The sequence below is a fragment of the Cannabis sativa genome, chromosome 8, assembly GCF_029168945.1.
Source record: "Cannabis sativa cultivar Pink pepper isolate KNU-18-1 chromosome 8, ASM2916894v1, whole genome shotgun sequence".
Lineage (NCBI taxonomy): Eukaryota > Viridiplantae > Streptophyta > Magnoliopsida > Rosales > Cannabaceae > Cannabis > Cannabis sativa.
The window spans coordinates 40,023,168-40,159,689 of NC_083608.1; the positions used below are offsets into that span (position 1 = coordinate 40,023,168).

Below are 136,522 nucleotides of genomic sequence, written 5' to 3' on the forward strand. Positions count from 1 at the left end.
ATAAATATGTTTATTTAAGTAGAATTTATTTCATTTTTAGAAGTTTAAATAAATTTATTTTCACTAAAATCCTTTAATTAGCGACATAGTAATTTAGAAAATAGCATAGTGCACCTAAACAAGTAGAGTACGTTACATAAGGAAGTCAATGAAAGTTTGTAAATATTGTCAGAATAAAAATAGCTTTCGATAATCCAAAGTCAAACATAATATCGACATTATTATTGACAAAAAGAAAAGATTATTATTTTTAAATAAAAGTGAAAGTAAAATTTTCCTCTTAAAAGCAAGAACATGGAAGGTATTTATCAAGACAATCTTAACTGTAAACTGTAATTCAAGAATAAATGTACCAATATAGATAACGTCAACTCCAACATAACTTTAAGCTTTGACCCCCTTTTATTTGGCTTTCTGAGTTCCCTTAGTTCCTGGTTGTGCTTGCTTCTTTTTTAATTTTCCTTATTTGTTGGGCTTGTGTTGAGAAACATAGTAAGAAGATTCAATCTTCTCCATTTTAGCTTGCTTTGCTCAGCTACACACTGAGAAATTAGGTTACTAAAACTCCATATTATGTTATAAGTGTTGAAGGTTGTCTTGATAAAGCTAAATAAAGAAGAAAGTGCATGAAGAGCACAACAAATTATGTAAGAATCAAGAAGAGTAATATAATGATCTTTCAACTTGGATTGAATATTCATAATTTGTAGAATAAAATCTCTCACTTCTTTTGATTCATCATACTTAATGGTTGTGATTTCATTTATAAGATGTCTAGCTTCAGGGTTTTCACCAGTGTCATATTGTTTTTTACAACATTAAAAATCTCTTTGACATTTGTAGTGTCTGGTAAGCCACTAAATAAATATTTGTGATTTGAAATTTTTATAGCAATGAGACTATGATGATTTGACTTTTCCCATTGTGCATGAAGAGTTTTTTGGGCAACATTGTTGGTATCAATAAGATTATCAAGTTTTTTTTTTCTTGAAGGCTTAAGTCCAAATTGATTATGCCTATAGTAAATTCCACATCTCGTTTCCATTTCCAATAGTTGGAGCATTTAGAATTTGGATGGAAATGTTTATTGTTGCTCACAAAAAAGGAGACCGTAAACTCAAAAATTAAAACTTGATCAAGCTATGAGAAATGCAATTAGAAAATATTGTAGAGTCAATTAGTCATTACAAACTTCCATTTGGGGTGAGAATATTACACACGCATGATCTACCTTCATGGAGTTAACAATAAAGAAAAATACATATCAATTAAGAACTTATTACCTTGGGCCAATAATTTTTATAAAAAATATATATTTCAACCCAAAAAAATAATAAATATATATTTGAATTATTATCTTTGAAAAATAATTAAAATATGCACATTTAATATTAACCCACTTCATGGAATGTGAACTAATATATATAACTACTAACTTTGGGTAATTAATTACACATATAGCTAACCAAAATAAATAATAATTTTTACATATGAAATTTAGTGATAAAATAATCATTGAAAATTAATAATTTTCAATCAAATTTTCAAAAAGATATATATTAATTGGTTATAATATATTGATAATAAAAAATAAAGTGTCCACCACAAAATATATATATATTTTTTTTTATCAAATAATCAAGTTTTAAAATTTTAGAACAACAAATAATAAAAAGTAGGGGTGAGCATAAAATCCAGAAAATTGAAAAAACCGTTTAGACTGACCTATCGAATACCATTGGAACCGAAACCAACGAAATACCGAAAACCAAAAAAACTGCTAACGGTTAAAACCGCCATTGAACGGTCGGTTTTTTTTTTTTTTGGTAATAAACTGACCGAAAAAACCAAAACCGACCGTTATACATATATATATAAATTTATTAAGTTTTTTTTTTGCATTTATTATAGTTACTAATAATATGTAAAAATAATATATTATTTTTTAATTAATATTAAAGTTAAAAGAATAAGATAATTAGTTTTTGAATAATTAATTTGTATGTTTGTAGTAGTAAAATATTGAATAATGTATTTATAAAATAAATTGAATTATTTTTTTTTAAAAAAAAAAAATTTAAAAAGTTCGGTTTGGGCAGTTTAAACTGACCAAATTGAGGTTCAAAACGGTCGGTTTTAAGATAAGTTCTGAATTGGTCGGTGTCAGTTTTTAGATTGCACCAATCCACACCGAAAACTGAATTTTGGATTTTCATATAGAAAAAAACGACCAAACTGACCGATGCTCAGCCCTAATAAAAAGATGTGAAAGAAAGAATATTTGTGGAGATTATATAGTCAAGATAAATCAAATTAAGAGAGTGACAATGTCAAATAAAACGAGAAGAACCCCAATTTTTTTTATGATTTATAGATTTTGAAAAATCATCAAAAATATTATTTAGCTGTATAATTATTATTTAATTAATAATAATTACTAAACAAAGTCAAAAGATTAATTAAAAAATCACCAAAAATGAGAAATCAAACTATAATAATGCTGAAAAAAAAGAATCATTGAAAATAGAGTCACGAAACTACCTCACTCTCTCTCACTCTTCGGTAGCCGCAAGTGGGCTTCGTCCCAGGCAGGTTGTCTTCAACCTCCAGCAGTTTCAAAACGAGTCAAACAACCTAATTCTAGTCTAGTCGGGTAACAAAGAAACTCTAGCCAAAAACATAACAAAATGACGTATTTTTTATGGGTTTTTCTCGAGATTCTAATTCTAATCGATCCATGCATTTAATTTGGAGTAAAAACAACTAAAAGTGGGTAGATCTAATTCTTAAGAGAATTCACTTCAATTATGAGTGTCAAATAAATAATTACTTTATTTATATATATTTGTGGAGTTGAAGAGAAATATATAAATATACATGTCTTATTCTTTTCAATAATTCATATTTATGGCAATGAAATACTTTTGGGCTACCTCATGTGATAACCAATTGATTACAAATAGTATAATATAGCCCCTTTATAAAGGGCCGAAAATACTTTACTTACGTATCATCAGGAAGTGGATTAATATAAATATGACAGTAAGAAGAGCTAATACAAAAGTGTGTAAACTATAAAAACGAGTCAAAGTGGATTGTCCCACTCTAGCACTTCCTCGAAACTCAATCCAAAAATTAGAGCTAAAATAATTTGATTATTACAATTATATCTCATCCAATTCAAAAATTAATTTTGGTGGAAACATTGTAGATTAATCGGTAATGAGATTTGCACAATCAATTTTAGTCCATAATCAATATAATCGGAAATCACAAAATTAATATCATAATTTATTCAATAAACCCTAAAATTTTAATCTTAAAATTCTATTTACTTGACGATTTTAGGCATATAATATATAAATAGAAAGAAATTTTATGAGGAATAAAATCCCTACAATTTTAAGATTAAAAAAAATGTAACATATAATAATTACAAAATTAATATGAAATTAGAGATAATTAACCTATACACGGCAATAGTTACACAAATGATAGGTCCTAAATCATATACAATAAGCAATCTGATGTATGTTAGAAAATTAAATAGCCCAAGATACAAATTTGTATATAATCTAGAACACAATAATAATGACACAAGAATTAGTATGCATACCTGATTGATCCATAACAATACCGCAATTCGATAGTGCAATACTATCAACTAAGTCTTCTTTCCTAGATGTCTAAATCAGAAGCAGTTTTATTTATCTGATTATTAAAGGGTATACAATCGTGATGATACAATAAGTATTTATAGAGTTAGAGGTGACACTTAGCTATATAACTCTAGTTTTATTGGGCTTGCTCATCAAATGCAATTAGTTAATTGGAAAATCTCACATTTTTGCTTCAACTAGACTATACACATGCACATAGATCTTAAGCACATTAACTATTAATCTTAGCACAACAAAAAATTATCCAATCAACCTATAGTTTTAATAAAATTAATAAAAGTTAATATAAGCTCAAATAAAAAATGTAACACTGTGTGGTTCCCAAAATTTTTGAAAAGACCAAAAAAGTGGAGAAAAAATATGCACCATGTGATCTCCTTTTGTTAATAATAATAAAGTAAAAGAGAATAAACTACAAGTCAAGCTAGTAATATTCCATTTTTAAGCATCTTTTGTACAAAAATTGAAAGGAAATATAAATTAAAAGGGGTAAGATAAAACTTAGAGGGCTCATTTGGTATGTTATATTGTATTATATTGTATTGTGTTGAATTATATTGTATTGTATTAGTATTATTTAAGAAAATAGTATGTCTGGTGTTGACTTGTATTAATAGGTTGTGTAAAGTTATAATATATTTTCAATAAACTCGACCCTAACACCGACTTTGGATCGGGTCCGGGTCCAGTGTGGGTCCAAAGTTTGGGTTCGGGTCTGGATTTAGATCTGGGTTGGGGTCGGGTCTTGGTTCGAGCCTTCGTCTCAGTCCCGGTCCCGGTCTCAGTCCCGGTCCCGGTGCAAGTCCCGGTCTTGAGTTTGGGTCCCGAGTCTGGGTCTGGGTTTGGGTTTAGATACGTATCCCTAGATCCAGGTCAGAGATTGGAGTTGACTAGGACTGAGCATAGGCCTGTTTGGTTGGTTTTTTTCTATCTAAAAATCTAGAATTCAATTCAGTCTGGATTGGTGCAATCTGAAAATTGACCGACCAATCTAGAACCTATCTTAAAACTGACCATTTTGAACCTCGGTTTGGTCGGTTTCAATCGCCCGAATCGAACTTCTTTTTTTCTTAAAATATGATCCAATTTATTCTATAACCACATTATTCAAAATTCTACCAACTACAGTCATACAAATTAATTGTTCAAAAATTAAATGTCTTATTCTTTTTACTTTAATATTAACAAAATAATAATATATTATTATTATATTACAGTAGAACCTCTATCCAAGAATACACTTGGGACCAAGTAAATTATATTCTAATTGGGAGGTTATAACTAAATAGAGTTACACTAAAAAAAAATTAAAAACTAAAAAAATATCAATGTAACAATAATAACAATAAATAAATCATTAATACTATATCGTAATAGAAATATTTTAGAGTAAATATAATTTCATACATGTATTATAACTTAAAATAAAATTATTAATTTTACATAAATAAATTTACAAAATACATGTAAATATTTTATTAAGATGTAATTATTCTTATATAGAGGTATACTTTGTTAATACGGGACTTAGAAAATGTATAACTAATTACAATTTAGAGGTTATTCTTATTTATAACTGGCCCAAATCGGGACTTGATTTTTTTATAACAAATTAAAGGTTATTCTTGAATAGAGTATTCTTAAATAGAGGTTCTACTGTATCAATAACTACAATACATAAAATAAAATAAAAAAAACTTAATAAATTAATATGTATATATATGTTCATATAACGGTCGGTTTTAGTTTTTTCGGTCAGTTTATTACCCAAAAAAAAATCGACCGTTCAATGGCGATTTTAACCGTTAGCAGTTTTTTTGGTTTTCGATTTCCCTGGTTTTGGTTCCAACAATGTTCGGTAGATTGGTTTGAACAGTTTTTTTAGTTTTCTAGATTTCATGCTCAGCCCTAGAGTTGACCTTAACTAAATCTTTTGTAAATATTATAATATAAGCTAATACAGACCATTTATTATATATTAAATAATATAACTTACATTGTATTAAAAAAAATTATCTTAATAATTAATATAATATAATGTTTTATTTAATAATAATATTATTTATTATTTAATAAAAAAGAAATATAACCATTTAGAAGTGTCAAAAATTAATATACTTAGGGTTATGCCTTGTTTTAAATAAATGTTTATTTTTCTCTCTTTTCTTTATTATTTGATAAATTAATAAACCGAACCAAAGGTGAAGAACATGAACCAAGAAGTTTCAAGGTATTGATGTACGTACGTACGTGTGTATACTATACACTACTATACATATATAGTAAATATTATTAATAATTATTTATAGAAGTGTACGTACGTACAAGAGATGTAAATGTGTCCTAGAAGACAGTGCATTTGGACGTACACATTGGTTACGTAACGTTTGGAGTTATTCGAGTTTGACTGCAGTACATACATATGGACTCAGAACCAGCCAAACCTTATTTTATAAAAGCTAAGCCAATTATTTTTCCCCAAAAACTAAATTTATACGAAAAAAAATATCATAATTCAGATTTAGAAAAAGAAAATTAAAGAGTGTAGTATAGCACTGGATACTGGAGTAAGATGGGAATGGAAATGACATGTGGAGTGACCCACCGACTATTTTCTTTTATCAGCTTTCTCTTTTATTTGAGCTTTGGCTGATCAGCTAGCTCATCATCTCATAGGCCAAAGCTACTTTATTATATTATTCTTCTTTAACCCAAATACTAATTATTATGGATTAGACCCATGTGATAATATGATATATGAGAGACTCAGAGTCTCAGACTCAGACTAACACTCACAGTCTCCCTTAATATAAGCTCTAACGATACGATGTCGTTTATACAGATATAAAGCAAAATAGTATAAAAGTTTTCAAGGGAGGAATAATAATATGGAATGGTATAATGGGTGGTGGTGGAGAGAAAAATTAAGGGAGATTGTGACACCTGACACTATATATATAACGTATATACGTACACTTATACACATATCAATCACAAGAATAGACGGCTGAGATTTGATATTATACTATCGATATCATCAGTTGTTATTATTGTTACTATTATTTTCCAATAGGGTCCAGATCAAGAGACTATTCCTTGTGCTGGCTCCAATTATACACTTAACTAACTCATCATATTAATTGAGAAAAGTAGTAATTAGATGAGTACATAATTATATTTATTTAAAATTAGACCAACGGTGAAAAAAAAAACAGTTTTGTGGTACACTACACAAGATGATTACTCATTAATTATTATGGAGAGAGCCGTTTTTTCTTTTTCTTTTTCATTTTTTTTTTTTTTTCATTTTTCACAATGCCCTTGTAATTTTATCATAAACCACCTTTTTAATATACGATATCTGTTAAACTGATAAACTAGACACTTTGGTGCTTTGATAGCTATTTGTCTCTCTGGTTTGTTTCCCAATAGTCTCAACTGTACAAACTGAGAGAGAGAAAGAGAGAAATATAAGTTGCAAGAAACGAGGAGTGGAAGAGATTAGAATAGCTAGGGTTTGATTTAATTTCATCGGGAAGGAAACAAGTTGCAGAGGTACACGTTAACCCCTTCCGCGTGCAGCCCTTCTTTCTTTCTTTCTCTATTTATCTCTGTCTTGCCCTTTACAGTATATATGTGATTTTATGTAACAAAAAGACACAGAGAGAGACTAGAGAGACTACTGTTTATTATGTATAGCAAGGGAGAAAAGAAAAAGTACACATTTCCGAGGGAGACCTGTCTGATCTGATTATCTACCTTTTTACAGTAAAACCAGGCCAACACATATTTTAGAGGGAAAATCACCTCCTCAATCAATAAAAAAAAGTAATTAAAACAAAACAAAACCCTGTTTGTAATTTTTTTTTTCTTTCTTTTGATCAGTAGCTATAGCTAATAGGATAGCAGGCAAACCCTGCAAACTTTAGGATTTTCTGTAAAAAGACTCAGTTTTTTAGCTTAAAACCCGGGAGAACTATAGCTTGATAGGGGAACAGGGAGAAAAATGGAAATTATTATATTATGGGTTTTAGATTAATTAGTTAATACATATAATCGTGTGTGTATATATGTTTTATATAAATGGATCAGTTTGGGGAGAAGAAGAATAGTAATACTAGTAATAGTTCGATGTTGATGATGATGATGAATAAAAATAGGGATAATAACAACAACAACATGCCTCTATCTTTCACCACTGGAAACCAAAGAGTCACCGGCGCCGAGATCAATATTAATCCTCAAGACTACAGTAATAGTGGCAATGATGGTAATAATAATAACAGTAAGAATTTCTACACTACCCATGAGAACAGCACCAACAACAACACTACTAATCTTTCTTCTGCAAAAATGAGAGGCAAGATTATGGCACATCCTCTCTTCCCTCGTCTCTTGACCGCCTATGCCAATTGTCAAAAGGTGATCATGTACATGATGTGATTAACATGAAAACCCCACTTCATGCAAGGGATTTAAAAACTTTTTTTGTTCCTATTCTTTTCAAGAATATTAGTATTTTATATACTGATCTATTTTTAATTATTATTATTAAAGGTAGGGGCACCTCCAGAAATGGTGGCTAGGTTAGAGGAGGAGTTTAATTATAATTTGAATAATATTTCAAGAAGTAGTACTACAACAAGTGGGGGTTGCTCATCAGATAATCAACCAGACCCAGCTCTGGACCAGTTCATGGAAGCTTATTGTGAGATGCTGATCAAATATGAAGAAGAGCTTACAAAGCCTTTTAAAGAAGCCATGCTCTTCCTCTCAAGAGTAGAGTGCCAGCTAAAAGCCCTAACCGTTTCTTCAACCTCAGATTCTCCTGGTATTATTATATAATATATATTTTTTTTATTTTTTTATAAATATAAAAACACTTTACTTTTTTGTTTTTGTTTTGTTCTCTCGTACTCCTTCCTCATCTGGGTCTTTGAAACTTCTTGGATGAACGACATCAAGGCTTTTAGTACTGTTTGGAAATGAACCTTTTGAAAACAACATGGAGATATATATAATTTATTATATGCTTGTTATTTTATTTGTCAACATCACCAAATCTATCTCATATATATCTTACAAATTATTATGCAATTTGTTTATTTCCTAGGGAGAAGTGAAAACTACTTCCTTCTCCACACCCGAGCCTAACTAATTAATTATCTTTATAGATGAAGATTTTTAATTTTCTGTTTTGGGTCAGTAATTCTTTTTTTCTTCATGAATTCTTAACACTACAGCATAGCTGATTGTTAGTAAATATACAACAGCAAACCTATCTTAGAAAATTCTGCTTTTTCTGGGATTCTCTACACTCTTAAGTTTCTATTAAGTGCTGAGAAAAAGCATTTAAAATAGCTTATTTTGGTAGCTGGCCGAAGTTTTAGTGATTATCTAGCTAGGTTTTATTATGATGAGTTGATATATATACAGCAGCGCAATTAAAGTTTGTTCCTTTCATGAGAGATTTCTTAATTAAGTGTAATTCTTACGTATAGTTTCCGTTCTTATTGTGAGAATTTACTTATTACTAAAGCTTTCTGGTTTTTGAAGTATATGTAATTAGGGTTTTGTATTTAGCTGTCAGGTTTGCTATAGGTTTTCAATTCAGTTGTAAACACGTACTTTTCTAACTATATATTGCTAGTCAAATTATATATCCAATATGTGAACTGTGTGTATTTATCTTATTTTTATTCTTTGTATTAATGAAGTACTTAATATGCAATTATACTCTTACATAGTTTGCATAGGGAAACTCCATGTGAATCTTTATATTTGAATATATAAATCTTAATTAGTCTTCAGATGATTTTCCAAATTAAGATCTAATATTATCTTTACATAATTGTCATGTTTTGCAAAAATTATAAATAAATACAAAGTTTAAATAACTAGTTTCTCGTGAAATAAATGTTCATGAAGAATACCATGACCTTTTAAATTTTTGCTAAAAATAATGTCTGATGACTCTGCAGGTTTAATTTGGAAAATATAAAAACTCATAAGATTCTATATTTTGCAAGACAAGTCATAGCAAGCAGGGTTTTGGAAATACAAAAAATATTATCATAAGCCTTTTCAGCTGTCTATATATATATATAAAAATCTATATTAGAATCACATATATTTTAATTTCCTGTCCAATCAACTGACCTGCTGTGTGTTGAGTCAAACGTCTTTATAGTAATTTTGTAGATATCAAATAATCAGATTAGTTTTTGGCGTGTTGTAAATTGATTCATTGAATGGTGAATCATGCATGAATCTAATGTAAATTCTTTTGTAAATGGATGTTCAGAAGAAGAATTGGATGATCATCATATGAATGATGATGAAGATGATGGTGATGATGGTGGTGGTGGTGGTTTAATAGATCCTCAAGCAGAAGATAAGGAGTTGAAAGTTCAGCTGTTGCGCAAGTACAGCGGATACCTTGGGGGTCTGAAGCAGGAATTTCTTAAGAAGAAAAAGAACGGAAAGCTACCTAAGGAAGCCAGGCAACAGTTGCTCGAGTGGTGGAGTAGACACTACAAGTGGCCTTATCCTTCTGTACGTACGTTCATATATATATATATATAATTGTAGTGTTCGTGTAAATAGGGTTCATATATTAATATGATGATGGTGTGTGTAGGAGGCTCAAAAACTGGGTCTGGCAGAAAGTACAGGGCTGGATTTGAAACAGATAAACAACTGGTTTATAAACCAGAGAAAACGGCACTGGAAGCCATCGGAGGACATGCAATTCGTGGTGATGGATGCTGCTCACCCAGCTCACTACTACATGGACAATATCATCTACAATCCTTTCTCTATGGATACAATCCTTTGATCCTATCATGATGCAAAATCAATTTCTTACTATATATATCTACAAAGTATATCATTGGGTTTGTGTTGATGTATCTTTATTAACTTATAATTAGCTAGACTTCCCCATATGATGACTGTGATGATATACATGAGTCTTTAATTAAACATTACACTCTTTTTAATATACCCAACAAATTTGTGTGATCTTCTTTTTGTAAGGGGAGACCTATAATATATATTGACTAACTAATTATAGCTTTATTATTCCTTGGGTTATATTTAATTGGTTGAATATATTGTTGATAGCAAAGTTTGTATCGATACACGATGTTTTTAATAATAAAGTTCAAGAATTTTTTTGAGGTCACACTATTTATTGGTTTCGCTTCAACCCACTTGGTAAAATGATCAACCGCGATTATTGCGTAATTGACTCCTTTTCCTATAGGGAGGGATCATTTACTAAGTCTATCCTCCAACTGCAAAAGCCGCCCATGGGCTACTTGTGTGTGTGATCTCAATAGGTGCCTTGGCATATTTCTGGCATTGCTTGCACTTCTTTACATACTCTATTCAATCTTTCTTTATTGTGGTCCAAAAATACTCTTGGCAAAGAATTTTCTTGGATAAAATGGGTTTGAAAGTATAGTCTTCGCAAAAGCTACCATGAATCTCATGGATCACAGTGTTGATTTTTGTTTCAGTGATGCACCTCAAGTATGTCATTGACAGTCCTCGGCGATAAAGTTTTCCATCCATAATCATGTAACGGGGAGCTTGGTACTAAACCTTTCTGGAAGTGGCCTTGTCCACAGGAAGCTCTCCTAAATTCAAGAAATTGTATATAGGGGCCATCTAGAAGTGAGAGTTGTCGACTACAACTTTTACTCCTAGACCTCAATGCTTGGTTTCTCCAAGTGAAAAATTGGGACTACTCTGTGTTGTATGATAACATGTCCACGAACAAATTTTGTTCTCTTGGAACCTGACGAACGTTGTAACTTTAGAATCCTTACAACAACTCCTGGGACATCATGACATATGTAGTAATTTTTTCACCCTTCGTCCGGTACTCAGCAGAAATTTGATTCGCCACTAGCTGGGAATCACTGTGTACTTCGATTTGTTGGACTCCCACTTCTTTAGCCAATTTTAAGCCTGCCAACAGAGCTTCGTGTTCTACTTCATTGTTGGAGGCACGAAAACTAAAATGTAAAGCACTCTGAAGCTAATGCCCTTGTGGGGGAGATTAGAATGATCTCAGCTCTAGATCCCTTTTCATTGGATGTTCCGTCGACGTAGATCTTCTAGGTGGGAAGCTTCGAGACTGGATCTTCCGGAAGATCATTTAAGCTAGAACACTCTACTACGAAATCAGCAAGGGCTTGACCTTTGATAGATACCCATGGTTGGTACTGAATATCAAACTGGCTAAGTTCCATGACCAATTTTAGCAACCTACTGGAGGACTCCGACTTCTGAAGCACCTAGCGGGGGGAAGGATTCGTTAGTACTTTTATGACGTGGGCTTGGAAGTATGGTCTTAGCTTTTGAGCCCCAGTTAGTAAGCAAAATGTCATTTTCTCGATCATAGGACACCCAACAATCTTTTGCTTATGTAGTAGACGAGAACTAGACCTTTTCTTCCTCTCGCACAAGTGTAGCACTAATAACATGATCAGATACTGCCAAGTACAAATACAAATCTTTGCCTTTCATGGGCTTCGATAAAATGGGAGCTTGAGTCAAATGCTCCTTCAATTTTTAGAAAGCAACTTTGCACTCTTCAGTCTATTCAAACTTCTTGTTGCCTCGCAACACATTGAAGAACAGTATGTACTTATCCATAAACTTTGAAATAAACCTACTGAGTGCAACAATTTGACCAGTAACGCTTTGAACATCCTTGTGTTTCTTGGGAGAAGGCATGTCAATGAAGGTTTTAATCTTTTCAGGGTTCGCCTCGATTCCGCGAGAGCAACAATGAACCCCAGGTACTTTCTAGAGGAAACTCCAAAGGTACACTTCTTGGGGTTCAGCTTCATCTCATACTTCTTGATTACTGGGAAAGCTTACTCAAGATCTTGGCCATGTTCTTCAGAGGTCTTGAATTTAACCAACATTTCATATACATACACCTCCATGTTTTCTCCTAATTGGTTTTTGAATATTCAGTTGACCATCCGTTGATATGTGGTTTTGGCATTATTAACCCAAATGGCATCACCTTATAGCAATAAACGCCCTTGTCAGTTTGGAAGTTAGTGTATTCCTCATCCGCGGCGTGCATTTTAATTTGATTATACCTAGAGTAGGCATCTATGAAGTTGAGCAATTTGTACCTGAATGTGGCATCTACCATCTGATCTATCTGCAGGAGTGGAAAATAATCTTTGGGATAGGCCTTATTCAGGTCGATAAAGTCAATGCACATTCTCCACGAGCCATTGGGTTTTGGAACCAAAACTGGGTTCATGAGCCATACCAGATACAATGCTTCCCGAAGGAAATTGTTGGCAGTCAACTTATCTACTTCCATCTTCATAGCTTCTGCCCTTACCAGATCTAGTGGTCTTCTCTTCTGGTGAACTGGCGTCGTATCTTCTCTAATGTTCAAAGCATGATAGATGGTGTTATGGTCAATCTCGGTCATATCAGAATGGCTCCATGCCAGCACATCCTGGTTCTTTTTGACCGTGTTTATGATATTCTCTCTTATGGATAGGGGTAGGTTTCTTCCCACTTTAATAGTCCTTGTGAGGTCTTCATCACTAATGCTTACCTCATCTACCTCCTCCATTGGTTGTAAGTTCCTTTCAGTCCCAACCCTGGAATCTAATTCATCTTGAAAATCTTCCCAAGCAGCTTCAGTATCCATCTGATCATCTATTCCGGAGCCATGAATGTCTATTCCTAGACCGTGAACACAGTTCGTATTGAGACATTATAGTAATTTCTTGCACTCTTCTGATCGCCTTTGATTGTGTCGATACATCTGTTATCACATGGGAACTTCATGCATAAATGCTTGATAGAAGTTACCGCCCCAAAGTCCACCAGGGTCGCCCGCCCTAGTATAACGTTGTACGCAGTTGGGCAATCAACCACAACAAAGGTTGAGTGCTTAAAAGCACTCGCATGATTCTCCTCTTTAAGGGTGATAGGTAACTTAATTTTATCCATCGGCATTAGAGCATCCCCGTTGAAGCCTTGCAATTGGATAGGATGGGGAGTTAGGTCCGCTTCAGTAAGCCTTATTGCCTGGAATGCGAAATTGAACAGGATGTTGACTAAGCTTCCATTGTCCACAAGGACCTTGGAAACTTGTTTGTTAGCGATCTATGCATCGTTCACTAGAGGATCATTATGGGAGAAGCGTAAGTTTTTGGCATCATCCTCGGTAAAGGTGATGGGAAAATTCATCGTTCTAGGGCGTTGTGCGGGAGACTACGCCAGCGCGCATACTTCCCCTTCCTCTACCTCTCTCAGGTACCTTTTTTGCGAGTTTCGAGTACTTCTAGCATGATGGGATCCACCTAAGATTGTAGCTACGTGTCCGTCCACCAGAGGTGGAGCGAGTTGAGGAGGACATGGGGTTCCCGGTCCTAGTTCACCCCAACTGAGGCTCATAGAGTAATGAGTGCATGTAATGATGTTCCTAGAGCTTGAGAACAGCTTACCCCTTGCGGAGGATTTACAGCGTTCTGCTGTCTGGGAACGATCATGTGTCCGTGCACGACCCTCTATTCGAGATAGATGATCGGAATCTAGACCCACTGTCCTAGATGTCCCGCTCAGACCAACATTCTCATCTTTCAATTAATTACACTCATTAATGGTGTGACCCTTCTCCCGATGATACTCGCATTCTTTGTTTTGATCACGTCTATTCCTTCCTCCATGTGACATCTGTGGAGGTTTCCTATAATGGATCATGTTATAGGTTGCTTTATAGATATTTTCTCGAGTGTCTATTAGACTTGTATTGTAATGCCCTAACTCGTAAAGGCACCACGTGTGTGCTTTTATTGATTAGTTAATTTATAATAAAAAAACTAACAATTTAAGAAAATGTAGTTTAATTAAAAATTTTATAAAATAACTAAATTTCATAATTAAGACTTTTCTTACAAAATACCACTACTTTCGGGAATCCCCTTATTTATAAATTTTTACAACATGTAGCAAAACAACAGTTATAGAATAAAGTTACATTTTCAAAATACAACCAAAAGATGGATCCTGTCCACTGAGAGCCAAGACACGACGACTGATATGTACATTACCGAGAGACCTCTGACTCATGGCTGGTCCAGCTTTCCTTTACCCTTAACTGCACTACAGAGCACCCGTGAGTCACAAAGACTCAACAAGAAAAGCAAATAAAACATGATCAACATGATAAGCATAATCTCAAAATAATGCATCCTAAAGACTAAATAACCATTCAAACATAATGCAATAAAGATAAACAATTAGTTGTCTTATAAGACAAGCGACCTTGATGCTTTATAAATCATCCTTACCACTCGTTACCAACAAGCTTCATATGTCACTATCATTGCTTAATGAAACAACCGATAAGTAAGGAACCTATCAGCGGTTTCTAAAAGTGGGTAATAACTCATTTCTACAATGGTAACTATTGTATCTTTACCTTGATTATAATCGACTCACAAACGATAATAATTGTATTACATTTGACATGATAAGCAGTGCAATTGGATTTTCTTACCTTGAATCCATAATCAGGTGTGCAGGCCGACCTGAGTGGAATAATGCTCGACGATTCGGGGTCCTATGTCACGACAATGAAACTTCGTGAACAACTTAACCAAATCCTAAAATAAGCCCTAATTTCACAACCAGACAAAAACCCTAATTCCTACTGGCTTAGAAAAAGGTTAAACATCAATAAAATACCCTAAACTAGGTTCTGGAAAAACACCCTAAGCAAAAACCAATTTCGAAGAAAAACTAGTGTTTCCCCGGCTGGTCAACCGGTTGACCGGTTCCTGCAGAAAGGGAAAAACCCTGGTTTTTCACATCAAAACTTAACCAAAGCTTTTTCAAACCTGCTCAAACTTTCCAAAATAATTCTATAATATAAAAACAACATACTCAAGCATTCAAAACTCAGTAACACATCAAAATATCAAATTCACCATAAATTGGTGAAATTTTAGTTCTTAAACTCAACTCCCCCAACTCAAGACTTAACAGCCTAAGAATCACCCAATACACACACAAACAATCTTAATTTAAACTTAGAAACAATCTTAGAACCCAATTAACATCACTTACCTGAAACCATATAAAAAATCAACAAAACCTAACCTAAAACTTAAGAAAACAATGAGAAAAGGAGGGAAAACTTATCTCAAAGCTTGAATAGCACCTAGGGTTAGCTAGTTCAGCTAGAAAATGGTGGTTTTGATGAAGAAAACTCCTTTGCTTCAGCTGGTTTCTAGGGCTTGAAGGGGAAAGAGAGAGAAAAAAAGGTTTTGTGATTGAAATTTTCTTTACTCTTTGAATAATAATCCTTAACTTATAATCTAACCTAATATTATAAATCTATTAACTAAACCTTAATTCAACCCAAAAAGTTACTAGAAACCACAAAAGACAAAATTAAAATAAATCTTGGTTAAAGACTTCAAATACTTAAGTTATTTATTAATCTAGGGGTATTTTGGTCAAACTAACTATCCTAATTAAACCAACAACTCAACATTCTAAACTAGTCCAGTACAATTCCAATATAACTCATCATTTATTGTTGTGACATTTCTGACCGATCTGTCGAGTTTTTACGGTCGTCGAACTCGAATATATTTTATTTTAAAAATGGTATATAAAATACCCACATAATTTGATAAAATCTCCGTAATTAATAAATTACGTTTTATTTATATTACTAATTAACTCTTAATTAGCTTAAGTAAGATTATAATCCTACTCTAATGCCCATATAATTACATATTTAATAAAAACATGTCTAATTAAATATTATTACATTTTTCAGGATATTATAACTATCCCCTCTTTATAAAAATTTCGTCCTCAAAAAATTACCTGAACAATTCAGGATGCTGCTCCCGCATCTGCAACTCTAATTCCCAAGTCGCTTCTTCAACCTTGTTATTTCTCCACAACACTTTAACCAGTAGAATAGTCTAGTTCCACAACACTTTCTCTTTCATATCTAAGATTTGAACTGGTTGCTCCTCGTATGATAAGTCTGTCTGAAGTTTAATGTCCTTGTAACTCAGAATATGGGTTGTATCAGACACATACTTCTGAAGCATTAAAATATGGAACACGTTGTGAACTCTAGATAAAGCAGGGGGTAAGGCTAGCCAATAGGCTACTTGACCTACCCTTTCTAGAATCTCAAACTAACCAATAAATCTGGGACTTGGTTTCCCATTCTTTCCAAATCTCTAAATCCCCTTCATTGGTAATATTCGAAGGAAGGCAAAGTGCTCAACCTGGAACTCAATATCCCTACGCTTCGAATCAACGTAGCTTTTTGTCTACTTTCTGAGGCAAGCATACGAGCTCAAATTTTCTCAATGGCCTCACTAGTTCTTTAAACTACATTGGGTCCAAGATATCTCAGTTTACCGACTTTATCCCAATGAATAGGCGAACGATATTTTCTTCCATAAAGCATTTCATACGGTGCCATGCCAATAGTACTCTGATAACTATTGTTATATGAAAATTCAATCAAAGGAAGGTACTTGTTCCAGAAACTTTGTGGTCATTTCATCAGAGGCAAACTTTGTCAACCGATCAAATTTGGTGGCATACTCTGTCACTGTCATACTGCCCTGGGTTAGTCGTGTAAACTCTTTTGCCTTTGCAGCACTGATAGATTCATTATAATACTTTTTGTAGAATGGGGTCTGGAAGGCAACCCAGGTCATGTTATTCAGATCATGACCAAGAAATACGATTTCTCACCAAATACAAGCATCTTCACGCAACATAAAGATAGCACAACCAACCTGATCATTACCCTCAACACGCATGAAATCAAAGATGGATGTTATCATGTTCATCCATTGCTCCGCCTTTAGTAGATCAGCACCACCTTTAAACATTGACGGCTTCTGCTTTCTGAACTGTTCATACAACGACTCCAGATGATTTCCCACATTCGGTGGCACTAATAAAGGTGCTAGAGGGTTAGGGTTAGGATTCAAAGCAGGTCAAGCTTGCTGCACCCTCAGCTCTCTGATCTGATCACCTTCCTGCTGGATGGTCTCTTGCATTGCAGCGTACATCTATTTCCAATTTTGTGTTAGTGGAGGATTCATACCCTCACCGCCAGCCCTGAGCCCAGAGAGTTCACAGTTAACCCTACCAGATCGCCTCAGGTGCATAATACACATGCAACCATAGGCGGACCCACATTGTAGCGAGGGGATGCAGTCGCCCCCCCTGAAAAAAAAATCGAGAAAAAAATGTATATGTATTTTAATTAGTTACAACATATATTTGTATTAAAAGATGATATTTATAGACATAATAGTAACCTTGGTGTAATGGTTAAGGTAGTTGGTAAATAGGTTAGAGGGTAAAGGTTCAAACCCCACTAACTACACTTTATATTTTCTTTTTAAATTTATTTACGCCCCTCCTCACTTTAAATTCTGGGTCCGCCACTGCATGCAACCATAACTTTCCATCATTTAGAATCTTCCAACACAAAACCAATGCTAATAAGCATTTCTATACATACACATACATAACAATTATTATTTATAACCTATCATGCTAGTCTAATAGCTTGCACATTCAAATAAATAGATAATTTAATCAATTAGCAAATAATCTAATAATCAACTAACAATTATCTCTTACTATGTCATGAGTCGAACGAGTCATCGCAGCCAATATACATATCAAACTAGTCTTTAGGATCTGTAAACATTGGTCGTTTTGATACCATGCTGTAATGCCCTAACCCGTAAAGGCAACATATGTGTGCTTTTACTAATAGTTTATAATAATAAACTAACAATTTAACAAAATGTGGTTTAATTAAAACTTTTAATAAAATAACTTGATTTCATAATTAAGACTTTTCTTATAAAATGCCACTGGCTTTGGGGATCCCCTTGTTTATAAACTTTTATAACATGTAGCAAAACAGTTGTTACAAAATAAGGTTACATTTTCAAAATAGACCCAAAAGATGGATCTTGTCCATTGAGAGCCAAGACACGACGACTGATATGTACATTGCCGAGAGACCTCTAAATCATGGCTAGTCCAGCTTTCTTTACCCTTACCTGCACCACACAGACCCATGAGTCACAAAGACTCACGATAAAACATAATCTCAAAACAATGCATCCGATAGACTAAACAATCATTCAAACATAATGCAGTTTAGATAAACAATTAGTTATCTTATAAGACAAACCATCATTGATGCTTTATAAAACATCCTTACAACTCGTTACCAACAAGCTTCATATGTCACTATCGTTGCTTAATGAAGCAACCTATAAGTAAGGAACCTACTAGAGGTTTCCAAAAGTGGGTAATAACTCATTTCTAACAACGGTAATTACCGTATCTTTACCTTGATTATAATCGAGTCACAAACGATAATAATCATATCACATTTGGCATGCTAAGCAGTGCAATTAGCTTTTCTTACCTCGAATCCAAAATTAGGTATGCGGGCCGACCTAAGTGGAATAATGCTCGACGATCTCAGGTCCTATGTCACGATAATGAAACTTAGTGAACAACTTAACCAAATCCTGAAAGAAGCCCTAGTTTCACAACTGGACAAACTCTAACTCCCACTGGCTTAGAAATAGGTTTAACATCACTAAAATACCCTAAACTAGGTTCTAGAAAAATTGTACGAGCAAAAACCAGTTTCGAAGAAAAACTAGGGTTTTCCTTACTGGCCAATCGGTTGATTAGTTCCTCAATGGCTTATAGAACCGGTCGATCGGTTCCTGCAGAAAGGCAAAAACCCTAGTTTTTCACATTAAAACCAAACCAAAGCTTCTTCAAACTTGCTTTAACTTTCCAAAACAATTCTATAACATAAAAAATAGCATACTCAAGCATTCAAAACTAAAAAAAAAAAAACCACCTCAAAATATCAAATTCACCATGGATGGGTGACATTTGAGTTCTTGAACTCAATTCCCCCAACTTAAGACTTAGTGTTGTGGTATTTCAGCCACGCAAGTATACGTATCGTTATAAAGTTATAGACTCACAAAGAGTGAGGTCGAATCCACAAGGATTGTAGTTAAGTACTTTGAAATTAAACTTTTACTTCTATTTGGCTATATCGAATTTAAGAGAAAATTAAAATTAGAAATAATAAAAGATAGTAAAAATAGGAAGCAAGTAATTAATATGTAAATTAATGATGATTAAAAGTTAGGGTTTTTGATTTCAATTTTATCTATCTATTATGGTCTAACATGATTCAATTCCTATTACCAAATTCTATGCAATAGCAGGTTTATTCAAGTTATTTATAGTCTTCTCAGATATATAAATCTCAATTACATGCATATTTTCTACTATCGTGATAAATTAAACATATAAAAGGCATTAAACACAGAAAATCCTATAAGCAATCCAAACCACATAGGTACTCTCGTCCTATATCAAAATTTGTTTTTATTTCTCTATAGCATAATTGATACTCACTTCTCAAAATTTACATCAAAATCATAAACATTAATTTAATTGATGATTAGGCAATTAAAAATAATTAAGTACGAATAAAATAGAATACATAAAAAATTGAGAGAAAATTAAATCATATTAGAACCATAAATGTATATCAAACAATATCCATCTAAACCCTAATAAACTGTTTAGCTAGTCTTGTTCATTGTAGCAACTTCACACATATTAATTCAGAATAAAAGAAGAAAATAATGTTGAAAACGCCGTTGAAAAAGCCTTCGCGATTGATTTTGCTCTCTAATTTTCGTACTCCTAGATTGCTTGCTAAAAAATATCGAAGTCCCACTCCTTTTATAGCCAAAAATTTTAAAAAAATAACTAAAAAATATAGTCTACTTGAAATTCAAAGGGACGGGTCGCGACATGTAGGTCCTATGCCATGATCCGTGTTTCTAAATCCTCACGTCTCTACGCTGCTTGCAAACACGGGCCTAGGTAGTACCCCCTTTATTTGGGCAGTGAGCATTCTACTAATTTATGCATAGGCATTGGATTTCTATGCATAAGCATTGGATTTCTATGCCTAGGCACGCCCATTCCTTAGTCCAATACGACATTATTAGACAAATTTTAAGCCTTTCATGCCCTGACATGAGTTTTTAATGTTGAGGCGCTCCTCCAAATTTTATATTTTCTTCGCCTCTAAAGCTCCAATTGCACCATAACTTTTGGATTTTTTTTCTCAAATTAATTTCTAGGAGCTCTTGCCCCGAGAATTAATTTATTTGACTATTTTTTTTCATATTTCTTCAATATTTTCCATTTTTCTTTTATTTTAAACTTGTCAAATAAAAGATGCCAAAAAGCATAAAGTGCACCAAACAAGAGTAAAATTTAATTAAAAACACACTAAAATTAACCTAAAAATAGAACTAATAAAAACCTTACACTTAAAAGCCTAAGAATCACCCAATACATACACAAACAATCTTAATTTAAACTTAGAAACAATCTCAAAACCCAATTAACACCACAGACCCAAAACTATATAAAAACTCAACAAAACCTAACCTAAAACCTAAGAAATCAATGAGAAAAGGAGGAAGAACTTACCTCAAAGCTTGAACATCACCTAGGGTTAGCTAATTCAGCTAGAAAATTGTGGATTTGATGAAGAAAACTCCTTTGCTTTAGCTAGTTTCTAGGGCTCGAAGGGGAAAGAAAGAGAAAAGGGATTTTGTGATTGATTTTTTTCTCTCTTTGAATATTAATCCTCAACTTATAATCTAACCTAACATTATAAATCTATTAACTAAACCTTAATTCAGCCTAAAAACTTACTAGAAACCACAAAAGACAAAATTAGAATAAATCTTGGTCAAAGACTATCCTACCCCCATTCAAATACTTAAGTTATTTATTAACTTAGGTGTATTTTGGTCAAACTAACTATCTCGATTAAACTGACAACTCAACATTCTAAACTAATCCGGTACAATTCCAATAAAACTCATCATTTATCGTCATGATATTTCTGACCAATCCGTCGAGTTTCTACGGTCGTCGAACCTGAAAATATTTTATTTTAAAAATGGTATATAAAATTCCCACACAATTTGATGAAATCTCTGTAATTAATAAATTACGCTTTATTTATTTATTTACTCAATATTTCACTAATTAACTCTTAATTAGCTTAAGTAAGATTATAATCCTACTCTAATACCCATATAATTACATATTTAATAAAATATGTCCAACTAAATATTATTATATTTTTCGACATTTTACATGTATACTCGGTGTACTTTGGGTCATACTCCTTCCTAAGCTTCTTTGAAGAATCACTGCCATTGTGGCTTTTACCCCCTCTTTTGTTCTAGGAATGGCTTATAGTAGACTTTGGGACCTCAGTTTTCACTTGTCCAAGAGTTGTACTACATCCGTTCTGTGCTGCCCATGTACCCGGAATAATGGGTCTGCGTAGGGGCTAGACTAGAAGTAGTAGGTCTGTAAATAATTGGGGAAAATTGAGCTCCTGGGAGAGTCAGGGCTAGAGCCAGAACTTGAGGTGTGAAGTTAAGAGCGGTCGTGGAAGGAGTTGGAGCCAAAGGGACTCCAAAAGCATGTATGTAGGCGTCCTCAAGGTTGATGATGCCTTGGGCCTTTGCCATAAAATCACTCAAAGTTTTGGCTCTCTTTCTTTGTATCTCTTCCCATAGCAAAGACCCAACAACAAATCCAAATTGGAGGGCCATTAGGTTCATGTCATCGCTAACCTTGGTCTTGGCATCTATCTCCATCATCCTTTAAATAAAAGCCTTCAAGCTTTCATTATGTTACTGTTTAACATTGGTAAGAGAACCAACTTCCATGTCTTTGTCACGTATAGCAATAACTTGTTTGCAGAAAGCCAGCTTTAAGTCCTTACAGCTATCAATTGATCCCGGAGCTAGTTGTTTCGACCAATATTCCGCATACTTGGTCAAGGTTAAGGAAAAGCGTAAGCATTTAGCGCCGTCACTAACTCGAGAAACTTGCATCATTTTATCGTACTTCGCCAAATGTGCTCGTAGATCAATCCTTCCCTCATATAACTCAATATGTGGCATTTTAAAGTTTTCTAGAATTGGGGTTTTTGCTATCCTCCTTACACAAGGCTCTGAGTCTCCGTCTTTTGAGTTTAAGAGAGCTCTGCTTTGTTTTTTGACCAACTTGGTTAGAGTAGTTATCTACTCCTCCAACCTCTTTATGTCACTCTCGAGAAGATCACGTCCCCTCATCTTATCGCTCAAGTGGTTCCTAAGGTCACCCCCACGTGACCTTGCCTTTTCACTCTTGTACTTCTCATACTTGGCGTCTAATTGCTGTCGGAGGTCTGCGGTGGACCAGCTGTCCTCAGAATGTCCCAGGTTATCCTTCCGTCCTGATTGACAGAAGCGCTAGGGTGGTTCCTCCGCCATTTGGGCTTAGGTACTTTTGTACATTCTCCCCTTGGCACGGTTCTGCCTCTAGGGTCAGAAGGGCATACAGGCTCAAAAGCACCAGTGGCCTTCTGCATCCTCGAGGGCTGGCCAGCTGGATTTGTATCTTTCCGAGAAGGTTTAGGAGTAGATTTTTGTGGGGCTCACCCACCTTGCCTTTACCTTTATCCTTGCAAGGAATGAAGGTTTCAACTTCTGTTTATTTGTGAGCATGCTTTTTGGCCATCACCTCAACCAAAGGTTCGTCGTCGGACTCACCTAAGTCGTCAAACTTGCTTTGAAGGCGTTCCATCATTATTTTCATCTTTGCAGTGAGCTTCCTCTGTTTTGTTAACTCTGTCTGAGTAGCTTCTTACTCTTTGGTCACTCGTAGTAGGTTCGAGTCGTGGTCATAATAATAACCATCTTTGTAGTACCCATCTCTCACATAGTCATTGTCATCGTCCTATTCTTCCCCATCTTCTGGTAGCTAGTTTTCGTTGAGGCCATCGAACACATTCTCGACATCCTCCCTGCGGTTCTCGACATTGGTCGTACCTTCTTCTTTTATCCCGCCTATTCAGAGGCCAAAGGCGAGGGAGTCTGCTTCCTCCACAATGGTGTCCAATGGAGTTTTCTTGCTTACATTCTTTTGGATATTCACCATGGTTGGAGTGATTGAACGACTGGCAAACTTTTCTTAGCTCTCAATGAAAGCACCAAAATATTTACTGAGATTTTCGAAAACCAATTAATTAGAGCTTAAGAAAAATATAAAACGATAATAATAGACAAGTAGTTTTTCATGTGGTCCGGGCTTTAATAATTCCTATTCCACGAGTCTGTTGAATTAGCCTTACTAGTAAGTGTTTAAGTATTACAAGTGTTTACAATATGAGTATTAATTCTGTATTCCTTTTGTTTCTCTTAGAGAAGAAGAAAGCTCATAGGAATTTTAGCAGAGGTTCTGTAAGTAAAAATTGTTCACCCTTTACACATGATAAATAGGGGTGTTTTTATAACCACATGTATGGGCGAGGGCATACCTTTTGCCCACCTAGGGTTTCTTACTCAGCACGTTACAATAATTGGTGTTTACAACATGGCGATTTGACCTTTGGTAGGTAGGGAGCCTCCTCATCGTGTGGTGCATGACTGTTGCAACCTAACTCGAGGGACTAAGGACACGTGTCACCCAAAGGTTTCACCTTGCAAAGTTGGTGTCTAGACCAATTGTTGGACAAAAAAGAGCTGCAGAGCACGTATGCGCACTACCAAGGTCTGATGTAGGGGGAAAATCTGATTTGGTGTCAGAAGGTATGCAATCGTCGCGTTTAGCTCCAGATAAGACAAACCCAAGTGAGTTCCAAGAACATTTGGCGAAGGCTTTCCCGGAACAGGCTAACATGCTACCATCCTAGAGCACTTTTGACTTCTGATCCTTCTTTATAACAGTTTTATTAATGAGACTCCCGGAGTCCTTTCCACTACCTTTACTAACAAGAAAAAACTCTGGGTTGCTTTTGGTGTATAACACCTTCTATGATGCTAAGGAGCGGAGGGTATATACTAACCATGCATAATCTGATGTAGCACTCTTCCGTCATTGCCACATACACTTCATCCGAGAATACGGATAACAAGAGATTATTTAAAAAAAATACACAAAAATAACAAAAAATTATAAAAATACGGTTGTATAGAATTTTAAATATTTTTATGGTTTTTATGACTTTTGTTATAGAAAATACGGTCTTTTGATATTTTTATGTTGTACTCTTGTTATTTTGTTATTTTGTTATTTGTATATTATTTTTATGTTGTTTTCATGTGATTTTCTTGTTATTTCTATAAAACACCGTAAAAATATTAAAGAAAAATATATTTGAACGTAAAAGTGTAATTTTTTTTTTTTTTACCAAAAATAATACTTTGTGTAAATTTCTCATTCATATGTGGGTACAATATTTTTGGACTTTAAGTTTGGGTGGGCCCAAGGCACGGACTTAAGCTGCCATAGCCGAGAGTCGGGAAATCATATTTTGGCATATGCCTTTAATCAATGAATCCTAGTCCTCAATCTCAACTCTGCTTGAGTATTTTGCCGTGAAAGATAGTGTTTTGTGAGACTATTTTGCTTTTTTAGAAAATATTCGACTATTTATTTATTATTTGTTTGATATTCAATTATATTTTTGATCAACAGTATTCTAATTAATGAGAAATATGAAAGGGTAACCATAATGCCTAATATATTTGTCGTTATTAGTGTAATATAATATTGGATACATTAGTGCTTGTAACAATGCTTCTATTGAAGCCAAACCATGTTTTTTTTTTTATCAAATTATCAGTTGAAACCATTGTTTATTTTTTAATAGAAGTTGAAATTAGGGCTAGACATCCGATCCAATCTAATATTTTTCTCCTCATCCGATCCAATCTAATTAGTAATTAGATTTGAAAAATCATCATCCTATCTAATACAATTAGAATTCAAAATTCAATATAATCTGATCCAATTACTAATTGGATTGAATCAATTTTTTATTTGGATATCAAATTATACACTTATTTTTTAAAATTAACTAAAAAATATGAAAAAAAAAATACTAAAAAACTTAATATCACCCTTTATGTAAGTTTAATACTGCCAATAAGATAACAATATTGTCAAGTAATAAAATATAACAAAATATTATGAAAATAAATACATATAACAACTAAGTGTTACAAATTAAACAATAAAAGCCAATAAAAATATTGTGACACGATTTTGTCCCGTGATGTACTTTCACGGAATATATTCTGTGGTACATTAGATGGGTCTCAAGGTACATTAGATGAGTGTCAGGGTACGTTACTATTTTTTAACCCTAATTACCCCTAGATCAATCTTAACCCTCAGATCAAATAACTCTCTTATCTAACGACTAATGTATATCACGGAATACATTCCGTGAAAATGTCCCTAAAAATATTATTAATATATATGTTTTATTTTTTATTTTTTATTATATAAAATAAATCAATATAAATAATTTTTTAATGTATATAAATATAATTGAATTAGAACGATTTTTAATAAAATTTTGAGATCGATATAAAATAACCGATCCAATTTAATTATAATCTAACTTTTTGCATTTAATTTAATTTAATTTAGTTGTAATTATATATCTAGTTTTTTTGTAATTAAATTTGCTCAATTTTGGTTCAATTAAATTAAATTAGATGTTGGTCAGTGGTCACCCTAATAAAACCATAGTTTTTTTTTTTGAATAAAGATAAACTTCATTAACTCAAGAGCAATCGCTCAAAAGTACAACTTCAAGTTCCGAAGGAATAACATCCTTCGTGAACATACGATCAGCAAATAATCAAGACTGACGTGCAACCACATGTGCAGCTCGATTAGCAGAACGTTTAACAAACTTTAACGAAACATTGTTCAAAGACCCTAGCAAAGACTTACAATCTTGAATTATTAAACCAAAACCCAAATACATCACTACTGAACTATGAATAGCTTGTACCGAGATTAAACTATCGCTCTCCACGCTCGCTTGGTTAAACGACTTGTCCTTCAACCAACTCAATGCCTCCCGTATGCCCATGGCCTCGGCAACAGCAGGATCGGGCTTCCCTGGCCGATACAGACCCACCACCGACAACAACTCAGCCTCACTGTCCCGCACCACGAATCCAATTCCAAACTGGCTGCTGCTGTCAAATATTGCAGCGTCCACATTAAGCTTGATCTCATTTGTCACGGGTTTAGACCAAAGCTCATCACCCTTGTTGAAAAATTGAGGATTCAACGAAGGATAATTTTCATTTAATTGAGCTTTTCTCCATTGATCAAGTGATCTTAAAGCAAACTGAACAACATCTTCCACAGACCGATTTTTTTGATCCCAAACCAGTTCGTTCCTCGCCTTCCAAATTTCCCAACACAATGTCCCCGCTTGAGCAACCTTAATCTCATCAACTCTGCCCATTAGATCTTGCAGCCACTCTTTAAAAGAGTCCCATACCCGTGTACCAACACCCAGCCCCAACCTCGACCAACAACCAGCAGCGAAGTTGCAATTTAAAAGGCAATGCGATATGGTTTCACTTGATACTAAACAAAAGGGACAACTATAATCCAAAGGAACCTTTCTATCAAAAAGTCTCTTCCTTGTAGGCAAACAATTCGAAGCAGCTCTCCAAAGAACATCCTTGACAGTAGGCGGAACTTTTAAGCTCCAAAGGTTCTTCCAAAACATCGAATCAATGTCACTCACCCCTGCATTAGTCACTTGGTTTATGAGCAACTGATATGCAGACTTGACCGAGTAAACACCAGCCCTTTCTTTAAACCAGTACCAAGAATCACGAGCCTCTCCAGCAGCAAGAGGAATGCCCAAAATAACACCTGCATCATCTGCATTAAACACATCCTGAACTACCTCTTCATCCCATTCTCGGCATCCAATCTTAAATAAGCTATGAACTCTATGATCATTGAACATAGAGAGATCAGACGTAGGAGTGGGAAACTCCTCCCTAGGCAGCCACGGGTCCAATGCAAAACGAATAGAATGACCATCCCCAACTCGCATTCTAAGTCCGGCCTTCAGTACACCTTGAGCCTCCACTAAACTCCTCCATATGAAACTTGGATTGGAGCCTAACTCAGCATTCAAAAAATCTCCATGAGCATAATATCTAGCCTTGAATACTCGGCTCACCAAGGAATTAGGATTAATAAGTAATCGCCAACCTTGCTTACCAAGCATAGCAATATTAAAATCACGAAGACTCCTAAATCCCATCCCTCCTTCAAACTTATGCTTCGCTAAACGGGACCAACTCATCCAACTAATTCCTTTGTTTTGGTTCCAAGAAGATTTCCACCAAAATCTTGCCATCAAACTCTCTATCTCCTTACACACCCCAACCGGTAGTAAAAATACGCTCATGGCGTAAGTAGGCAACGATTGCACCACCGTTTTGATCAACACCTCCTTACCCGCACGAGACAAGAACTTCGTATCCCAACTTTTGATGCGCTTTAGAACCTTCTCTTTAAGAAATCCCAACACAGCGTTTTTATTTCTACCAATCGTACTTGGGAGACCCAAATAAGTACTATTAGCATCAGCTTCAATCATCCCCAAAGCCACACAAATCTGACTTCGAGTGTCCTCCCTGGTATTTGAACTAAAGAAAACCGAAGACTTCGCCTTATTAACCACTTGGCCCGATGCTTTTTCAAACAAACGAAGCATTTCCAAAACTCGATTAGCCTCCTCCCCCGAAGCTTGACAATATATATAGCTGTCGTCGGCAAACAACATATGAGATACTCGAGGGGCACCATTAGCTACTCGGCAACCATGTAACAACTGGTTCCGTTCATACTTTCTCACAAGAGCTGAGAAGCCTTCAGTACACACAATGAACAAGTAAGGAGAGATTGGGTCTCCTTGGCGAATTCCCCTTGACGGGACAATCGGCCCCAACCTTCTTCCACCATGAACAATATGATAACGAACCGAGGCAACAAAACTCAAAAGTAGATCCACCCACCGCTCAGCAAAACCCATCTTCCTCAACATTTCATTCAAAAATCTCCACTCCACTCGATCATATGCTTTACTCATATCGAGTTTTAAGGCCATATAACCTTGCTTCCCACCCGTTTTCCTTTTCAAATAATACATAACTTCAAAGGAAACCATTATATTATCTGAAATAAGTCTCCCCGGGATAAACGCGCTTTGAAAATCAGACACAACTTGATCAAGAACCTTCTTCAAACGATTTGCCAAGACTTTCGAAAGAACTTTATAAACCACATTACATAAGGAAATAGGCCGCAACTCCGTCATGTTACAAGGAGTATTCTTCTTCGGAATCAACACGAGATTAGTATCATTTAAACCGATTGGAAGCATCCCCGTGTTCATAAAATCCCGAACTAGACGAACTACATCTCTCCCCACAATATCCCAGTATTTCTGATAAAACCCCGGACTCATTCCATCCGGACCAGGGGATTTATCAGGGTGCATTTGAAAGAGCGCCACCCGAACCTCTTCCTCCTCCACCATATCAAGAAGAATAGCATTTTGAGAATTTGTAATAGAAGGTTGAACTTCATCTAATACACAACTAATATCAACATCAGAGGCTTCAAACAACTTGTTAAAATAATCCAACATCACTCCTCCCAAACCGGTTTCCCAGTCCACCCACACCCCATCATCTCTTTGAAGACGCTGAATATGATTTTGCCTCTTACGTGAACTAGCCAAGCTATGAAAATATTTGCTATTCGTATCCCCAGACCGAAGCCAAAACTGCTTGGATCTTTGCTTCCAATAAACTTCTCGTTGCGCTAAGATCTCAAACAACTCCTCTTGCTTCTCACGGTGCAACTTAACCGAAGCTTCATCTCTCTTTTTCTTCAAGCTTCTAACAACCCTTTTACAATTACTCAATCTTTCTTTGAAATTCCCGGTAAAATCCTTCCCCCAAACCTCCAAGGCTTCGCCACAACTCTTAATTTTATCGATTAAATCCCTCCCATTCAAAGCTTCCCAATTACTCCTAACAACCTCTTCGCGTAACCAAGCATTTTCAAAACGAAAAGAGCGAGTATGCAAACCTGAAGAGTAAGCTTCCGGAACTAGGATAATGGGGCAGTGATCCGAAGTAGATATCTCCACGTTATACAATTTAGCCAAGGGAAACAACTGAAGCCAAGAATAAGAAACTAAAGCTTTATCTAACCTCTCTTCCACCCAATTACTTGAACCTTTTCCTTTCTCCCATGTAAACGGATACCCTTCCAAACTTAAATCAATTAAACCGCAATGATCAAGAGCAGCCCGAAAGCCTTCCACTAGCCAAGTAGGATAACTCCGACCCCCTCTCTTCTCATCTTGTCCTCCCAAATTATTCATATCGCCGATCAAACACCAAAGAAGCTGAGACTCTAAATGCAAGGATCGAAAAAGATTCCAAGTATTTCTCCTTAAAGCTCTATTGGGTTCACCATAAATCCCAGTCAACCTCCATTGCATTCGGTCATTAACATTGATAATGACATCAATATGGTTATTAGAAAAACCTCTCAACATGGCCATCTTTTGTTCTTTCCAAAATAACGCAAGCCCACCACTATGACCTTGGGCTTCCACAACAAAACAACCCTCAAAGCCCAATTGGACTTTAACTCTCTCAACCACATCTTTTCTACATAAAGTTTCACATAGAAAAATAACATGGGGCCTCTTTTGAACAACTAAGTCCTTTAGGAATTGAACAGCCCGTGGGTTCCCAAGCCCACGGCAATTCCAACTCAAAGTGATCATGATGAAAGGCGGGTCTAGAAATCAGAACCCGCCAACTTCTCGTTTTTTGAACCCGTCTCCACCCGAAGCCCATCTTGTAATAAAACCATAGTTGAAAAACAATTTTAATCAAAATAATTAATAATATAAAATTTCGCTGTTGTTAATTGTTATGAATTATTATTATTATTATTATTATTATTATTATTATTATTTTGTTGCTTTCTGCCATTTAGAAAAAAAAAAAAAAAAGACAGAATAATTTATTTTCCGGTTAAAATAAAAAATAAAAGCGCCGATGTGAGGAGCGGTATGCATGCATGCATATGAATCTGATGGATGATGATGTGTCATCCACTCTGTTCATCTTTGCAAATCGGGTCCCAACCCCCTCTCTCTCTCTCTCAGTACACTCCTCTGTCCCTTCCCCTCCTTTTCGACATTTCTAGGGTTTTCAGTACCTTACCAAGCCAAAAAAAATAAAGGCACTATTGTCTCTCCAGAGCTTGAGGGCTCAATCCCTAAACCCAGAAAAACCCAATTACTTGCGCAGCAAATTTACTCATTAGAGTTTAAAATTAGAGCTGCTGCTTCTTCTTCCCTGGAACCCCTCTCCTTGTTCATCCCTAGACTCTTACTATCCATTGCCCTACCACTCGGGGTAGTTCAATCCATTCATGGCCAAGACTAAACCAGGAAAAAAGGACCTTGACTCTTACACTATCAAGGGCACCAACAAAGTCGTCCGACGTATTTTCTATCTCTCATTCTCTCTTTCAAAATTTTACCCAATATTCTTATCCATATAACTTTTCCATTCAGGTTTTACATTTTCTGCACTTACAATGTTTATTTGTTAACGCCCAACCGAAACCAGTTTTTTCATTTATCGTTTTTTGTTTTTGGCTATCGGTTCCGCCCCAAAATTTGGGACTGAAAAACCTGAATTTTCATTAGTTTTTGTTACAGTTTAGTGTTGGTTTGTGTCGCATTGATTGGGATTTTATTGAACTTTGGTTGCTTCAGCTGGGGATTGTGTGTTGATGCGACCATCAGACTCTGATAAGCCTCCATACGTAGCTCGTGTAGAGAAGATCGAAGCTGATCACCGCAACAACGTTAAGGTCCGAGTTCGTTGGTATTACCGACCCGAGGAGTCGATCGGTGGGAGGAGACAGTTTCATGGGGCGAAGGAGCTTTTCTTGTCAGACCACTATGATGTGCAGAGCGCTCACACCATAGAAGGGAAGTGTACAGTCCACACATTCAAGAACTATACAAAGCTTGAGAATGTAGGAACTGAAGATTATTTTTGTAGGTTTGAGTACAAGGCTGCCACTGGCGGCTTCACACCAGACCGTGTTGCCGTGTAAGTTTCCTGGTTTCAACACATAATTCAATGTCTTTCCGTTAGAATTTGTATATTCTTATAAGGATTTATTGAATTTTGAAGTCCTTTCATTGGTTTGTTATTGAAGGTATTGTAAATGCGAGATGCCTTATAATCCGGACGACCTTATGGTACAGTGTGAGGGATGCAAGGACTGGTAATTCTAAGTACTCTGTTTATAAATTCTATATAATATATATATATATTTAATAACCAATGATAACTTTCTCAAAGTTGGGTGATAGAGCTCATTTGAGTAAATATTTAGATCCAATTAATTGTGCTTTTATTTGCTTCGACCTATCACCATTACGTTTTGCTTTTTTAAGAAGTAAAGCATAGCAAATTGTCAGAGAATTTGAAGCTAACGTAAATTGTATTCAATGCAGACCATCTTTGATGTGTCACTTTTATAGTATAAATAATTTGCCCTTAATGAATACTGAATACTTGCATTGTTATGGGACTGTTATTCATTTAGTTTTCTTAAGCTTTTCATTTCCCCGTCATCATAAATTGTATCTGCATTGATAATGTCCCTCGCTCGTAATTGTTTGGAAGGCTTTGCCATGCGAAGGTGAAGCTGTTATCATTTACTAGCGTGTCTTTGGCAGCTATATGAGACATAAATTATGTTATTCCGAGTTAACATATCCAAACTTGAATTGAAGAGTGTGCTGAAAGTTAGTGCCAAGATTTAGTACGGTGGATTCTTTTCTGTTTACTTGGAATATTGAGTAAACTTAAACCAGCACCGAATTCTTTAAATATAATGCTGAAACATGGCTGATTAGGGTGAAACACAGGAGGCTTTTCTTCTTCTTCGCGACCTGGATTTAAGAGCATAAAGCACCAAATGCCAACTTGTTTCCCCCTTTTTAGGTATAGATAGGATAATTATGAACTTTATCATAATTTGAGTAATCTGATCTTGCTCTGTTGATGTTTGTGGTCCAATTCTTCTCAGGACTTCTCTAACAATTTGCTAGAATTTCATCTCTCAAAGTCTTAACGATTTTAGGACTGGGTAAGAGGATATGATAGAAAAGTAGTAGAAGGAAGATCCATCCAAGAGGGTCATGTTTCCTAGTTTGGAAATTTGAGCTTGATAGATATTTAGTGATTTATAATAGTTAAAATTTTAGCCACGAGGTTGGTCTAGTGGTAGGAGGAATGGGGCGAGAGCTAGGTTTGAACTTGGGATCTCTTGGTATTGAGGTTCTTTTGAACTGTTTCTTAGCCTCAATTAGGCACAAAGTGTGCCAATGATAAAAATAATAATAATAAATTAGTTAGAAACTTAAAAATAAATTGCATTTATGTCATTAGATAGGTTGCTAGATAAGGTGGTGATAATATATTCAAGTAGCAGTAGTAGTAAGGTGACTTTTGAATTATCCAACTTTGGTGTACCTTTGTTATTCGAAACATTTTTCCAGATCTTCATTGGCAAATTTTTCCAATTTTGCAAACTTCAAATGGTTATAACATCTTTAAATTTAAAAACTTTACCAACTGGAAGTACAAATTAGAATTTCTATCCATAGCATAGGCTGATACATAGAGTAAATTACTATAGCAGCTTCTGCAGAACTCTTTATTAATGATTTTGTGTATCATGCAAATGCATTTCAACCCATTCATGTTGTTGGCTGGGACATTCGTAGAGGTTGCAACTGCAACATGCATTTTTAAAGACAAAATGGGTGTCAGACAGTAGTTATAACTTATATTATAATGTTTGTTTTTGGATAACGTATGGAGGTAATGTTATTTAAATATATCTTTTTGTACAAGGATATCAATAGAGTTCTGTATCCTGTATTTTGTAGGTTTCATCCCTCTTGTATGGGTATGACCATTGAAGAAGCGAAGAAACTGGACCATTTTTTGTGTTCTGACTGTAACTCTGATGATGATGCCAAAAGATCTTTAAATGCATTCCCTGTGTCACCATCTGTCGAGACTAAGGTGAGAACTCACTCACCTGAACACTTGTTTGTATTTGTGGGGTAGTGCTTTGTTAACTTTTTCGAATGTTATTATTAAACTAATCTGACTGAGCTTCTTTACTAGTAATAGTTTATTTTGAATAATGGAAATGGGGCTTGATGCCGGGGTCTATTGGTAGGCCATTGCCTTTGTAGAATCAGTTAAGGACTATTTTTGTCCCTTAAAATGTAATGGGATCTTGTTTTCAAAATGTTCATTTGCCCAGGTTGAGCCGAAGCGTAGGAAGAGATGACTTATTCATTGGTTGCAGCAAGGAGTACCTAGTTTCCTTGGCATTAGCTCCAGCATTGTTGTGTGTTTGTAATGTACAGTGCAGAGAAGATACTGTGACCCAAGGCTCTTTTTCTTTTTCCTCTCTAATTTATCATGCCCAACGTTTGTATGTGTGCTAGATTTAGGAGATGACTATGTGATCTGTGTCACTGACAAGTAATGTGCAAGGAGCACTATAATCTTGTTCAAGCACACAGAACACACGAGAACAAATCACAACTAAAAAAATTTAGGAGGAAACGTGGATTTCATGTTATGTGGTTTTTACTGGGATTACTACTGTATGCATGCCATTGTAAGTTCAAGACTCATTCCCTTCTAGACTTCTTTCATGTGGAATGAGTAAAAGGGTGCTGGGGTTGGAGTCGCTTGAGCATTATTCTTGGGGCGTAAGAGATGCAGCTTTAATAATTTAGGACTTGGTCCTTGTTTCTTTTATTTTCATTTCATTTATTTGACTTTGGTTCTTCACTCTCAACTGTTGTGGTACTGCCTGAATCCAGAGTGAGGCTGCCAGTTGAAAATATTATTTGATCATTATCGTTCTTCCCAAAAGCCCAGATGGGTGCGCAGCCGCATAAAGGGACCTTCTTGGCATTAACTGGTGTAGGAAACTTAACTCGCCCTTACTCGATATGTTCACATCTCAGGCCATTTGTTTTGAAGATCTAGATGAGCAGGTTTATGCAGCTCATCATTGCATATACACATAAAAAAGAAGGGTCTAGGCTCATCTTTGTATCTGCAGTTATCATTTTCTTTGAAGCCTGGTGACCTTCAGTCTTAGCCATCTCCATGTCCAGAGTCTTATTTGATGACTACCACAGCAGGTTTGGTATTTTGGTGCCATGAATCAGTACCTTTAAAGCATTACATTTTGCATTTACAAATTTGTATTTTTTTTTTGGTTATAAGAGAGTATCTAAAAGATGCCCATTGCATATTTTAATAAACCCCAAAAAAGTGATAAAATGATGCTCCAGGTTTTGCGAATCTAATCGACCTATCTAATCTAAGTGGTAAATGTTTATTCAAAATGATAGTCTCCTGAGTTTTGACTCTACCAGATAATGCTTGCTTGCTTGACCCCTTGATGACTGGGCTATTTGTTTTCTGTACTTTTTAACATTTTCTTGATTTGGTGTTCTGATTAAATTAAATCACCATTGGAACCTCACACTAACTACCTACCCCACATCATTAGCTTGAAGAATCTACTTGTAATTACTATTCAAAAAAGAAAGGGAAAAAAGAATATAATTTATGTTTGGTCAAAATTCAAACTCTTATAGTTGGGATGGATACACTGAATTTTCTTTTAGTGGAAGAAATGAGCACCATTGGTTTATTTATTTACATTTGTTTGAAGAAGCAAAACAAACAAAGGAGTGAACTCCATTCAAAAAAAAAAAAAACAAAGTGAACTTTTACTTGGAATGTCCTTTCCATTTCAAGGACAATTCTTTTCAATAAATCATAACTCTTCAATTGAAAATAAAGTAAACGGAATGCATTTGATGTACAAGGGAAATTTACATTCTTTACTAACTTTTTCATTTTTATTTCAATTATACTGTTGTATGGTAATCTTAACGTTTTTACTGTTTTTTTTTTTTTTTTAATTTCGGCAGTATACTGCTAAATTGTATATGTTATTGTTTTGTTTTTTTTTTTGACTGATTGGGACATGGGCTCAAGTTATTTATTTATTTTTTTATTTTAATGGATGTAAAAATTATTATTTATTATTTTTAATATTTAATAATTATTATTTTTTGAGATAATTTAATAATTATTATTTTGATTAGAAGGTTGATGGGATGTGTCATAAAAGTGACATGTTTTACTTTTTCTTTTATTTAAATAAATTTAAAAATCACACCCCATGTCTCACTCTTTTTCTTTTATTTAAATAGATTTAAAAATAGGTAAATACTATTTTGGACCCTGTGTTTTGCAAAAGTTACAGATTGGACCCTGTGTTTTGTTAAATGACAAAATGGACCCTGTATTTTCTAAAATAGTAAAAATAGGACCCTGAGCTTAATTTTTGACAACTTTTTTTTTTTTAATACAACAACTTGAAGACAATGCTTAATACGAACAGATACAAAAAAATGTAAACAGTTTTGTCATAGCACTTTTAGATCGGATTATAATTAAACTTTATTTTGACAAAAAATCAATTCAGGGTCCTATTTGTACTATTTTAGAAAATACAGAGTCTATTTTGTCATTTAACAAAACACAGGGTCCAATTGGTAACTTTTGTAAAACAGAGGGTCCAAAATGGTATTTACCCTTTAAAAATCCCACTCCCATTTCTCACTATTCATCTTCTTCTTCATCTTTATCTTTTAGCTTTTCACATAAATCTCACCCCCATGTTCTAATATTCATCTTCTTCTTCAAGTTTTTTTTTTCTTCATCTTTATCGTTGTTTTAGTATTGTTTTACTGTTGTTTTTCATGATTTTTATTTTTTTTCATGTTCAGTTCTTCTTCTTCATCTTCTTTTCTTTTCTTTTTTTTTTTTTTATTTAATTTTTTGAAGTTCTTAGTTATGTTTTTTTTTAAAATATAAGAGTTAGTGTGGTTTTTTTTTGTTCTAATTTTCCAGAACTTTCTTGCAAATATAGTGCATTTAGTATTGAGGATGTGCACAACATAGTTAATTTTTGATCATTTTTTTCTTTTATTGTTTTATTTGTTTTAGTATTGTTTTAGTATTGTTTTACTGTTGTTTTTCATGATTTATTTATTTGATGCCGATTTCACTGCCCTTGCTCCATCTCACTGGAATTAATAGGTATTTTCTGGGTGTTCTCGTGTTGTTGTGATGGTTCTGTCTGTGAGTGTGGAAGATGGAGGCTATAAATACATTTCTTCTTCGTTCTCTTTGTCTATTTTTGTGGTTTTTTTCTTTTGGTTCACCTATAAATACATTTGACGAGCTCACTCACAAGAGAGTTTTGAGGTGTGTGTTTCTTTTATATTTTTCTAAGTAGTTATATTTGCTTCATTTGTTTTTGTGCTGTTTCAGTGTTGTTTTAGTAGTTTTTTTTATTATAATTTTCTAGGAATAGACTTGCAAATATAGTTGATTTTGCATCTGGTGTTGAGGTTGTGCAGTAGATTGTTTGTTTTTTTTAATCATTTTTTTCTTTTGTTTTGTTTGATTGTTTTAGTGTTGTTTTACCGTTGTTTTGCCATGATTATTTATTGACGTCGATTTTACTGCTTTTGTTCAATCTTGTCGGAATTAATGGTTATTTTCCGGTTGTTCTGGTGTTGTTATGGTGGTTATGTCTGTGATTGTCAAAGATGGAGGCCTCATACTTTTGTTTTGGTATTGACAGTATAAAAGAAAAAAAAAAGGGAGGACAGTATAAATGTAAATTCTACCGTGTGGCAGTAAAATTGAAAAGTATTACCCCAAATCCAGTATTTTTGTAAAATGCCCATGTACAAAACCAAATTAAGTTGAAAGATGAGAAGATGTAAAATTTGTCATATTTATTATTTAACACAAAAAAGTGAATAAGTGCTTAAATGCACAAATTTAAAAATAAATCTACCATTAATTTCATTCAATATTTTAAATTAATAAATTTCCACTAATTTACATGCATATAGAAACACTAAAAAAGTATCAGTAGAGCCTATCATCTTTTAAGAGGTATAATTAGGGGTGGACAATATCTAATTCAATTAAATTGAACCAGTTGAATTCAATCCCATTATAAAAAATTGAATATACAATTACAATTGGATTGAATTGAATGCTAAAATTTAGATTCTAGTTAGAATGAATCGGTTATTGGATGTCAATCTCAAAATCTAATTAAAAACCGATCAAATCTAATTACATTATATTAAAAAATTATTTATATTTATTTATATAATAAAAAATATAATATATATTAATTATATGTTTATTGGATTTTATTTTTTTGTTAAATTTGTAACAATTGGTTGTTTTGTGTATTTATTTTCATGATATTTTGTTCTATTTTATTACTTATAAATGTTGCTATTTTAATTATTTGAAACTTTTAGTTGCATTATATTGTAATGATGATATGTTATGGAGTATTAAACTTAAATAAAAGGTGATATTTAATTTTTATGTATTTTTTTTTTTTTTCATATTTTGATGTTCATATTAAAATTTAAGTGTGTAATTGGATTGGATTAGATTTTGAGGTCTAATTGGACTGGATCAAATGATGATTCTCCATATTCGACCTAGATATATAGTTTTCAATCTTTCTATATAGTTTTTTAATTACTATGTATTAAAGTTATTGACTACATACTTACAAAGTTGACTACTAATTTTTTTTAATTTACTGTGTAATAAAGACTTTTTAATAGATAGAATGTTTATTTTAAAATTCATATCTTATTTTTTATTTGCATTTTGAATTACATTACATTGTTTTTTTTTTCTTATTATTATTGTTTCAATCTTAATGGGTACCCAATGGGTCCTCATACCTAATGGAGATCTCTTACCCCGAATCCTTATGAGATTAAGTGGGGCGAGGGAGGGGATGAGCGCATTAGAAAACGGAGACAGAGTTGGGAGGTGCATTATTCACTTATTACCCACAAAAAAAAAAAGAGCGATTTATATTGCTCCAAATAAATGGCATGATATTTTATGCTAAATTTTATAACTTTTAACATCTTAGGGGTGTGCATAAATCGATCTAATTCAATGAGAACTAACCAATCCAATTATAATTGATCGCCAAACATTGGATATTTAATTGTGATAAGATCGGATTTGATGTTATTTTAAAATATTCAATTGGATCGGATCGGATGGTAGATGAGGTGTCCAAAAATCTAATACACCCAACATCCAATCGAACTAATTAGTATTTTTATTTAATTTAGATGAGTAATTAGATTTTATATTGTTATACGTAAAATCTATATGTATATATGACATTAACATTAATTGGATGGATCCAATCCAATCCAATACATACTGGATCTAAAATATTGGATGGATCCGATTCGATCTAAAAAATGCTAAGTCTAAAATATTAGATAAACTTAAATTAAACCAATAAATATATATGAAATACATCATTGGATAGAGCCGATCAAAGCTAACATCCAATGGATATTGGATCGATTGGATGACTGAAATTGATTAGATCGAATCAAATGGTAAAATCTAACATCTAATGTATAATTGGATCGAATCTAGATAGACTTGAAAATATTAGATGTAATCCAATAAATACCCCTACTTACTAGTATAAAGCACTTGCAAGTTAAAGTTGTATAAAGCACATCTAGTTGTTCGGTCAAAATAAAGAAGGTTAACATGAACATTGTTAGAATCAATAAATTGTGAATATATTTGCATTTATTGTGAATTTCAAACTATCGTAAGAGCATCTCCATCTACAAATAATTGATAAAAAGTTAAAATATACCTATTTAATAAAAAAAAAAATATTTTAATGGTGATGCCAAAAAATAATGTAAATTTAGTACATAGCAAATTTTGTGCTTACTATGTCATTGTATTATTTCATTAGCATATTTAACTATTTCATTAAATTATGAAGTGTTTATATTCTTTTTTTTTTTATTATTATATTACTTTTAAAAAAATTAATAAAATTGATGATAAAGTTATTAGACTATCTCTAATGAGAGATGTAAAAATTGTATTATATTTGACACAAAAAATAGCTTTGCATCAAATTTTAGCATGCATTTCCATTAGAGATGAAAATAAGTGATGCAAATGTAAATATAGTTCACTTTATTAAAAATCTACTCCAACGGCGTGCCAAATTGTGATGCAAATATGTCACATAACAAAAAGTGATCTAAATTTGGATCACAATACAGTATGATACAAAATTTGTATCATAATAAATGATATACTATTATATTTACTATTATGTTATTTTTAATATTTTATTATTAAATTTTAGTTAACATGCTCTTTTATATTAAATGACTAGCATTATTATTATTAAATTTATATTTACATTTGCATTATTATTATTTATTATATTTTTTTAATAAATTATTAAAAATATTAATTGACATATTAAATTTTGCATCAAGATTTACAATATATAAGAGCATCTCCAATAGAGGTGTAAATAAATGGTGAAAACTGAAAAACTAAAATATAGTTTATTTAATAAAAAAGTGTGCTCCAATGGTGTGCCAAAAAGTGATGTAAATTTGGCAAATAGCAAATTTTGTGCCAAATTTGGCACAACATTTGCTATGATGTAAAATTTACACCACAATATATGCACTATTTTTCATTTACATTTATGTCATTTCTATTATTTTATTAGTATATTTAACTATCACATTAAATTATGAAACATTTATATTATTTTTTTTATTGTCTTACATATTAAAATAATAATAAAATTGATTATAAAGTTATTAGATTTTATTTTTTTTAATAAAATATTAATTAAATATTAAATTTTACATCAAAATTTTGTAATTATGTATTGGAGCACAAAGTTAAAATTTGGTGTAAATTTACCACAAAATTACTTTTTGTGCCAAGTATAACACAATTTTTACATCTCACATTGAAGATATGGTCTAATGGAGCACAATAGTAAAAGTTGATGTGAAAATGTCACAAACCACTTTTGGTGCCAAATATAACTTAACTTTTACATCTCACATCAAATACTTGATAATTTAATGCTATAGCTAAATATATTAATAAAATAATACAAATGACATAAATATAAATAAAAAAAATTGTGTATTTATTGTAATGTAAATTTTGCATTATAATAAAAGAAATGCTAAAAGGAACACGTGGTGCCAAGAACTCTCTTATGTGTCAATATCGCTATTGGTCCAATTAAATATCGGGTCCCATATAATTTAATGTAATAACATTTAAGAAGTATCGCTAGCTAATCGCGAAACGATATGTCTAAAGGTGTTAGACACTACTGATGCCTAATAGCAATGCTTTTATAACAAATATTGAGCTAAATTTGTATCATTTTTCGGCATACTATTGGAGCACACTTTTTGTTAAATAAATTCTATTTTAGCTTTCTATTAATTATTTGCATTTTTATTAGAGATACTATTTTATATTAAGTTTTGCAATTATAAATTGAAGCATATATAATGTTAAAATTTAATGTAAATCTATGACAAAACTATTTTTTGTGTGTCAAATATAACACAATATTTGTCCAACTCATCCTTCTTCTTGGCTGTGACCTTAATTATTTTTGATAATATTTGCACATATTGAACATTGTTATAACTTTTGATACACAACACAACTACCTAGTCTTTCCCATTACTATTATTATTATTATTATTATTATTATTATTATTAAGAAAGACAAATAAGTGGTTGGGTGGATATTAGAAACCATGCGCCACGAAATTGATGATGATTTTGATCAGTGGTTGTAAACTTGTAAGTTGTAATATACTGACTCGGTGCTCATACCATCAATTTTTCACCATTCACAATCTCTTTCTTTATAGCTTTATCGTACGAGCTTTTTTAGTATTCTCACGTGCGAAGCCTTTCATCTCTGGGTACGTGCACGTGTACGTGTGCAACTTTAGTTTTTCTCTGTTTTTTATTTTTCAATTAAAGGAAACAAAAATCTGCCTACTTTTTTTCATGTGATAAGAGAGTTAAGTTCCACCCCTGATTGATTTTTTTGTCAATCTATAATTGCTCCACACAAGATTTTGACTTTGCTCTTCCTAGTTTGGATTTTGTGGCATGTTTAAGTATGGTATTGGTAGGTTTTTACTTTATTAATAGTTTATTCATGAAGCCCAAAAGTCTCCCACAAATCCATAGAATTTAATCCATTCATATTCTATGTTTGAAGAAGAAAAACATTTGGGTGGTAGTGGTTGGTGGTGGTGCGGTGTGCCCTATACCCTTAGTCCTTACCAAGGGTAGAAACTAGAAACTACATCCCTTTTTAATATGTACCTTATATAAGGGGCAGAGTAGAGTAATGGATGATAAAAATTAGATGGTGGATGGCTTATAAACCATTCATTTCCATTTCATTTCATGTCCTATATATCCATCAAATTATACATATTTAATTATTTATTATAATCCTAATAAAAGTGTTAACTGTCTTATTCTCATCCATATCTCTTTTTTTTTTTTGCTTAAACATTCATATCCTTTTTAAAAGCACAATTTTATAGACCATTACTTACCCCTTTTAATTATCACATACCATTATTGTCAATCTTCTTATGTGACAGACAAATCTTAATAACGAAAGAAGAACCAATTGGGTAAAGGCTGCATTTTGAATTAGAAAGATTTTGAATCAAAAGAATAAGAACTGGTCTATTTGCATTGACAAATATATGTTTAGACCTAGCATTACCACATATAATTCTATTTTCTTTTATTTATTTGTTCTATACTCTCTTGGTTAACTTTTATTTCTTACAAATATATATGAGGTAGTTGGACTTATCAAGGTTGACTCAATCCACAAACTTCACACATAATGGGTCCCACAGCACCTGCAATCTGTGATGCTATTGGGTCTCTTTTGTGCAATACTGCTTCTTAGTTAAGAACATCAGCAGGGACATAAATGTAATTAAATCTAACATATTACCCTTAACTGGAAAAATTCTTTTAAATTTTGGGTAAAATATGCTATTAAAATCACCAACATTGTGCTTTTTCTTCCAATTTTTTATTTCATAAAGGAGAAAAATTCAAAGCAAATCAATACAGTCAGTCTATACATAGAGTGAGAGAGAGAGAGAAGGCATTTCCATTTTCAGATTTTATTTCTATAAACTATTGATGTGTATTTATTCATTTATTTATTAAAATATAACATATTTTTTTGGTTATAGTTGTGTAAAATCTCGACTCTCTCCTTCTCCTTCTCTCTGGAAAATTTAGTTGAGTGGGGGGTAAAGGGTTTATCTATCAGATATAGTCGGAGACCAAGTCCTCAGTTCAGATTTCTAGGGGTTTCTCGCATTTTCCCTCGATTTCTGGCACTTTCTATATACCCTTTACATCAATCGTCGTAAATGTAAGTTACGTTTTGTTATGTGTATGTGTATCTGTTATCTGTATATATGTGTAAATTTTCAATTTATTTTGACTTAAAATTCAAAATATTCTTCGTTTGAAATTGTGAGGCTTTCCATGGACAGAAACATAATCGGGTTTGGCTCGAGCTTCTGATTAGGGTTTTAGCTACTGGGTAATAAGATTCCACCTTCTGGCTCTTATGGTTTGTCTTGTTTATTGCAATAAAATAAAATAAAATAAAATAAATGACAGTGATTTGAGCGGTCGTTAGAGGTTAGATTAAGTTTTGGTTATATTGGTCTTAAACGTAAGTACTTAGGGTTTTGTGGATATGATAAAAAATTTACTTGGTAAGATTCCTCGAAAACCCTCAAAATCATCGCTTGGTGATTCGTATGGTGATGGAGGAGTCAATGCCTATTCATCTATAAACACGTCCAATGGACCCAATTCGAGTAACAGCTCGAAATCCACCTCTGCTACCTCAAAATCATCGAATTCGAGCTCAGCCAATGCAAGGTCTAGCAATGGAACACTCGGCAATAAATCGAATCAAGCCAAGAAAACTTCTGGAAGTGCAACAACCCAAGCGGGTCCTTTGTTTGTTTCAGGGGTGTATGAGGCTTTGCCGAGCTTTAGAGACGTTCCAAGTTCAGAGAAGCAGAATTTGTTCATTAAGAAATTGAATATGTGCTGTGTTGTATTTGATTTCAGTGACCCATCGAGCAGTCTTAAAGAGAAAGATGTTAAGAGGCAAACTTTACTTGAGCTTGTGGATTACATTTCCTCTTATAATTCCAAGTTCAATGAGGTGATGATGCAAGAGATTACGAAGATGGTGGCAGCCAATTTGTTTCGTACGTTTCCATCTTTCAATCACGAGAATAAGGGTCTTGAAATGTATGACTTGGAAGAGGAGGAGCCAAGTATGGAACCTGCTTGGCCTCATATTCAAATTGTGTATGAATTCCTATTGAGATTTGTTGCTTCAACTGAGACTGATGCCAAGCTAGCCAAAAGATATATTGACCACTCGTTTGTGCTAAGATTGCTTGACTTGTTTGACTCAGAGGACCAAAGAGAGAGAGATTACTTAAAGACTATCCTTCATCGAATTTATGGGAAGTTCATGGTTCATCGGCCATACATCAGGAAAGCTATCAACAATATCTTCTATCGTTTCATTTTTGAGACTGAAAAGCACAATGGGATTGCAGAATTGCTTGAGATACTGGGAAGCATCATTAATGGTTTTGCTTTACCTTTAAAGGAAGAGCACAAGCTGTTCCTTGTCCGTGCTTTGATACCCCTCCACAAACCCAAGTGTGTGGCAATGTACCATCAGCAGCTTTCGTATTGCATAACTCAGTTTGTGGAGAAAGATGTCAAGCTCGCGGATACTGTGATTCGAGGTCTTTTGAAGTATTGGCCTGTTACTAATAGTTCAAAAGAGGTTATGTTCCTTACTGAATTGGAAGAGATTCTGGAAGCCACCCAACCAGCTGAATTTCAACGCTGCATGGTCCCTTTATTTCGTCAAATTGGTCGCTGCCTCAACAGCTTTCATTTTCAGGTACCCATTAATCTCTTATATTCATGAATCATTGCCTTTTTGTTACATTTTTAAAACTATCACTAATCTTTGCATCTTTTCTCTTTGCCACTAATCTTTACTTCATGGAACTTCTAAGAATAAAAAAAGTCTCCTTTATCAGTCGTTTCTTTCTTATAGATTACTTTGTGGTTCATGTCAAGGTCTGTATTTTCCGTTGAAATGAAATTTGGGCGATGTAAGGACATTCTACATAATATTCATTTGGTTTGTGTCTGTTACCAAACCATGGACTACAGATTTGTATTTTGTTATATGTACACTTTTAAGTGCTATTTTTGTTAGCCTGCGATACCTGAGTGAGTTATTATGACGGTAATATTACAAAAAAAAAATATATATATTTTGTCAACTGAAGGTGGAAAATGAGAATTCCCAACTAAAATCCACCCTTTAAAAGTTGCAGAGGATGGTTAAGTTTGTGCACTTTGGTACTCGACTATTTTAATAGCTTAGTTAGGATGTTGTGCTACGAATTCTTGAAATATGTAGTCCTATGATGGTTGCATGTGATTACCAGTTGCATTGCAAAGTTCGATGTGTAGTTTGTATTATATGTTGAATGTGTATGTGTGGCCATCACTTCAAATTGTACTGAATTGAGTTTTTATCTTGGTTTTGCATTGCAGGTAGCTGAACGTACATTATTTTTGTGGAACAATGATCATATAAGGAATTTGATCATCCAGAACCGCCAAGTACTTTTGCCTATAATTCTACCAGCTTTGGAGAGAAATACAAGAAGTCATTGGAATCAAGCTGTTCAAAGTCTGACATTGAATGTGAGAAAGATATTCTCAGATGCTGATCAAGCTCTGTTTGATGAATGCTTGGATAGATTCCAAGAAGATGAAGTAAAGGACAGAGAAACACAGGAGAAGCGAGATTCAACATGGAAGCGCATGGAAGATGTGGCTGCCTCCAATGCCGTAAGCAATGAGGCCGTTCTTGTGTCGAAATTCGTTTCCTCAGTTGCCGTTGCTACCAGCCCAAAACCCCGGGCTGCCTCTGGTAGTTGAGAAGTATGAGGAGTGGCAGTGTTGAATTTGACTCTGAGTTATCATTGAAACTTGGTTGGACATAGAAGCTGATATTTAAAGATTCTTATGTGGTGGTGTCAGTTCCCTTTTAGGTTTCGTAAACCCAGCTGAAAGGGAGATACCCAAATGTGAAGATGTGGTTATGTGGATATTGCAGTTCATTGGTTTGGAGTTATAGGTTATGTTCCTCTTCAGCTAGGGAGGTATTGTATTATAAGGGATTTGCTTTATAGAGATAATGTCCTGAGAAATACTTATTTCATGTATAATGCTGGGAAAAAATGCACCTTGCAACTTTGGTTCCAATCAACGCAAGTGATATTTTCTCTAACAGCTAATTGACTGTAGTTTTCTTTTTGAACTGTAAGACCGCAAACAAAGAGTAATCAAATCTTGAAAACTACGATTGACTAAACTAAATTGTTCTAAATACGAACTCTAATAATCATATATATTGATTAGAGATCACTTAACAAAATTGATACACTGTTAAAAACGACTCCAACAGACAAACTTTATACTTCTTCAAGTTCAAAACATACAAAGAAAAAGCTTTTGCTCTGGCGCAACATGGAAAAAGCACATAGAATCTATGTGATAAAGCTCCATCAGTCATCACCATATGCTCTGAAACTATAACGTTCTTGGTAAGGACCATTGAAGTAGAGATCAGCCTCAAACCACTTGGGATAACGCACTAAATCTCCAGCAACAAATTGCATAAACTGCTTACTTCCTTCAGGCACAACTCTCACTTCCCCTTCTTCAATGTAAACCAGCTGATCCACTTGCCAGTCCCATGGCAACTTGGCCTTGCCCGTCTTCCACATCGACCATTTTGAAACACCGAGCTCCGCTAATCGCTCCGTCGACACTTTCCGTTCCACTCTCACTTTGTACAACTCTTCCAAAGGTTTCTCCATACGCATGGCCTTTATAGCACCAAGCTGTAGACCACTTGTAGTGCTTGACTTTCTGCAATTTATGATGCTTTTGTTAACAATGAGGGAGCTAAAGGTAGCGCCCAAGAAGACACTAGCCATATCAAAATTGCTTGTTTGTATATGTTTTCCCCTTTTGCGAGCTTACCTGATAAAAAAAAGAGATGAATTAGGTTGATTATCATAGAGAAGTACCCACAACTCAGACTAATGATTTATGAAGATTAATAGCATAAAAACTCAATCTTTGAAATCTGTCAAACAGGCATGAAAAGAAGATATTTTTCTAGATGAGCTGAAATCAATTTTCACAAAGCTTTTGTCTGTTGTATTGTATGTATGGCCTTTGCATTTGAGTAAGACTTGGCAGAGCTGTGAAGGATCTAGTTGGAATTTGTTTTATTATTTTTCAAAACAAGAAAAAGAAACAATTTCATAATCTTGGAAAGTGGAAACAAGAATATACACTTTCCAACATCCAAGGATTAAAAATATTTTTTTAAGGAATTGTTTTAGAGAAAAGAAGAAAAAACCAGTCCTTACAAAAGAAGCCGTACGGCTACTTCAGCAGGCAAGGTGCAACAAAACAAACAGAAAGACTAAACCAGCAGGAAACCGAAACAAAGAACTAACTAACTAGAAAATTGTCTATTCCCCTGCTATAGAATCAGTGAGAATGGATGCATCAATATCAGTGACTATCACTTCTCCAATAGTCTCACAAAATTTGTCCCATTGAGCAACATTATGAGCCACATCATTGCAGCGCCGAGGAATCCATTGGATTTCCCAGAGGTTCAGTTTGGCCACCGCTTCAAAGAACCATAGAGCCGGCTCTCGGATGTTAACGCAAGAAATTGCACATCCTTCGGTTGAATAGCTGGTATAGCCTTCAAAAAAATCACTTTGGAAAATGATATTGGACAGATTATATGTAGCAGCTGCCATAGCAGCAGAAGAAGCAAGAGTCACCATTTCACCAACCAAAGGGTCCGTGCGACAAGAATTATTGATTGAGTCATAATAGATAATCTTATCAATTACTATTGCGAATCAACTGTGCCAAAAAGACTGACTTCAATTTTCCTATAGATAATGCTAGGTATGAAGGATTTCATTTTTCATTACAAGAATCTACACTGGCTACTACATTTCTAAAAATTCTTATCATAAAATGAATAGAAAGGAAAAATAATGAGTAACTAACATGAGATACCTGTAGCGATGGAGTAAGAGGCCGGTGGCTGGAGACCCAACTGGAGTGGCAGAAGATAGAGGTTTTAGGGTTTTAGTGAGAATTTGAGAAAGAAACAATACCTTCGTCGGAGGAAGCACTGTCGCTGAGTTTAACCGATGATAGAGTGTGAGAGTGAGTAATATAAATATAATACAAGAAGATAACATGGAGATTTCTAAGCGGAGTAACAATATAAATAAATAGTTTAAAATAAAATAAAATAAATAAGTGTAGTTACATAATTATTAAAAATAGAGTAACATATATGTAAATATGATTTTTTTTTTTTCTTTTAAATAAAAGATGATTTTTTGTAATTTATTGTTTTCAAATATTTTATTTATCATTGTTCAAAAAAAAAAAAAAAAATTTATTTATCAGTTTAATGTTATTTTTTCCTCTTGAATTGATATAGAGTAAAATATTATTTGTTAAGTAATTTGTGGTCAAATTATCTGATTTTTAAAATTTGGCACGATTAATTCTTTAGACTAAAATTTGAGGGTTGAACTCCTCAATTTATAAAATTATTTTGTTCTATACTCCTTCTGATTACTTTAGTCTGTAAAGTGCAAAAGTGAACTACTATTTTGTACACATGACGAAATTTCATTAGTCCACCTAATATTGATTATATAAATATTTAAAAAATAATTTAAAATTTTAAAAGTTAGGAAAAAATAATTATTTTTTTCTCATTTTTTTTTCCTTTTTCTTTTTTCTTTTTTTCTTTTTCTACTTCTTTCTTCTAAAACCAAATTCACTCATATTCTCTCTCTCTCTTCCCCTCCCAACGACAACCCTCTGCCATGGCTAAATTGGTCACTTATGGTCGTTTCTTGGTGAAGCTAACTTCGAAAATCGAAGCCCCAGCCTAGAAAGCTCCTTGACCCAAAGAACCCGACCCCTCTCTCCCGTTCTATCTCTCTGGCCAACCTCGACCGGCGATGATGGGCCACTCCCAACTGTCGTACGCCTAAATAGAGATGGCGATCGACCTCGCTAGTCTCGAAATGCCAAAACCCCCGAAGGTTCCTTCCTTTCCCCTCGTGAACCCTCTCGATGTTCTTGACTCAACGCCAGTGTCTTAGATCATCTTTCTTATCCTAAATTTTGTCCACCTGATGTGGCATGTCCATGTAAGTTAAGACAGAGTACATGTGGAATACAACCTTACCTATAACAGAACAAAGTCTCCTTATAAGGTAAAAATTGTCAAGCAGCAAGTGAAAGAAGTTAAGTGACCCGTCAAGGAGCTGTACCACTATGTCTGGTTGGCCAAAGGGAGTCTATAGGCCGGCCAGGATGAGCTTGTATGGCTGGCCAGGGTTTAAGCACAAGCTGGTAGGCCAAAATGTGACTTTCAGACCAAGGGAACTTCCGTTCGACTAATGGAGCCTGACCTCTTCAAGAAAAAAGGTGTACAAATGTTGGCCTCCATCTTCGAAGGTTGGCCTCCATCTCTAAAGGCTGGCCTCCACCTCCAAAGGCTGGCCTCCTCTTTCCAAAGTTGGCAAGACCTTGACCTGCAAGATCTTGGGAGGAGCATGGCCCAGGCCGACCATGGTTCCAAAGCCTTGAAAGGGTCAGCAAAGGTCCCATGACTCAGCCAAGAACTGTCCAGGGTCACCAAAAACAGGCATGAATCGACTAGCTTTATAGGGTGAAACCCAAGAGCTGACCAACTCCCATGATTAAGTCTTAGGACCGATCATGTCTCAAGCAAGACCTCCAAGGCTGGCCAAGGTTAGTTTTGGATCCAAATGTTTGTTTTTTTTGAACTCGAATATGTGCCTCGTGTTCTTTATGACTCAAAGAGTCGACAATCCAAACGAAGGTCAAAATTGTATCTTTTCCATCAAGAAGTCACAAATTATACATTCAAAAACTATCACGTGGATCAAAATACCAAAAATATTACAATCTAACATGAGAATCAAAAAGTTTTTAAAAGCTTGAAACTTATCAATGGTAGGTACAAAGGAGAGATATCAAAGAAAAGAAGATGAGACATATATAGAGAAAGAAGATCAAAGATCTAAAAGCATGCCATGTAAAAAGCCAACACTTTGACAGGAGGTTGTTTAGGTTACAGATGCCTCACTCTCGGTAGGGCTATAGGGAAAAAGAGCTGTACTTTTAAAATATTGGAGATTTTCTGGGTAGGTCCCAAATGAGGTCAGGCCCTCCGGTCCTAATTATCCTGGATCATTCTTCCTTCATTACTTCGAGTTGGCTCTCCCTTTAGATAACTTTTAGGAGATGGCGACACCAGCAATATAATTTATGAATTTATTAAGGAAGAATTTGGCCATAAGAGTAGGATTAGCTCCTCTCATTTGCTTTATCATTGGATTTTACCACGTGTGCATTTCTCATGTTTCTTGTTGTCTATAGCTAAACCCATGGACAAAATTTTTTCCATGCTAGATGCTTTGGACAGTCCCAGAGGTGGCGATACTCTTCCATCATTAGACTTCTTGAGGGTCATCGTTACTCCCAGGGGTGCCTAAAAAGATGCTCCCTCTAACCCAAAGGTGGTCTGCATAGACGAGGATGAAGCAACCCCACTGGAATGCAAGAAGAAGGACTTGGTCATTGATTCTAGGTCCTCAAAGAAACTTAAATTGTTTAGGGCACCTTCTTAGAGTATTGATGACTCGGAGATCCCTTCTGAAGCAACTGTTTTTCCAGGTGTCCTGTCCATCCCTTTAACTCATATCCACCCAGATAATGCTCACCTGCAACCCTAGATAGCCAGGCATAATTTTGCTGTAGATGAGCAAACTAAAGGAAACGCCAAAGCGGAGGCTTTGAGGATATGGTTGATGGAAAACTGAGATGGTCCTCTCCGGGGGGAGTATACTGGCCAAGTCTGGGACCTAAACTTAGATCCCATGATAGACTGGTTCTTTAACTTCCTGGGGTTTTCCTTAGCTCCCTTTGCATCAGAAATGATGAGTCACTTTGATTCCAAATCAGTCCATCTTCCTACAAAAAGATTTGTTGCCTACGCCTCATCTAACCCAATCTACCAAATTCAGGATATGAGTAGGGCTTTAACCTCAGTGAGTCGTTACACATCTTGCTACTTATTTACTTGCTATTTTTATTTTGCTAATGGTGGCGTTCAAAATGATTTTTTTTTTGCTAAAGCTGGCCGCCTGTCCAAGACTTTAATAGATCAAGGATATGCTATTGCAGCTCAAGGCGACATTATTGAGGTGCTCTAGGAAGCTCAAGGTGATCGACGAGCAAATGGAGGTGCCCAGTGATAAAGTCTTGGCGAATAAGGCGTTAAGGGAATAAGACTAGAAGGTTGCAGATGAGGCCAAGTCTACTATTCGTGAAGCTTAAAATTGGCATGACATGGACGTGTGTAGTGCCTAGACAGAGATCGAGGAGCTTAAGTCCAAACTGAGTAAGCTTGAGGAACTTTATCGAGTTAATCTTTAATCTATAGCCAAAATGTCTGTGGAGCTTAATGAACTTCACGAATATGGGACTCAACTAAACAAGATGCTGAGAGGTCTTCCAAAAGTCCGCTTTGACCCCAGTGATATGCGAGCACTGTGTAAAATACTATGAAGATGGAGTTTTCATGTGTTGGAGGTCCAACCTATTTGAGCCTCGTCTCGACTTCCTTCCTAATCTTGAAGCCATCTTGGCCTATTTTCTGGAGAAGAATAAGAGGTTAGATGCCAAGCTGGCTGAAAAACTGGGCCCCCGTCTTCCTCTGCGAGCTTAGAGCAGCTTCCTTGTCTAGCCAAAATACTATATATTTTTTCTTTTGGAGTTTTCATTTGTAATTTTTTAATCTTTTTTAATTTGGGGAAACATTCTTATCGGCCTTTCCCTAAGGTTTATTTTAATATATTCCTTTTCTGACATTTAATTATGAGAGTAATATTTTTATGCATTTTCATTATACTTATGCACTACCCCTTATGACTAAAATAGTTTAATCTCTTAGAGTTACTTTGCAAAGCTTGTCCTTACAATTTGAAAAAGGTTAATAGATTACATAATATTTTTTTTGTTCACTTGACTCACAAAAGGTTTTTTTAATCGAAAAACTAGAGATGAAATTAAATACCAAACTCTTAATTATTGATAGTACTTTTGGAGATGATTAGCATTTCAAACTCTTGGGATCACGAACCCATTCATACGCTTGAGCTTATAAGTCTTGAAGCCTATTTCATCTTTGATTTCATAAAATTCTTCCCAGTTCAGGCCTAATACCCCCACTTCGGGGTCTTGTGAGGCGGGAAAAACCCTTCTTAGAACCACGTCTCTTGTTGAGAACGTCCTATTTTTAACTTTTGAATTAAAGTGTTTTTCCACTTTCCTTTGGTATGCGACCAAACGTATTATGACTCCTCCCACGATCAGTGGTTAGGTCGTAGGCGGTCCTTCTGTCGGAGGGAATTGTACTCTCTACCACGATCATTGCCTCACATCCATATACCATAGAAAATGGAGAATGTCTAATGGTCTTCCGGGTAGTGGTTCGGTATGCCTAGAGTACATGCGACAATTCCTCAAGCCAATTGTTTTCACAGGCCAAGAGTTTCTTCTTTAGTGTGACCTTCAATATCTTATTCATAGTTTCTACTTGACCATTTGCATGTGGTCTTGCAACCATAGAAAAGCTTTTGATGGCTCCATATTTTTCGTATAATTCTGTTAATCATTGTAAAACTGTTTGCCATTGTCTGAGACTATCTTCTGGGGCAGTCCATATCGACAAACAATGTTTTTAACCACGAAGTCTAGGGTATTTTTAGCATTGATTGAGTTTATTGGCTCGGCCTTTGTCCACTTCGTGAAATAGTCTATAACAACTATTACATGTTTGACTCTACCCATTCTCGCTGGGAGAGACCTAATAAGGTCAATGCCCCATACTACAAATGACCATGGACTCGTTATTGATGTGATTCCATTTGGGGGGCCCTCGAGATGTTTGCAAAACTTTGGCAAGGGTCACATTTCTAGACATAGTCTATGCATTATTTTTTCACAATGGGCCAGAAGTACCCTTGTCTCAAAATCATTTTAGACAAACTATGTGGTCCCCAAAAAATCCTTCATGAATCTCCTTCATTGTTTGTTTGGCTTCAAGGTGAGAAACAAACCTGAGATAAGGCATACTTAAGTCTCTCTAGTAGAGTATACCATAAATTGTGAGATACTGGGGAGCCTACTACTGAACTTTTATAGAGGCTGCCTTGTTCTGTGGCAACTCTCCCTTGGTCAGGTAATTAATAATTGGGTCCATCTAGCTGGGCTCTTGAACAGTGAATCTGACCTCTATCTTGGTTAGGATACTTGGCTCCGGGAGGTACTCGATGGGGACTAGCCTTAGTCTCATTACTTCCTTATTTGAAGCTAACTTTGCTAGGCAATCCGCATGTGCATTTTTCTCCCTTAGCATCTGCTCAATTTTTTACTTCTTGAACTCTTGGAGCGATTCTCTTGCGGCAGAGATGTAAGAGGTCATATTTTCTCCCTAAGTTTGATATTCCCCCAGAACCTGATTAACAACCAATTGGGATAGGCTCCCACAACTTTTGATAATCTCAATTGTGCCAGAAAGGCCTCATACTCTACCTCATTGTTAGAGGTTGGGAATTTGAAATGCAGGGTAGTCTGAACCCTTTTGGAGATATCATCACTAGTTGTGCTCCTAATCCACTTTCGTTTGTGGCCCCATCCACATACACTTTCCAGGTGGGTGCAATTACTTCTGGCATATTAGTATTTGCCTCAGTTTCATTGCACTCTACAATGAAGTCTGCTAAGGCCTATCCTTTAATCAAAATGTGCGGGAGGTACTGAATGTTAAATTAACTAAGTTCAATTGCCCATTTAAGCAATCTCCCTAAGGACTCTGACTTATACAAAACTTATCAAAGTGGATGGTTGGTAAAGACCTTGATTAAAGGTGATTGGAAGTAGAGTCATAGCTTCCAAGATGCTACTAGTAGACAGAAGGCTAGCTTCTCTATCAAGGGTACCAAACTTCTGCTCCTATCATCCGTTTGTTGACGTAATAAACAGGATGCTAGTTCTTAACTTCCTCACAAACTAAGGTTGCACTGGCAACATTCTCAGAGATAGCTAAATAAAGGTACAATTTTCCCCTTGCATTGGTTTGGATAAAATTGGTGGTTTGGTCATATGTTCCTTTAATCTCTTAAATGCCTCCTTGCATTCCTTGGTCAATTTTAACTTTTGGCTTTTCTTTAATATATTAATGAACGGGATACATTTGTCAATGGAATTGGAGATGAAATGGCTCAAGGCATCTATCTTTCCCATTAATCTTTGCACATCCTTATATTTCTTGGGGGAGGGCATATCTAGCAAGGCTTGTATTTTCTTGGGTTTAGCTTTTATCCCTCGTCGGTTGATTATGAATCCTAGAAATTTTCTTAGCTTTACTCTAAAAGTGTACTTCTTGGGATTGAGCTTCATCCCGTACTTTCTTACTACTTTAAAACATTCTTTAAGGTCGTCAGAATGGTTCTTACTGGTTTTGGACTTGACTTGCATGTCATCTACATAAACCTCCATGTTTCTTTCCAACTAATTTTTGAACATCCAATTAACCAGTCGTTGGTAAGTTGCTCCTTCAGTCTTTAGCCCAAAAGGCATGACCAAGTAACAATATACCCATTTATCTGCCCTGAAGCTAGTACACTCGTGGTCAGCCACGTGCATCTTAATCTGGTTGTAACCAAAGTAAGCGTCCATGAAAGATAACAACTCATATTGGACGTGGCATCCACCATTTGGTCAATTCAGGGTAATGGGAAATAATCTTTGGGACATGCCTTGTTCAAGTCCATGAATTCAATGTATACTCGCCATGTCCTATTGGGTTTTGGTGCTAGAACTGGGTTAGTCAACCACTCTGGGTAGTAAACATCTCGGATGAAGATATTTGACAGCATCTTGTCCACTTCTTGTTTTAGAACCTCTGATTTGACCAGATCAAGGGGACATCTTTTTTGCTGCACAACAGGCATGTTTTTGTTAACATTTAAAATGTGAAAGATGACGTTTGGACTAATGTTAGTCATGTCCCCATGACTCCATGCAAAGGTATCTGCCGATTCTTTGATGGTGTCCACTATTTCAATCCTTTTGCTGGGATCAATGCCCTTCCCAACACAAATTACCCTTGTCGGATCCTGTTCATAAATTTGAATTTCTTCCACTTCCTCCATGGGTTCGAGTGCAATCTCAGCTCCTATCCAGGGTTCTAACTCATCTTCCACCCTTAGTGGGTTTCTTTCTTTGTTTTGTTGAAACATCAAGACAGTTTGTTGGACGGCTACATTCTAACATTTCCTAGCCTCTCATTGATTATCCCAGACAGTCCCTACTCCTGTCGCATGGGTAGGGAACTTGAGACATAAATGTCAAATTGAAGTTATCGTTTCAAAATCTACCAAGGCCAGACGTCCCATTATAGCATTGTAAGTTGATGGACAATCCACCACAACGAATGTGCTTTGAGGGGAGTTTGGGCATAGAGTCTTCGAGAGTCGTATCTTTCCCATGGGGATGAGGGAATTTCTGTTGAATCCAGTTAGTTGGGAACAACTCGAAGACAAATCTTGGTCCATGAGGCCAATGGCGAGGAAGGCCTCTTTGAATAGAATGTTCACCAAACTTCCATTGTCTACCAAGATTTGAGCTACTATCTTGTTGGCAATATGAGTCTCAATCACTAACAGATAATGATGTGGGAAGAGCATTGTCTGAGCATCTTTTTCTGTGAATGTTATAGGCTGATCCATGAGACGAGGCCTTTGTGCCGGTAGCTGGTTCACTTCCTAAACTTCTTCATCATGATCAAGGGCCCTGACATAGCGTTTCAACTTATTGCGGGTTGAGCAGGGCCGACCCTAGGCCTAGGCGAACTAGGCCCGTGCCTAGGGCCCACTCCAACTTAGGGCCCAAAACCAGCCAACCATATAATGCCTTTAAAAAAAAAAAATTAGGCCCAGCAACACTTTTTCCTCCAGCCGACCCATTCTAGCCCAATACACCTCCACCCACCAACCCTCCAATATCAACCTTCACGTGGAAAAAATAAAAAAAACTGAAAAGTCACTCTCATGACTCATCTCTCTCTCTCTCTCTCTCTCTCTCTCTCTCTCTCTCTCTCTCTCTCTCTCTCTCTCTCTCTCTCTCTCAATCTCAAATTCTCAATATTCCATTATTTCCCCCTAAGTTCTTTCTCTAACATTCTTTCTCTTCTAAATTTCTAATCTCTCAAAAAAAAAAAAAATCACCTTTACAATTTACAATTTACCAACTATCCTCCTCATCCTCAATCCTCATCACTCATTAACTATCTCCTATTATAAGAAAAAAAACAATATTTTCAATTTCTATCTCTTTGTATTATAATGGTAAGTTTTTCATTATTTTAAAGTTAATATTTTATTAATTTTTATGATCAATTGCTATATTTATTTAATTCCTTTCCTTTTTAATTATTATTTTGTTTGCTTTGAAATTTTCGTAGTAGTATAGCATTTTGTGTATTTTGGTTTAGTATTTATATGTTGTTATTGTTGTTGTTGATGTTGTATAGATAATAGAGATAAACTAAAATGAATATTGAATTTTATTTTCCTAACTCATTTTGACTTGATTATTGTATTAAATGTTGAATTGCCCCTTATGTTGAGAGTTGATAAAGTGCTTGAAATAGACCATTAAAAAAGAAAAAAAAATAAGTTAGAATGTCTAATTAATCATATATAATAATATATTAATTGTTTGTTGTATGTTTATATTCATTCATATCATACATAACATATTTTTTTTTCACTATTGATTCACTCATAGTCACAAATCAATTCACATAAAAAATAATCACCATTTGATTTTCATTGCATTGCTCATATATTGATATACATATTTTATTTTATTTGCAAAAGTAAAAAAAAAACTCATTTTTAGTGGTTCCCTTTTATTTCTAAAGTTATGTGACTTATGTCTTGTATTTTTTTATGATTTTGATATACCATATATTTTGCTATATCATATATTTTGTAATAATAAGATAAACATTGTCTTGTCTATATCATATTATTGTACTCATATCATTAATTTTTTTTTTGCAATTTTTATAGGGTCCTATTAGAAATTACAACTACAATTCAGGAGCTCAAAAAAGAAAGGAGAAATTAAGGAAAGAAGTCTTGCAAAAAAGTCAGGTTGGTTCTCTTAATAAGTATTTTAATACAAATAATGTAGACAATTTTGTCGTGAATGACATTGAGAATCAATTTGATATTGAAAGTAATGAGAATGAAAGTAATGTGAATGAAAATGAAGAACATAATCAAACTGTTAATGAGAATGAGAAAAGTTCAAGTGATGTGAATGAAAATGAAGAATTGAATCAAACAGTGAATGAGAATGAGAAAACTTCAAGTGGTGTATTCAACTTTCCTTTTGATATTGATGATCGAGGAAATTGGGATAGGATTGGTCATATTAATATGACAAATTTTATAGTTGAAAGAGGTCCAAAAAGAGTCATTAAGGATGAGTTTACTAGGGATGCTTTCGGTAGGAATTTTTCTTCGTGGCATTATATTAGAGAATTACCAAATGGAGAGAAACAAGATAGGAAGTGGTTGATTTATTCAGTTTCTTTAGATAAAGTATTTTGTTTTTGTTGTAAATTGTTTGCAACAAAGAAGCATTTTGTGGGTTTTTTAGCTGAGGGAAGTTTTAATGACTGGCATAATATTTCTGATCGATTAAAAAGTCATGAACGAAGTACACAACATATTGAGTCAATTGCTAGTTGGGTGGAATTAGAAAAACGACTGAAAATGAAGTTAACAATTGATGCAAGTTTAGAAGAACAAATTAATCAAGAGATAAAATATTGGAAACAAGTGTTAGAGAGAATTCTTGCTATTGTAAAAAGATTTGGGCAAAATAATTTGGCATTGCGAGGAGATCGTGAAAAACTATATGAGAAAAACAATGGGAATTTCTTACAAATTATAGAATTACTTGCTGAATTTGATTCAACTATGCAAGAACATGTTCGTCGTATTTTAAGAGGTGAGACTCATTATCATTATTTGAGTCACAAGATTCAAAATGAAATGATACAACTACTGGCAACTGAGGTGGAAAGCTCGATAATTAGTAGAATTAAAGAAGCAAAATATTTTTCAATCATACTAGATTGTACTCCAGATGCAAGTAATGATGAACAAATGTCTCTTGTTTTAAGATGTGTGAATGTTTCAGAAAGTCCAATATTTGTTGATGAGTATTTTCTAGGATTCATAAAAGTTCATGACACATCAGGCCTTGGTTTGCTTAATGAACTTTTAGATGCGTTGAATATTCTTGGACTTGATGTTGATAATATAAGAGGAGAAGGATATGACAATGGATCTAATATGAGAGGAAAGAATAAAGGTGTACAAACTAGGCTAGTTGAAATGAATCCTAGAGCATTTTACACTCCTTGTGCCTGTCATTCTCTAAATCTTTTACTTTCTGATATGGCTCATTGTTGTCCCAAGGCTGTATCTCTTTTTGGTGTGGTACAACGAATATACTCATTATTTTCAGCTTCTACAAAAAGATGGAAAGTATTTAGAGATCATGTACCTGGTCTCACTGTTAAGCCATTATCAGAAACGCGTTGGCAAAGTCGTGTTGACAGTGTTAAAGCAATAAGATTCCAAGCTCCACAAATAAAAGAAGCTTTAAATTACTTGGCAGAAAGTAATGAAGATGCCAAAACAAGAAGTGATGCTGAGACTTTAGCAACATATAATATTCATAATTTTGAGTTCTTGGTGAGCATGGTTATTTGGTATGATTTGTTGTTTGCTGTTAATATTGCTAGCAAGATCCTACAAAATGAAGATATGCAAATTGATGTTGCTATCAAAGAGTTAAAGATTCTACTTTTATTTCTTCAAAAGTATAGAGAAACTGGTTTTGAGAATGCTTTGACTAAAGCTACTGACATTGCAAGTATGATGGAAGTTGAACCCGTGTTTATTGAAAAACAAAAAGTTTACAGGAAAAAGCAATTTGATGAAAGTGTCAATGAGGGGGTGACACAATCAGCAGCAGAGTCATTTGCATAATCGGTCAAGCTATTTCATCATTTTAAAACCAGGTATGCATACTTTTATAGTACTTTATTTAAAATTATATTTCACTTCCTACCATAATAGCTAATAAAAAAAATTATTGATCAACTAGGTTCGAACAATTTCAGAATTTTGAGGAGAATTTTGGACTATTGTTTGATTTTGAGAAATTAAAGTCTGCAGATGATGACACTTTGAGGAATTTTTGTATCAATCTTACAAACTTAATGAAGCATGGTGAGATTTCAGACCTTGGCAATGATGACCTGTACCAAGAGTTATATATGTTGCGTCAAAGTCTACCAAAAGAAACCAAAAGAGTTATTGATGTGTTGAGCTATATAAAAGAAGTGGATGGTAGTTATCCAAATGCTTGGATTGCTTATAGGATTTTTCTAACTATTCCGGTCACCATTGCCCATGCAGAACGAAGTTTTTCCAAATTGACCTTGATCAAATTTTATCTTCGTTCAACCATGTCTCAAGAAAGATTAAGCGATTTAGCTATGTTATCCATTGAACATGATTTAGTTGCAAAACTTGATTATGCAAATTTAATTAATACTTTTGCATCTAAAAATGCAAGACGTATAATATTTAAGTAATACATTGAAAAGTTTATGTGATGATTTATTGGTTTGGAATGTATTTATATTATTAAATATTAGTTTAATTTTATTTAAAATTACATACATGGAAAAAAATACATATACAAAAGGTCCCATTTTTTTTTAATTTACTAAAACCGTCTTGGGCCCACTTTTTTTCAGGGCCGGCCCTGGGGTTGAGCCCCGTATATGGGGTCTTCCGCAGATTGTAGTACTCTCCCATTCGGCCTAGGTGGCTGTTTGGGTGGTACCCCTTGATTTGGTGGGAGTGCTACCAGAGGAGCCAACACATCTGGAGCTTGAGCTCTATGAGGTGCTTGAGCTGTGGATTGCCCCTCTATCATATGTGGCAAACGAGGGGCAAACACTTTCTTATCCACTCATACACGTGTCCTAGCTGTATTAGGCTCTCAATTTTATCTTTCAAATTTTTTCATTCATTGGTTGTATGTCCGATATCATTATGAGACTTGTATCTTTTATTGGGATCTCTTCATAAACTATCTCGAAAAAAAGGAGGTGGCCTTCGGTAGTGAATGTTTTTATCTTGTAGCCACGTACACATGTTCTTGAGTATCCACCAACTTAGTATACTAGGTATACTAAGGGTTGTATCCGGATGGCCTCTTTGTCTTCTTGTTCTCACTTCGAGTGCTTCCCTTAGATGACCGTTTGCTCTGGGAGGTTTGGGGAGCTATAGCTGCACTTGCCGCAAGTGAAGCAGACTGAGCGGGGTACTGCAAACATGCTCCTGGAGTAGGGCCATTATTCTGCAACCCATAATTAGAGTGAGTTGGTGCCACGAGAAGATTTTGAGAATACCCTAATGGCATTTGTAATTGTACACTAGGCATCCCATAGGTTTGAGGGGTGGCATGAAGCACCCCCCTGGGAACTTGCATCCCAGAAGCATACCCAGGGCCTCCAGTAGGGTAATACCCTCCAAAAGCTATTATTTGGGCCTCTTCCAAATTGATGTATTTCTGAGCTTTTTTTTTTTTCAAAATCTTAAAGGCTGGTCGCACCTTCCTGTTGGAGTTCGTTCTAGAAGGGAGTCCCCGTCTGGATACCAGCTTGCAACAGGGCTAACTATTGTTCTTCATCAACTTTCTTCATTTTGGAAGCCTCCTCCTTGAAATTTTTCAAGGTCTCCAAGGTTAGCTACTTGATGTTAGTCAGGGCACTAACTTCGAGGTTTATTTTTCTGACTGCAACGAGCTGTCTTTTGAAATTAATTTACAACTTATTCCAACAATTCACAGACCCAAGTTCTAACTTTTTTAAACCATTCTTCGGATCCTCCCAAAGTTAGTGGGAAGCATAAACATTTGGCTTCATTGCTAACCCTTAAGACTGTCATGACTCTGTTGAATCAGGACAGGTGATCACTTGGATTTGTGTCACCTGTGTACAAAGTTGTTTCAGGCATTTTAAAGTTTTTTGGGAGCTCTGCTTCGAGTATGTTTCTGGCACAAGGCTCCTTATCCTCACAGCCAAATTCTGAGTCATCTCCCTTCTGCCTCCGGGAGACTCTTTCTATGTCTTTCTAGAGGATAGTGAGTTCAGCCAAAATCCTTCATTTAGGACACTATCTGAGGTTGGAGTAGTTTTCTTTTTCTGGTCAAGGCGTTTCATGAGGTCTCCGTGTTTTGCATTGAGCCTTTTTCCTAAGTCGACTGGGGGGTCTTTCTTGGCAAACCCCCTCTCTTCCCTTGGTTCTTTGTGCACAGACATGCTCCTTCGATCTCCACGGTCTTGGGGGCCAGTCTTTCCCTTGGGAAACCTACCCCTCCGCGGGCCTTTCCCTTTTGGGAGATCAAAATGAATTTTTGGTGGGTCCCAGACTGTTTTGTTTCTTTTAGGTACAACCCTAGGATTCACCTTAGGGGTTGGTCTTTCAGAAGAGTACCTGATTGAGCTAGGGTCCCTATCCTTATGCCTTTGGCTTCCCTCGGGCTGAGAAGGTCATTCCCCCGTCCTTTCATGCACAGATGGCACAACAGTTGGGTACACATGAATGCCTACATTTTCCATCGTCTTTTTCAGGACGATCAATATTTCTTGCATTCTTTTGTTTTGTTCTTTCTTTTCTTCTAACTTAGTCTCATGGTTAGCAGCTTATTGCCTCAATGCCACTAGTTTTGTACAGATATCTTCGTCATACGTTTCAAAATCATCTTTTGTACACTCACGGTCGTTGGTATCTCCTTTTCCTTCAACATCCATCGGAGAAGTCACATCTTCTTCTTCTAGTCCCTTTGGGTCGTTATGTTGGGGTGGTGGATGTGAAGTGTTTCTTGTTAAATACCATTATATCACGAGACTTCTTATGATTTCATCTTTTAAAAAGCTTCCTACAACTCTCAATAAAAACACTAAAATGTCGACCGAAGTTTTCGGCAAGTAATAATTAAAGATGTATGTAGCAATTAATAGAGTTAAAGAAAAGAATTTTTTACGTGATTGAGACATTAATAAGTCTTAGTACACGAGTCGCTTTTATTAATAAGTATTTTTTTCGTGGAGAGTCCGAAAAACCAAATCTCATCTTCTATACATCATTAAACTATTTATAAGCTCGGTGGCAAAAAACCTCATTGTCATGCTTGTAAACTTCAAAGTTCTAGCCGCAAATTACCCTTTCTACTGTTTGATTTTTTTTTTTTTTTTTTTGAGAAATACTATTAGAACTTTTGATTGTTGATACCGAGAGACACTTCACTGTATGGTAGTTATAGTTAACGTGTCCCGTTGTGGTACGCAAAATGTTCAAACTTCAATTCTTCTCTACCATAAAATTAAGTAGCTATGGCCAGGTGAAGACTGAGCAGAAAAACTCCTGAGCAGAAGCCATGTTATTACTTCACCTCCAATCATTTAATGGGTTATTATCTTACCCAAGACCAAATCTCCTGCTCCATGCTCATGGCATAAGACATAGAGCTACCAAAAGCAAAAGCTTGGGCTTTAAAATGCAAGCCTCTAGAACCCAGGTACCTTTTCATTCCTTCTTCAAATTCCACCTTTAGTTTCGTTTATTATTCTTATTGTATTGTATTTGTATTTTTAGTTAGTGGTGGTGACTGGTGAGTTAGTATTATGAAGGGGTTTAACATATGAATCTCCCAATATTGTTTTTGTAGAGAATAATGGAGAGTATTTCAGTTGGTGGGGAAGTTGGTGGAGCTGGAGGAGCTTACTCGTATAGTGCCTTAAAAAGGCTGGACCAACTCTGGACTGGTATTTGTTCTGCTCAAACAGGTCAGAAACATATTTGTTTGCTTAATTTCCCTTCTTTGAAATTGGGTCCTGGCATTTTGAAAGTTTTGTGTTTCTAATTGTTTTTTATAAATATTTTCCAGTTGTACAAGAACCCCAGAAAGTTGTTTCTACGAATCCCGGTTTATTTTCCAATTCTGAGCTAGCTAACAAAGCTCTAGATAAGTTTGACGTGATAGTTTGTGGAGGGACATTGGGAGTTTTCATTGCCACAGCATTGTGTTCCAAAGGTCTCCGAGTGGCCATTGTGGAGAAAAACGTTCTAAAAGGGGTAATGCAATAAGATATGAAGCTTGTTGTGTATAAACTTTTGGCAAATAAAAATTTATTTGTAGTCAAGTGTTTTGTAAGTGATGTCTATGATGTTTTGGTAATCATTGATCAGAGGGACCAGGAATGGAACATCTCAAGAAAAGAGCTCTTAGAACTTGTCAAAGTTGGAATTTTAGCTGAAGATGACATTGAAGAAATTACTGCTGCAAAATTTAATCCTGTAAGTTCCTTTGGTTCTTAAATTGATAATTGAATGCAAGTTCAGCAAAGTTTGCTATGAGCCATATTTAGTCTTGGGGAATTTCTGTGAAGTGTGGAAATACACTAAAGAAAAACGTCATGTGTAGTTGTTGACTCTTAGTACATGGTATGTGGTGTCTCAAATGCACTTGACTAGAGCTTCATCTGATGGGAAGTTGCATAATTGAATAGACTAGCCTATGAATTCTGCACAGAGTTTGGTGTTCCACTTACTTTTGTCACTTGTTTGGCCTTCCATTAACTGCACAGAACAGATGTGGATTTGAAGGGAAGGGCGAAATCTGGGTTGAAGATATTCTTCATCTTGGCATATTGTAAGTTATCTTTCTTCTTCTTTCCAAGCAATAAGCAATGTATGTTATATGAGTTATAAAAGTGGCAAGAAGCGTTGTGTCAATTGTTGAACTTGTTGCTTTAATTTAGATCCTTCTCTGTTTACAGGCCTGCAAAACTGATAGAGATAATGAAGACTCGGTTTGTTTCCCTAGGGGGTGTCATCTTTGAAGGTTGCACTTTGTCCAGCATATCTGTATATGATGATGCAGTTGTGAGTTTCTAGCACTTCCAAAGAGTTAAAGTAGTTTAACAGTTTCCTTTATTGTATTTGATAAGTTTGACAATTAACGAGTCCTCTTGACACTATATCACCTTGAAAGAATCTTTTTTTTTTATCTCCAAATGTTAAAAGAATGTAAGAGGGATAGGACAAGAAAGCAGTAGAAACAATGTTTAGAAGTGTCATTGCTGGTGTAGTACAACCTGGAAGTTTACTGCCCTTTATATTTTGGTTATTTGACTGAAAGCAAATGAAAACCTTTAGCTCAATCAATTAGCTTTGATGGAGATTTTGAAATATGTGCCAAAATGTGATCTAGATATGCCAAACTGTGGTTATTATGAGTGTTCTTCTGTCTATTGTTTGGGTAAATTTTTGAGGGGATCAGTTTTGTTTTTAGCATACAAGTAATTAGGCTCCAAAATTCACTAATTCCTACCATCCTTGTATTCAAAATAAAAAATGAATTTTTTATGTGATTAAACCCATTTATTTATTTTTCTTTTGTTTTAATATCTGTACATTGATAGAGAACTGACTTAGATATTTGTTGCACACATTTCACAACAGGTTACATTATTAGCTGATGGGAACATTTTATCTTCTAAACTCATAATTGATGCAACGGGGAACTTTTCACCTATTGTAAAACAGGTAGGTAACTATGCATAATTGATGATGGATGTGTCTACCTAAGTTTACAATTCCTCTACTGTAACACAGCCTAGAAATCACATTGGAAAAATGATTATTTATATTAAGTTGAAATGGTTCAAGCAGATATTTATTATTTATATTAAGTTGAAATGGTTCAAGCAGATATTTATGTCAATGCTATTTCTCCTTTCCTTGGAATATTGAAATTCATTCCTTTTTCTGTTCTATCACGCAGATAAGACGTGGAAGGAAGCCAGATGGTGTTTGCCTTGTTGTCGGATCCTGTGCTCGCGGTTTTGGTAGTAATTCTACAAGTGATGTTATATATAGTAGTTCAACAATAAGGAAGGTTGGGAACTCAGTAGTCCAATGCTTTTGGGAGGTAGCTATGATATAAAAAAGACACAAAAAACTGTCCCTCACCTTGACCCAACACTTTTTTGTTAGTTTTTTCTGAACAGTAAACGTTTCAGGCCTTTCCTGCTGGTTCAGGCCCTACTGATCGTACTACTTATATGTTCACCTACATTGATCCCCAACCTGGATCACCTAAACTGGAAGAACTGTTAGAAGAATACTGGGAGCTAATGCAGGATTATCAGGTCAGTTCTAACTGGTTTGTTTTTTCATTTGCTTCTCGCAGTTCTACTTAGTCATTTATATTGATGGTGTTACATATTGTGCTTCTTTAAATTTTTCCAAATTCTGTGTCCTCATCTACACCAAAGGAATCAATGGTCCTTCAAGTTCAAAGAGTGACTTGTATCGCAATGTTAAGCAATAACCCTTAACTAGTTTCTACAGATTATAAAAGCTAGTAGAATCCTTCTACTTTTTTTCTGATGTCCACACAACTTTTTAAAGATCATGCATATATTTTTATTCTATAGGGAGTCTCTCTCGACAATCTGGAGATTCAGAGGGTTATATATGGCATTTTCCCAACATACCGTGACAGGTGACCCTGCAAGAACTCACTTAACTGCAATAAGCTTATGATGCATTTTGTGATAACTCATAACAAAATCTTGGTGAATTGAATAAATTATTTTTAAGCAAAAACTACATTCATGTTCTATAGTATTTCAATATTTAGGCTCTCATTGGTTTTATATATATGTATAAATATTGAGTCAAAAATTCAAACACACAGCATGCTTATTGAAATTTTCACTTTTATGAATAGAAAATAGAAGTGAAAAATACAACTAAGCAAGACCTTAGAAAAATATGCTAAAGATAATTAAAAGCTTTCCAATAAGAAGGATTATGGTCATTTGATTATTCAGGGCTTTGTTTCATAATATGCTATTTTCATTTTCATTACTAAGTAGAAAAATTCGATTTATTATTCTTGCTACTTTTGAATGGTCATTCATTTTGTCGCTATGAAAATGCATATATTGTTTATAGCAGTTTATTCTCTTCCAGCCATATTCATCTCAATTCCTAACGAGGGATCATCAATTCTGCAGCCCACTGCCAGCTGCTTTTAATCGTGTATTACAGGTGGTGTAACTATACTTCAAAAACCTCCAATAGATTATGCTTACATGCCAAAAGGAATGCAAGTGTTACAATACCATTCTCTGCAGTTTGGTGACGCCAGTGGCATACAGTCACCTGTTTCATTCGGTGGCTTTGGGAGCTTGACAAGGCATCTTGGCAGACTCTCAAGTGGTATTTATATTTTATGTTTGTGAACTCATTTATGATTGGGGTGGGAAAGTTTTCCATTAGTTGTCATCTCGAAATAGAAGAATATTATTACTATCTTCATTTTGTTTTCCTCTTCTTCTTTTAACTAGTAATGCTAAATTCTGGGCATAGGAAATGCACCTTTACATTAGAAAACAAGCTTTTTTTTTTTTGTGCAAGCTTCAGCATGTATTGATAATTGATACAAATGTTACAGTTACCAGAAGAACACTAATAGGAAATTCTGTTTTACTTAACAAAAGGTATACATGAAGCAGTCAGTGGAAATTTTCTTGATTCGTACAACTTGTCCCTACTGAATCCATACATGGTGATGTGCTGTTTTCTGTCCTAGTACAAATACTTTTTCTTTTATTTCTGTGTTTTTACTCCAGAAGGGGTGTATAACAACTTGAATGACAATGTGAAACTTACAGCCTAATTTAAGTACTTCGTGGTTGTTTCAAAAAGCGATGTCAGCAAAGCAACTGTCTAATGTTCCACCAGATTTTATAAATGAGCTCTTACATGCCAATTTTCAGAGTATGCAGGTTAGCTTAGAATTTGCTAGATTTCTTTACCAATGGCATGCTAGTGTATCCATTGCTGTTGCCTGACTATTTTTATTCTTCAGAGGCTGGGCGATCCGGTGTTACGACCATTTCTTCAGGTTAATTTAACCATGATAGATCCAACAATCCCAATCAATCAATTGGTTGAATTATAAGTAGTAAGTTGAACAGTTATTTTTGTTAAAAATTGAGTTTCAATAAAAATTTGTAATGTTTGCAGGATGTTGTACAGTTCGGGCCTCTTGCCAAAACACTAGGCCTAGTTATGATATCCAAACCTCAAATTCTACCCTCCATATTCGCACAGGTAATACAAGTCTGTAATTATTTTACTTTGTTATGCATGATTCATGAATAAATGAAATGACAGTAGCATTATGTTGAATTGTCCTAAATCTAAGATAAAGGTAACTTTACTTGGTTTAATATGTTTACATAGACAAAAATTATAAATATTAAAAGCATTTTTTTCATTGGAATGATCTATGGAAGCACAAGCTAACAATAAAGTTTACCACAATCTTCCTTGCCTGTTTACAACTGATAAATATATATATATATGCCTTATGACATGAGTGTATGTCATGGGTAAAAAAAACCCCCTTTGAATAGATGCAGCAGCTAAAACTGTCCGCATTTAATAAGATGCACGTTCTCATGTACTCTATTGCTTCAACCAAAAAAGAAATAATTGGTCTAATTATTATTTCTATAAGTGGATTAATAATCATGTTATTTAATAAATTTTCACTTTTGTGTTCCAGGTTGGCTTTCCTGTACTTCTTGATTGGTCTGGTCATTTTGCTATGCTAGGTTTTTATACTTTTCTATCAACCTTTGCTGAGCCTGTAATTAGGTAATTTCTTTGTCCGCCCTCATGTTTTGAATTTACATGTTATTAAAATTACCTAAATGATCCTTCTAAGCTCTAAGTGTATTACTTTGCAATTCATTATAAATGTATCCTCACTCGTTGCATATTTTACAAGGCCATTTTTAAGTGCATTTTCACCCCAGTTGAGATATCAGTGGATACGACGTCTTGAGGCTTGGAAATATGGGGCTGGTTTAGACTACGAGCTATGAAGGATATTTAAGGATGACATCCAATTGAATGTTGGGCTTCCATTTATAGCTTCTTATAACTAAGGACTGACATGGCTATAGAAAAAAGTTATATATATATATATATATAAATTCAACCATTTACATGTTGTGGTATTTATTGACACCAATCCACTTTCTATTTTGGTGTGGAGTCGACCTCCATAAAATTGCATTGCTAATCATTAAAGTGAGAGACAATGTGTGGCCTTAAAGTTTAATGAATTAGGGATCAAGTCAACGTTTCAAGGTTTCATCATCATAACAAGATTTTTGTGATCATGAGATGATTAATTTCACAACACAATCAATAAACTTAGATTAGTTAAAGTAGCAAATCAACAAGCAAGTATTACTTCTTATTATAGTACATCAAAACATGTGCAGGCAACAGACATAGAATAATGCTTTACTTTTCTTGGACCCATAGCCATCAATATAAGCACTCATAGCTATTTACACCTTTAATTCAAACACTGAAAATAGTTACTACTAGTGTACACTGAAATCAATCTGTTGGATTAGCACCCAAAATTTTAGAAAGTTGCTTTATAAGAGGCTTCTCCTTTACATCTTCTGTCCTTTCCAAATGCCATTTCTTCGACATGTTAGCAGCCTGAAATTAGAAGCTTGGATTGATTTGCAAGAAAAAAAGCTTCAAGGGACCTTAAGAAAAGCAATCAAGAGTTTATAGGTTTTAACATACCCAATCTTTTAAGGGAAGTAGTTGCTCCTTAAGAATCTCAAGACTTGGGTCAACAAGGTCTCTTCCCTTTGTTCGGATATCTTCCCTCTGTGAAAATGTTCATAAATTTAACTCCTGATGCATTTTTAGTACAATGATAATAACCATCAAGCTAAAACCAAAGTATAAAATCCCTTAACAGTTAACAGTGAGAAAACATATCAATCAACAGAAGAACTTCTGCTTCTACCAAAAGGGCCATTGAATAGTAAGCATAATGCTATGTGCTTCCTTTGAGCAGCGAATGAAAATGCACATTACATACTAACAATATTACTTACAAATGTTATCAGCAAGAATTCGGAAAGAGCACAAAACCATATACTTCTTCACTGTTCATTTTAAACAAGCTTCTGCTGACCATATCACATCTTCAAGAGATTTATTTATGTCAAAGCATAGGCAAGAGATCTTAAATTATAAACACTTAGGACAACTTAATATGATATAAATATATATATATATATATTTTGTTTAGTTACTTTGTGTCTGTGGCCAAATCAACTTCAGAAGTCAACATTGGGAGAAACACTCAGCATGGCCATTTACATCAAAGAAACAAGCATCTTGATCACATTTCCCAGCACAAATCATAAATCTTACGATCAGAAAATCATGATGTAAGCAGAGAGAAACTTACATTCTGCAAGTCTAGTTTGGACACTGCCATCCCAAGCATCAAAGTGGCACCACCAAACACTAGAGTGGTAGCAGCAGCAAAAGCCTTTCCAACTGCCAAAAGAGAAAGATACAATTTTGGTTGGATAGAGTCAACAGACAAAGCAGTGGTTTACCATCATAATTTCATAAAATAATTATAGCCAAATTATTGAACATACAAGGCGGGATATATATTTATATATATAAATGAATTCGTTGGGGGCAATTCTGTCCCAGGTCGTAAGTTTAATAGAGCGGCCTTCGCTTTGGCAATCTTAATATGATTCGATTACTTTTCAACCAAAAAAGATAAAATAAATATACATATTGAACATACTTTGTTGAAGCCCTTCAGCTGCAGCTTTCACCTTCTCAGGATTAATAGGGACATGCTTGTCTCGACGCAATTCATTAGCTGTTGAGGCCGAGACCCCAAAATTTGATTCGGGCAATTCCCACCTGCATTCATTATCAATTACATTATAATCGAAACACACCCAAAAAAAAAAAAAATGAAATGAAGAAGAAAAGGTACCTTTTGGGGCCAAAGGTGACCTGAGGCAGAGAAAGGTAAGACCTGAGTGGGTTCAAAGCCTCGGCATTGATAGAAAGGCGAGCGTTAGGGTCAGAGGGAATATCCCATTTGGAGGCAGAGTATAAGGAAGGCGTTGAATTAGACGTCTCCTGATGAAATAGCTTGGACGGCAGAGAGTGGCGCAACACCTCGGGAAGCGCGTCGGCTAGGTCTTCACGCTCAGTCACCGGAGCTGAAGAAGAAGAAGAAGAAGATTGAGTAGGCGGCGATGGTGACGCTTTCTTGTTAGCCACCATACGGCTCACTGCCTGTTTGGATTCCTGGAAAAAGTAAGCTCCTTCTTTCCCGGCTAATCTTCCCGCGAGAAAACTCATCTTTGCTTTCTGAGCTAATTTTGACTGTTGACAATGGCAACTTTGTCTTGATTTGGGTTCTCCTTGATCAGTGGTGATCCCTATAGTTACGTGTACTTTTTATTTATAAGTTTACGGCCAACGCTGGTCGCTTGCCTTTTTCCTTCTCCTCCAAGTTATTTTTTTATTATTAATAATTACTAAAAAAAACAATTATTTAAATATACAAACTTTGGTACATTTTTCTCACTTGAGATAAAGTCTTCTCCTTATGTTTTACATCACATTTTATCCAAATGAATGAGTAATAAACTATGAGGGGAAGATTAGAACGTTCATAAATATGATGTACTATATAAGATCTAATGTAACGACAAGTGATTAATTCAATTACAATCAACGATTAAATATTCAATATTTAATTGTAATCGAATTTAGATTGAATATTATTTTTAAATATTTAATTGGATTAGATTAGATTGGATCAGATGTTGAATGTGGTGTTCACAAATTCAATACATCCAACATCAAATTAAATTAAATAAGATTTTCATTTAGTTTGAATACGTAATTTAATTTTATATTGTTATACATAAAATATATATGTATATACGAAAATTTACATTAAAATTTTACTATTTTTTTTTTATGTAGATGAATTCAATGCAATCCAATATATACTGGGGCTAAAATATTAGATTATTAAAATTAATTAGATCGAATTGAATTATAAAATTTAACATTCAAATTTGTATTGTATATACAAAAAAATATTAAATGTGATTCAATAAACACCCCTAAATCTATACACCCCTAAATCTATACACTTTCATAAGTAGAAATTAAGACATGATCCTAATATTTTACTAAGTACTATTTATGTAAGACCATATTAGGCTATTTTTTTACCACTTGGGGCTAGCTCAAGTGGCTATAGGTGGGTGTGTGAGTGTTGGAGGTCTTGGGTTCGAGTCCCAGGTAACATGTTGTAATATATAAACGCTTAAATCAAAAAAAAATATTAGGCTATTTTTTTTTTCTTTTATTCTTACTTGTGGATCAAGCTCTATTTTACATATTATGCATACTTAGCTTCTTCCGTTACTTGGAGGAAAAGAATTTACATTCCTTTTTAATTGTTTACATAGTTATTACTTTGTAATAATATTTTATTTAGATTTTTATATTCATACTTAATTTTACCCTAGATTCTACACCACTATTCTTGTAGAGGAGATCAAGGTTCAATATCTCTCCCAATATAATGGTGTAATAAAAATTAAATATAATTTTATTATATATGTACAAATAAAAATGTTGAGACTAAAAATATTTTGAAGCCACAAAATTTAATCAATTATCACCATATCTACTTATGTTATATGATATTCCCACCAAATTGAAAAAACCGTGGATGGTTACAATGGTCCTTAAATGATCAGTTTTTATTTCAATTACAAATCAATTGATATAATCAAAACCGACAAAATTCATATAAGTTTTTATATATATACTTAGGGTTGACCTTATGCATAGACGGCTTAGGACCTATTCATTTTAGGGGTCCAAATAAAAAAATAAATTTTGAAAGATATACATATTTTTTAATAATTATTAAAAATACTATTTATCTTTGGTCCTTAAATGATCAGTTTTTATTTCGATTACAAATCGACTGAAATAATCAAAACTGACAAAATTCATATAAGTTTTTATACATATACTTAGGGTCGACCTAAAGCGTAGACGAGTTAAGTTTGCGCCTAGGGCTTATTCATTTTAGGGGTCCAAATAAAATAAAATACGTTTTAAAAAATATACATATTTTTTAATAATTATTAAAAAGGGTAAATAGTGGCATAAGTACCCAAAGTTTTAAGTTTGTAAGCGGCATAAACCCAATGATTTTTTTAGAGGCATAAGTACCCAATGTTTATAAAATTATAATTTTCTTCCAGTTTCATCAGTACAAACTCTGTTATTGTCTTAAACAGGACACATATAAGACCCAAATTTTAGATTATTTGGTTTGGACGAAAAATATGTAGTATCAATTACTTCAAAATCTTTTTTTTAATAAATTTAAAACGGAGTCAGTACTAACGAAAATAGAGAAAAATTACAATTTTATAAATAATGGGTACTTATGCCACTAAGAAAAATTATTGGGTTTATACCGCTTACAAACTCAAAACTTTGGGTATACTTATGCCGCTATTTATACTATTTATCTTTATAGTAATAGCTCAATTTTTCTTTTGCTTATGATCCATTTTAACTCAGAACTGACCCTATATATACTGTTTAATTATATATAAGTATTTTGATTGATATAATAAATATATTATCTTAATAACATTAAATAAGTGATAAAAATTAGATTACTTTTTTTGTTTTTTTTATATAAAAGTTAATTTACTTTACTTTCTCTCTCTATCCACTTTCTATTTTCCAAGCCAGTTAATTCTCTTCCCTTTTGTTTTCCTCTCTATCCTATCCCATTTTTGTAACAATAATATCTCATATCTTCAAATCTCAACCCACCTCTCGACTCTCCTAACTCTCCACATGTTCACTCATGATCTGTTGTAGGTACCTCCATGGCTCACTCATGATCTCTAAAGATGTTTCTCTCTCAATCATCTTAGGTATGTGTATGTTCTCCTCTTAATAATTTTCTTTCTCTTTCATATTCTTATTGTAAGAGATGAAAATAATTTTGAAAATAAATAAATAATTTTATGAAATTAAAATAAGAAAAAAAAAGCTGATGTTGTAATATAGCAAAACATATAGAGAAATACACTATTTCACTAACAAAAGAAAGCAAAGTAGGAAGCTCAAAAATAGAAGAGCAGAACTCTGAATAAGAGAGATGTCAGAGCAGAGCTCAGAAAGGAAAAGAATGACCCAATAAAAAAGCTTAGAAGATGAGAAAAAGAGATGCAATGTGCAGCAGATGAGATTTAGTGCACGTGGACAAATCAGAACATAAAAAGAGAAGGAAACATGCATTCCTTCCTGCCTATAAATAGAAGATCCCTCTTTTGGCAATTTGTTGTTGAGCCAATTTTTGGCATCAACAGCTAGTGCCGTCATGTGTGGGAACCTTTTGAATGAAAATCTGAAGCTAAGGATACGAACTAAAATGAGATCGAAAAAAGATATTGGAGAATGTTGGGTTTTGTGCCCTAAATAAAACTCATTTCAATATAATCAGATTTACTAATTAATAAAGATCAAAAACTGCATTTTATGTTGCATGGTTCACATGATTTATTTCATGATTATGTTTGATGTATAAATTCTATTAAGTCCAGAACATATGTATTTGTCCATGATTATAGTGTCGTCAGCACAGTAGAATATAATCATGATTATATGTTCAAAAGTTTAATTCCCTGATTTGTCAGTTCACTGGATTTAGATTGGCATGATAATCAGCAATAGGTATACTTACACATTGGATAAGTGTTATGTCCTTTCCAGGGCATTGGCAAAATTTACCAATATCAGATGTATGGAGTATACATTGAAAGGGACCGATATTGATCTTAGATAAGATATCATAAACTTACCATTAAATCTTTCTAAGTCAATATCAATGGTTGATCTTAGGTTTATGGATCTTAATCCTGACATGGTTAGGTTCGATCTCAAGAGTGTTATTTGTGTTCTTTGATTTGTTAGTTAAGCCTACCTTTTGGTCTGGGTGATACGTACATTTTGGAAACATGATAGTACAATTGAGTGGGAGCGCTAATCATAGATATGGAATCTATAGCTTCTATCTGGACATAATTAAACACATATAAGTTTAAGATCACTTACATGAATGAAAAAAGAGTAATATGAGTCCTTATGCTTAGTACCCTAACCCTCGATTCGTTTTTGAAGCAGAGTATCACCGTGTACTAAATTTGAATTTCTTCCTTAATATCTTGAACAATTTATTCTACACAATCTTCTACAAAGATCTCAGTATTACCTTAAAGTATATGGGCAATAACTCAATACTATAGAACTCAAAATTATGAGAGAGAGAGAGAGAGAGAGAGAGAGAGAGAGAGAGAGAGAGAGAGAGAGAGAGAGAGAGAGAGAGAGAGAGAGAGAGAGAGAGAGAGAGAGAGAGAGAGAGAGAGAGAGAGAGAGAGAGAGAGAGAGAGAGAGAGACTCAAAATTGCTTGAGAGAAAAGGAAAACTTTTTATAACTCAGTTTTTTTATTTATGTTTGGTTGACAAAATTGTTGTGTATAGATTCAAATCCTTAACCTTACTTTTATATATTATGTCTCTTCTAGGTTTCAGGTAAGTATAAAATGGGTTATTCAGGAAAATACAATGGGCCTTGAATCACTCCCTTGGCAAACACCTTTATAGGTCCAATGGGTTTGATTTTTGTTATTTTTATTTCATTCAATAAAACTTTTCTATCTTTTTTCTAAACTACTATTTTCCTGTTCTAATTATTTAAATGCTAATTTTATCTATTTAATAATTATAAATAATTATCAACCAAAATTACTATTTAAATATATTTATTAATTAGGCTCACAAAGTATCTTAATTAATAAATAAAACCCTCTCTGTTGACATTCGATTTGCTCAACTGACAGCGGAGCCTTATTTATTATTGACAATCACCACGTGTAAATTATAAAAGCAAATAATGAAGTTGACACGTCAATTTATAAAGGTCCGGCCTCCTTATTTACTGAGAAATGACCTACTCTCCTTTTTATTGTATTAATTTTGGAGATAATACCACACATATTACATGCTTTTACCTTATAATTTCTAGCTATGGCTCTCTTTGAATGTTATAATGGTGAGAAACTAATTTATTATATATTCTGAACAAGTGAGATGGGAAAATAGACTTAGTGTCTAATGACTGAGGAATAGCGTGTGAGAGAGAAAGTATGAGAGTGCTCTAGGGCTTGAGGGACATAGAATTCAGCCCCCCTTTCACTTTGCCCTAATGCCCTTTATATAGTTTAGGGCTTACAAAAGATCCATATTTAAATAAGTTAATCTCTCTCAAAAATAGGGAAAATACTCTTTTATCATGTATTTATGATACAAAAATAACCAATTATTATCCCTAAAAAGATAGGAAGATAATCTGAGGTTGAATCCCTACTTTTGTGGGTTGTTGGAGCTGTCTCGTAACTGAAATTAAGTTGCGATCCATCCAAAAAGATAGTCGTTGACCCCACCATTCAATCGAGCTTCCTTTGATGCTCTTTATTTGTGCTGGATGGCCTTGCCTTTGCTTGAGACCTGGTCGGCACATATGCTCCATTGGTCAGCCAAGGTATATATGGTCCGACTAGACGTCCTTGGTTGGCCATTTCCTTCAACTTGGTCTTACTCGATTACTTGGAATCCTTGTTGATTGATGTGTTAATACATGATGACTTTGCTTATTCTATTGACATGTTGTATTCCATGTGGACATGCCACATTATGTGGGAAAAAATTGGGATAATATTTGTCCCCCAAGTCCCTGTGCGGATGTCTGTACAGATATGGACTTTTCAACTCCAACTCTAGCTGTTAAAACCTTAATTGGGTAGCAATGGTCGGTCATATATTTGGCCTTTCAAATGACCCACTTTATGACAAAAAATAATTTTATTGGCGATCATTATGTAGATTTATTATTTTTTTTTCTTTTTTTGCTACATATTTTCCCACTTACGAACCTTTGGTCTTCTGCATAGCTATTCTTGTGGAGAAGTTATCACCCACTAAGTTTTCGGGGAAAAGGTGTATCAGAATCTATATAAGGTTCATTTTGATTAACTTTTTATTTCACTTCAACATCTCTCTCTCCTTCAAATTTTCTTCAAGAAGAAGAAGACTCTCTATTTCCACATTGCACTCGATGCCCCAAGCTCCTCATTCCCTGAGGTTTTTGCTTCTTTCAACGATCCAAACATCCTAGGAGCATCCATAGTGGACTTCATTAGTGGGTAAGTCTTCAAATCTCATTTTCTCACTGTTTTCTTGAATCTGCCATTGATGACTTTAAGTTTTTTTTTAAGCTTTTTGAAATTTTTAATTCTCACGTTATAGTGTAGTCTTTTTCACATTATAATATGCATGATAACTTTAAGATGTATAATGTATGACTTCTTGATGAAAAATATTATGTTTTGAGCTTCGTTTAGATTCTTGACTCTTTAAGTCACGAAGAACACAAATAAAACTATTAGCATTTTTGAAAAATAGGATTTTGATCCTTAGGAACCCTTGGCCGGCACACAAGGTTTGTTTATGACCCTCGCCGGCACATACTTTTGGCCTAAGAACCTGGCCAGCTCATGCATTTGTTTTAGGAACCTGACCAGTTCATGGCCAGTTCATGGCTTCAAGCATGAGAACTTGGCCAGTTCACAGTCTTGTCCTGGACCCTGGCTGGCACATGGCTTTAGACCCAATAACTTGGCCAGTTTTGGCCTTAATGTTGAATATTCATGGCTTTTTATGCCTATTTTGCCTTTATCCATTACTTGATTCCCATAAGAACTCTGTATGGCATAGGTCTAGTCTATCTTGGCCAATTAGCAGCCTAAACTCAATGTTGTTTGATTTCTTGCACCTAGATCTTGTACTTTGCTGATTAACAACTTTGTACATTGACTAGTACCCTTAGGTTTAGTTGACTCTTATCTTGTCTAAGTCTCTTTATTTTGTCCAGTTGCTCACCTCCCTCTGCCTTTTTTTGTACATAGATGAACCCGCATGACTTTTGGGGAGGTGACAACCGAATCGATAAAGACTTACTTAGTCTTCTCTTGGAAGACCATCGTCCAGCTCCTTCAGCTAGTTCTTCTTCCTGGGATTCTTTGGGTAGCCCCTCTCCTGAAACTAAGGTCCAACACCATCAAATTCGAAGTGAATAAGCGATGAATTTTACGGTCAGTTCATTTGGGAACTGAAGTAGGGGTGGAGGCAATTCCTCCCCATGATAATGCTAATCCCAACATACTGTTCAACAAACTTAATAACATTAATACGTGAAAAAAGTATTTATTTTATCTCTGCTTAAAAAAGAGTCATTAAAGCTTTGTAAAAAATAGCTTTTTTTTTTCCAATTGCATTTCATATTATTCAGCAAACTTAATAACATTAATACAAACTGAAATCAACAATTTTAGGGCGTAGGTATAAGAGAGCAAGAGCTTCAATCATCTTTTTGTTTTATGAAATGCAATTAGAAAATAAAGAGAGATAAAAGATTTAAGGTGTATTTAATTAATTAAAATTACTTTTTCCATTTCTCTGTCCCATAAATAAAATTAGGAAAAATAGAAAATGGGGGAGATGGAGATGTGATCTGGGATTATGGTGATGAAAAATAGAAAAATAGAAAAAATTGGGAAAATATGTGATATGCGATGATGATGATGATTTTTTTTTTTTTTTCAAAATATAAGGTTAATTTTGGTTCCAGGTTAATTTGTTCAATAACCAATAACAATTTAAAATTTTTCTATTGGGGTCAATTCTTTGTTTTTTTTTTTGAAAATGAAAATTTAATATGCATACATACAATGTGTTGCAAAAATTATTAATTACTACGCAAGTGCACGCAATCAAGTAGTAAACTCACACAGGTGAGGTCGAACCACAGGGAATTGGACTAAGTACTACTAAATTATACTTATGATTCTATCTGGTAAAAGAATATTTTTTATGAATTAAATAAGACAATTCAGAAAATTAAAAATAACAAAGGAAGATTAATCAAGGTAAGAAAATAGGGAGACGAATCCTGTTGTTAAGTTACCAATCTTAATGTCTAATTGCTATCCTTCTCTTAAAGTGAATGACAGATTATAAATTAACCTAGCTCTTTTCAGATCTTCTAGGTTCTAAATCTCATGTTCTCTAATTAATCTCTTAATTAAACTAACATGAAATCTGCATTAAGCAATAATCTAAATGTCACAAAGGCTATGTAAATACTTTCGTTTCACATCAAAACCTAGACTATCCAATTTTAGCATTCTCAATTCTCACTTTTCAGATTTCGAATTGAGATCATAAAACATGTAAAAGGTGATCAATCTTGCACATGGAAATTAAACACAAATATGAATAGTGTTCACAATCAAGATGGAGGAATGGCAATTATTCATTAACTAGGAAAAACTTAAACAACATTCATCATTCTCCCTAAATAGGAGTTTAGTTCAAAACATCCATAATCAAATCCATAATTAACATTGAAATAGAAAAGAACATAGAAAAATTAAAGAGAAGAGAAAGAACTAGTTGAAGCAATTGATCCGGGTCGCCACAAGCCGCTCTTCTAGCCTCCTTTGTTTCTAGGGTTCTAAATCTGAATGAACCCTAATTCTCACGAGCTCCCTCTATTTAAACCAATTTTCATCTTTAAAATTCGTGAAATTACGAAACTGCCCAAAAATCCCGTCACTGGGTCCCCGTCGCGACTAGCAAAGCCCCCGTCGCGACGGGGTTAAACAACTTTGTCTCGAAATTCTCTCTGCCAGTTCCCGTCGCGACTGGCATGTTCCCCGTCGCGACTGGAACAGGCAGCGACACCAATCTTGGATTTTCTTCTCGATTCTTTCACCATTTTTCCTCAATTCTTGTACATACTTTCTTTAAATGCCCGAGGACCTGAAACCAAAGAATCAAGCGTAATATAGCCCTAAAACTAGAAACAAAGGGTGAAAACTAACCGAAAATATGACCCGAAACTTAGACTAATTTTAGCCTAACAAATTCCCCCAAACTAGATTCTTACTCGCCCCCGAGTAAGGTAAAAAAAACTAACTACGCTGTCAGATAATCACTACGCTGCTGACTCATGCTCTGCTTTCTTCCTTGCATAAACTAGAATTTCGATCCTACTAACTCTAACAATTAACTCAGATGCTCAATTCATAACACTATGTATAACCACAAAATTTATTCATATGTTAAACATCGGTATAAAAGTTTTACTCTTTCCAACAGTTCCACAACCCGATAACTCATAAGCTTGCATGCTTACCTTTCTCCACTAATGTTGACAATATCCTTTGGAATCATTAGGTCTTCAAGGTTTAGGCATTATGACTCAGACATTCAGAAATAGACAAAAGACAATTTTGGCTCAAGATATCATAAGCACACAAACAGAACCCACAAGCTTCTTACTTTTCTTTTTCAAAACCCCATAATGTTCCTGCATTTACCAAGATTGAGAGAAGATATCTCTATTATTTTTCCCAACATCACTGAATTTTTTCAAACACATTCTTACTTTTTATTGTGTTTTTTCTTTCTTTCTTCTTTTTTTTTTTCCATCATTCATATTTCATTTTTTTTTCTTCAGTGATATTGGATTACACATTTTTCTTTTCTCAATCTCACAAGTTCTTATCCCTCTAACTATTCTCTCACACTAAATATTTCTCCTCCCCCAAACTAATTATTTAGCTTATGATATCATGGATAACATGGTGAAGAAAAATTAATAGTGTAGTTGCAATTTTTCAAATCGATGGGTGAAAAACATAACGGGTTTAGGCTCAAAAGGTTAACTAGGGATACACATTATTACGGTAGGCTTGAAAGGCTCAAACTATCCAACAAATGCCTAAGTCATATTCCAATTGAACACTATCAAGGATTTCGTCTCAAAAGAATAAACATGCAAGTTCTAAGCTATCCTATCAATCTTACCACAAACCATCGTAAAACAATTATAACAATTTTCACAGATTGAGTATTTCCAGGTAAACACAGGTTTCTAAGCATCCAAACTAATCCAAAGAGTTAGCAGAATCAAGCACACAGTTATTTTACAATTTCAGATCACATCACACTAATCAGCAGTATACAACTATCGTCAAGCTTATTGCCATTCCTTAACTAAAACAAAAAAAAAAACTAAAATAGATAATTAAAATGCAAAAATTAAAGTGCTGAATTTAAAAATTTTAAGTCTCTCCCCCCAAACTAAATATGACATTGTCTCCAATGTGCTATTATACTCAAGGTGAGAAGGACTTACCTGAACCCCCATCAGAAGGGGTTGGGCGGACCCTTTTCATCCAAAAGAACCCTCGTACTAAATGAAGAAAATTTACCACCAATCGTGTTGATTTCAGAGTTTCGCACAAGAGTAAGCTCACCTTCAGAACTACCACACATCAATCTTTTCCAATGACGTCGAATCGTTCGAAGTCGCTCTTTAGGCTTTGCTTTCTTCTTATCAGCTTTAACACAAGAACCCTTCACCATCTCAATCTTGCAATAGGTAGGAATGTCGGTTGGGGCAAAAACATTAAAATTGACCTCTTCATCTTGCACTCTCAACTTTAACTCTCCCTTTTGAACATCTATTAATGTTCGGCCTGTGGCTAAGAATGGTCTTCCCAAAATAATGGGAATAGTTGAATCTTCCTCCATATCAAGAATTAGGAAATCAGCAGGGAAGATAAACTTACCAACCTTCACCAGTACATCTTCAATTATCCCACGAGGATGAGTCAAAGAACGATCCGCTAGTTGTAAAGTCACTGTTGTGGGCTTTGCTTTTCCCAATCCTAGCCTTTTGAAGACAGACAAGGGCATTAGATTAATGCTTGCTCCCAGATCACATAGAGCTTTAGTTTCCACCGAACCCCCTATAGAGCATGGAATATTGAAACTACCCAGATCTTTAAGCTTGGGCGGTAGTTTCTTTTGCAAAATGGCGCTACACTCCTCAGTTAATGCCACTATTTCATAGTCCTCCAATTTTCTCTTCTTAGACAATATCTCCTTCATGAACTTCACATAACGGGGCATTTGTTCCAAGGCTTCAGCAAAAGGAATGTTGATGTGTAGTCTTTTAAAGACCTCTAGAAATTTTGTGAACTGCTTGTCTAGATTGGTCTTTCGGAGTCTCTGAGGATAGGGTATTTTCACATGACGATCAATACTGATTGGTGGAGACTGCTGTGGTGGTGCTGGACTATCAGTAATCTTCTTATCTGATGATGCTTGAGTTGGTGTTGTTTGATCTTTAATCTCTTCATCCACTGGTTGTATCATCTCAGGCCCATCATATTTCTTTCCACTCCTTAAGGAAATTGCTTTACATTGCTCTTCTCCTTTTGCATCATTAGTGCTAGGCGAATTTCCTTGAGCTTGTTTTTCCACTTGAGTAGCCAATTGTTCCATTTGAGTTTCTAGAGTTTTAATAGAGGCTCTAGTTTCCATCATGAATTTGAGCAATAAATCAGCTTGGATAGTGGAGCCTCCACTAGAACTTTGTTGTTGCAGCTGTTGTTGGTTTTGTTGGGGCTGGTTTCTCTGCTGGTTAACCCCTGTTGGTTGTGCCCATAATTATTATTTTGGGAATAGTTTCCAATGGCTTTTGCTTGATCCATTGACAAATCATCCACATCTGCCTGACACTCAGAAAAGTGATGGGGACCTCCACATATCTCACAAACCACTTGAGCTTGTTTGGCTTGCACTGCGATCAGCTTTGTTAGGGCCTCAACCTGAGCTGTCAGCTTTGTAATGGCATCCACCTCTACCACACCAGCTACCTTCTTAGTTTGACTCCTTTCAGTTGGCCACTGCTGATTGTCTAGAGCCATCTCCTCCAATAGATCATAAGCCTCATTAGCACTCTTTCTCATAAAGGCTCCACCAGCTGCTGCATCTATCAGGGTTCTAGTGTTACCAACCAACCCGTTATATAAATTATGAACCAGCATCCACTTCTCAATACCATGATGAGGACACTTTCTGATTAAGTCCTTGAACCTCTCCCAAGAATCATAGAGAGACTCATTCTCTTGTTGACAGAAATTGTTGATCTCTCCTCGCAGCTTAGCAGACTTTGCTGGGGGAAAGAGCTTAGACAGAAATTTAGTTGCTAAGTCTGTCCATGTTGCTATGGAATTTGGTGGCAAGGAGATTAACCAGCTCTTGGCTCTTTCTCTAAGTGAGAATGGAAACAGTCTCAAACGAATGGCATCATCACTAACTCCATTGACTTTAAAAGTCTCACAAAGTTCCATGAAGTTCGAGAGATGCAGATTAGGATCTTCAGAAGGGAGGCCACCAACCGGGCGAAGGCGCACCATTTGAAGTATGGCAGGTTTGATCTCAAAGTTATTCGCATCCACTGCCGGTAGCCTGATACATGACTGCACTCCCGTCAGAGTAGGGAGAATGTAATCTCTCAAGCTACGGCCATTAGCTTGATCTTCCACGGCGCCACCATTATTGCCGTTATTACCTCCATTGTTCGCGGCATTAGCATTCACATTAGCAGCCATGATTTCTGAAGTTTCAGCAGTTGCTGAAACTCCTTCTTGCCTCTTGTTCTTTCGGTTTCTCCTACAAGTTTTCTCGATTTCAGGATCAACTGGTAATATGACTGCTTGTCCTTGACGGCGCATACACTAGGATTCCTGAAATAGATAAAGAAAATATTGCAAGAAAACGATTAGTAATTAGCAAGAAAAATAAACCAAAGTAGAAGTTAGTATAATTTTGGGTAATATTAATCTTTATACAATTCCCCGGCAACGGCGCCAAAAACTTGTTGCAAAAATTATTAATTACTACGCAAGTGCACGCAATCAAGTAGTAAACTCACACAAGTGAGGTCGAACCACAAGGAATTGGACTAAGTACTACTAAATTATACTTATGATTCTATCTGGTAAAAGAATACTTTTTATGAATTAAATAAGACAATTCAGAAAATTAAAAATAACAAAGGAAGATTAATCAAGATAAGAAAATAGGGAGACGAATCCTGTTGTTAAGTTACCAATGTAAATGTCTAATTGCTATCCTTCTCTTAAAGTGAATGACAGATTATAAATTAACCTAGCTCTTTTCAGATCTTCTAGGTTCTAAATCTCATGTTCTCTAATTAATCTCTTAATTAAACTAACATGAAATCTGCATTAAGCAATAATCTAAATGTCACAAAGGCTATGTAAATACTTTCGTTTCACATCAAAACCTAGACTAACCAATTTTAGCATTCTCAATTCTCACTTTTCAGATTTCGAATTGAGATCATAAAACATGTAAAAGGTGATCAATCTTGCACATGGAAATTAAACACAAATATGAATAGTGTTCACAATCAAGATGGAGGAATGGCAATTATTCATTAACTAGGAAAAACTTAAACAACATTCATCATTCTCCCTAAATAGGAGTTTAGTTCAAAACATCCATAATCAAATCCATAATTAACATTGAAATAGAAAAGAACATAGAAAAATTAAAGAGAAGAGAAAGAACTAGTTGAAGCAATTGATCCGGGTCGCCACAAGCCGCTCTTCTAGCCTCCTTCTTTGTTTCAAAGGTTCTAAATCTGAATGAACCCTAATTCTCACGAACTCCCTCTATTTAAACCAATTTTCATCTTTAAAATTCGTGAAATTACGAAACTGCCCAAAAATCCCGTCACTGGGTCCCCGTCGCGACTGGCAAAGCCCCCGTCGCGACGGGGTTAAACAACTTTGTCTCGAAATTCTCTCTGCCAGTTCCCGTCGCGACTGGCATGTTCCCCGTCGCGACTGGAACAGGCAGCGACACCAATCTTAGATTTTCTTCTCGATTCTTTCACCATTTTTCCTCAATTCTTGTACATACTTTCTTTAAATGCCCGAGGACCTGAAACCAAAGAATCAAGCGTAATATAGCCCTAAAACTAGAAACAAAGGGTGAAAACTAACCGAAAATATGACCCGAAACTTAGACTAATTTTAGCCTAACACAATGTTAAACAATGTAAACTCTCAAAAGTCATATAAATGAGTAGTTAAAAAAATATATGTATAACTTAAGAATAAAACAATAGTCATCACCATAGAATTATTCTTTATATATATGAAATATTTTTTAATGAGTATTACATATGGTTACTAAAACTAATTGTAAATTTCAATTTTAGAAATATTTTTTGTTTTTTTTTTGTAAGAATCAATTTTAGAAATATTAAATGATTAGATTTTGATCTAATCACCAATAATAAAAGAGAAATTTACTCTTCCCTCGTATGATATGTCGGTCTTTCTTCTCCCTGTTGATACATGCAACAAACTTGAAGGGATGATGTCCAAGTTTTGGTGGCGTTCTGATAGTTCAAAGTCGCATGGTGTCCATTGGAAGAGTTGGCAGAATTTAACAAAGCATAAGCATTTTGGTGGTATGGGCATTCGAGATTTAAGAGATTTTAATCTCTCTATGTTGGGTAAGCAAGCTTGGCAGTTGGTTGTGAATGAGTCTTCTCTTGTAAGTCGTTTATACAAGGCTCGGTATTTTCCCCGAGGTTCTTTCTTCAATGCTGAACTTGGTAACAATCCAAGTTTTATTTGGAAAAGTATTCTTGAAACTCAGAAGTTAATTTTGTCTGGGGTTCGGTGCAACATAGGGCCTGGTACTTCAATTGATATTCAGCGGGATCCTTGGTTTCCTGACGCATTCAATCCCTTTGTGACGTTGCATTTGGTGGGGTTAGATGATTGTCAAGTTGCTAGTCTGATGGAGGTTAATGATAGATGATGGGACTTGGATGTGTTGAATGATCTGTTCAATACCCGTGATCGAGAACTGATTTGTAAACTCCCTATCTCTTCGGCTTCTTCTGATTTATGGTATTGGTCTTTCAATTCTTCTGGTGTGTACAAAGTTAAAAATGCCTATAACTTTTTACATAAGAAAGATGGTTTACACCTTTTAGCTGATGAGAAGAGACTGTGGAAGATAGCTTGGAACATTAATGTCCCTCCAAGGTGTTGCACTTCTTGTGGCGTTCTCTCTCTGAAACTCTTCCCACGAAGGTTCAGCTGGTGTCGAGGCATGTCCCGCTTGATCTGAACTGTCCCATGTGCAATTTTGAGGAGGAATCAATTGTGCACTTGCTGATAGAATGCTCTTTTGCTCAAAGTTGTTGGAGTAGATCATCTTTAAGTGCGGCTGTTTTATTGGGAGGTAAGTTCTCAAATTGGTTTGAGTTGTGTGTTCTGCCTTCTAATGCCGATGTTAGAGAGGAAGCGGTCATGATTTGTTGGGCCATTTGGAATGCACGTAATGCATTCACCTAGAAAGGTAAGAGCACTTCGGCTTCAGATGTAATTTTTTCTGCTAGAGGTAACCTTAATCAATGGAAAAATGCTCTAATGAAAAAGAAGGGTCCTTTGTTTTTGGCTTCGGGTGAGAATGAAGGAAGGGAGCAATGGTCTAAACCGGTTAATAATAAGATTAAGGTCAATGTGGATGGAGCTATATTCGATTCGAAAGGCTGGTATGTGACTGGTATGATGGCTCACAGCTATCATGGCCATCTTGTCGAAGCTTTTTCTTGTAGCAAACTGGGCTTTTTAGAGGCTGCTGTGGTGGAGGTGATAGGCATTAAGGAGGCTCTTAGTTGGATCGAAGATAAGCAGTGGAATGATGTGCAACTGGAAACCGATTGCCTTCTTACTGTCCAAGCCTTACATTCTTCGGTTCTATTGCGTTCTCCCTTTGGCGTGGTAATTCAAGAGTGTAAGGAGTTGCTTGCTTATTTAAAATTTGTTCAGATTCAATTTGTTAAACGTTGATCTGCTAACAAGGCTACCCATTATATGGCTCGTAGCTCTTGTTTTCATTTAGTTCGTATGTTCACCGAGAGTAATGCCACGGAGGATCTTTTGAATATTGTATTGGTTGATGCAATTTGCTAATAAAATGTCACTATTTTATCTCAAAAAAAAAAAAAAAAAAAAAGAGAAATTTAAATTTGATTTAGCAACTTAATTAAAAAATATAAAAATGCACATTTATTTACACTATCAAAAAAAATATGTTTATATAAAAAAATTTAATATCAATTCAACTTTTTTCATCTATTTTTCTTTTTGCTGAATATTTTATTTTTATTTCTCTCTGCTGATTGAATAATCCGGCTTGTAAAAAATCAGAATTTTTTTATTTAATAAATAATAAAATTAAGTACAAAAACTCAAACTTTTCTAATAATATGGAATGCACCCACATATATATAAATATATAATAATTATTTAAGATATACTTCTGTATATTAAAACCATCATTAAAATTAAAATATAAAATTGAGTAGTCAGCATAGCCAAATTCTAATTCGGACATCTAAAGAGAATTGTGAAACTACTAGATTTACTCATCATCACCACTCGATTTTGTAAAGAACTATATACCAAACAACTATCATATATATATATATATTAATTGAATAATGTTATATATGAAAAAAGAAAACAAAATTATCTTTATTCAGGATTTGGATTAGTATAATAATTGTATATACTAGCTACTAAACACACCTCTTTTAAGTAACATGATTTAGATTTTATTTTTTAATTCCATGTTATATATAAATTTAGTAATGATGACATTCAATGTTTTCTTCTTCCATATTCTCTCTCAATCATTATCTAATTCGACTAAACGAATGAGTTGACACTTCGCAAAACCTTATTATGATCGGAAGGAGTAGACGGGAGAAGCGCCGGCCGGTGGCCGTTGCCGTGGCGGGTGGAAAGTGGGCTCGCACGTGCCTTTCTGTTGGTGGTGCGTGTTGGGGTCAATGGCAACTCCCATTGACTAAAATAATAATAATAATTTTATATATTATGCTATATATATTAATGTCAACAACGTAATAATTCGTTCAACTAGTGCAAAATAGTTAACACGCGGGCGCATACATATATATATGCATACAGAAAGTCTTTCTTTTATTTACCATTGTCGAACCATTTGGGGGTGCACTTACACCTTCAATGTGGACCATATAGGCCCACTTTTGAGTTTAATCTGATTATATCGTTTATTTTCTCTACAAGAAATTAAAACGCTAAACTAAACTAATTATGCCATGCAATTAAGCTCATGACCACAAAGTACTAATTAAGTACTACTAATTAGTCTAACACTGCTCTCCTCAATTTCCCCCAGCTTTTATGGTTGTACTTTTCGGGCATAACTCACCCTCGAGTCCTCCTGTTCTGATCTGAGAGAACATTCAAGAGGGTCTTAAAGGTACAACACTGACAAAGCCAATATTTGATTTGAATCTGCATTTCCTTGCTGCCCCTTAATTGTGGACCCAAACACATTAACAAATATTCCCTTGGTGTTTGGGCCTTATTTCTTAATTGCATGGTGGTTGTGTGAAATAATGGGTATTTACAATATGCATTCAAATTGGGGTCTAACACACTTGATGAGTTTGTACTACTATGTCTATATATCACTATTGCGGCATTGCCACTACTCATGGATATCTAACCTAACCTAATATCTAATCCAAAACCCAGTTTAATTTTGCTGTGTAACTCGGTTTCTAACTCAACTGAGTTGAAAAACGAGTTTCTTTTTCTTTTTTGTTGCATGCCTTGATTTCTGTGTATTCTATTCAGATAGCTAGCTAGCTGTTTCTGTTTGATGCTCAATTCCCAACTGTGTAATTGATTATGATTGGTATGAATGTCATTTTCTCGAGAAAATGATTCATATTAATGGTATATATAGCAACTGAATTTTTAGCAGGGTTACTCAGAAACCAAAGCAGAGAAAAATTTAAATAAATAAATAAAAATAATAACGGCGATTAATTTTATCAGATCATAATAACCATTGTAATTGCAGAGAAGAGAAAGAGAAAAAAGTCTTTTTTTTTGTTCTTTCTTTCCCACAGCTTCAAACAAGGCACAATTAAATTTTAGCGAACAAAAAACAAAACCCAAAAAATCATAACATAAATTTTTTCAGTATAGTACTGCTCCATCGAAATCCTCTTAGTTAATTAATATAAGCTCTATGTATGAACCATATAAAGTATATAAGAGATAGAAAGTAGTGAAACAAAGGCCTCGTCTGAACTCTTACATAATGGGTTTTCATCTTCACCCCAAAAACCTTCTGTACATAGTAATAACAAGCTAGCTTCGTATTTCAACTCCTAATAACATCAAATTTATCCTAAAAGTAATTTTTTTTGTCACTAAATTAAGCATGTCTATAAGACTATAACTTATATATGTTTATATGTAAACGAAATAAAACAATATTCATCAAAAAAAGAAAAAAGATATGATCACTTACACATAACAGCAATTATATATAATTGTGTCTGAACAAGGGTAGTGTTGACCAAAAATCTTCAAAATAATCCAATATAGAAACAAATCACCGTCTGTTGTGCAAAGGGTTGGACCCCGTAGGAACTCGTCGTTTCTGGGACTCGAAATCTCTTGCTCGATCGCCCAAAGAACTTTGAACCGGCCGAGGTCGAAAAACTTGATGGCTTGGACTCGAATAGCGCCTTGGATAATTAACACGAACCGTACTTGTTCTAACGGCGTGACCAGTTTTCGGAGCTAAGATCGTAATAAGAAAAAGAAGAACGAGACAGAAGTGATGAAACCAATTATTCATCATCCTTAATTATGTTTCTTCTTCTTCTTCTTCTTCTTTTTTTTTTTTTTTTGAATTAAAAAATTTGTTTTGAGATACAGAAATGAGGATATGATGAAAAAGCTTAGAGAGTTTTTGTGTATATTTATATGGATTTTGGTATGTAACACCTGAAAGTTATGCTATATGTTAGCTATTTATATATGTATATAACTTTATTACATATATATATATATGTATAGTAAATTGAATCTATATAATAAATATATATAATCATAGTTAATTACATCAGCACCCTCTGGTTTTGATCAGACGGTGATGTAATTTTCATATGAATATTAAATTTTTTTCTTTTAGGGATGAAGTGTTGAAGAATGACAGTTGGGATGGTGGTGGTGGGGAGCAAAATTCAATTGGGGACAGTGACCCAAAAGAGCATTAATACAAACGGGGTATTGTATTGAATTGTATGTGAAATCATAGAGGTTAAAGGGGGCACACTGTTCCCTTATTATTTTTGTGCTACGTGACTTTGAGTCTACGGAATGACCAAAATGCCCCTACTCCATACACGTTGAATTTCATAATTTCAAGACTTGATATGTAATTATCTGAGCGAACTGAGGGTATTTTCGTTACAATTGTTTAATAAAAGTCAAAAGGTCCGATCGCCGACGCAATTGATTAGTCGTGTGGAAACTAGGGAGAAAGGGTTAAATAAAGAAGGGCTAAGGTGGGTTTTAATTTTCCATAATTATTATTTAATCCTTTCAAAAATCAATAATAATTATTATTTAATCAAAGGACAAGATTTTATAGAGATAATAATCATACCATATAATTCATGTCTACGGGGAAAAATTATATTGATAGGTCGGCTACGTAAATTGTAAGTTAGCTTGTACCATATTTTAGTACACGTGGAGCTTGAACATTGGCCAATTTTCTACACATACCAGTCGCCCAACAAATAAAATAATATACATATATATTCCGAAAGATTTTTCTTCTTAATTTCAAAGTTAAGCAAATTGCTGTTAAAATAATTAATAATTTTCATGCCAAAACAATTTTAATATATTTAATGATAACTGATCTTTATTATTCCTGTAATGTTGTTGGTGATATTCAAAACCTAATTGTTATAACGTTGAATAAAAATGATATATGTTTAATTTAATTATATTATATAGAAAAGAGAGACATGTATGACTTTCTTGTAAAACTTTTTAAGTATGCTAATATATATGTAAAAAAAAAACACTTTGGAGCACGGGGAACTAAAGGTTCATCTCCTACTTTTTTCTTAAATTCTCTTCATGTGTATATTCTTAGTACTTGTGATTGTTATGTGTTATGTTTTGTATGTTGCAACTTAAATTGAGACCCACTTACTTTCATTTTCATTATTTTTGAGCAAAAAATAATGTAAGAATGGCCCCTTTGGATCTCGAGCTATATATCCTATATATGCCGTTCAAATTATATATAATCCAAAATGTTCCAGCAAAAATATATATAAATATATAGATATATATAATCCAAAATGACCATATCGAATAGGGGTCAACATATAGAACTTTGGTTCCATAAAAAATAAAAAATAAAAAACAAGAAAGAAAGAAAAGAAAAAAAAAAAGGTCAACATGTCCAAAGAAATGAGAGGAGAGAGAGAGGGGGTTGAAAAAGTTGAATTCTTGTTTAGAATTAAGAGAAGAAATCTTTGACAGAAACCCATAAAAAAAAGAATAAAAACAAACATGTATTCTTGTTTAGTTTTAGAATAAGCAAAAAAAGAAATCTTTATTGACAGAGAAACCCATTAAAAAAGCTCAACTAAGAAACTAAACAAAAAGTGGGAAATCTTTAATAAATCATGGCATCTACCTACTATATATACTATGTCTATATATGTGTTTTTCTTAATTGTGCTTTATGTATAAGTAACTATATGATAAATAATGCTGTATTCAACTTGCATTGAGAAAAGGAAAAAAAAAAAACCGAAAAAGAATATAATAGAACTGGTCAAGGTGAAGGAGGTACTCGTTTTCTAGTCCGTACGGAACGCAAGGAGATTATTATTATTTTCTCATCCCAACCTCAAAACTATATTATTTTTCCCTAAAGAAACGAAGTTGTTGGTACATTATTTTCGGCTGTCCCAACCTCACACACATATAAACACATTCAAACATTAATTCAAAGCCGTGTTCATTATTTACCCAAAAATAATCATTTATATTTATATAAATATTCAATTAATTATGGTAACACCGACTTAATTATACGATCGATGACACAACCAATAATGCTAATGAGTGTTCTCTAATTAATTAGCTCTTGTTAATAATTCATATATGGTATTTATTATCATAATAATTAATTTGCATCATAGCCCTTTGTTTCGATCGTTTGATCATTTTGCAATTGCATGGACCATGCATATATCTCTATCTATTTGGGTGGTTGTCATCTCAATATATAGTCATTACAACCCCACTTAATTATTAACTGAATTCTGAGTTACAATCAAATGAAATATTGATTTTTATTATAGCACATACATTTATAGGCATAATTATATATTTTGGATTTTCTGGGAGTTAGGTACAGGTGTCAACATATCACGAAGCCAACTATGCATATGCAAGTGTTGTTCGTATAATAATAATGTATTGATGAGGTTTGTAGGTAATCCTAGTAATAAATTAATTAGTTATTATTATTTTTCTTATTTCTCTCAAACCAAACACTTTGCATTTAGATATATTGAAGAATGATATTAATAGAGAATATATGAATTTCATATATAATGAGTACTATTCCACTACCGTCATTCACAACATATATAGTTATATATATATGGAGGACAGACCATTAGGTCCATTACCAACCACAAAAGCCACTAATGCCCTTTTACAGCCTCCACTTTATATTTATTGTTACTTTCTCATTCCATATAATAACCAGTTTTTGTTAATTACAGTAATGATCGAAATGAATGTGAATTTATTTTCTAGCCCAAAGTTTTCAATTATCTTAGCTAGGTAGTGGAAAAAGTTTAATTATTATTATTTCTTCATTTATTTTTTCAGAAGGGGGGAGCTGGTGATCATAATCATGAAATTACAGTACTGATCATTTAATGGAAGATCATGATGATAATTGAAAATGATCAAGATTCAAGATCAATCATGGGGCCACACGCATATATATATATACTTATATTTATATATATATATATATCCATGAAAACATCGAAAGCTATTTTTGCTTGACTTACCAAATATAGTGACATCAAAATTGTTGACATTCTTTTCGTTTTTTGTAACCCACCATATATACTAGCAATTTGTCTTGCATTTCTACTCATTTGTCAATTAATTCTTTTATTTTATTATAAATCAATCGTGGATAAAGCATTTTTCTATGCTTTTTATTTTAGAAAATTGGTACAAAATACTATATTTGGTAAAATTTCTACAATTTTACTTTTTAAATATTTTATATGTGTAATTTATAAAAATAATAACACAAAAATAATAAAAAAAATATCTAAATAATATACAAAACACAACAAAATAACATAAAAATATTATAAAACCGTTTTTTTCTTAACTAAAAATTGTAAAAATTTAAAATTGTAATTTTTGTGATTTTTTTATTATTTTTATGTATTTCTGAAATGATACCTTTTATTTGTGGGTTCCTGGATAGTATTGTTGCCATATCCTTGTCAAATGTCATATATATATATATATTTATAAAACGTTGTGGCTCTATTATTGAAACATTCCAAATATATAATTATTATTATATGTCCATAATTACTATATAGTAAAATAAAAAAAAATATATATATATATATAATGTACCAATAACATTTTTTTTTTTGAGAGGACCAATAACATTATCTTAAGAGATATGTAATTACTTAAAAAGTTGTACGGGATTTTATTACCATTAAAAGGTAGGGTAAGGTAATGGCATCAAATCCTTTGGACCTGAAAGGTATCTTTTACTTTGTGTGACATTTGTCTAAAAAATCACTTGAGTAAGAGGTTGAATAACCTAATTAATATAATACTATCTAATTAAAATTTGGTTCTTCTATACTGTTAAATACTAATTATTTCCTTACGTTCGACTAAAAAAATACTAATTCTTTAATGTTCTGTAATATATATATATATATATATATATATATATATCCTACTATGCATGTCGTGAGGCTGCAATTGGTCAACCCACTTATACGCCACATTTGTTTTCTTTTCTTTCACTGAACTTATCCTTTTTCAAGCTGAAAAGTCAGCCTATTTCGATGATCATCCCTTTTGACCTATTGTATAATTAAACTAATTTATTTTCACGTTTTCTATAGGGTTAAAAGTTATGAAAGAAATGAATTAGAAGAGTAATATATAGATATAATATCTCTCTTTTCCTTTTTCTTTTTTATGTTAAAAAAAAGGTTAATCAAAGAGATGAAAATATATTATTATCGAGTGGTGACTACATGACTTTCTCCAAAGGATTTATACCCTACGACACACTTGAGAAAAGACCAAACAAAAAGGGACACCCTACCGTGTCAGTGTCTAAAGACCAATACTTATTGGGCCACTTGCACTGGCCCAATGGCCCAGTACATTGATGAATGTCTCAGAGGTTCAGTCTTTTCTTCTGCTGGAGAAAAATCTGATTTTTGGAGCACCTACATTAATATATCAATGTGTCAATAACAGTCGAAACAAGAGAAAACTACAGAGCTTAGGGGGGGGTAAATATTTCAGTATCTTACAAGAGTACAAAGACATTTATTAATATATTATATTAGGTCTACTTTGGTACTCTTTCTAATCGTCCTTACTGTACTGCTAGATTGTCTTGTAGTCATTCATAAATGAGGGCTTTTTCAGTAAGCAAAACCATACAAAACACAATGAGCACGAAGTGTGTTTTTTTTGGATTTCATCTCATGAACAGGGATTTTGTCCTATGAGGAGATGAATTTTGTTCAGTTTAAAATTATATATATTAGCACATTATTTAAAAAATAGTTAAAAGTATTAATCCACTACTACCAAAAATTTCTTCCATAACCATTAATAAAGCTTTCATGCTCATTCTTGTTCTGGATATGATATACAAGGACATGAAATAAGTATTTTTTTTTTTCTTACATATTCAACCGTGCTAGATGTGAAAAGGAGACCCGCAATGAAAACTATTTTTATGTCTAACATTGTTAAATCAGAATCTAAAATATAATTATTTATTATTATTTCTTTTATGTCCAACAATACTCGACATGAATATCTATTATAAAAAAAAAATATTTTGAATATTATAAAAAAAAATATTTTATTTTATAATAAATATACACACATTATACATAAATTTTAAAAAAAATTGTAATCAAACTATATAGCACAAAATTTACCATACAAATAACATTTTTAGCAAAGAGCAATTACCCCATCAGCTTTGTGGTGAATCCACAATTCACCTCATTCAAGAACACACAACAAAGAACAAATTAACATAAAACCAGAAATCGAAAATGCAGTCCAAAAACCAGCAATGAATTCTAACCAGTAAGAACTTTAAGCAATCAACAATTAAAGAACTTTAAACAGATAAAATGGCACCTTTCTTTTACGAGGTTCGAACATAGATCAATGTAATCTATGCCTACATCCTCGGGAAACAATCAGCGTACTTCTGTATTGATTAATCAGGAATGATTACAAGTGATTTGATCAAAACAGAAAGGATCAATTACAGAAGGAGTCTAGCTCCTAATCCTCTCAATCACTTAGTCTCAATTCTCTCTCACTCTCTGATCTTGTGTCTCAATTAGTGTCCTGTTCGAATTGTCTTGGTTTAGAGTTTATATAGGTGTGGTACATGAAGAGAACTTTCCCTCCTAAACCAACTAACAAAACTAACATTTAAACTTGTCCATTCTGTTGAGGTGTTTTAATCACTGATTTGTGTCTCTTGATTCCAGTCTTGGCACAATAATCCTTGAATTCATCTGAGCAGTATTCCAGTCCATTGTCTGTCCTCAAAACCTTTAGTTTTCTACCTGTTTGGTTTTCCATGAGCTTTCTCCAATTGCTGAAAGTTTCCAAAGCTTGACTCTTGTTTCTCAACATGAAAACCCAAACCTTCCTACTGAAATCATCAATGATGCTCATGAAGTAATTGGCACCTCCAAGGGATTGTGTTCTTGATGGCCCCCACAGATCTGAATGTACATAGTTGAGTGGTTCCTTGGTGATGTGTATGCCAGTAGGGAACTTTACCCTGCAACTCTTTCCTAATACACACTCTTCACAGAACTCCAATTTCCCATTCAACTTATCCCTTAACAGACCCTGTTTGTCTAGTTCAATTAGACCTCTTTCACTCACATGCCCTAATCTCAAATGCCACATTCTAGTTTTGTCCCCAAGATCTTGTCATTTACAGCAGCATTTGCTGTTCCCAACACTGCCTTTCCATTAAGAACATAGATACCATTTCTGATATCACCTTTCATGACCACAAGTGAGCCTTTTATTACTCTTAAAGACTCATTGATCTTAATAGAACATCCACTAGCAGCTAATTCTCCAATAGACAGTAAGTTTCTCTTAAGTTCAGGGACATACCTGACATTTTTGGCTGTCCTCTTGATGCCATCATGCATGGTAAACAATACAGATCCAATTCCTTTGATCTGACAGGCTTTGTTGTTTCCTAGGAGTACATTTCCACCTTGTATTTCCTTGAATTCACAGAATAGATTTCTGTGAGGTGTCATGTGAAATGAGCACCCAGAATCTAATATCCATTCTCTGCCTGATTCCTTGCTAGACACTACCAATACATCTGCTGATTCGTATCCATCTTCTGCAACATTAGTTTCACCTCTCTCTTTACTTTTACCTCTAGAATTCTTTGCTTTTAATGCCCTACATTCATCTCGAAAGTGTCCTTCTTTCTTGCAATAGTAACAGAATTTCCCAGTCTTGAATTTGGATTTGTTCTTGGATTGACTGCTGCTTCTAAACTTATTCTTGAATTCTCTCTTGTCAGGTCTTCCTCTTCCAATGTACAGACTATCACCATTTGAATCTCCCCTGTCATGAGTTTTCTTTTGAATTTCCTTTGAGTTGAGTGCAGCCTTTACCTCTGACATTGTCAATGTATCTTTTCCATAAAGAATGGTGTCTACAAAATGCTCATAGGTTTTAGGTAGAGAACTCAGCAAAATAATTGCTTGATCCTCTTCCTCAATCTTAACACCTATGTTGTTCAAATCAAGAACTATTCTATTGAATTCATCAAGGTGACATCTTAATTCTTTGCTTTCATCCATTCTCATTGCATAGAGCTTTTTCTTTAGGTACAGTTTGTTGGCTAGGGATTTCTTCAAGTAGATGGAAGCAAGTTTAATCCACAAACCAGAGGCAGTAGTTTCATCTGATACTTCTCTCAGGACTTCATCTCCAAGACTTAGTAAAATGGCACTGTGAGCTTTTGATTCTGTCTCTTTTGATCTTTACATCTGTTAGTTCTTCAAGTTGATTAGCTTCAATAGCTTCTGAAATTCCCTGATGAACAAGCAAAGCTTTCATCTTGATTCTCCATAAGCTGAAGTCGTTTGTCCCTGTGAACTTGTCAACTTCGAATCTTGCTGATGACATTTTCAGGTTGTGTTCTTTGAGTCTTGAACCGATTCTTGAATGTCAATTCTTTCCTTAACCAAGCTCTGATACCATTTGTGGTGAATCCACAATTCACCTCATTCAAGAACACACAACAAAGAACAAATTAACATAAAACCAGAAATCGAAAATGCAGTCCAAAAACCAGCAATGAATTCTAACCAGTAAGAACTTTAAGCAATCAACAATTAAAGAACTTTAAACAGATAAAATGGCACCTTTCTTTTACGAGGTTCGAACATAGATCAATGTAATCTATGCCTACATCCTCGGGAAACAATCAGCATACTTCTGTATTAATTAATCAGGAATGATTACAAGTGATTTGATCACAACAGAAAGGATCAATTACAGAAGGAGTCTAGCTCCTAATCCTCTCAATCACTTAGTCTCAATTCTCTCTCACTCTCTGATCTTGTGTCTCAATTAGTGTCCTGTTCGAATTGTCTTGGTTTAGAGTTTATATAGGTGTGGTACATGAAGAGAACTTTCCCTCCTAAACCAACTAACAAAACTAACATTTGAACTTGTCCAATCCGAGAGTGCCACATGTCCTGAATATTAGACTTATGTCTAAAAAATACCACAAGCTTGTTATAATTGATGATCAAACTGTTTCTAACAAACAGTTAATTATTTATAGTTTATAGACGTAGTTAATACAATATATTATCGAATTTAATTGTCAAACAATACTAAAAGTAGCAGTCATTCCCCAAATAGCATAATAAAAATGTACAAACACAATTATATATACTAAAATAGTTCTTGAGCTCTAAAGACATAGGTAGTCATCTTTTCTCTTTTAGTATGATACTCCCTTGATATTTGGTTCACAACTAACTGGGAGTCGTTGTAGATCACAATGTTTTCGGTCCCAACTTCTTTAGCTAGTTGCAAACTAGCAATCATTATTCATGCTCCACTTCATTATTAGAGGCAACGAATTCTAACTAGAGGGCACTTTGAAGTTGTTGCCTTTGAGGAGAAATTAAAATAAAATAATTCTAGCTTTGAAGCCTTTTTCGTTCGAGGCTCCATCAACATAGACTTTCCAAATCACCAGTCCTAGAATTGGCTCTTCCGGATCATCAATGATCCTAGTGCACTCCATAATGAAATCGGCTAGGGCTTGACCCTTAATAGATATTCTTGGTTGGTACTAAATATCAAATTAGCTGAGCTCCATGGCCCACTTGAGTAGTCTCCTTGAAGATTCTGGCTTCTAAAGGACTTGAAAGAGAGGGTGGTTAGTGAGTACCTTAATGGCATGGACTCTTCCAGAGCATTCTCCTCATATATTTCCTTATTGGCCTCGAATTTGGCATGTAGCCACACTAATGTCTCTTGTATCTAATGGGAAATGTCTTCTTGCATCACCCATTTTTACTGGGTTTTAGCAAGTTCTTGAGCCATCCGATGCACTTCAGGATCTTGCTCATAATAGTACCTGTTGATTTTGCTTTTAGCCAACGACAATGAGTCTATTTTATAAGCGATAAATGATATATAATAACAGATATACGATAAAGCAATATAAAGACACATGAATTTTATAGAGGTTCAGCCCCGAGCAGTTCGGTAATAGCCTAATCCTCGTTTTCTTTTCTTATAGCTCTTACAACAGTATCTCTGAATATATAATTCTTAGGTAATAGTATAGTCTTAGCTCAATTGTTTCTCGACCGATCCCCTGCCCAGTGAACATACATCACTATTTATAGGGCTAGGAAGCTTGGGGAGGAAGAGTTTCCCCTCTCGTTACAATGCGTATAAACAGAAAGATCATGGGATCAATGCTGAATGCAAGGATCGTGGGATTGAGGCCGAATACACTGATAGCGGGATCGTGTGTATGCCATATCCACGTAAACTGATCCCTGAGTTATAGGGATTATGTTGATGACTCACTATGTGAAAGTTGAATTCGCTAAGTGTTGGTCGCTCTGCGCGGATCGCTGAATATCTTGCCCTGGGCATGCCAGCGAGGCATCCTGCTCAGACTATATTTCCCGAGCTGATGCTCCAAGTGGATTCCACGTGTCACCATTCATGTGATGCCACGTCAGAGTGCAAAATTTGGGTAACATTTGCCCCCAAGTCTGTACGGGACTTCTGAAGTTGCGTGTAGACTTTATCCGAGCTGATTCTGCTTTTGGATGGGGACACGTGTCGAGCGCGACCGTCTAAGACTCAATGTGAGGCTGACTGGGCGTCCCTTCGGTTTTCGGCTAATAAATGCTCTAACAATTAATATTTCAAAATCTGATTTTCTCTCTCCACGGCTGACGGCTGCACTTGATTATTTTTTATTTCCCATATTTATTTTAAGGCGGGAAGCTGAGGCGTCTGAGGTTCCTTTGAGACAATTACCTCTTTTCGTGACTTGCCTATAAATACCAACAACATTGGCACATACACTCATTTTCATCACCCTTCTTTGCTAAGTAAGCTTCAAAGCGAAGAGAGATTCTTGACTTCAAAGTTGCCGAAGTGCTCTTATACAAACTGCTTGTTGGATTGACGTTGCTCGCACACAGACATCTGATCTTCGAGTAAGTTTCTGATTTCCTTTATGCTTATCTTTGCATGTTTACATTTCGAATGCAACTTCTATTGTGCTGTAGAAAAGTGTTTAGGAAACCCTAGGCTTGGAAACCTCTGTGATTTTTCTTTATCATGTCTTCGTGCGATTTTACAGCCATAATGCTTATTTCTGAACTGCATGATGTCCATCTTTCATCTTGCTTATTCTAAGCTTCGTGAACTTTTTTGCCCTAACTCAAGAAATTTTTTGACTTCTTGAGTTCTGACTTTTCTTTGAACATAATCGTTCTTTAATCTGTTGAGTACTCCTGGTCGGTATATTTGCTTGTTTATCGTCCGATATTCTGACCAAACACTCATCTCGTGTGTTGTCTTTTGTAGATGAACTCAGGTGAGTCTTGGGACAACGGACATCAGATCGACCAGGACCTGCTTCAACTTCTGCATGAGGATCATCCTCGTCTTTGTTCTAGTCCTCCTTCCTCTAGCGAAGGAAATTCTTCAAACCTTGTACCCAGCCATAGAATGATGGCTCGTACAAAGAAAGTTACGCGTCTGGCTGACGCGTCTGACCCCCAAGTGGCTCGACACGCCACTCTGCCCAATGCCGAACAAGATCCAGCCGTCCAGATGGAGGAGGATCATGAAGGGGACTCCGAGGTCCAAGAGATTGAGGGGCAGCACGATGTTCATCCTGGAAGTTCCTCTGAGGAAGAGGAAGAGGCAGAGGTTGCACCCCCAAACTATGGGGAGTACAACGAGACTGGGGAGCCAGTCGATGCTGACGGAGACGTCCTAGTTGAGGGCGTTGACTACGTCAGTGAGGAGCTTACTGCGGCGGTTCCTCATAGAAGGCAGGGTGCCTTGGGCGGCAGGTGGGTAAGTCCTCTGTCCAAGATTATGGAGGCGCGCCTTCAAACTCTTGACTAGGGCGGATACCTGGGTGAGCTGGACTGCTACATTCCTGCCCACAACAATCGTGCCACAAACCCTGAAAGGGGGATGTGCACCTGGTCGGGTGCCCATGGTCAGTAAGGAGCGTTGATGCCCTTGCATCAATACTTCAAGGATGTGGCAGACTTCTTCGGCCTCTGCCTGGCTCAATTCACTCCTAAGGGCATCAAGTATCTGTCTGCCCTCTTCGTCCTCTATGCCTCCCAGAAATGGGGTATGCCCTCTCCCCACGAGGTTGCTTGGTACTTCGATTTGAAGTCCACCCCTAAGCAAGGCAGGTCGGGGTACTTCTACTTATCTTAACCAGGCTTCAAGTGGTTGACGGGCACGGACGATAAGGCCATCAGCAAGGTTGGGCGCTTTACTGATGAGTACTTCATGGTGGATGGCACGGGCATCACTCGCACTCGGTTCCAGCAAATTCCGACATATCACTGCCCTCCCCTCACCTTACTCTTTGGGATAAAGCTCAAAAACTTGCCCGGCTTCTGGGGGAAGACCAGATTATCCAGTTGACCTCCGAGGATAACTTTGTGAGGTACGGGCTCTATCCCAAGGACTTTACTTCTAAGTCCGTGACAGGGAAGAAGAGGAAATCTGGTGCTGGCCGGACCGAACGAGCTCATTAGGAGAATAAACTCATTCAACCTAAGCGCGAAGCTAAGTTGAAGGGAGGTGCTGTTGGAAATATTTTACCAGGATCTAGATTTACTACCAAGTATGTTTCATAACACCCTAATATGAATTCTAAAACAATGAAATAAATACATATAAAGTTTAGTAAACCTTACATTGGGTGCAGCGGAATATAATGACTCCTTCCATTCAGATCTCTAGCCCTTGATTCCTTTCTGTAGCAAAGCATTATCAAGATCTGAATTTGGATCTCTTTCTCTCCTTCCTTTGATGCTGATTCTCCTTCTTGTTGTTTGGATTCTCCTACAGTCTTACACACTATGATTGAGATACCACTTGATGTGTGTGGGCACTACTCTATCACTCAAGGATTTGGAAATTTGAAGAGAAGAAAAGAGAGAGAGAGGGGCGGCAAAGGCTTTCTCTGAAAGAAATAATGTGTAAGTCATTAGTTTCCTGAAGCCAATACTTTCTATTTATAGAATGCCATCTAAGTTTAGGTTAGAATTGTATGGCATTAAAATAATGGAAAAATAAAATGGTAAAAGCTTGCATAGTGGCCGGCCCATATAAGGAAATTGGGCCTCACTTTGTAACTTTCCCATTTTGTTATTTTTCAATCCCATTTTCTCAAAAATGCCAATTTTTTAATTTAACCATTTAAATGCCAATTCTAATTATTTAATAACTAAAAATTAATTATTAAATAATATTATCATTTAATATATTTATTAATTTAGACATATAAAGTCTCTTAATTAATAAATAAACCTAGAATCTCTTTTCTTTACAATTTCGCCCTTGCTTAGTGAAAATTCATAAATTAGACATAGTCTAACTTTAGAATTATAATTGATTAATCAAAATCAAGCAGTATGGTCTCAACTAGTATGGGGACCATGGGTCTATATAACCGAGCTTCCAATAAGTCGAACCGAATTTACCAAGTAAATTCCCTAACTTATTAATTCCTAATTGAATCCACACTTAGAACTTGAAATTGCACTCTCAGTCATATAGAACGCTCTATATGTTCCACGATATAGATACGTCATTAGTTATCCATTGTTATAATCCTGATTTGATCAATGACCCTCTAATAGATGATCTACATTGAATAGGCACTAAGTTACTGTTACACCTTCAATGTATTTTATCCTTAAAACACTTAGCTCCGTATAAATGATATTTCAGCGAAGTGAAATGAGATCTCAACCATTTATCTATGTTTAGCCAAGCTCGAAGGATATCATCGTTTCACTTCTAAATTCCTATAGAAGTTATAGACTCTATATTTATGTTAGCGCTCCCACTCAATTATACTATCATGTTCCTAAAATGTACGTACCACCCTGACCCAAAAGTAGGCTTAACTAACAAATCAAAGAACATGTATAATACTCTTGAGATCGAACCTAAACATATCAGGATTAAGATCATTTGATCTAGGATCAACGGGTGATATTGAATTGAATAGATATTACGGTAAATTTTAATATATCTAATCAAAGTTCAATATCGGTCCCTTCCAATGTATACTCCATACATCCGATACTGGTAAACTTTGCCAATGTCCTGAAAAGGACATAACACTTATCCAAGGTGTAAGAATACCTATTGCTGATTATCATGTCAGTCTAAATCCAGTGAACTGACAAATCAGGGAATAAACTTTCGAACATATAATTAAGATTATATTCTACTGTGCTGACAACACTATAATCATTGACAAATTCATATGTTCTGGACTTAAATAGAATTCATACATTATATATATAATCATGAAATATATCATGTGAACCATGCAACATAAAAATATTATTTCTGATCTTTATTAGTAAGTAAATCTGATTATACTGAAATGGGTTTTATTTAGGGCACAAAATCCAACAGGTGCAAGGGCTGAGCAGTATGCTCAGGAGCCCTTGAATCCTGAGGATGAGGATGAGGGAGAACATGTGACTCCATTGAAGAGGAAGAAGAAACTCCCGATCCCGCCTAGGCCTGTTGAACATGCGATTCGCATAAGGGAGCCCCTTTCACATGTTTGGCCATCCCCTCCGGTGTTCGGAAAAGGGAAGGTTGTTATGTCTGAAATAAGATCGATGTCAGGTAATGATGGACTTCTGAAATTATGTGGAAGTGTCTTTATCATCTCTAGAAAAGAAAAAAAAACAAAACAAATAACTTTGTAATTCTTCTCGAAAAGAAAAAAAAAGAAAAGAAAAAAAAGAGAGAGAAGAATAGAAAAAAAAAATAATCATAAAAGAAAAGAAAAATAATGGTAGGCACATAAAGTGGAAGTTTTTGATCTCTTACCAGTTTCTTTGGGATAAAAATATGGATAATTGTGGGTGTTTATTTGGTATGTTTAGTTTATGGTATAATGTAGCATAAATGACTTTTCATATACCATTCTACCTAAGCCGTGGCATTTCAACTGAAAAAGACCTTTTGATTTCGAGCAAGGGTTGTTGACATTACTGGAGAGAGGAATGTCATGCAAGCATATTGAACATTGGTTGGCAGAATGTTGGTAAGAGTAGATTGATTGTGATATGTGTTTTTTTTTCCAAAGAAGTGTTTTGTATCTATATGTAATAATTGCTTCTAACTTGTGCATCCAAGTTAATTCCTAGAGTGATTGAATTGAAATTCTAGTTAGTCAATTGATTGAAGTTGCACAGGTGGTAGTGGTAGTTCAATTATTTGGAGGCTCAGTTATCTGTTGCGTCGTTGTTTCTTTGTTTTAGTTTTAGTTTTACTCGAGGGCGAGTAAAGATTCAATTTGGGGAAATTTGTTAGGCTATTTTTAGCCTATATTTCGAGTCACAAATAGAGTCGTTTTTCGATGTTTTAGGACAGAATTACGCTTGTTTTTTATATTTTTAGGTTTCCCGTAGCTGTGGACGTTCAAGGTTTCAAAAGTACAATAAAAGACAAGTTGAGCCAAGAAAAATGCAAAAATCAGGATTTGGTTCACTTCTGGCAGCGGCAGATTTATTTACGGCTGCGGCCAAGATTTGGCAGAGAGGTGTATCCGAGACGGGTTCAGTAGCCGCGGCGAGCTACTCTACTGCCGCAGCCAAATCAGCAGTCGTCGCGGCGTGGGAACCTATGTCCGTGGCAAGGTTCTGTAAGAGGTGAGGCCAATATTGTCTTTTGAAACATGGGACAAAAAATAAAAAGAAAACTGCGAGAAAGAGAGAAGGGAAGCAAATTTTAGACCTAGATTGCAGTCAAGAGCGGCTAGAGGAGCGGAGTGACGGCCCGTATTCATTCCACCAACAATTTCTTTCTTCCTTCCTTTTTAATTTCTTTATGTTGAATTCTGTTTTAGGAATGGTTATGGATTTAACATGAACTAAATTTCCAATTAGGGAAGATGATGAATGTTGTTTAAAGTTTTCCCTAGTTAATGTTAATTGCCATTCCTTTCATCTTGATTGTGAAATTATCTTTATTTGCGTTAATTCCATGTTTAAGCTTGATCACATTTTACATGTTCTATGATCTCAATTAAAAATCTGAAAAGTGAGAATTGAGAATGCTAAAATTGGATAATCTAGGTTGATGTGAAACGAAAGTATTTACGTGACCTATGTGACAATTAGATTATTGCTTAATGCTGATTTCATGTGATTCTAATTAAGAGATTAATTAGAGAACATGTGATTTAGATCCTAGAAGATCTGAAAGGAGCTAGGTTAAACTGCATAATCTGTCATTCACATCAGGAAAAAGGATAGTAATTAGGCATTTACAATTGGGTAAACATATCAACAAGATTCTCTTCCATATCTTCTCATTTTGATTGATTTCTATCGATCTACTTAAGCTTCTTGAATTTTTATTCCGTTTTTAATCCTAAAAACTATTGGTTTGCCAAATAGAATCATAAATTTAGTCTAGTGGTATTCAATCCAATTTCCTGTGGTTCGATCTCACCTGTGTGAGTTTACTACTTGATTACGTGCACTTGCGTACTGCTCATAATTTTCGTAATAACCAACAATCTAACTTTTCATGAACGCAGAAAACATATCGAGCTAGATTGCCACTTCGTCAGGGATAAAATCAAAAGCTCTTTCATCAGTTTCCTGTCTCTAGCACTCTCCTATTAGCCGATGCTTTTACCAAATCTCTTTCAACACATGTTCTCACTTCTCATATTGGCAACATGTGCGTCTATGACATATACACTCTACTTTGAGGGGAGGATATCAAGATTGGAGCATTTTGATTGTTAGTTATTTAGTAGTTACTGGCAGTTGGTCAGTTAGCCCTTTACTGTTAGTTAGCTTCTTTATTTTTCTTGTATAAGTTAGTTGTTAGTCTATATATATAATGTAATATTCTTAGGTGTAGTTTCATTTAGCTCCACAATCAATGAAATTTATTTTAGTTAATTTTGTTTTTTTAAGATAAATATAAATTTTCATATATATATATAGACAACCGATTTTGTGCTTATCTCAGAAAATCACGGATTGTATTCAGTTGTACTTTATAATGGGTCCTACGTACTTTATTATATTTTTTAATATTTTTTGTAATTTTTTTTATTTATTTGGCAACCGACTCATGTAAGTTTTTTCACCATTTTGTCAATTTAATTTTTTAACTTAGAAATAAAAAAATACAAAAAAGTACAAAAATATTTAATCAAATGACTGTTGGTGGTAGTTAATAGTACAATAGTACTGCAGAGGTTGAGTCCATGTTGTCAGACTGAGGTTATTTTTATCTTTTCAGTCATTCCTATTTTTTATGTATTTTTGCAGTGGTAGTGGAGTACGTTATATCACGTACCAAGTACATTTATAATTTATGCATGATGTTTAGTAAAAAAAGAGTACAAAATATCAGGTACCTAGTACGTGCCTTTATGTTTTGTAGAACATTGGTTAGAAAAGTTTCTTATAACTCATGAAATTGTGTGTTGTTATATATTGAGTTTTACATTGATGTATTTGTTTTATTTTAATTAGATTTTTTATTAAAAATTATCATAGAAATATTTTATTTTCACCTTATAAGATTGGTTTTTTTTTTTATCTTAAATACTTTACTGTGTAAGTTTTATACTGTGTACTGTGTTAAGTGTTCACTGTTGTTCTACGGTTGTTTTTTAGTTGTTCCACTGCTGTTTTTAGTTGTTCTGTTTTGTGTTCTACTGTTGTTTTTATAAAAACACAGTATTTTAAAAAAAAATTCCGTGTGATAGTATTTTTGTAAAAGTTAACACAAATTCCAGTATTTTGTAAGTTTCTCTTGTTTTTATTCAAAGAATTACAAATTAATTAGATTTGAAATAAATATTTTCATTAAAATTAATGTGATATATTTTATGTTGGAAATATTTTGTTTGAAATTAATTATATTTGTGTTTTATTGAGAAGAATAGCATTTGTAAAAGAAAAAGAATAAAAAGCTGTCAAAAATGTGGCCCAAAAACTATAAAAATTAGTATTTTTGAGATCCAATAACATCACAAAAGACAAAAGCCCAAATGTGCCCTAAATCCTCTCCCAGCCGACATAGGTGCCATGTGGCACCTCCAGGTTCGTGCGGCAGAAGACACCAGGAGCAACTGCTCCTTTTCCCCCAAGCCCGGCCCACGCGCACGTGCAACGCACGACGCCGTGTGGTCTGGGCATGTCACGCACGCGCCTGAGGCACAACTAAGCTTCGTCTTCAACCCAAAAATTCCACTTAGCTCTCATTTTTCAACTAATCAAAGGATGACACGTGGTATTGCCTCAATCAAAAAAGACTGATGGTGGTCATGTCAATTTTTACTTTTTAAAATTTATTAATTTTTTATTAGAAAAAATGAATTAATTACCAATATATTTCATTCTAAATACCCTATATTAACCCCAGCCCTCAGAAATTAAATAATTAATCCATCTAACACTCAGGGTACATTAACCGAATATATACCGTTAAATGTATTAACGAGACAAAATCATCTCCCTATATAAATTAACATGTTTATATATATGGGTGCACTCTTAATGGGTATTACCCATGTATGGGTAAAATTAGAAAATTTTGAATTTTTATGCTTAAATTTCTATCTAATTAAAAAAAAAAAATCTTATTTTTATATCATATGGGCTGAGATTGTTCAATCGGTAAAAAAAAAAATTAAAAAAAGTTTTTTAGCAAGAAAAATAAGAAAAGAAAAAGTTAAATTTGAGTTAAATATTTTTGTATGAACATATTTTTGATATAGTGTAAAAAGAGATATTTTTTGATATTCATTTAATTAAGTAGTTAAATTAATCATAGAAATTTAAATTTGTGATTTCATTATTCATTAATAGATCAAAATTTGATAGATTAATATTTTTAAAATTAATATTTAGAGTTAAATTGATTTAGTAAGTGGGTAATACCCATTAAGAAGTAATATATATATTTTTTAATATTAATTATGTATAATTATATAAATGGATGTGCATTGGAATATATTAATTAATTTTTTTTAAAAAAAACATATTTTTTTCGCACAAATATTTGTTTAAAATCATAAATAGCTACAATGCAGTAAATATATTTGAGTTTTTTTTAATCAAAATAATTATGTTTAAAGTTGGGTTTGTTTATTTATACATTTCTTTTTATTTATACGGTAAAATTGGTATAAATATGAAATGTATTGTGTTTTTTTTAAATGTAGCGTAATGGTATTTTACAATTATTTAATAGCTTAATAGCTTCAAGGTCCTAGGTTCGAACCCATGACCTCTCCCTTTTTAGTTTTTCCCATTCCTCCTTTTTCCCATCCCTCCCTCACTACTAAGCTAGCCTTAGTGGCTTAAAATGTACTGTGCTTTACATTTACAATAAGTGCTCTAATCGTAACTCACACAGCTAAGTTCAAAAAAAAAAAAAAGTGTAACTTAAGGTACATGGCTAATTCTAATTCAAAATATTTGAAAAATGTATAGGAATGATTTTAACTAAAATTGATTATCGTTATTGGAAAAAAAAAATACTCATGTTTCTAGATACGGAAGTTGAGAAAGAATTTCAAATAGTTTGTTGACGATATATTTCTAAATGAAGTGCATTGTTTAGATTGATTTGAATCAAAGATTTCTCAAAACACCTTGTTCAATAATTCCTTTAAACCTGAAAAGATCTCCTTTTTTTCTTCCCCACTAATTTTCATTTCATTTTCTTGAAAAATGAGCTCTTTTTTCTTCTTCTAAGACTGTCGTTGGGGGAGAAAAGAAATAGCTTTGTGTAAAAAAGCTGTCGTTAACGAGTGGTTAGTTAGTTTATCAGTTTAAAGAAAAATGGTTCGTAATTCCAAATTCCAAACCGCCGCCGTCCACGTCTGACTTAAATAATGCTCGCGCCAATATTATCTCTCATAGACACGATATAATTTACGACAATCATTTTCCCTTATTTTTAAATAATAAACAAATACATAACACCGTGCTTAAGGGTTCTTTCAGTCAACGGTCAACGACCCAATTTGAACCGTCTCTGCTCAATTCCGAAACTCAGTTTATCATTCTGGGGTTTGCTGTAATCAATTGATTTTCCGAAAGTAATTACCTTTGATTTTCTGCTTCTTCTTCTTTTTCTAATGAAAACCGGAGCTGGGTTCTTATGGCTCCTTCTCTTAATATCGCTTTCTTTCAGAGTCAAATCCAAGTGTCCCCAGAGTTGTGACTTAGCTTTTGCTTCCTTCTACGTTTGGGAGAATTCGAATCTCACCTTGATAGCTGACCTTTTCGATACGACTCCTGAAACCATCGTTAGATATAACACTGACCAAGTACCCAACAAGGACAGCATCCGATCTACCATCAGAATCAAAATCCCTTTTGCGTGCGATCGCTGTGTAGCTGACGAGTATCTTGCCCATGAGTTCGGGTACAAGGTTATGACCGGAGACACATACGAGAAGGTTGTTGCGAACTACTCCGACTTGACGACGGTCCAATCGTTGAACGACTCTAATAGCTATGACCCCAACATGATACCGGATACCGCCACATTGAACGTGTCGGTGAATTGTTCGTGCGGAGATACCCGAATTTCTAAAGATTATGGGCTGTTTATCACATACCCTCTTCGACCGGAGGACACTTTAAACTCTATTGCGACTAGCAATAATATTTCAGCTGATTTGATAACGAGGTATAACCCGGGTGTTCAAAATTTTAGCCAGGGGAATGGCATCATTTTTATACCGGGAAAAGGTGTGTGAATTCTTCTTTGTGAGGACTTTTCCTTGTTTGATTTCATTAATTTTGATCTGAAAGTGCTAATAATCACTGTTGAAGTATAAAAGTGGGATAAATGAAATTTAGTGACTTGAGTTTACCTTTTTTTGCATTTTGTGTTTTGAATTGTGGATGCGTCTATTCTTACGTTTATGAACGGTTTGCTTCTAGTTTGATGAGATTTGACGCAAAACATATTGAAACAATTTAAGGGACTAAGGATTAAACAGTGGCATTCGTTGTTTTGAAATGTGTAAGCCATAGTTCTTGTTCTATATGTTTCTTCAATTCTTATTCATCTAGTTCAAATAGTATTGATGCAAACATGCTAAAGTACTGTTTAATTTAGCAAATTTGTTGAGAATTGTCAGGTTAAGTAGCATAACTTGATTTAGTTCTTAGTAGCACTCCACGTTTGAATTTGTGGCTTATGTTTATTATTAGAATAGAAGTGTTTAAATAGTAGCACTTCATGTTTGAATTTCAGGTTTGTGTAGAATTATTTGTGGAAAAGTAGATACTCTGTCTGAATGAAACAATAACATTTTAGGAATAACTCTTTTTATCGTAGCCAGATAGTTTCTGTATATTGTTTGGTGTATGTATCGGCTCAAATTGTTAGTGGAGAGCTGTGTTAGACTGTTGAAGTTGAAGTCGTCATTCGATGAAGCACTGTTGTATTTTTAATCTAGTCTTTAGATTGTGGCTTTTGCTGATTTCTTAGCTCACCGTTGCTCTTATTGCTTCAAATTTGCAGATCTAGATGGCAGCTTTCGGCCTCTGACTTCTAGGTAGCTCCTACTGCCTCTTTTATCATACCATTTCAAAGAGATGATATCTCTCTCCAAATTATTAACATTTGTGAATTTTGTTACCTTTTTCTTTGTTTTCTTTATTTTGCAGCTCAGGTGCTTGAGAAGTTAATTAAGTTGCCAACTTTCAGAGATTAAGACAAAACTTCATGGAACTTTGATCTTATATTTTGCTTTTTCTAAGCAGGACTGAAGGGTGGAATTATTGCTATCATAGTTGTGGCAGTTGTCGCTGGGGTGTTATTGGTTGCCACAGGCATATATTACAAATTTTACCGAAAGAAAGTGGATGGAAAATTAATTGCTTCAGATTTTGAAGATCAGTCTTCTCATCATTTGTATGGTATGATAAATTGTTTTCCTTATACCTGTTTGTCTTTTGAGATTTATAGAAGGAAAAATTCCAATTTAGTGTGGTCATTTTGGGATAAATTTTTTAAATAATTATGTTCTCCAAGTATAGGGATATTCTTTTGCCAGTGTGATATTCTTTTTTCTATTGATAATATTTTTCACTGAATGTTTCTGGTTGAGCGAAATCTTTTCATGTGAAGCCGGATTATTCTTTGATTTGGTACAAATACTTAGCCAATTGATCGCGAATATGTTCATAGAATTTAGTTTTCATCTAAAGACCTTTATCACAAAAAAACAAATAAATAAAAAGACCTTGTTAAGGCTAGTGATAACTTCATCTAAAGACATTAACTAATTCATTTTGTTTTATGAGTTCATGTTCTTATACAGTTTAGTTCTACAAAATCAAGTGGGTAGAGCTTTTTCCATTGAAATTTAAGGTTTGATATTCAGTATCTCACTAATCTATCCTTCCTTGGATCTTAGGCCCTGAAAGCACAGATAAAGCTGCAGTTACTTCTCCTAATGCTGGTGGCCTTGCTGGTATAACTGTTGGTAAATCAGTGGAGTTTTCATATGAAGAACTTGCTAAGGCTAGTGATAACTTCAGTTTGGCCAATAAGATTGGAGAAGGTGGTTTTGGGGCTGTTTACTATGCTGAACTGAGAGGCGAGGTTAGTTCCATAAATATTTATTTTTTCAGTTGTATCGCTTTAGCAGTCCTATCATGCACCTCTTTCTTCCAGAAAGCTGCGATAAAAAAGATGGATATGCAAGCATCAAAGGAATTTTTGGCTGAACTGAAGGTTTTAACTCGTGTCCATCACTTAAACTTGGTAAGTAATGGTCTTATGAAGTTATGAGGCGTATTAGTGTGTACCAAAACTTTAGTTGATTCTTTTTTTCTTGGGAAAAAAAAAACCTTTAGTTGCATTGATGGGCTCATTTTCTCATACTTAGTGAGTTTAAGGAGTCAACTGTTATTAGCTCTTTTTTTTTTAAAAAAAAAAAACTGTTGTTTCTCTTGTACATACACATAATGTAAACTGGTAAACAATGCAGGTGCGCCTGATTGGATATTGTGTGGAGGGCTCTCTTTTCCTGGTCTATGAATTCATTGAGAATGGAAACTTAAGCCAACATTTGCGTGGTTCAGGTGAGACAGAAATGAATGATGAAGATTTAAGTTGATGTCTCATTTGTGGCGATGTTTACTATATGTTCTAACTATATGCAGAGAGAGAGCCTATGCCTTGGTCTACTCGAGTGCAGATAGCCCTTGATTCAGCAAGAGGTCTTGAATACATTCATGAGCATACTGTCCCTGTTTATATTCACCGTGATATAAAATCAGCCAATATATTAATAGACAAAAACTACCATGCAAAGGTTGCTTCTATTATTCATTTGTCAATATGGCCAATATAAAGCTGTTTGCATGGTTGTATTAATGTGTGTGTATATATATATATATATATATATATATATATATTATTGCAGGTTGCCGATTTTGGACTAACTAAGCTTACTGAAGTTGGCAGTTCATCTCTTCCCACACGTCTTGTGGGTACTTTTGGATATATGCCACCAGAGTAAGCCTTTTTTTTTTATATATAAATACATATATTTATGTAGTTTCTAAATACAAACTTAGCCATAAGATTTATCAAAAAAAGAAAAAACTCAGCCATAAGAAATGGGGTTCTACAGCTTTTGAGGCAACAAAGCTGCTTGAAGGCCTTATTATTAGCTCAAATAAGCTATCATTAGTTTTCCTAGATGCACTCAAGTCATCTTGCTCAGTAAATATCTGGATGAATAGACTTAACCGGTTAATCATTTGAATTTGTACACCCATGCTAGGACAAAAGGGAAAAATAACTTCAAATATTTTATTTCTGTATCAACAAGGAATAAAATTAAATGTTATGGACAGAGATTAATTGGTATTATAAATGAGTGCAGATATGCTCAATATGGCGATGTATCTCCCAAGGTAGATGTATATGCTTTTGGGGTTGTTATTTATGAACTAATTTCTGCCAAGGAAGCAATTGTGAAGCCAGACGGTTTAGGTTCTGAATCGAAGGGTCTAGTTGGTTTGGTATTTTTTCTTTCTTTCCCTAACTTCCCTTTTTGTCTCTTTTAACTACATGTCTTTGGTCTTCTCTGTCGAACAATACAATAAATAATATTCATCCGTGGTGTCGTCGATAATGAGCATATAAATTATTGTGTTGTTTCCATTGTCTGCAGTTTGAGGATGTTCTTAATCAGCCCGATTTTAAAGAACTCCGCAAGCTAATTGATCCTAGGCTCGGAGAGAATTACCCGGCCGACTCGGTTCGAAAGGTAATATTCTTTTCTTCCAATAGGAAAGGCATCTGAAACATATTATCAAGTGGGTTAAAAAGCTTATGGTGTTTTAATTGGTGATTTGGCTGCAGATGGCCCAGCTTGCTAAAGCGTGCACTCATGAAAACCCACAACTGCGCCCAAGTATGAGATCCATTGTTGTTGCTTTAATGACACTTTCATCAAACACTGAAGATTGGGATGTTGGCTCTTTCTATGAAAATCAAGGTCTTGTAAATCTAATGTCAGGAAGGTAAAAGAATCTCATGGTCAATTAATGGCTCTCCTATTGAGTGTTCTTTGTTTTTTCTTTCCTTAGTTAATATTACTGTATATTCTGAACATTGCCAAGTTGAAGCTAATCTAGAAATATTTCTAGATGTGTATAGGTGAGAGTTGTCGTAGCTATCACATATTTTTTGTCTAATAATGTATCTTTGTTAATGTGGTGTGCAACTAGTTAAATAATTGCATAAGCTGGATAATATTTTAACTTTGAAGTTATTTAATTTAATTTTATATTGAAATGAGATATTTAATTTTATGCTGTAAATAATTATTTATATATATACATGGATGCTCATGGAGAATCATTTAGTTGTATAGTCTTAAATTAATTACTTGATTTCCCAAGTTTTTATATTATTGTATAAATAGGGTTCACTTCATTAAAATAAAGTAGTAAACATTCTCATTCTTTTTTATTCTATTATTCTCTTTGTATTTTCTTTTCTCTTATTTTTTTTTTTTATATATTCTATATTATTTTATAACTCGTTATCAACACAAATTTCTATTCAAGGAAAATATTTGTTTGTTAAAGTTCTTAAGAATGTTGTTGTGTCTTATGTTCCTCGTACTGAGAATGTACTTGCTAATTAACTAGCTCGCTGGGCTACAGTGTCTAATAATAGTGACTCTGGTTTGTTAAGGGAAGTGGCCCCCTCTTGTGGTCACTAGTTTCTTGTTTTCCTTTAAATAAAAGACTTAATTATCAAAAAAAAAAAAAAAAATCTTAAATTATTTCGAAATCATAATGCATTAAATATATCTTTATATATATATATACTTATTTAATTGAAATAATTTCAAGAACTCTTTTACTTTTTTTTGCTTTTTGTTATTTATATATTATATATGTGCAGTGGTGGACCCAAGTTGAAGTTGAGGGGTGAATTTTTTTTCCGTAAAATAAGGACATAATTTAATTTTCTACATAATATAATATATTAAAAATTGATACAAACATAATTCGAAGTAAAAAAAGTAAGAATAAAATTGTTAGTTTTAATGGTTATTTATATATTATACATGTGTGCACTGGTGGACCCAAGGTTGAAGTTGAGTGGGGGTGGACTTTTTTTTCGTAAGATAAGAGGGACATAATTTAATATATTAAAAATTGATACAAACGTAGCAGCAACTCTAAAGGCGTGTGTAACTCTATTCCCTTCTCCCATGGCGTAAAATAGAAGAATTGTTCGAAAGTCAGTATTCCAATCGACAGGTCAGGTCACCAATGAAGAAAAGCGAGGAGATGTGGATAATTTGGGGGATACAAGATCGGATGATGAACTGAACCTAATTGCAGAAGTGGTCAATGCGTCTAAAATTGATCAAAATAGGGACGAAGGGGGTCTGAATTCAGGGATGAAAATTCAAACACCTCAAAAAAGTTTCGATTGGGCCATGGAAGTTGAAAACTAGAATGATACAGGAAAGGAGCAAGAATTATTTCAAGAATCAACAAAATTGCACTGGAATTCTTTCTCGAAGGAGAAAACTTTTTCCAGGGACTCGAAGCTTACATTCACAGAACCATTGATGAAAAATGGAGTCAAGATAGCTCGAATTGATCTAGATGAGGTTGCTAAACAAGCAACGAATTGGAACTCGGTTGTGATATGTATGGTCCTAAAAGCAAATCCCCCTATGGCAGTCTTCAAGGGATTCATCAAGCGTATCTAGGGATACCTAGGTATTGTTCAAGTAGCTCGAATGACCATGGGCTTGGTTATGGTCAAATTCAACGATGAGGTAACTAGAGACATAGTTCTAAAATCATGAGTTATATAATTTGACCAGAAACCAGTTTTAATCAGACCCTGGTCCACATATTTAAACACGATTAAGCTGGTGCGAACAACCTTGTTATGGATTCATCTCCATGACCTTGGTCTTTAGTATTGGAGAAACAATTACTTAAGTGCTTTAGTTAGTATGATTGGGAAACCGATTATGGTGGACCAAGACACTAATAAGGATTGCACTCGAGTCCAATTTGCCTAAATATTGGTGGAGATGGACATCACAGATGACCCTTTGAGATCAATCCAATACTTGAATGAACATGGTCAATTAGTGGAGCAGAGTGTCGACTATGAATGGCTGCCAGTGAAATACAAAAGTTGCTCAGGTTATGGGCATATCATGGTTGACTGTTGAAAAGGAAGGAATGAGAAAAATAAACCTTCGAGTCAAAAAGTAGGGGATAACTCTTAAAAAGCTCAAGTTCAAGCTGGTATTACGAAGACAGATACAAGAAATGAGAATGATAATCCAAATGTTGGAAAGAAGCCTACAAAGAGTCGAGATACATAATGGATTATCCGCAAAAAACTAGCAACGACAAAGCAAAGTTCAGTTGGGAAAAGGAGGTCAAAAAAGGGCAATGATTCGAACAACTCTGGGAATTCATTTAGTGTGCTGCAGGAGATAGAAGGGGATATGAGAAAGGAGATAAAGGCAGTTGAAGAAGGGGGAACAGGTTTCACAAATACTTGACTATGGATAATTGCAATATTGCTAGTTGGAATGTTAGAGGTAATAATAAGGTGAGAAAACAAGATGTTGTGTTAGATTTCTGCTGTATGAATAAAATGTGAGTTGGAGCTTTGCTTGAAACTAAACTTAAGGGTAATAAGATTGTTGAGATGATAGAAAATAAGTTCAAGAACTGGAGTTACTTTATTAGTAGTAATATTGAGGGCAAACTGCTGGTTATTTGGAGGAAGAATTTTGCCAGACTAATTGTAATAGCGAAAGGGCCTTAATTTGTTCATTGCCCTGTGAAGTTATCTTACCAAAAGGAAGCTTTTTGCATCACATTCATCTATGGTTTTAACACCATAGAGGAGAGGAAAGATTTGTGGACATACCTGCTGAAGCTTAGATTCCATGTCAAGCCATGGCTCATTTTAGGAGATTTCATTCCGGGTTCTTACCTTGATGACCGAATAGAGGGTAACCAAATCACCTTGACTGACATAGTTGATTCTTCAACTTGGCAAGTTCAAGCTCAAGTGGATGCCCTCAAGAGAACTGGCTCGAACTACTCCTGGACAAACAACCAAGATGGCTTAATTAGAATTTATTCAAGAATTGATCATGCTCTAGCCAACGAAGATTGGAATGATTTGTTCCCGAATACCATTGCTCGATTCAACTGGAAAACCATCTCGGACCACTGTTCTTGTGTGTTACCATGACAATCATTGAGTAAATTGGATTTAAACCATTTCGTTTCTACAATTTTTGGACTCAACATGATGAGTTCAAAAACATAGTTAGAACGAGTTGGGATCAGCCATTACAAGCTTTTGGTTTAAAGGGGAGTTACCTTAAGCTTATGCATATGAAAGATAAGCTTAAGAAATTCAACAGGGAGTCCATTGGAGATGTGGGAAGATTGTATCGGGAGGCTAGGAATCACTTGTTGAACACTAAACTTCAAGCCCAAGAAAATCCAAGGAATCTTGAGATTCAAGCCGATGAGAAATTGGCTGCTGAAGCTTTTTGTAACTAGGATAAAATTTACCTTAGCTTCCTAAAGCAGCGTAGCAAAATAGATTGGCTTCAAAAATGTGATTAGAATACCTCATTCTTTTCATGCTATCTTGAAAAAAAGGAAGGTTGAAACTTGTGTAGCTACTTTTGTTTCTGCAAATGGTGTTGTGATAGATGACTTTTCCCAATTTGTTGATCATTTCGTGGAACATTTTCGTGGCTACACAGGCAGCAAAAGCCAAGCCAATTTGAAGTCGAATAAGGATTGTATAGAAAGGGGTAAGCGCCTAGATCTGGAGCAGCAGCTTGAGCTTCTAAATCCTTTCACTAAAAAAGAAATCAAGAAAGCTTTTTTCAGCATCCTTGAAATAAATCCCCAGGACCAAATGGCTATGGCTCTGATTTTTTCAAGGCAATTAGGAAAGATATGGATGTTCAAATATGTGGATCTATCACTAATTTATTTAATACAGGTAATTTATTTAATACATGTACAATACCTAGGGAGTTCCATGCCACCATGATCACCCTAATTCATAAGCATGACAGTCCCTCTAGAGTTGAGGACTACAGGCCGATTTCTTGTTGCACCACAGTGCACAACTATATATCCAAGCTCATGTGTATGCGTCTAAGACTTTCAACTGTCCTACGTACCCTCATTGGTTAGTTAAAACTAAGGAGCCTTTGTCAAAGGTAGATCAATAACCCATAATGTGATGATCTTACAAGATCTTTTAAAGAATTATAAGAGAAAATTAGTCTCCCCGAGATGTGCCATCAAAATAGACATAAGCAAAGCTTATGATACTGTAAGTTGGGACTTCCTTGAGGACCTATTATGTGCTTACAACCTGCCTTTGAGATTTATTCATAGGATTATGGAATGTGTTAGATCTACTAACTATTGCATATGCATGAATGGAAGGGTGCAAGGTTCCTTAGAAGGTAAAAAAGGCTTGAGGCAAGGTGGCCCACTATCACCTCTCATCTCTGTCTTAGTAATGGAATACCTCACGAGAAGACAAATTATAGATATCATCCTCTATGCAAATGTTTGTATCTTGTTAACCTTTGCTTTGCAGATGATCTAATCTTGTTTAGCAAAGAAACAAGGAAAGCAATGCTTGTTCTTAAAGACATATTGGATGAGTTTGGCAATACCTTGGGGCTTCATATCAGCGAAGGAAAATCCCAAATTTATTTTGGGGAAGTCTAAAATTTTGAAAAAGCAGCAATCCTTGGAGACTTAAAAGTTAATGGAGGGATCATATCCGCTTCGTTACTTAGGAGTTCCTCTTAGACCAACTAAATGTAAAGCTGAAGATTGTGACATCATTATTAAAAAAATCCAGCAACATCTCCATTCCTAGACAAGCAAGCATCTGCCAAACGTGGGGAGGATTCAGTTTATTCACTCTATATTGTTTAGGCTGCGGAATTATTAGATGAGTATTTTATCCTTCCTCATAGTGTCACGAAGGAAGTTGAAAGATTGTGCAGAGGTTTCTTATGGGGAACCAATGGAGATAAGTAAATTACATGTTACTTCTTGGGAAAAGTTCTGTTTACCGAAGGCTTATGGTGGAATTGGTTTTAAGAAAGGTGTCAAATGGAATCAAGCCATATTAGCGAAATTTATCTGGGCCATCACAGAAAAAAAAAAAAAAAAAAAAAGATTTGCCTTGGGTAAAATGGATTAATTCCGTTTATCTAAAAAAAAAAGACACTTCTTTTTGGTCCTACGACCTTAAACCTGACACGAGCTGGTATTGGTGCAAATTATGTTGCTTGAGACAAAGGTTTAGCAACAGGGAAATTATTGCTGCATGTGGAAAGGGCAACTTCAACGCTGTTGTTCTCTATAATAACAATCTTATATTCAAAACAAAGTGTCCTACTATGAGGCTGTTTGGAGCACCTTAAACATGCACAAGCATAGATTTTTTCTTGGGTAAATACGACTTTAGACCCTGTGTTTTGCAAAAGTTACCGACTGGACCCTGTGTTTTGTTAAATGACAAAATGGACCCTGTATTTTCCAAAATGGTAAAAATAAGACCCTGAGCTTAATTTTTGATAATTTTTTTTTTAATATAACCAACTTGAAGATAATTTCTAATACGAACAGATATAGAAAATATAAACAGTTTTGTCATAGCACTTTTAGATCGGATTATAATTAAATTTTATTTTGATAAAAAATCAATTCAGGATCCTATTTGTACTGTTTTAGAAAATACGAGGTCTATTTTGTCATTTAACAAAACAGAGGATCCAATTGGTAACTTTTACAAAACACAGGGTCTAAAATGGTATTTATCCCTTTTTCTTTGGCAAGTCGTGAATTCTCAATTTTTGACTAGAGACAACTTGCTGAAGTTTCATTTGCCTTTGGTTTCGGTGCTTTACCTATTTGTGGCTATGCAAATGAATCCCATGAGCATTTATTTTTCTCCTGCTTACTGTCACAAAAGGTAATTGAGCAGATTTTTGAGTGGATTGGTTGAAGAGCTTGGCCTTTGCACTTCTCGGGCTGGAACAGTTGGCAGAATTCGAAAAATTCAAGGACTATTCAGAGATTGAATGTGGTTATTTTGGCAGCAGTTTGTTATAATATTTGGCTAAACAGGAACAGATGTAATTTGGAGGGATACTCTAATTCCAGTTTGCATATAGTCGAGAGATTAAGTGTACCGTGAAATATAGAATACAAGCCGTTAAAAATAGAAAATTGAGGAAGGATGAAAGACTATACATACAAAATTTATTACGTAATTAGAGCTATTGTTTGTGTTAGTTCTACAGTGAGTTGCTTGCTGGTTTGCAGCAAGTAGGCTACTGCTTTGTTGTAAATATTGCTTTGGTTTGTGATTAATGAAGCATTCTTCCTTCTTGATAAAAAAAATGAATATTTTTAAGTGAAATAATATTTACACCCCAAAATATAAATATATCTTGCATAAAATACATATATATATTTAATTCATTTTTTTCTTTCTCACGTTGTGAAAAAATGCACACATGTAAAACAGAATATATCTTGAATATTAATACAAAAAAATTAAAAAAACAATATAGAAAAATCTTAGAGTGAAAATAAAATAAAATTATTATTTAAAAAAAATATAAGAAAACGAGATTAAAAAAATTAATAAAAATTAACAGAGAAGAAATATATATTAAAAAAAAGTATTAAGTGTAAATTTTAAAATAATTTTAGTTGATTTATTTTATTTGGGTGTATAAATAAATTTGTGGAGTATAAATATAAAGTTTTTTAGTTTATTTTAGTTCTCCTATTTTAAATTGAACAAATTAAATTAATTATCACTATATATTTTTGTCCAACATCAATAAATTACTGATACAATACATACAATTAAAGTAAAATCAATTTTAACTCAATATATAAATATATTAGAGCTTATTTTCGTGTGTAATTAATGACTAAAACTTTAATTAGTTCAATAAATATTAATTTATTATTAGAACATAATGAAAATAAGGGATTTCTTCATTTTTACATTTCAAAATAATTTTTTTTTTTTTGTATTTTTACGAAATTCTGCATAATAAAAACTCCTATTGCAACTAGCGCTGCAACCTAAATCGCAACAAAAATCGTATAGCAACCCACATAGATATCACCGGAGAAACCACTTTAGAAACCCAGTAAATTTAAAAAGAAAAAAAAGTTAAAAAATAGTATATGAGGTAATTTCCTAATAATTTAATTATTTTTTTTAATTAGCTCAATAAACATAATATATAATTGTGAATAAGAAAATAAAAAAAATATATTAAATTATTTCTCATTTGTAAAATATATAGCTCTAGTTTATTAGTAAATCAAAAATAATAAATTATTAAATTCAAAGCTAAAAAAGAATAAGATCATCAATTAATTAAAATAATTAACATAACAAGTATTTCTCAAAATATTAAAAAAAAAATATTAATTAATTTAAAAATAAAAAGGAAAATAATAATACATATATACTAACACCATTATAACATTAGTGACTTTAAATTTAAAAGAGTATCAATATACATTAAAAAAAATTGCATGTACACCTGTTATAACTCTTTATAAAAGTTATAATTTACAAAAAATACATAATTAATTGTAGTTTTTGTTTAAGTGATGAAAAAACTAAACAATTAAAAATATATTTATTCTCCTATAAAGAACAAATTGCTAAATTAGTAGAATAATAGAACAATTTAATTTGAATGGCACAAATATAATTAAGTTATAATGTTAAGACTAATTATTAAGGATAATAAGTATTGCCAAAAAAATGACTCATTAGAATATAAGGAGAGTGCAAAAAAAGGTGTAAAATAGAGTGTGATTAGCATTCCTTTTAAAAATTTTATATCTAATTTATTTTTGATAATATTTCTTTCTTATGTCATTTACAAATTTAATCTATTAATATATGGATTTGTAAAAAAAATTATTAATAAACCCAAGATCAATTTGTATATAACATAGAACACAATAATAATATATAATAATTAGGTATGCGTACCTGATTGATTTATAGCAATTAGCTCAATTCGATCCATAACAATTACTTCAATTCGATACTGCAATACTATCAACTAAGTCTTCCTCCCTAGATCTCTAAATCAGAAGCAGTAATTTATTTATCTAATTATCAAAAGGTATACAATTGTGATGAGACAATATGTATTTATAGAGTTAGGGAGGAGACTTAGCTACAAAACTCTAGTTAGATTGGGCTTGCTCATCAAAGGCTTCAGTTAACTAGAAAAGCCCACACATCTAAGCTCATTAACTATTGATCACCAATAATATGGGCTAACACAACTAAGAACTATCTAATCAACCCAAATTTTAATAAATCCAATAAAATTTAATATAAGGCGAAATAAAAAGTCTAACAGGATTGACTTAGCATATTTTTTATTCTTTATGTATCTGATGGTAGAAAAAAGGGTTAATTTCACAAATGCACAAAAACAACAAAAAAAACAACAAAAATACGATTTTACAGAATTTTAAATATTTTTACGATTTTTTTTAATTTTATTTACATAAAATACGGTCTTTTTATGTTGAAATTTTGTTCATTTGTTGTTAATTTGTTGTTATATGTATGTTATTTTTTGTTGTTTTTTTGTTGTTATTTTGATATTATTTTTATGTTACTTTTATGTTGTTTTCTTATTGATTTTATGTTATTTTCGTGTTATTTTTTGAAAAACCGTAAAAATGTAAAAAACAATTTTTTGAACGTAAAAATATAAATATTTTACAGAAAATAGTGCATTATGTACTTATTCCTAAAAAAAACTCCTTCAACAAACAATCGCCTAACATTATTATGGTTCATCTATTAACTTCTTTTGATTATTCCTAAAAAACAAATATTTTAATAAGTGAATATATTATTAGAAAAAATTAACGATCTAGTGTCGTAATTAAATTCAAAAGATACTAATTATTGTAATTTAAATATCACATATTTTTGTATCGTTCGTAGTGAAGCCTCTATTATAACAAGATTGTCATAGATATTCACTAACAACTTTTATTATAATTATAGAAAGCTTGAAAAATAGATAACGAACCATTTGTTATGCACTTCCTGTTATCATTTATTGTATACCTCCAAATTAATACTACTAATAAATTTACAAGTGTATATAAACAAATTCGATAGTCGTGCATATCCACTCATTTAATTCCTCCATTTAAATATACTATAATTGATATCAAATACTATATGTTAGCTGGATTAGTTATAAGTCCACCACAGGGTTTTCATTAAATAATTAATTTTTTTCACGGCATATTTGCTATCGTATTTATGTGTCCATTAAGTAAAACGTCAATTTTTTTTACTAATAAAGAAAAAAAAATTTAAATTTAAATTACAATATCTCTAATATTCATATTATTTAATTATTATCTATTTCACTCCGCGAATCACCTAAACCTAATGCTAATATATATAGGGTTCATATATTTTTAAAAGATTAAATAAATAAAACTAACGCCCAAGTCAAATTTTCAAATTCACCCATATATTCTTCCACTATATAATAAAGGGGGTAAGTTAAAAAATGTCTCTTTTATTAATCAATTAATTAAATTTAATTCTAATTTTATACATAAAAGAGTTACAAGTATGTTGAAGTGACAGGGCGTAATAGAGGATTATATAAAAAGAGTATCGAGTGAATTTCCTCATAATAAAGTGTACTACTAGAACTCTTGAAGGATTTTGTTGGGTCCATTGCCAAATATGGATATCTTAACTAAGCTTCCAGAAACTGAAACTACGGCGGCAGCAACCACAGCAGGGCGTTCGTATCAGCCACCTCCGGCGATGGATAGTGAGAAGGTAGATGAATTGGAAGAAATTATTGGTTACAAATTCAATGATCGAAATCTCATCGAACAAGCTATGACCCACCCGTCTTTCGTTCGGGGCAACCGCAACAGTTCTTACGATCGATTAGAATACTTAGGGGACTCCATTATCTCTGTTCTATTCACAAAACTCCATTACTTTGAATACTCAAACTTCTCCTCCGGCCATTTGACTCCCTTACGCGCCTCCAATATTGACTCCGAGAAGCTTGCGCGCGTGGCCATCAAACACCATTTGCATACCTACTTGCGCCACAATAAACCTCTCTTGGAAGATCAGGTCCGTATACATCGCTCCAAAAAAAATTCTAATTATATTTTGATATAAGAAATTAATAAAGTCGTACCTAATTTACCAATAATATATATTATTATATACGTTGATTTTAATGGTACAGATAAAAAAGTTTAGTAGTGATATTTTGGAGTATCCTCTTCACTCAACCGGCCTTATTGAAGTGCCTAAAGTCTTAGCAGATATTGTTGAATCAACCATTGGAGCTGTCTTTGTAGATAGTAACTGTTGTTTCGAGACTGTTTGGACGGTACTTCCATTTTCTTTTATTTTCTTTCCATGGATATATTTATTTTATTAATTTGTTTTTAGAAATTCTTATTCAAACGTAACATTTTGTTTTTTAATTTTAAAATCAGAAAAATAAATATAGATTTTTTGTTTTTAAAATTTTGTTTTTAGAAATTCTTTATTTCTTAGTTTTGAATGGTAAAACTTTAAGTACCATTCAAAACTAAGAAATATTTATGCTTCTATATAAATGCTAACTAATTTTTTAGTTGAAATTTGCTATCTTTCCCGATCAAGTTCATATCATTTATTTCCAGAAAACAAAAATAAATATATCAATTATATATATAGAATTTTATAAAAATATAATAGCTTATAGCTAGGGGTAGTGGTGACAGATAGCTAGGTAGGTGGGTGGTTTGCATGATAATAAGATCAGATGAGGTGTTTTTATTTCTGTGATAACACGTTTTATGAATTTTGTTGGTAAAATTAAATAATGGTTTTTGTTACAGGTTTTTAAAGATATTCTGGAACCTATAATTGATGCAAAAACGCTAAAGCGTCATCCAATGACTGAGCTATGCGAAATATGCCAAAAGAATAGCTTAAAAGTTAAAATGGTGGATTCATGGGCCCAAAACTCTTCCATACATGTTTATGTTGGAGATAAACTCCTCGGAACTGGAACTTACCTTCTCAAAAAAGAAGTTGCTCAAAACAGAGCTGCCAAATCTGCTCTAAACAATTTAGGTATTCTTTGATTATCTCTAATTGTAACTTAATTGTTCACATTTATCATTTGTATACGTATCTCATTTGTCACATAATACCTAGTAAAATTACCTCACTATTATAGGTGTTTTATTAGCATTCTCAAATATGTATTCAAAATCTAAAACTTACGGAGGAACTATTTTGCTAATCTCGCGTGATTAATAATAAATCTTTTTAAAAAATGGTAAAAAAAAAATATTGTTATTGTCAATTAAAGGAGAAAATCAGTAAAACATCCAACTTTTGGTGTGAATGATTAATTACACCGAACTATCTATTAATTCAAGTATTATTTTTTATATATAGAATTATTAAAGTATTATTGATCAATGATGCATGCCCTATAGGAAAAAAATTGGCAATTCATTATTCAAACAAAATAAACTTATATTAAAGCCTTGGAACGATTACACATTTTAATTACATATTACTTTCCAATATACTATCAGTATTCTAACTTATATCCTAATAATCACTCTATTTTGGTTTAATCGTTAAATTTTAGCTGATATGGGTATCACAATGACAACGGTCCCAGAAAGAAAACCAGTAACAACCCCAGTGGATGTTAATAATATCAATGATGAGCCAAGGACGAGTACTCCAATTGCAGTAGAAAAATTGGAAGAAACTCTTGGCTATAAATTCAACAACCAGAGTCTAATTGAACAAGCTTTGACACACTCCTCTTATGCTGATGACATTAACAGCCATTATGATCGATTAGAATACATAGGAGATTCTGTTTTGACGGCCCTTTTTACTAAGCTACACTACTTTTTATACCCACAATTATCATCAGGCCGATTGACTCCCTTACGTGCTTCTAATATCGATACGGAGAAGCTTGCGCGCGCGGCCGTCCGCCATGGCTTACATACATATTTGCGTCACGATAAGCCTCTCTTACAAGATCAAGTAAGTCTATTAATATTAATTATTACTCTCTCTATACAATTTTTCTAAGTATTATTACTCATATATATATTATTTAAGAAATTCTTATTAACTTTGAAAATTTTCAGTGGACCAATATTGAATTCATATTGTGCATGTCTATCATTTTTGGAATGTTATCATCTTCATAATTTAAATTAATACCGTTAAAATTTCTAGATTTAGATAATCCCTTGTCCAGAACTCTAATTTTTTTCCAACCACGTAACAAACCTTATAACTCTATATGTACCATTTCTAAAAAAATATTCTTTTAAAATGATGTTTCTAGGAGACTATTTCGAATCGACGCTAATAGACTCTCAATAGCTAGCATCAGTTTAAAATGATCACTTAATTATTTCATTACTGCCAGTCCTCGAAAACTTCCAAATGTGTACAATGACAGGAATGCCCTATTTTTTAGTACTGTTGTATCAAATTGAGCTTGAGTTTATGGAGAAAATAGAAATGAAACTAAGTACAATGAGATTGAGAAGAAAAGGAATTCCAACTATTTATTACAAACTTTAGAGTTTTGGATGTTATTTGACTTATAACTTTAATTGTTTTTTTGTTTTTTAAAACATAAAAACAGTTTTAAAAACTAATATATAAGAGCCACAAAATTTTTTAAAAATTAAATTTTAAAAAACTAAAAAATAGGAAACATGAAAATATTGTTTTCAATTTTCAAAAATAACTTTTTTTTTTTGTCTAACATATTAATATATATTTTACATTTTTGTTTATATATTCGATCCTAGACCTGGAGCCAAACCGGACCCGAATGATTCATATTATAGTAAGGTGTTAAAATATTGATTTTTTTAGTAAGAAAAAATCTAAAAATAGTTTTAAAAAATTTGTGTCAAACATCATTAAATTTTTAAAATAACAAAAAAAATATAATCTATTCTCACTTTTGAAAATACAATTCTAAAAACTAAAAACTGAAAACACAACCAAACAAACTCTTATCTCGTCTCTTTTTTTTTTCTCCATCCAAATCTCTCTCTCCATTTATTTCCCTCCCTTAATTACTTCATTCCCTTACCAAGTTTTATTCTTTTGAGAAATTAAAGGAAAAATGTTAAGAAAATTTTACAAGAGCTACGACTAACATATGGAATCATAACTTGTTCACACGTGTGTAAACTCAAGCAATGCACTACTAGACACCATAATAAAATGTTACTAATCTTATTTTCTCTCTCTATATATAGATAAAAAAATTCAATTCAGAGATCTTGGACTACCCACTACACTCCACTGGTCTAATTGAAGTTCCAAAAATACTAGCGGATATAGTTGAATCTACTATTGGAGCTATTTTTGTGGATAGTAACTGTTGTTTCGAGACGGTTTGGATGGTACTTAATTCACTCTCAACGATCTGTCCATATATTTCCACTATTCAAAAAACTGTATTTTCTAATCCATATAGTTTCATTTTTTTTTCACAGGTTTTGAAGACTTTATTACAGCCTTTCATTAGCATAGAGACACTAAAACGACATCCGGTGACTGAGCTATATGAGATGTGTCAGAAGAACCATTTAAAACTGAAGTTTGTTGATTTATGGGTAGAGACGTATACTATAAATGTATACATAGATGATCAATTAGTGGGAACAGCTTCATATGCTCCCAAAAAAGAGATTGCACAAAATAGAGCAGCCAAATGTGCTCTCCAAAATATTGACACACTAATTGACATAAAATCATCGCAAATTTAGTTCATTTTTACACTGTCACATTAGTGTAAAAATATTTATATGTATCTTGCTTTCATAGAGATAATATATTAACCTTTCGACAAAAAGAAAATAAACAAAAAAATTTCTTACTATTTTCTGACTTTTTTTTCTTCTTAACTTTATTTTCACTATAGTTGGAATCATACATGTGTAATGTGTTTGAATCCCTTTTCATTTTCAGTGTTAACCCTTTCCTTATTTCCTCATGTGTCCACATGGAAGTTGGATTTTAGTGGTGAAAGAAAAAGATAAAAAAATATAGAAAAAAATAAAAAATATAATAAATAATAAATTCTTATATTTGGTATAGAATGAAAAATTATAAGGAAAATATATGTTTTAACCTAAAAAAAAAATTTGATTTCAACACTGTTTTTTCTTACTCTTTCCTTTTTCACCAAAATCTAACTTTCAAATTGAAGAAGTCTTTTCTCTTTTTTTTTACTAACATTATTTAACAACAAACATCAAAATTACATATATTATATAGCTTAAGAACAAAACACAAATTAAAATTAAAAAGAAACTAACCTTTGGTGGTGGTAGTGGTCTTGCACTAACAGAAAAAAAAAAAAAAAAAAATAAGAGATAGAGGAGAAAAACTTAGACATAAAAATAGAAAATTTAGGAGTGTTATACCTAATTTTTGTAAAAAAAAAAAAGCCTAAGATAGACACCAAAGTCAACCTTAAGACTTTGGCCAATACTTACAAATGTCAAATGAAGTTAAGACATCCTATTTGAGAGGGTCTCATGACACGTCTGCATGTGAAACTCATGAAAACTATTATACCTAAATTTCGATCAGCAATAAGAAGACACGTGTATCAAGACTGAAATATGAATCAGTTCAAATTGTGCCTTATTAAATGCACATTAAATAACTCGCCTTAGGAATTATAGTTAATAAAAATATTCGAACTCGCCGCAATACATGCAATAGCGAGATATGAGTAATAACTATTGACTAATGAAACTAGGGAGACAAATAGGTTCATTTTAGGATAAACAGTATACATATAAAAGCTTTTCAAAACGAGTAAACAAAGAGATTGTAACTCATTGATCCACATACTCATGAGTAAAAGCTTACCGCTCATTGAGCCACATACTCATGAGTATGTTTAAGGAATGAAAATAACTTCAACATTTATTCACCTCGCTTTTAACGCATTGAAGTAACTACCTTGCTAATACATTTCTCAACGACAAAGGAGAACCGCGAGATGCATTGTAACTCAACACTTAATATTTTTTCCTACAAAGATAGTTAAGAAAGATAACATGTACACGACGAGAACCATCCAACACAGTCAGCATAACTGATTATGGATAAAGACAAAGAGCGATTGAACAATTATTTAATATTATCCCATGTGCACAAAGATGAAACGTGGAGAATATCCACTTTTCATGAACGATTACTAATGATTAAATCCCAAGAGAATAACTGTCACCCTGTGCATCTATAAATAGGGACAGAACTCAGGGTAAAAGGAATGACCAATTTTGAGAGAAAAGAGATAATATTGTTAAATCGTATCATTTTATTCTATATTCAAATACATTTATCCCTAATAATATGAACTCTTGGATTATAAAGATTTAACTTCAAAATCATGTTAAAACCTTCTTGTTATTTATTATTTATTAGATAATTAATTGCTATATAATCAATTCTGTAGTTTATTTATTACAAAAAGGCTAAGATTTTAGTTAACTAAAATTTGTGTTAACAGTTTAATACTTTCATTGAGAGCCTTTGTAATAAAACTCAAAAAAATAACCTCCTCAAAAATACAACTCTAAATTTGCATTCACGATAGACGATACTCCACGTAATATAATGAAGAAAATCAGCAAGAAGAGACAACCCATCGTCCAAGAAAGGAGCCTCAGGCTTCGCAAAGAACTAACACTATTGAAACTCCCCCTTCTGGAAGAAATGTTGGAGATTTTAATCAAATTGGTGAACAAATCCCAAAAAGGCAAAGCAAGAATGCTTATGATTCAACCAGCTACGTTCCACTAGTGGAATTAGAAAATAGGCAACTTCGGCAATGCTTGGCTGAATCAAACTGGAGGAATGCCATGTTAGAAGGCGAAGGGGTAGCAGCAAGGGCTGCACGAGGAGAGTGTTGGTTATTATTTTACCAGGATCTTAGATCTACTCACAAGTATGTTTATTAACATCCTAAATATGAACTTTCTAAAACGATAAATTAAACACATATAAAGTTTAAGAAACCTTACATTGGGTGCAGCGGAATATAATGACTCCTTCCGTTCAGATCTCTAACCCTTGATTCCTTTCTGTAGCAGAGTATTATCAAGATCTGAACCTGGATCTTCTTCTCTGAATCCTTGATGCTGAATCTCCTTTGCTGATGATCTTTCTTCACGATCTTCCTCACTATGATTGAGGTATTGCTTGATGTGTGTGGGCACTACTCTAATCACTAAGAGAGGTTCGAAATATAGAGGAAGAATAGAGAGAGAGAGAGAGAGTGGCAGCTAGAGAAGAGAGTGGAGGCTCAGGTTTTTCTAATTCAGAAAGTGTAATTTTCCTGAAGCCTTCACTATCTATTTATAGCATTCCACTAGGGTTAGATTTGAATTATATGGCATTAAAATAATGAAAAAAAATCAATTTAAAATACCTATAAAGGTGGCCGGCCATGGCTTAGGTGGACTGGGCCTTGATTTTTGCAATTTTGCAATTTTAACACCTTTTGTATCTCATTTTCTCAAAAATGCCAATTTCTTAATTCAATCATTTAAATGCCAATTCTAACTATTTAATAACTATAAATAATTATTAAATAATATTGTCATTTATCATATTTATTAATTGAACCATACAAAGTATCATAATTAACAAATATGCCCCTATTAACTCTTTCTTTACCATTTCGACCTTACTTAGTGAAAATTTTACAAATAGACATAGTCTAATTCGTGAATTATAATTGATTAATCAAAACCAATTACATGAGTCTTACAAGCAATATTATCTCAACTAGTGGGGGGACCATGGGTCTATATAACTGAGCTTCCAATAAGTAGATCAAGAATTTAGCACTAAAATTCACTAACTTATTAATTCTTCGTTGAATCCACGCATAGAACTTAGAATTGCACTCTCAGTATATAGAATGCTCTATATGTTCCACCATATAGACACATCATTAGTTATCCATTGTTATAATCCTAATGTGATCAATGATCCTCTATATGAATGATCTACACAGTAAAGGGATTAAATTACCGTAACACCCTACTATGTATTTTATCCTTAAAACACTTGACCTCGTATAAATGATATTTCAGCTTATGTGAAATGAGATCTCCACCATTTATTTTCGTTTGGTCAAGCTCGAAGGAAATCATCCTTTGCTTACTATTCGCCAGGTAGAAGCTATAGATTCCATGTTTATGCTAGCGCTCCCACTCAATTGCACTACCGTGTTCCCAAAGAGTATATATCACCCTGACCTAAAAGTAGGCTTAACTAACAATTCAAAGGAACACGAATAGCCTTTCAAGATTGAGCCTAATCATAACAGGATTAAGATCATTTGATCTAGCATCAACTTGGCGATATTGACTTGAATAGATTTTACGGTAAGTTTAATTAAATCTAAGTCAAAGTTCAATATCGGTCCCTTCCGATGCATACTCCATGCATCCAACCTGAGCTTTACTTTAACCAATGTTCTGGAAAGAACATAGTATTTCTCCAAATACAAGTAAACTCTTGTTGTAGATTATCTAGGAAACTTTATTCACTTAGTCATGTTTACTTTCCAATGTGATGACAGCACAATAAACATGATCAAGTATGTGAAAAGGGTTTAAGATGAATTTATAAATCAATTAGACAAGCAATTGATAAAGTGAGCCAAAACATACACAAATGAATGAAAAATACTTCTGTTTCTTTATTGATGTTGAATAAAATAGATTACATTGAAATGGAGTTTTATTTAGGGCATAAAACCTAACAAACTCCCACTTGCACTAATATAAAACTAATTAGTACATATCAATTAATCCTAAATTCTGACGGTGCTTTTCAAAGGCTGTCACGGCCAAGACTTTGGTAAATGGATCAGCCAAGTTGTCATCTGTGTCGACTTTCTCAACTAGTACATCTCCTCTTGCCACGTATTCTCTGATAATGTGATACTTCCTTTCAATGTGTTTGCTTCTCTTGTGGCTTCGAGGTTCTTTACTGTTTGCTATTGCTCCATTGTTATCACAGAGTAGTACCAGAGGCTTTTCCATTCCAGGAACAACTCCTATGCTGGTGAAGAACTTTCTTAGCCAGACAAGTTCTTTAGCGCCTTCTACGTCGCTATGTATTCAGCTTCCATAGTTGAGTCCGATATCGAGGTTTGTTTAGCACTTCTCCAAACCACCGCTCCACCCCCAAGAGTAAACACCATCCCGTATGTTGATTTCCGTCTTCAAGACTTGCCCGGAAATGCGAATCAGTGTAGCCTATGGGATTTAAAGCACCACCCTTGTAGACTAACACAAAATTCCTTGTACTCTTTAAGTATTTCAGAATATACTTAATCGCATTCCAATGTTCTTGTCTGGATTAGATCCGATACTCGCTCACAATTCCAACGGCATAACAAATGTCGTGTCTAGTGCACAACATTGCATACATTAGACTTCCAACTGCAGAGGCATAGGGAATATTTGCCATGTCCTCTATCTCGAGGATCGATCGGTGACTGTTCCTTAGATAGACGAATACCAAATCTAGAGGGCATGTTTGCCCCATTGGCATTGTTCATGAAGAATCTCTCTAAGACTACGTCTATGTAGCCATTTGAGAGAGAGCAAGAGATCCGTTCTTCGGTTTACGATAATCTGAATACCAAGAACATAGGCTGCTTCACCCAAATCTTTCATTTCGAATTGAGTGTTGAGCCATTCCTTAATGTGAGTCATTTTCTTGATATTGTTTCCAATGATCAAAATGTCATCAACATAAAGGACCAGGAATACTACTATTTGGTCTTCCTTGAGTTGGTAAACACAAGGTTCATCTTCATTCTGAAGAAAGCCGTAGGTCTTGATGATTTCATCAAACCTTTTGTTCCATGAGCGAGAAGCTTGCTTAAGTCCATAGATAGACTTGTTTAACTTGCAAACTTTCTTTTCTTGCCCCGGGAAGAACATAACCTTCGGTTGCTCCATATAGATGGTTTCTTCAAGTACCCCATTAAGGAAGGCGAGTCTTGACATCCATTTGCCGATTTCATAATCGAAAGCGGCGGTATGGAGAGAAGAATTCGGATGGATTTGAGCATGGCAACAGGACTAAAAGTTTCCTCATAGTCCACGCCTTCTCTTTGGGTATAACCCTTGGCTACAAGTCTAGCTTTAAAAGTTTCGACTTCGCCTCCAGCTCCTCTTTTCTTCTTGTAAACCCACTTGCCTCCTATCGGGTGATAGTCTTCAGGTGCGTCTACATATACCCAGACTTTGTTCTTTTTCATGGAATCCATTTCTGAATCCATGCCGGTTGACCATCGTTTCCGTTGCGGACTAGCCATTGCCTGTTTATAGGTTAATGGATCGTCATCAATACCGTCACCTACGACCATATTGATTTCACCATCCAAGCCATAACGAGCAGGTTTTGTTGAAACCCTCCCACTACGACGAGGTACGGTTGTCTTCTGAACAGAAACTTTAGTAGTAGATTTCTCAGTTTGTTCAACTGAGGGAGTGGGATCGTCTTCTTCACGAGTGGAAGAGGACGGAACATTGGAAGGACTTATTTCTGATAGCAATTCCTCTAGAACAACTTTACTTTTCGGTTTGTAGTCTTTAATATAGTTCTCTTCAAGGAAGGTAGCATTTGTAGAAACAAACACTTTATTATCCTTGTGACTATAAAATAGTCCACCCCTAGTCTCTTTAGAATTTCCAACAAACATGCATACTTCGGTACGTGATTCAAGTTTGCCTTCTTTCTTTCTTAAGACATGAGCAGGGCACCCCCAAATTCTGTAATGGCGTAAACTAGGTGTTCGACCATTCCAAAGTTCGACGGGTGTCTTAGTGGATCGCTTTAGATGGAACAACATTTAAAATGTCATTTGCCATCTGTATAGCATATCCCCAGAAGGACGTAGACAGAGTTGAATAACTCAGCATAGACCTAACCATTTCCAAAAGAGTGCGATTTCTTCTTTCTGCAACTCCATTTTGTTGTGGAATAAATTTGGGCAAGTGTATTGGGATTCAATTCCAAGTTCAATTAAATGATCTTTGAACTGCATATCCATATATTCTCCACCCCTATCAGTTCGCAAGATCTTTAATGATTTACCTAATTGGTTTTGGGCCAAAGCATGAAATTCTTGAAACTTTTCAAACGTTTCAGATTTCTTTTGCATTAGGTAAAGAAAACTATATCTAGAGAAATCGTCAATGAAAGTGACAAAATACTCATAACCACCTCGGGCTTTGACATTCAAAGGTCCGCGTACATCGGAATGCACTAACCACTAGAGGGATTTTGGCACGCTCTCCCTTTGCGAGAGAAAGAACGTTTAGTCATTTTTCCTTCTAGGCGGGACTCGCATACGGCAGTTCACCTAAGACGACATTTTTCAATGGACCGTCTTTGGTGAGCCTATTGAGTCTATCAAAGCCTATATGACCTAAACGTAAATGCCATAGATAAGTTTGATCATCATTATCAATCTCTTTTCTTTTAAGGTTTCTAGGTCTAGCTACACTGAAAAGTTCACTATGTAGTGAGATTTGAGTACTCGGTCTTAAAACATAAAGCCCTTGTTCCATTATAGCAACACATATTTGAAATCCATTACGAGAAATTGAACAATTTGTACTCGAAAAATTCAATATATAAGATTGTGTTTGCAAACATGAGACACTAATCAAGTTTCTACTAAAGTTTGGAATAAATAAAACATTTTCTAAAATTAAAAATCTTTGTTGAAACTTGATGCGGGCTTTTCCTCTAGCTTTGACCGATACTAATTCGCCATTGCCAACTTTAAGCTGTAACTCTCCTGGAAGTAGATTTTCCCAAGTTTCAAGCAACTGCAGTGAAGAACATACATGGTTAGTAGACCCATAATCAACAATCCAGATGGATTTGTCGTTCTCTAAAACACATGATTCAAAGACAAAAGCATTACCTTCGTTTGAATTGTTTAGAAGCCTGGGACATCGTTCTTCATGATGACCCTTTCCATTACAATTCGAACATAGAAGATTATGTCTGATAATTGTACTTGAAGAAGCGGTTTGCTAGATCCTTCATACCTAGTCCTTTTCCTTCGATTATTGATTGCAAACCCAGGGGGACCCATTGCAATCAAGTTCCGTTCATGGGCTCGTAATTCTGCTTCGAGCTTGTCCATGTCGGAGGAGTTAGAATTGTTGATCATGTAAGAGATAACAAATTCATTATACTCCGGAGGAAGACTATTGAGGATAAGTTGGACCCATTGTTCTCTTGATAAATCAATTCCCAGTAGATTTGCTTTTTGGAACTTCAGATTCATCATCAACAGGTGCGAGTTAATGCAACTACCAGGATGCATTTTCACACTATAGAGTTCTTTTGCTAAGATAGTAACTAGGAGAGGATCGGGGGGTGGGTTATTCATAATGACACTACAACACATCAATAAAACAGAAGTAAGGTTTTGGTTCATAAATTCATACACAATTCAGAAAATAACAAGTAATGACATATGTTATAGAAATACTAAATCTAACATAGTTTATTTTCCAAGGTATTTCAACAAACTGATACAGTGTCCCGTTTAGGCGAGAGTCAAAGCATCATTCATTGAATAGAGTTGTCAGCTCATCTAAAATGATAACCATTCTAGCAACCTTTTATTCGATCAAGATTGGAATTCAGCGTTGTCCCGTTTAGGCGAGAGTCAAGGCAATTCTATCTTATGAGCTTCCACCATTGTTTCATAACTTGCAAGTCAAGTATGGTCGCCACCATTAGGGTGATCTATACCATACAAAACACTTACAAACTACTTATCATGCGAGGTTAAACGGTGCGAAATTGCTAATGAACGTTCCTCCATTAGGGAGGATTACTCACTAAAACAAACGCGGTGTAAAACCCACAATGGAGATCGAATATCTCTTGATTAAAAGCTCATTATTTAAAAAATAATATATGTATTTTGTATAATCATTTAAATTCGATATTATAATAATGAAAAATTACAAACTAAAGTTGGTTTAAATAAAATCAACTTTAATTAATTTTCAATTATTATTTAAATTTGAAAAATAAATTCAAATAAATATCGAATAAGTTCCATAATATAATAATGAAAAATTAAAAATCAAAATTGATTTAAATAAAAAATCAACTTTAATTAATTTTCAATTATTAATTAAATTCAAAAAATAATTTGAATATAAAATGGAACAAATTTGAAAATATCTTGTTTAAGTTGTTTCAGAAGAATCTAAAAAATCAACTTAAATATCTTTCAAATCAGATTTAATTAAATTCAAAATTAAGTTGTAACCACTTAATTTTGTAGATATTTTAAGTTAATATTCAAAAAGATATTAACCTAAAAATATCTAAAATATTCCATTTTAAGTTAATATTTGAAAAATATCAACTTAAAAAAAAAATATCTAAAGAATCTTAATAACCAATTCCTAAAATTCCTCAACTTAATTTTGAAATTTTGAATTCAAAAGATATTCAGATTTAAGTTGGTTAGTTATGGATAACTAAATATCAACTTAAATAGAAATATTTAATGAAAAATTTAAAATAAGTTCCAGAAAGAATCTAGATGGTTATAATTCTATATTTAATTAAATACAAGAAAATACATATAGTTTAGCTTAGAATATAAAATTCTTTAAACTATGATTTTCTAAATTAATTTCAAAATAAATGAAATTAATTATGTTGCTAATTCAATTTTAATTAGGTTAAACTAGTGTAATTAACCTAGTACAGTCATTCAAATCAGGCAAATGGGCCTTCACAATTGGGGTAGTTTGTGTGAGGGGGTGCTGGGTTCAGTATGTCGTACCCACTTCTATGGCTCCCAACTCTCACACAAGGCCCAAAAGAGAGGAATTTAACCTTAATAAGAACAACTGTTATTAATTGAATAGGCCCAAAAACTAAATGGGCCTAAATAAATCCTATCAAGAACTATGATAATTTATTTTAGCAACATTAACCTATATGCATCTATAATAAAATTAAACACATAGGCTCACACAGGCACACTTTGGATGGGTCCTATCATGTTGCTAGGTCATACACAGATGAAAGAAGATTGTAAATTATACCTGTTACAAATTATTATCTTGACCAAGGGAGCCATCAGATCATTAGATCTGGCAAAAGGTAACCATGGCTATTTGCAATCAAGTAATAATAGGTTTTGAAAACTTACACATAAGTTAAAACACATACTCCTGCAACATGGTTAGCTGGATAGTTGGAAGTAGGATTTATTTAATTTTAAATAAATAATTTCGAATACATAAATAATTAAATAAAAAAAAATATTTTAATATTCGAAAAAAAATTTAAATTTCGAAAAATAAAAAAATTTAAAATTAAACCTACTTTTATCTTATATCTATTTAAAATTACATGATTATAAATATCTTATTTTAAATTTAAATAAGGTCAAAATATCTAAAAAGATA

At 34.0% G+C, this 136,522-nt stretch overlaps 10 protein-coding genes and 1 non-coding gene across 15 annotated transcripts; 9 read left to right on the forward strand and 2 right to left on the reverse strand.

Moving 5' to 3' along the window:
• The first annotated feature begins 6,880 nt into the window (after nt 1-6,880).
• On the forward strand, nt 6,881-10,763 carry LOC115700665 (homeobox protein knotted-1-like LET6). Its single transcript, XM_030628284.2, has 4 exons — nt 6,881-8,102; nt 8,238-8,511; nt 9,985-10,235; nt 10,321-10,763. The coding sequence occupies exons 1-4, from the start codon at nt 7,764-7,766 to the stop codon at nt 10,516-10,518; spliced, it is 1,062 nt and encodes a 353-aa protein (XP_030484144.1). The 5' UTR covers nt 6,881-7,763; the 3' UTR covers nt 10,519-10,763.
• A 20,026-nt stretch (nt 10,764-30,789) lies between these two features.
• Nucleotides 30,790-35,202, forward strand: LOC115699701 (chromatin remodeling protein EBS). Of its 3 annotated transcripts, XM_030627228.2 has the most exons (5): nt 30,790-31,239; nt 31,516-31,858; nt 31,968-32,036; nt 33,712-33,850; nt 34,098-35,202. In XM_030627228.2, exons 1-5 carry the CDS (start codon nt 31,167-31,169, stop codon nt 34,122-34,124), a joined length of 651 nt encoding a protein of 216 aa, XP_030483088.1. In that variant the 5' UTR covers nt 30,790-31,166; the 3' UTR covers nt 34,125-35,202. The 3 variants fall into 3 exon arrangements, with proteins under 3 accessions (XP_030483088.1, XP_060958919.1, XP_060958918.1); XM_061102936.1 differs by having other exon boundaries at nt 30,799-31,239; nt 31,459-31,858; nt 33,712-35,202; XM_061102935.1 differs by having other exon boundaries at nt 30,799-31,239; nt 33,712-35,202.
• A 7,694-nt stretch (nt 35,203-42,896) lies between these two features.
• LOC115698697 (serine/threonine protein phosphatase 2A 59 kDa regulatory subunit B' gamma isoform) lies at nt 42,897-46,313 on the forward strand. The gene is made up of 3 exons (XM_030625838.2): nt 42,897-43,244; nt 43,369-44,819; nt 45,488-46,313. Exons 2-3 carry the CDS (start codon nt 43,578-43,580, stop codon nt 45,875-45,877), a joined length of 1,632 nt encoding a protein of 543 aa, XP_030481698.2. The 5' UTR covers nt 42,897-43,244; nt 43,369-43,577; the 3' UTR covers nt 45,878-46,313.
• Nucleotides 46,292-48,240, reverse strand: LOC115698698 (uncharacterized). Of its 2 annotated transcripts, none has more exons than XM_030625841.2 (2): nt 48,047-48,240; nt 46,292-46,987 (listed from the first exon to the last, which is right to left on the reverse strand). In XM_030625841.2, exon 2 carries the CDS (start codon nt 46,939-46,941, stop codon nt 46,507-46,509), a length of 435 nt encoding a protein of 144 aa, XP_030481701.2. In that variant the 5' UTR covers nt 46,942-46,987; nt 48,047-48,240; the 3' UTR covers nt 46,292-46,506. The 2 variants fall into 2 exon arrangements, with proteins under 2 accessions (XP_030481701.2, XP_030481699.2); XM_030625839.2 differs by having other exon boundaries at nt 48,056-48,238.
• Nucleotides 48,241-55,648: 7,408 nt separating this feature from the next.
• On the forward strand, nt 55,649-59,235 carry LOC133030613 (uncharacterized). Its single transcript, XM_061103411.1, has 2 exons — nt 55,649-55,678; nt 57,238-59,235. The coding sequence occupies exons 1-2, from the start codon at nt 55,649-55,651 to the stop codon at nt 59,233-59,235; spliced, it is 2,028 nt and encodes a 675-aa protein (XP_060959394.1).
• Nucleotides 59,236-62,555: 3,320 nt separating this feature from the next.
• Nucleotides 62,556-68,490, forward strand: LOC115700648 (uncharacterized). The gene is made up of 18 exons (XM_030628266.2): nt 62,556-62,842; nt 62,993-63,110; nt 63,212-63,399; nt 63,514-63,621; nt 63,912-63,976; nt 64,104-64,209; nt 64,789-64,872; nt 65,111-65,257; nt 65,349-65,477; nt 65,766-65,833; nt 66,351-66,384; nt 66,471-66,555; nt 66,837-66,904; nt 67,011-67,124; nt 67,208-67,243; nt 67,366-67,452; nt 67,910-68,001; nt 68,135-68,490. The coding sequence occupies exons 1-18, from the start codon at nt 62,702-62,704 to the stop codon at nt 68,229-68,231; spliced, it is 1,767 nt and encodes a 588-aa protein (XP_030484126.2). The 5' UTR covers nt 62,556-62,701; the 3' UTR covers nt 68,232-68,490.
• A 53-nt stretch (nt 68,491-68,543) lies between these two features.
• Nucleotides 68,544-70,794, reverse strand: LOC115700649 (uncharacterized). The gene is made up of 5 exons (XM_061102938.1): nt 70,190-70,794; nt 69,992-70,113; nt 69,635-69,726; nt 68,956-69,042; nt 68,544-68,865 (listed from the first exon to the last, which is right to left on the reverse strand). Exons 1-5 carry the CDS (start codon nt 70,561-70,563, stop codon nt 68,758-68,760), a joined length of 783 nt encoding a protein of 260 aa, XP_060958921.1. The 5' UTR covers nt 70,564-70,794; the 3' UTR covers nt 68,544-68,757.
• An 11,493-nt stretch (nt 70,795-82,287) lies between these two features.
• LOC115701621 (small nucleolar RNA R71) lies at nt 82,288-82,394 on the forward strand. Its single transcript, XR_004008614.2, has one exon. It is a non-coding gene; the product is annotated as a small nucleolar RNA R71 (small nucleolar RNA).
• A 2,200-nt stretch (nt 82,395-84,594) lies between these two features.
• On the forward strand, nt 84,595-85,095 carry LOC133030614 (uncharacterized mitochondrial protein AtMg00310-like). Its single transcript, XM_061103412.1, has one exon. It carries the CDS (start codon nt 84,595-84,597, stop codon nt 85,093-85,095), a length of 501 nt encoding a protein of 166 aa, XP_060959395.1.
• Nucleotides 85,096-108,224: 23,129 nt separating this feature from the next.
• LOC115700473 (chitin elicitor receptor kinase 1) lies at nt 108,225-113,152 on the forward strand. The gene is made up of 12 exons (XM_030628013.2): nt 108,225-109,060; nt 109,842-109,875; nt 109,988-109,992; nt 110,084-110,239; nt 110,740-110,927; nt 111,000-111,089; nt 111,316-111,409; nt 111,491-111,642; nt 111,754-111,845; nt 112,219-112,357; nt 112,510-112,605; nt 112,701-113,152. The coding sequence occupies exons 1-12, from the start codon at nt 108,442-108,444 to the stop codon at nt 112,863-112,865; spliced, it is 1,830 nt and encodes a 609-aa protein (XP_030483873.2). The 5' UTR covers nt 108,225-108,441; the 3' UTR covers nt 112,866-113,152.
• A 9,331-nt stretch (nt 113,153-122,483) lies between these two features.
• LOC115698758 (ribonuclease 3-like protein 3) lies at nt 122,484-127,387 on the forward strand. Of its 2 annotated transcripts, none has more exons than XM_030625926.2 (6): nt 122,484-123,083; nt 123,202-123,348; nt 123,845-124,082; nt 124,612-125,024; nt 126,269-126,415; nt 126,509-127,387. In XM_030625926.2, exons 1-6 carry the CDS (start codon nt 122,676-122,678, stop codon nt 126,779-126,781), a joined length of 1,626 nt encoding a protein of 541 aa, XP_030481786.2. In that variant the 5' UTR covers nt 122,484-122,675; the 3' UTR covers nt 126,782-127,387. The 2 variants fall into 2 exon arrangements, with proteins under 2 accessions (XP_030481786.2, XP_030481788.2); XM_030625928.2 differs by having other exon boundaries at nt 122,547-123,083; nt 124,909-125,024.
• Nucleotides 127,388-136,522: the final 9,135 nt, after the last annotated feature.

Excerpts from the sequence above, each read along its gene's own strand:
- LOC115700665 (XM_030628284.2), top strand. The coding sequence starts at position 7,764 with ATGGATCAGTTTGGGGAGAAGAAGAATAGTAATACTAGTAATAGTTCG. Across the intron at positions 8,103-8,237 it reads CCTATGCCAATTGTCAAAAG|GTAGGGGCACCTCCAGAAAT; the intron begins GTGATCATGTAC and ends TTATTATTAAAG. Across the intron at positions 8,512-9,984 it reads TTCAACCTCAGATTCTCCTG|AAGAAGAATTGGATGATCAT; the intron begins GTATTATTATAT and ends ATGGATGTTCAG.
- LOC115699701 (XM_061102935.1), top strand. The coding sequence starts at position 31,167 with ATGGCCAAGACTAAACCAGGAAAAAAGGACCTTGACTCTTACACTATC. Across the intron at positions 31,240-31,515 it reads CACCAACAAAGTCGTCCGAC|CTGGGGATTGTGTGTTGATG; the intron begins GTATTTTCTATC and ends TGGTTGCTTCAG. Across the intron at positions 31,859-31,967 it reads ACACCAGACCGTGTTGCCGT|GTATTGTAAATGCGAGATGC; the intron begins GTAAGTTTCCTG and ends TTGTTATTGAAG.
- LOC115698697 (XM_030625838.2), top strand. The coding sequence starts at position 43,578 with ATGATAAAAAATTTACTTGGTAAGATTCCTCGAAAACCCTCAAAATCA. Across the intron at positions 44,820-45,487 it reads TCAACAGCTTTCATTTTCAG|GTAGCTGAACGTACATTATT; the intron begins GTACCCATTAAT and ends TTTGCATTGCAG.
- LOC115698698 (XM_030625841.2), bottom strand. The coding sequence starts at position 46,941 with ATGGCTAGTGTCTTCTTGGGCGCTACCTTTAGCTCCCTCATTGTTAAC.
- LOC133030613 (XM_061103411.1), top strand. The coding sequence starts at position 55,649 with ATGGGGATGAGGGAATTTCTGTTGAATCCA. Across the intron at positions 55,679-57,237 it reads GGGAATTTCTGTTGAATCCA|GGTCCTATTAGAAATTACAA; the intron begins GTTAGTTGGGAA and ends CAATTTTTATAG.
- LOC115700648 (XM_030628266.2), top strand. The coding sequence starts at position 62,702 with ATGTTATTACTTCACCTCCAATCATTTAATGGGTTATTATCTTACCCA. Across the intron at positions 66,905-67,010 it reads CCCTACTGAATCCATACATG|CCTAATTTAAGTACTTCGTG; the intron begins GTGATGTGCTGT and ends TGAAACTTACAG. Across the intron at positions 67,244-67,365 it reads TGTTACGACCATTTCTTCAG|GATGTTGTACAGTTCGGGCC; the intron begins GTTAATTTAACC and ends TAATGTTTGCAG.
- LOC115700649 (XM_061102938.1), bottom strand. The coding sequence starts at position 70,563 with ATGAGTTTTCTCGCGGGAAGATTAGCCGGGAAAGAAGGAGCTTACTTT. Across the intron at positions 69,727-69,991 it reads AGCTGAAGGGCTTCAACAAA|TTGGAAAGGCTTTTGCTGCT; the intron begins GTATGTTCAATA and ends CTCTTTTGGCAG. Across the intron at positions 68,866-68,955 it reads TACTTCCCTTAAAAGATTGG|GCTGCTAACATGTCGAAGAA; the intron begins GTATGTTAAAAC and ends TTCTAATTTCAG.
- LOC133030614 (XM_061103412.1), top strand. The coding sequence starts at position 84,595 with ATGTCGGTCTTTCTTCTCCCTGTTGATACATGCAACAAACTTGAAGGG.
- LOC115700473 (XM_030628013.2), top strand. The coding sequence starts at position 108,442 with ATGAAAACCGGAGCTGGGTTCTTATGGCTCCTTCTCTTAATATCGCTT. Across the intron at positions 111,090-111,315 it reads GTGTCCATCACTTAAACTTG|GTGCGCCTGATTGGATATTG; the intron begins GTAAGTAATGGT and ends TAAACAATGCAG. Across the intron at positions 111,846-112,218 it reads TTTGGATATATGCCACCAGA|ATATGCTCAATATGGCGATG; the intron begins GTAAGCCTTTTT and ends AAATGAGTGCAG.
- LOC115698758 (XM_030625926.2), top strand. The coding sequence starts at position 122,676 with ATGGATATCTTAACTAAGCTTCCAGAAACTGAAACTACGGCGGCAGCA. Across the intron at positions 124,083-124,611 it reads ATCTGCTCTAAACAATTTAG|CTGATATGGGTATCACAATG; the intron begins GTATTCTTTGAT and ends GTTAAATTTTAG. Across the intron at positions 126,416-126,508 it reads GTTTCGAGACGGTTTGGATG|GTTTTGAAGACTTTATTACA; the intron begins GTACTTAATTCA and ends TTTTTTTCACAG.